The 140,474-nt window shown below is 38.9% G+C and overlaps 10 protein-coding genes and 2 long non-coding RNA genes across 14 annotated transcripts in view; 5 read left to right on the top strand and 7 right to left on the bottom strand.

Annotated features, from left to right (window-relative positions):
• Positions 1-25,806: 25,806 nt before the first annotated feature.
• Positions 25,807-31,572, bottom strand: LOC6034001 (protein prenyltransferase alpha subunit repeat-containing protein 1). The gene is made up of 3 exons (XM_001844336.2): positions 31,251-31,572; positions 27,060-27,538; positions 25,807-26,994 (listed from the first exon to the last, which is right to left on the bottom strand). The coding sequence occupies exons 1-3, from the start codon at positions 31,346-31,348 to the stop codon at positions 26,282-26,284; spliced, it is 1,290 nt and encodes a 429-aa protein (XP_001844388.2). The 5' UTR covers positions 31,349-31,572; the 3' UTR covers positions 25,807-26,281.
• Positions 31,573-31,624: 52 nt separating this feature from the next.
• LOC6034000 (iron-sulfur cluster assembly 1 homolog, mitochondrial) lies at positions 31,625-34,454 on the top strand. Its single transcript, XM_001844335.2, has 5 exons — positions 31,625-31,816; positions 31,886-31,939; positions 32,000-32,075; positions 34,079-34,153; positions 34,219-34,454. The coding sequence occupies exons 1-5, from the start codon at positions 31,733-31,735 to the stop codon at positions 34,320-34,322; spliced, it is 393 nt and encodes a 130-aa protein (XP_001844387.1). The 5' UTR covers positions 31,625-31,732; the 3' UTR covers positions 34,323-34,454.
• Positions 34,455-34,856: 402 nt separating this feature from the next.
• LOC6033999 (ras GTPase-activating protein 1) lies at positions 34,857-39,885 on the top strand. Its single transcript, XM_001844334.2, has 9 exons — positions 34,857-35,014; positions 35,247-35,535; positions 35,793-35,906; positions 35,969-36,954; positions 37,019-37,365; positions 37,421-37,643; positions 37,706-38,395; positions 38,461-38,614; positions 38,674-39,885. The coding sequence occupies exons 2-9, from the start codon at positions 35,367-35,369 to the stop codon at positions 38,823-38,825; spliced, it is 2,835 nt and encodes a 944-aa protein (XP_001844386.2). The 5' UTR covers positions 34,857-35,014; positions 35,247-35,366; the 3' UTR covers positions 38,826-39,885.
• A 1,764-nt stretch (positions 39,886-41,649) lies between these two features.
• Positions 41,650-43,446, bottom strand: LOC6033998 (U3 small nucleolar RNA-associated protein 15 homolog). The gene is made up of 2 exons (XM_001844333.2): positions 43,243-43,446; positions 41,650-43,170 (listed from the first exon to the last, which is right to left on the bottom strand). Exons 1-2 carry the CDS (start codon positions 43,330-43,332, stop codon positions 41,683-41,685), a joined length of 1,578 nt encoding a protein of 525 aa, XP_001844385.2. The 5' UTR covers positions 43,333-43,446; the 3' UTR covers positions 41,650-41,682.
• A 270-nt stretch (positions 43,447-43,716) lies between these two features.
• LOC119769726 lies at positions 43,717-45,081 on the top strand. The gene is made up of 2 exons (XR_005278502.1): positions 43,717-44,432; positions 44,500-45,081. It is a non-coding gene; the product is annotated as an uncharacterized LOC119769726 (long non-coding RNA).
• A 542-nt stretch (positions 45,082-45,623) lies between these two features.
• On the bottom strand, positions 45,624-46,393 carry LOC119769725. The gene is made up of 2 exons (XR_005278501.1): positions 46,122-46,393; positions 45,624-46,062 (listed from the first exon to the last, which is right to left on the bottom strand). It is a non-coding gene; the product is annotated as an uncharacterized LOC119769725 (long non-coding RNA).
• A 344-nt stretch (positions 46,394-46,737) lies between these two features.
• On the top strand, positions 46,738-47,311 carry LOC6033997 (protein kish). Its single transcript, XM_001844332.2, has 3 exons — positions 46,738-46,867; positions 46,934-47,043; positions 47,102-47,311. The coding sequence occupies exons 1-3, from the start codon at positions 46,865-46,867 to the stop codon at positions 47,205-47,207; spliced, it is 219 nt and encodes a 72-aa protein (XP_001844384.1). The 5' UTR covers positions 46,738-46,864; the 3' UTR covers positions 47,208-47,311.
• A 16,444-nt stretch (positions 47,312-63,755) lies between these two features.
• LOC6033996 (OTU domain-containing protein 5-B) lies at positions 63,756-83,692 on the top strand. The gene is made up of 7 exons (XM_038263715.1): positions 63,756-64,074; positions 64,147-64,229; positions 81,300-81,816; positions 81,881-82,037; positions 82,111-82,780; positions 82,844-83,034; positions 83,106-83,692. Exons 1-7 carry the CDS (start codon positions 63,931-63,933, stop codon positions 83,261-83,263), a joined length of 1,920 nt encoding a protein of 639 aa, XP_038119643.1. The 5' UTR covers positions 63,756-63,930; the 3' UTR covers positions 83,264-83,692.
• A 2,905-nt stretch (positions 83,693-86,597) lies between these two features.
• On the bottom strand, positions 86,598-88,772 carry LOC6033994 (SAM50-like protein CG7639). The gene is made up of 7 exons (XM_001844329.2): positions 88,522-88,772; positions 88,282-88,454; positions 88,044-88,225; positions 87,846-87,984; positions 87,248-87,788; positions 87,063-87,189; positions 86,598-86,984 (listed from the first exon to the last, which is right to left on the bottom strand). The coding sequence occupies exons 1-7, from the start codon at positions 88,540-88,542 to the stop codon at positions 86,833-86,835; spliced, it is 1,335 nt and encodes a 444-aa protein (XP_001844381.1). The 5' UTR covers positions 88,543-88,772; the 3' UTR covers positions 86,598-86,832.
• Positions 88,773-92,381: 3,609 nt separating this feature from the next.
• On the bottom strand, positions 92,382-103,896 carry LOC6033992. The gene is made up of 4 exons (XM_001844328.2): positions 103,737-103,896; positions 103,409-103,592; positions 93,097-93,217; positions 92,382-93,028 (listed from the first exon to the last, which is right to left on the bottom strand). The coding sequence occupies exons 2-4, from the start codon at positions 103,560-103,562 to the stop codon at positions 92,839-92,841; spliced, it is 465 nt and encodes a 154-aa protein (XP_001844380.1). The 5' UTR covers positions 103,563-103,592; positions 103,737-103,896; the 3' UTR covers positions 92,382-92,838.
• Positions 103,897-113,995: 10,099 nt separating this feature from the next.
• Positions 113,996-130,405, bottom strand: LOC6033991 (glycerol-3-phosphate acyltransferase 3-like). 3 transcript variants are annotated; one of them, XM_001844327.2, is made up of 8 exons: positions 129,960-130,405; positions 120,441-120,731; positions 120,126-120,374; positions 119,769-120,005; positions 119,105-119,338; positions 118,838-118,953; positions 116,069-116,209; positions 113,996-116,006 (listed from the first exon to the last, which is right to left on the bottom strand). In XM_001844327.2, the coding sequence occupies exons 1-8, from the start codon at positions 130,110-130,112 to the stop codon at positions 115,709-115,711; spliced, it is 1,719 nt and encodes a 572-aa protein (XP_001844379.1). In that variant the 5' UTR covers positions 130,113-130,405; the 3' UTR covers positions 113,996-115,708. The 3 variants fall into 3 exon arrangements, with proteins under 3 accessions (XP_001844379.1, XP_038117709.1, XP_038117708.1); XM_038261781.1 differs by lacking the exon at positions 119,769-120,005 and having other exon boundaries at positions 129,960-130,403; XM_038261780.1 differs by lacking the exon at positions 119,105-119,338 and having other exon boundaries at positions 129,960-130,112.
• Positions 130,406-133,766: 3,361 nt separating this feature from the next.
• Positions 133,767-140,474, bottom strand: part of LOC6033990 (major facilitator superfamily domain-containing protein 6) — a 7,638-nt gene continuing 930 nt past the window's right edge. The window contains 9 exon segments of the mRNA XM_038263463.1: positions 133,767-135,637; positions 135,702-135,910; positions 135,972-136,055; positions 136,114-136,210; positions 136,291-136,779; positions 136,855-136,979; positions 136,982-137,189; positions 137,249-137,384; positions 137,441-137,674. Of these exon segments, the coding sequence (XP_038119391.1) occupies positions 135,416-135,637; positions 135,702-135,910; positions 135,972-136,055; positions 136,114-136,210; positions 136,291-136,779; positions 136,855-136,979; positions 136,982-137,189; positions 137,249-137,384; positions 137,441-137,674 (1,804 nt within the window). The 3' untranslated portion in view covers positions 133,767-135,415.

Genomic DNA, 140,474 nt, shown 5'->3' with positions numbered 1-140,474 from the left:
AATAATTTGCAGCCTGAAACGGTGATGAGATAGAAATTTGGTGTCAAACGAACTTTCATGTAAAATTAGACGCCCGATTTGATGGCGTACTTAGAATTCAAAAAAAAACGTGTTTTTCATCGAAAAAACACTAAAAAAGTTTTAAAGCTCTGCCATTTTCCGTTACTCGTTTTTTAAAAATATTGGAACATGTCATTTTAAGGGAAATTTAATGTACTTTTCAATTCGACATTAACCCAGAAGGGTCATTTTTTCACTTAGAACAAAAATTTTCATTTTAATATTTCGTGTTTTTTCTAACTTTGCAGGGTTATTTTTTATAGTGTAATAATGTTCTACAAAGTTGTAGAGCAGACAATTACAAAAGTTTTGATATACATACATAATGGGTTTGCTTATAAACATCACGAGTATCGCGATTTTACGAACAAAAGTTTTGAAAAAAGAGTCAACTTCGTTTTTTTAAACATAAAGATTGCTTGAATGGGGTAGAATGGGTAGAATATATAAGAGTTTAAGAACATAAACAAATTTGTTTCTTTTTCGTTTCGCGAAATTTTGAATCAACACCGTGGATAGGGCCCTTAGGACAAAGTTCTTTGTAAAAAAAAACTACTACCTTTAGGGTGGCAATCCTTGCTGTACACTCGCTAAATATTGCATGAACATCAAATTTTGACTTATTCACGTAAAAATTGGATCACGCTAACGGCACACGTTTGGGGAGACACCAGCTCGCACGAGCAAAGTGCACAAAATTGAGAGCGAGAGAGTTCGCGAATCCCGAGAGTGTGTTTTGTTTGAGCATTGAAAAAACGTACATTTTTTTATCATGTACGGGGAAACAAAACAGGGTGTCGAATCGGGAAGGAATTTAGAAAGTGGCAAAGGTTGGTAAAATAATAAATATATGGATTTTTTTTAAAGGTCCAATAAACTAAATTTTTAGTTTTTGCTTTTTGGGTGTTTTTTAATGCCCCTGACTCAAGGCGGTTTCAAAAACACCCAAAAAGCAAAAAGTGGAAATTTAGTGTATTGGACATTTTAAAAAAAAAACTATTTATAGAAAAAAATATAATAATGAAATTTCAAAAAAAAACGTGTCCACGTGGTTTATGGACGGTCCCAGTAGATTAGTAGCCAAGTTCAACCAGTATAAAAAATACAAGTCAACACCATGCCCAACCGAACCCATTCACACAAACCAACCCGGAATGGTAATCTCAAGTCGACACAAGGGCTAAAACAAAAGAAAACAACGAAAAATACGCGACTCGCTTCAAGGATCGCTGTACGATACGCCCCTAATGCTATTGAATTAAAACCGTGGTGGCGGCGCGATACTGTTATAATGCGCGCGCGGGTAAATATTCGTAAACTTCAATTGCAAATTTCCTCCCCGTCGCGACATTGCGCGCGTTCTTCTAGCAATAGCCGCTAATATGTATTGAAACCGAACCTCAGTCGTGCGGGTTAGCGCGATAACGCGACAGTGTCTAATGTAGAACAGGGAGATGAGCTGTGTAGAATAAAACCAGCAAACGCTCGAGAGAATCAGCCCGGCAGATAAGATACGAGCGCACGTATTAAACAAAGCAATTAACGATGATGGTGACTTATAATTGCCACATTTTAATGCGATATTTATTTGTACGTCATTACCCTCAGTCTGCAGATGCTGGCAACACTCACTCGTACGACCTTAACGCATGCGCTTGTGTTAGTAGCAGCACTTAAAGTATAGGGGTTCATATCTTGCAGCTTTCGCGAACAGCTGACTTCTATCTCGCCGCAAGGTCTCTCCGACTTGTTCAGGGATCGTGAAACTTGGTTAACATATGTGACGTTTTTCTCTGTCCAACTCTTGTAACACGTAAGCATCTTTTCAATGATGATTTCATAGAGTTTGAAAAGACGTAAGTTTCGAATCATTTTCAACTTTTGCTTATACACGAAAACATATAATCAGCGAATAATTCGGGAGCAAATCTCGTCACATTAAAAACGACTAATCCTATTCAAACTGTAGTCCCAAATCAGCCCAGTTGACGGAATTTAATTCAAATATTTTATTTGCCAAAAAAAACTTTATCATTTCAATGTCACTCCGGCTATCAATGTCACCCAAGTTATTACGGTACTCACAACTGTAAGACAATTCATTTAAAAATTATGAAAAATTTAAATCTTTAGAAATGAAAAAAAACTGTCAGTTGTAAAATGTCTAAAATGTGGAAACACTGCCAAAATTAAAGTAGGTAATTGAAAAGTCAAAAAATGACCAAAAAATGAGTAAAATGTCTCCCAAACTCACATTGCTTATCAGCCGTTAAAAATGTAAAGCAACACCTGGTGGCGTGATTGTAGCAATACCAATGCGCAAAGATGATGTAACCGATAATGAGTCTGAATCACAAGCACTCGCAATTCTGATGGTCATAATTGGTTAGTTCGTGCTGCGCAATGTTTGAGAAGAAATTGTTTTATCAATGCAACAAACTAATCCTGTAAACATAATCTATGTTGCGGGTGACAATTTTTAAAATAATCACATTATTTAAATCAGCACTTTATTTTTTAAATAGTGATCTGTCATATTTCTGCTGAAAAAATACACATTTTAAGATGATTTTCAAACCCGTTTTGTACCCATTGCAAAATTTTATTTTGGGAAAATGTTAGTTAACTGTCATAAAACCTTCACACGAAAGTTTTTAAAAATATTTGAACCGTTATCATTTAGAAATAACTATCGGCATATTTTTTTGACCTTAAGCACCCCCAATGACGATGCCTTTAAATAACTTCATTTATTTAAATATTTCATAAGGTGGCTCGATATGATGAACAGACGTTTTATAACTCAACTTTCGCTTACTGTTTTTCAAGAAGATTTTTTTTAATGTTCGATGTTCACATATTACAAATTAAAATAAATTAACTGATTTTTTCAACTAATTTATTTAGCTTGTAAATTCCTAATGACTTGCTATTATTGTAAAGATTTGTCATTCAGTATCTTTGATTGAGAGACTTAAATTAGTAGGGGCAGGGGGGCAGAATGGCCCGCCTAAGTAAAATGCGCCAAAACCATAGAAAAACATATAAATTTATGAATTCAGTGTAGTAGGCTTATACTTTGGGATGTTCCCTTCAATTTTGATGAAAATTTTTAGCTTAAAACTATTTTTCATGCAATTTGAAAATAGTAGTTTATGCAACAAGTTGCAAAAAGAGGATTTTTTCAGCACGAGTCGTACATTTATCCAACGAGGTTCACCAAATTGGATAAATACGACGAGTGCTGAAAAAATCAAGTTTTGCAACGAGTTCCATACAACATTTTTTGCTATTCCGAAAAACACTCATTGAGTGAAATTTTAAGTCAAATTTTCATGTAATTCGTCAATAAATCGTTTAAATCAGGGGTGACCAAAGTATGGCCCGCGGGCCAAAAGTGGCCCGCGACGTGATCTTTTGTGGCCCGCGGACTTATTTTGAAAGGTGGTGTAAAATGGCCCTTTGACCCATATGTAATGTGATTTTACTTAGATTTTATATTTTTAAGATATGTTTAGTTTAAGAATCTTTTGTGAAACTTTTTTTTTTGTAGATATATAAATAATGCTTTATCCATGCTTTGATCCCTATTATACGACACAAATATTTTGTTGAAACATCTATCTCATTGAAAAATTAAATTTGATTGAAAGTTGTGATTTCATAAATATTTTTACAAACATTTTTGGAAATGAGTCATAAAACGGTCAAATTTGACTTATGTTGAAAACTGTTAAAATAACAAAAACATAGATATTCCGAACTAATTTAAAAGTAATAGCGCACCATTCTCTTATGAGCTGGGCCTCAAACATATGAATCAAATTGACTTACATCTGATTCAGGTAAACCAAAATATATAGAACATTTATTATTTTATTTTATTTCCCTAAGCTACTCAAAATTTGTCCAAATGCCACCTCTTCATGTGTAAACATCTTCTGAAAATTTCAGCCATATTGGTAAGCTACAATAATTTCTTTTGGAAACAAAAAGAAATATGTTTAACAGTAATTTGGTAAAAAAAGTAATTTTAAAAACCACTCGACAACGCTTCAACTTGGTGTCTGAAATTTTCTGCTCTTTCGAATAAAAATGCGTAAAAAAAATATCTAAGTGTGTATTCAGCCTAATTTTCGAAGAAATTTAGATTTTTTAATTTCTCGAAAATGCAAGTTTAGGATTTTGAAAATATTTTCATTGAAAAGAGCGTGCGATTTTGAAAAAAATCGAATTGAAATTTTCTAATTAAACGTTATCACAAATAATTAAAAAAAAAACTAAAGCAGTTCTTAAAATTCGAATGCCACCGTGAATTTGGCATGGAAACCGTCAATAACAAAAATGAAAAAAAAATGGAATTTCAACTTACACAGAAAAAAAAGTTGAATTTTGGAATGTTGAAAATTTGGTAGGTTGATTATTTGTCTAATATTACATAAAAAATGTGTAAAAATGTGAACCTGATGAATATTCATCAAAAACTGATGAAAATTCAACATTTTCTGGGGTAAAATTTATCATTTATTTTGTCACAAAATCTGTCACCATTTCCTGATGAATATTACCATAATTTTTTTCTGTGTACCTCAGCAAATAAATGTATTTTTCTGTTTTATAGATTGTAATAACGTAACTTAATTTCATAAAAATAATCATTTTTTCACATTTGGCCCGCTAGCTCATGTGAGCTTCAAATTTGGCCCGCCATTCAAAAACTTTGGGCACCCCTGGTTTAAATCAAAAAAATGTTGAAAAGTGTTACATTTCGAAACAAGTGCAGAAAAGTTCAACTTTTCAGCACCCATTTCAGTGCTAAAAAGTAGAACTTTTCAGCATTTATTTTGAAAAGTGTTGCTATTTGATTCTGTTATGATTGGTACAGAAAAGTAGGCTATTTCGTCGTTCAAGAATGACAGAAAAAGTAAGTAGTTTCTCGACGGAATTGCAAAAAAATGTTTTTCGACTTCTTTTTCAGGGTGCAGGGCAGAATGGACCACCCTGCGGGGCATATTGGGCCACCTTAGAAAACAAGCCATTTTGTCTAATAAAACGTTGAAGGGAGATAATAATTGACTTAAGAGACCTTTCTAACATAGTTTCCATGGAGTTAAACCACTTTTATGAAAATAGTCACTTACCAAAACGAACATTTTTGAAAATAGTTTTAAAATGTTGAAATAAGAAACTATTTTTACAAATAAGCACCAAGACAACAAAAAAATCAACTAATGTTGCATTAAACGTGATTTGTGAACCTACCAGGAGCGACATAATCCATTTAACCAAAACTTCATAACTTTTGATTGTTTTTATAAGGCAGGAAAAGGGTGGTCCAGTCTGCCCCCAAATGGATTTTAATTTAATACTTCCACCATCAAGCCTCTAAATGATTTGGAGATTCCGTTGTTGTTTGATTACCTTCGTAATAACTCCTGGTAACATTATAAACATTGAACAAACTTTTTCAAACAATCTAACTTTCGAGAAAGGTTATTTAAGAACCTCGAAATAAACAACAAATGCGTGGTTTTGTCAAAAAATTACATTTTTGCTCATAATTCGAAAAATACAATGAATTCAAAAGTCGTTTTCGGTGTGGTGATGTTATTTGATGTCCTTTATAAGACCCTATAAGCCTTACAGTTGGTCTAAATCCATTATAAAGCCCAAAACCAAGGGTGGCCCATTCTGCCCCCCTGCCCCTACTCCTGGTTTGGACTTACCCTTCAATATCTAATCGAGCACACTCTGCCGCCACAATTCCGCTGCGACCGGGAAAGCCACGCAAAGCGATCCCTTTACGAGGTGATCTGTAACAAAACGAACAAAAACACAGTTCGGTCATGTTCCATAGCTACGGTATACATTGCTTGCGCTTAAACAAGGTGCCAGAAGCTAGCATTTTATTTGGCTTTTTGTTGCTTCTGCACTACAAAATAGGTCATCCACCCACACCATTCGTGCAACGGCACGTATGAAAAATCAATGTGTAGCATTTTAAATAATTACATAATTATTTGCTAGCACCCGCATAATAACAGCTCACTATGCACCCTAATCGAATACAATGCTCAACGAACCCTTTGAGATCAGCTAGGCTGCGATTCTTCCGCAGCATCCCTGCAGTGTGGAATCCTTCCGGACGTTCACAAAACCAGCCACTCACGTCGTCAGGTAATTGCACTTGCCACTATAAGCTATGACATGTTCGTAGGGCCACAACTTCCTTGAATTGGGCGAGAAATTGAACTGAACCCGGTGTACCGACCTAGAACTTGCTCTCCGGTAACAGCAGCAGCTCTTCTTGCTGGATGTTGCGGCATGTTTTTATTTCGACACACTGAACTACACTGCTGACATACAGCACTTCGGGGTAAACTTAAAAAACGGAAAAAGGACACCATCGAATGGGAGAAAAGAAGGAGAGCATAACAATATAATAAATAAAGAAAAAAACTAAAACACCGCTGCTGTTGTTGCAATTCTGAACGAAAAACATCATATAGACTCCAAGGTATGTGGAAGCTCGACTAAAAAATGATATTCAATTCACTTTTTAGGTAGTCATGCCCTTCCTCACATTTCCCTTCTAATTTGCTACTTCCAGTCTTGTAAATTTCATACAAAAGTATATAATATTATTTTGACTCTCAAATGGAACCATTTTGTGTTATGAGCCACCCTATCTTTTTTTCTTTTTTTTTATATAAATCATTATATCTTTAGCAGTTAAGAATAAAAAATAGTTTTAATAATAAAATAATAGTTTTAATAGTTAAACGTTACTCTTAGGTGGTTGGTGCCTTCCTCACATTTTGAGGGTAACGTTATCCGAAATAGATACAAAAAAGCGGACCTTTCAGTGTTCTAGCAACATGATTCTTTATTCAACCCATCAGATTGGGTAATCAGATCTTCATAATTCAGGGCACTTATGCGATTATAGCTTTTGATAGGGTAGTCAGATCTTCAATCTTTTGAACTGGCAGGTTGAATCAGCTACTACAGCTGCCAACCTGGATAAATAAAGAGAAAAAAAATCTTTTGAACTCGTTGAAATTGTATTTTAATTACCTACCCGAGCATGGGTAAATAACAAGGGAAATGCGTAATAATACCTTTCTCTGGTATCAATACCAAATTTTGGTATTCCTGGACCCTTAAAAATTTGTCTTAAGGATTATGCAAGAGCAAAATGTGGTATCATACCAATTTAAGGTATTGTTTTGATATTGCAAAATTGCAGAATTTGTCAATGGTCGAACACCACATTTTGGTATTATTTTGGTATTAAAGTGTTTTACCAAATTCCACTGAAACTATGGGAAAATTTTGACCAATTTTGACAAAATAATTAATTTTGCGCTAAAATGATGTCTCAAAGCGAATGCTTTCATTGAAAACCGGAAATTTCAAACTTGATTTTAAACATTTTTGATATACCCCCTACAGAAATGACTTAAAATTGTGGAAAATTTTCTAAGTCAGGATGGCACATTTTGGTATTATTTTGGTATTAAAGTGTTTTATCAAATTCCTCTGAAACTATGGGAAAATTTTGACCAATTTTGACAAAATAATTAATTTTGCGCTAAAACGAGGTCTCAAAGCGAATGCTTTCATTTAAAACCGGAAATTTCAAACTTGATTTTAAACATTTTTGATATACCCCCTACAGAAATGACTTAAAATTGTGGAAAATTTTCTAAGTCAGGATGGCACATTTTGGTATTATTTTGGTATTAAAGTGTTTTATCAAATTCCTCTGAAACTATGGGAAAATTTTGACCAATTTTGACAAAATAATTAATTTTGCGCTAAAATGATGTCTCAAAGCGAATGCTTTCATTGAAAACCGAAAATTTCAAACTTGATTTTTAACATTTTTGATATACCCCCTACAGAAATGACTTGAAATTGTGGAAAATTTTCTAAGTCAGGATGGCACATTTTGGTATTATTTTGGTATTAAAGTGTTTTATCAAATTCCTCTGAAACTATGGGAAAATTTTGACCAATTTTGACAAAATAATTAATTTTGCGCTAAAACGAGGTCTCAAAGCGAATGCTTTCATTGAAAACCGGAAATTTCAAACTTGATTTTAAACATTTTTGATATACCCCCTACAGAAATGACTTGAAATTGTGGAAAATTTTCTAAGTCAGGATGGCACATTTTGGTATTAAGGTATTTTATCAATTTCCTCTGAAACTATGGGAAAATTTTGACCAATTTTGACAAAATAATTAATTTTGCGCTAAAATGATGTCTCAAAGCGAATGCTTTCATTGAAAACCGAAAATTTCAAACTTGATTTTAAACATTTTTGATATACCCCCTACAGAAATGACTTGAAATTGTGGAAAAATTTCTAAGTCAGGATGCCATATTTTGGTATTATTTTGGTATTGAAAGGTTTCATCAATTTTCTCTGAAACTATGGATTTTTTTTAAATTTTTGACGAGATAATTAATTTTGCGCTAAAATGACTTGAAACCCAAAAATGTTAAAGCTGATTTAATTTTTTTTTTGTGATATACCCACTAATATTTTTTTCAAAAACGTTGAAATTTTTCATAGTTGGGATAACCAAATACTTTGAAAAACGAGTCAATCAACAGATTATTGAATTTTGGTGAATTTCAATCCAGTTTCATTTTAATAATACTTATTTTGCAATCTTGTTATTTTTCAGAAGCTTCAAGAACTTCAAGTACAGCCGTTCATCAATGACAAATGCATTCGGTGTGGTGAAGAATATCACTAAAAACAACATGGAATCATCAGGTGAGTAGATTTGGTTGTTGCATAAGGATCATTTACGTTGTTTTCACTAACTGCAACTGCTGCACTAAACATGGTATGAAAATAGCAAATTTTGGTATTACTTGTGCAAATACCAGCGACCAAAATGTGCTCTTGGTTGCCCAGTAATAGATGGTAAAATACCATGAAATCAAACCAATATCATGTTTGTGGAAGACCACAGGAATACCAAAATATGATTTTCCAAGGGCGCGGGAATACCTAAAATTAAAACCATGACAATACCAAGTTTTGGTATTCAAGCAATGTTCAAAAATCCAGAAGACTATTGAAATGATTTTATTTTGTGGTATTATTTTACCTTTGGAATAACATGGTATGGTATTGTTGTGCCCTTCCACATACAAGCTTTTGGTATGATTTCATGGTATTTTACCATCTATTACTGGGCAACCAAGGGCACATTTTGGTCGCTGTTATTTGCCCAAGTAATACCAAAATTTGGTATTCCCGTGTTATTTACCCCTGCTCGGGTATCCAACAGGTCGCATGATAGGGTAAGTTATCCATTAGTGGACCCCTTTCCTATAGTGGTCTCTCTGAAGGGTTTTTGATGAAAAATTCAATTAAATCACAATTTCAAGCGTATTGTTGTCTACAAATCTTTTATTTGGCATGTTCAGCATCATTTAAAACAATGTTGACTGACATTGACGTCTCCTTTCAGCCAAAATAAGTGTTTTTAGTTCGACATCTGAAATCAGCCATGGCCACTAGAATTTTCACAACAAAACTGCATTTATATTTTATGATTGAATTAACTATCCAATAATTTTTTGACTGATTATTTAACTTCAGCAAGTCGAAATAATGTAAGTTTAAGGGACTTTACTAAAATAAAGCGAAGAACTGCTCATTTCCTATCCAATATAGGACAACGAAAATCCAAACTTTTCCAAAAGTGGACCCCTGTTAATTTAACCTTCAAAAAAGAAGAAAACTGTGTATTTAAGCAAAAGTTTTTCTTAAACATACAATAAATGCTTGTTGTTGTCAACCTAAACGCATATTTTTTTTCAATTATGAGTATAAATATAGCTGATTTCATGTTAAAAGTACCAAAAATGCTGAAGCCGAAAGAATTTATAATTAATCAAAATTATAGTTAATTGTACTTAACTGAAGCATCATAATTGCAGATTTAAATGATATTTTATAATAATCAATCAATAACAAAACATTTTTTTAAATAAACATGTGTGGTTTCATCAGCAACTGTAAACAAATATATTGTTTAGTTTCGGTCAACTATTTATTTAATTAATACTGAAAAAAATGCATCAAAATTACTTTTTTTTATTATTTTTATATTTACAGTGGTTTTAGAAACGTTTTCTCTGATCTTTTTCGGAAATAAATGTGTTTAAATGTCTGTTAGGTTTTTTTGTTGTTCGAAGCCAAATTTGTTAACAAAACCTATTTGTTCATGATGAAAAGTGAGCAAAATCCATCGTTTATTCATTATATCTATCATTAGACCTACACCATGCAACAAAACATCAAATATCAGTTAAATTTGGTATAAAAATAACAGTTTGCCTATAGAGGACCCGGGTCCACAATCGGATTATGGACCCGGTTCCACTATAGGAAAAGGGGGTCCATAACAGGCAAAAAAAAACTTTTTTTCAAATGGCTTTTTTTTCTGCTCAAAAACAAATAAACTGATGAAACAAATAGTCAAAATTGTTCAAAAGGCTTCAGATTTCATTGTTTTGTACAAATGGTTATGAAAAAGTGCTTAAAATATTGAAAATTTGTGAAAAAATGTGCTTTTGCTCTACTAGGGGGTCCACTAATGGTTAAAATACCCTAGATCCGTACATAAATAACACTTAAGTGCTTATAACTTAGGGTTGTCAAATCTGCAATCTATTGAACTCGTTGGAAAGGTCTGGCGAATACCTTTCTAAAAATGTATAACATGTCGGGGTTTCTTACAAAAACCACCCATTTAACAAACTTCCGGACTTTTGCTAAAATCGTTTTTAAGCATAACTCTTGAAGTACTTTACTAAACTTTATAATTTTCAATAGCGACTTATGGGACCCCTAATCGATCGAATGAGACCAAAACGGTCCAAATCGGTTTAGCCAGTGCCGAGATATCCAGTGCAATTTTTTTATCAACATCCCACCACACACACATACATTTGCTCAGAATTTGATTCTGATTCGATATGTACACATCTGGAGTTTTTTTGAAAAGGTCCAATAAACCAAAATTTTCAGTTTTTGCTTTTTGGGTGTTTTTAATACCCCTGACTCAAGGCGGTTTCAAAAGCACCCAAAAAGCAAAAACTGAAAATTTGGTTTATTGGACCTTTTCAAAAAAAAAACTCCAGACATGGAGGTGGGTCTAGGAGGTCAAATTAAGAATTTCGTTTTTCGAGTGATTTTGTAGCCTTTTTGTGATTTTTTCATCTGTAGGTACTGCCCCTATTCTTATAAATGTATTTTCATCACTTTTGAGTTACTGATGCAGTTTGGTTTAAAATGAAGGGCTCTTTCAGAAAACCCAAAAATATCCAGCATTTCTATAAATCTGGAGAACATCCAGTTTTTCTTTATTCGCAAAAACTTAACACGTAGCTTTATGTGTGGGACAAACTTGCCTTGTGATTTTTCAACATGCTGTTTTTTGCTTATTGGACATTTATGCGAACATGGGCAGTATAGATGCGGTAAGCACATTACGGTAAGTTGAAATTTCGAATGACCTTCTTTTAAGATTAAAAGAAATGCGGAAATAATCCAAAACTCACATAATACCAGTTTATGCCGCAAGTTGCAAAACTCGATTTTTTTAGCACGAGCCATCCGCCAAGTTGGATAAATACGAAAAGTGCTGAAAACACCGTGTTTTACAACTTGTTGCATAAAATCATTTTGAATAGAATTTTTCCTACAAACGTTTGTTGCCCAACTTTAAGATAGCGTCAGTGTGTTTGATTAACGCAAAAAACTAAAACAATGTTGAAAAGTATAACTTTTAAGTTTAAGTTCAAATAATGATCTTATTATACTCAGCGATAACTTATATTATTTTTAAAGCGCAATGACAACTTCTATGACCACAGAAGATTTTATTTTTTAAATCAGAGTTGAATAATTGAAATGTTGGTTAGAAAACCACAAAAAGTATAAGATTGATTTGAGCTCGCGATATTTGACGAAAAGATCAACCATGCTAGACCATATTATGAAACCAAATAGCCTTTAATCTGTGGTAACACAAAAATGATGAAGAAATCAAACCCATATTTTTAGCTTTTGAACTAAAAAATCAATTAATTCACGTGATTTAATTTCCTTTTCCAGAGGGCAAAAAGTAAAAACAAGTGAAAAAATTATCGTTCTACACTTCACCACCCCATCCCATCGCCATAAAGGTTCCGTTCGATTTGGGAGCAACCGCGGGGTGCGCATGCCGTGGTCATATACATTATATTCGCTCTCTCTCTCTCTCCTGTGGTGGGCACTAAAAAGTTGTATGTAAATTATGAGATCGACACATTATGCTTGGCCCTTCCGCTTTTCTTTTGCTTCGTTGGTTCCGCTCGAAACCGGCGAAAGTGTGAGCTTTCAGTCTATAATGTGGTTGTGACACCACCACCGGTCAAGTCCGAGTGTGGCACGGAAGGTTTCTTGTTTTCAGTCGCGTTGGTGTTCAAGCCCTGGTCGGACTATGGTTGTGGGTGGACTTTAATTGGCGATGTATGTGATATTCGTGTTTTTTGAACTTTCAGGAAAGCTGTGCAGAAATTTGGTATTTTTGTATCAAACCAGCACACAAATTTAAGTTTCTATTTTTAGGGCGTTATGATGGATTCCTCATTTTCTTTTTTTTTAATCCAATTTTGTTGAGTTTTAGTTGGTTATTCAAACATTACATTGCATCATGCTTCAAATTCCTGGACGCTTCGAAACCCGGACGTTTTAACAATTATTATGCGGACTAATAATCCATTGCATAATAATTGTCAAAACTGTGTAATTTGATTAATTTTCACAACAACTTTCGATTCAATTTTAGTTGGAGGCTGTAGTCAATGCCAAAACGATTAAATTAAATGAAAATATCTAGAGTTTTCGAAAAGGCCCTATAAGCTATTGTGTTTCACATGTTGATTGGACCTTTAAAAAAACTCTAGATGAGTTTACCAAATATGTGAAACATTGTTTAGGCTTCCTAAGCAACGGGAAAACAAAGCAGAAATTAATGGTTCTGATTTCAAAATATTTTTTTTTAAATTAAGAATAAAAATCAATTCCATACCAGTTTTTCAAAAATTGTTTATTCCTTAAAGTCCTATGGAAAATTTATTGAGCTTGTGCTATTTGAATTATGACCCAGTCGAGCTCATATACGATATTTGGGCTCAATGCAATTCATCCCTGTACTATCATTGTTGATGATAATGATAATGTGAGCTTTTTTAAGAATTTTAACTGTCGCCCACTGGAGACAACAGAGACAGTTTCTAAAACTCTGCCTGAGCAAAGAGAGGAAATCGTGTGAAAGCATGCGATTTTTTATAGTAAAAACCCTACAACCTTGATTTGAAGAAAAGAACATGGCTGAATCATAAGGTGATATTCGAAACGGTAAAAGTTATTTCGTTACTTCATCTTCAAAAATAATATTGGTTCACACCATGTCCTAGTGTCAACAGATTCACCTGCGTCATTATGCAAAATATGTGTGCTAGATTTTAAAATGTTTTTTTTGTCTTGAATTGTTTTTTTTTTTCTGTTCAACACATTTAATTCACAACTTACCTTTTACTTTCGGCAGCAATTTTGTTCGGCTATAAATTCACCAAATCGATTTCAACAGCATTACAGCTATATCCTGAAGTGGTTTCGAGCCGGAGAATTATTTTTTGCGGCCCTTTTCACCTTTTTGCAGTATCCGTTCCCTACTTGGAAAGACTTGAAACACGCAAAACATCGACAAGCGGAGCGAACTTTACGCGACTTCTCAAACAACGCTCGAAGACGTCAATTACACAGTACAATTACTTTTCGGAAGAACTTTAAATTTTACTATATTTCCACTTTTTTAATCATCAAATTTCGCAGTTGTATACCGCCTTTGAAATGGAAGCAAAATACCGATAGACGCTTTTCTCCTTTGCTATTCCTTTACCGTACTGGGGAGTTAAACAGGAATAACTTTCAAGAAAAAAAAGCTCCTCTTAAAGAGTAATTTGCACAAAATGTTATCCATGCAAATTCTACAGCTGATTCATTATAACTAGGGTTAGTGAAATTTCACGATTTCGCGGACAGCGTGAAATCCGTGAAATTTTGTTTTTTCCGCGAAATCCCGTGAAATGGTATGTTTGTGTGAAACTGTAACGATATTTATCAAAATAATTTATCAAAGTCAAATAGAAATGAAAATAATCTTAATAATTACTGCAAAGCTAAGCGGTTTAATTACTAATATAGGGTTAACGATTTAGTGTACCTCTTAAACTTTGTGACATTTATCATTTTTTTCATTTTTTTTAAATAACAAAATAATAAATATTTGATCCATAAAGACTATTTAAGTAAATTTTATTAGTTTTCAATTGAAAAGCTTGATATGAACAATTTTAAGAATTGTTCAGTTTCAGTTTTTTTAGAAACTAACTAAATTTAGTCATATTTTCATCCGTTGTATTACGTATTTTGCTGCTATTTTATTTGAACGGTATTGTTTCAACAGAAACTCTTTTAAAACCATTTCAGACTTATTTCGAGTCCTGGTTGATTTTAAAAATATTTGATTATTTGGGTTGATGATTCTCGTGAAAGATAAAAAATATTCTTTTTTTTGTTTTCATTTTGAATTAAAAATTTCGATTTCGTTACAAATCATATTATTTTTGCCTTTTGATTTTAAATTAAGTTTTTGATAAGTGAGATGAAAACTTTTAAAAATATTTTTAACGGGCTAACTGTCGCAGAAAATTCAAAAAATTTTACTCTTTTTGGCTAAACAAGAATTTTTAATCTTGCTTTGATAAGAAATTTAATAAAATGCAAATCAGCGAAAAAATTTTAGTCGAATATTTGAATAGAAGCAGTTCAGTAAATGAGAGACGCATACCCTGCATTTAGTTTCAAAAATATAGAGAGTTCATCCATAAACCATGTAGAAACATTTTTGAAAATTAGGAGAATTTTGTTTTTGTGTCACGTTCAAATTAGTTGATTTTTTTTTAGTTTATTGAAGAATAATATACAATGAAGCATAACAAGTAGTTTCTGTGATGTAAACATAAGATTTTAAGATTTATTTTAACATTTTTCAAGTTCCGCGAAATTTGCGTGAAATTTGGTGTTTTGAATTTGAGGTCCCCGTGAAATTTGCAATTTTCAAGCGTGAAAAATCACTAAGCCTAATTATAACTCTTGAAGTACCTATAAATTCTGTATATATAAATACGGTAGCAATGAAGCTTGTGATCATTACAAACCCACGCCCCGTTTCGGTAAGCATGAGAAGAAAAGGACTCGGAAATCGGATGTACCGGGAAAACCTAAACTCTCTCAGTTGCGAAAAACTCTCACGTTCTCTCGGGTTCGCTCAGTGCTGCCATATTTGCAGGCAATTTGCTTCCAGAACTTCAAACAGGGACGTGTTTCAAATATAATATAATAGCCATCACAACCTCCTACACTTATTTGATTGTTTCTCAAAAACAAATTGAACTGTCATGGGTTTTCAGTAATTTGAAACATTTTTGAAGTTTTCGTAAATTGAGCGAGACTCTATCGAAAAAAGGCTTAGTTTTTAAATGGTGCTTGAACTTTATTGCAAACTAGCTCAAGATATTGACTTTATATCTACAACTGCTATGGCTTCATCTATAAATTACGTCACGCTAAAATCAGCCAAAATTTACCCCCCCCCCTCCCCCCTTTGTCACGCTTTTCCTATACTTATAACATGCAATGTCACACTTGCTCAGACCCCCACCCCCTCCCCCTAGAGCGTGACATACTTTATGGATGACGCCTAACCTGCTCATTCAAAGAATTGCAAAACTGTCTAAAAAATTGTAGTTTATGCAACTTGTTGAAAAATGTTGAAAAATTTTATGCAATTTCACGCTTCATATAATGCCTAATCAAAAAGTCTGTTGACTCACCGTTTTGATCTAGTAAGTTTCAATAATTGAAATGATGTTTCCCTGTGACAAGTCTTTGGAAGTTAGGCCGTTCCAAATATTTTCAGTTTAGGTTTCCCTTTCAAAATTGGTTCAAAAAATCAGGGGACAAAAAAATGTTTTTCAAAAAAATTAAGAATGTCAATGGTAAAAGAAGTCTAGTCAACTGAAAACAATCTGAAATGCACTCACTCGAAAAATGAACTTCATTGTTCGACCTCGTAGACCACCCTTCACGTATACCTATCGACTCAGAATCAAATTCTGAACAAATGTCTGTGCGTGTGTATGTCTGTAAGTCTGTGCACCGCAAAACATGCACTCGATTATCTCCGGACTGGCTGAACCGATTTGGACCGTTTTGGTCTAATTCGATCCGTCGTGGGGTCCCACAAGACCCTAGTTAATATTATGAAGTTTAGAAAAGTGCTTCAAAAGTTATGCTAAAAAAACGATTTTAGCTAAATTTCGGAAGATTGTAAAAAGGGTGGTTTTTGTAAGAATGCTATACATTGTTAGAAAGGTATTTGAAAGACCTTTCCAACGAGCTCAAAAGATTGAAGATCTGACAACCCCATCAAAGGTTATAAGTACTTTAGTGTTTTTGATACACTTTTTTGAGGCCGGATCTCAGATAATTTGATAAAAATAAGAGTTATTTATACACTTTTTCGAGGCTGTGTAGTGTATTCACTTTATGAATGCGAGGAAGGCACCAACCACCTAAAGGTTGATTAAGTAACGTTTTTACATTGATAAGGCTAGTACGGAGTTCGGAAGGAAATGGGTCAAGAAACAGTACTACGAACAGCAGAACAAAGGAGAGGGAGCGATTTCTTGGGGCATTTCTTGACCCTCTCTGGCTTGCTTCGCTGCTGCCCGTTTGATTTTTTTTTGACCGGTTCCTTCCGAAGTGCATAGAGCGGACTGTAATTCGTCGCCGTCGTGTTAACTTGTCGCACGTGCATTTTGGGCCAAATTGAGTTTAGAGCGAGCCGGGACCGTGGTGTAGGGGTAAGCGTGATTGCCTCTCACCCAGTCGGCCTGGGTTCGATCCCAGACGGTCCCGGTGGCATTTTTCGAGACGAAATTTGTCTGATCACGCCTTCCGTCGGATGGGAAGTAAATGTTGGCCCGGACTAACCTAAAAAGAAGGTTAGGTCGTTAGCTCAGTCCAGGTGTAGGAGTCGTCTCCCTGGGTCCTGCCTCGGTGGAGTCGCTGGTAGGCAGTTGGACTAACTTCGGACACCTAGTTTCGAGTAGGAATCTCGCAATCGAGAACGCCAAGGCAAAGCTGTAGAGCGAATAATTTTTTTTTGAGTTTAGAGCGCTATTTTGTGCAGCTAACAATGCCTCACCATTTGACCATTACAGATCCCCAAAATTCGATTTCAATCCTGAGATATTCAATAAAAACCAAAACAAAACTCCGTGCATTGTTGTCGCTCTTCATATGAACGAAGTTTCAATCTTATAGTACTACCTTGTAAGTGCGACAACTGGCCAAAGGGATTTCAGGTCAGAACGCGTTTGACGCACGTACAAGACTACCGTCAACATTTGTAATTGTAACTCGGGACTCCAGCAACCAACTTCAACCAAACAGCGGGACAATGCAGAGAATGGCCACACAAACAAAACGTGTTTGTTATTGTTTACATTGCGTGCTCTAGTTTTTGTTTATTCAAGATCAAACATTGAAACGCGTTTTTCTCGGAACGTCGAAATGGCGGGTGCGACAAGATTGCACGACAGCGTCAAATTCTTGGTTTCGACGGAAGAGAAAAACGCATGCTTTCGCTTCCGTTCTTGATTGACAACTTGACATTTATTCAAGAATCTGTACAAAATAAGTGGCGATAAAAAAAAACAGAATCAAGGTGATTTACAAATAAGATGGTTACAACAAAATCTCGCCGTACACATATATAGCGTCTTTGAGCACGTTTCAAAATATTTTAATTTTTATGAAATTGCAAAAAACGTTTTTTTCCCTGAAAAATAATTGTTGTCGATACACGGAGAGACCGTGCCCAGAAATTTTAACAATTAAAATTGTTGATTTTACTTTCGTAAATTTTAACAAAAACGTACTTGTCACTGCCAATTTTCTGTTAAATTAACCAAAATTTAGTATTAATTTAATAACCTGTTTGTTGAAAATGCTAAAGGCAAAAAGCTAACAGATTTCCCGAACTCGAATGAACGTGCTCGACTGTTAGCTTTGGTTTTAGGAAAATCAAAAATTTTGTTGGTTGAATATAATTTACATTTGGTTGAATATTTTAAAGATGAACTTGGGTTTGTTTACGTCTGTCATTTAAAGTCAGGATTCGAACGAGAGCGGTCGATTTGTTGAGTTTGTGTTGTTAATTGTGAAGTGAGAGGATGTGAATGGTGAAAATTACACTATTTGGCTAATGTTGAAGTGGCAAATCAAAGTGTAACTGGAGAATTGGTGAGTAGGTTTGTTGATGATTTCTTTGCAGGTGATACACTATGAAGAGCAAGAGGACGACCTTCGCCATGAGGACCTCTAATGCGAGTGAGTTGAACACGTTATAAGAATGTTTGATGGAACGAGAGGGCAATAGAAGGGAAATGCGGGCCGATTCTTCACGGATAGAGCAGCCCGGGCAAATTTAACAAAATGTTGATTAATCCAAGTAAGTATAGGTTTATTTTTGCACATTAATTTATCTAATGTGATTCTTATTAGAAAACTGAATCATTAAAAAGCTTCGTGCTTACGACGGATAAAATCTTAATGAACCATTATTTTTTTTCAGAATCCACAATCATAAAATACATAGAAATGCGTACACATAACATAAAAAATAGAGATGAAGTAAAATATTAAAAAAAATAAAAAATATATAAAAGAAGATAATCATTATGTTAAAAGTTTTGTGGTAAGTAAAACTCAAAATATTTTTTTCAGGAATCGGAGTACGTTGAATAAATTGAATCAAATGCAATGAAAGTTTGTTGCCAAAAGTAATTGTTAAATTAATGCAACCATGGTAAGTAGCATTATTGATATTTCTTCTTTCCTCAATATAATTACATTTATTTACGTTCCTTTTTTCAGTTTATAGCCGAAATTAAGAATTTTGTATTAAATTACTAATAAATTTCATATGTCTATTTGCAGCAAAAGGTTCGCTTTGGTGTGAATTCTGTGTCCAACCATAAGAAAAATAACTAAACCTGAGACCATTGTAGATGATGATGACTTATCGGATGATTTCACAGTGATGGTAAGTGGATACAACACTTAATTTTATACAACATAATAAAAATATAAGCTTAAAACTTGGTGAAAATTTTGCTCGATTTCTATTTTTCAGGAATTCATGTTAAATTAAACATCTTTTTTAAATATGTTTAACAATATTTGTAATATGCTTTTTTATTATTTTTTAAGTTTGATGCAACGTAATTTTTTAAAACATAAATCAAACTTTACATGTTTTATAACAACAGTTATAAAAAAGTTTTGTTTTGATGCTTTTTAACAGTAATTTAACAACTTCATGCAAAAAAAAAAACAAATTAGTACGAAACGTTAATTTTTAAGGCAGAATAAATGCGAACATAAAAACATTCAGCATTTATTTGTGAGGCATTATTACAAAATTTACCGCAAATTCAATAAAAATATTGCTAACAACTGCTAGTTATTGACTACATGTACACATATTTTTCTGTATTCAAGTAAGACATTAGTTAAAATATAGCTAGAAATTCGGCCCAGCCTGTATCGTTAGATAATTAAAGAAAATATATATCAACACTTACATAAATTATGTCTAATTAAGAAATGTTTTGTTTTAAACCACTAATAATTTGCTGCATGCAAAAATATTTTGGTTGATACAACGAAAAAAAAATGTTGAAAAATATGTCCTAGCCAGTTTTTAACAGAATATTCCACAATATTTAGGCTGAAAACAAGAAATTTTTAGTTAATTTTCTGAAAAAAATATTCTAGCAGTCGACTGCTAGAATTTTTTTCGGCCATTTAACCAACAAAAATGGCAATTCCAACTATTTTTTTAGTTAATTTTAATTACCGGTGGTCAACAATTTCGGGTTAGCAAAATCAACAATCGGTTGTTGAAAAAAAGCTGTGTAAAAAATTAACCCATACTTTTAGTTAAATTAACCAAGATTTTCTTAGATTTGCCCCGGCCGGTCTCTCCGTGTACTTAGATATTTTCGAAACTTATAAATTTTGCAAGGCCATTGCCGACGTTCTGTCGGGTCCGGTGGTGTAGTGGTTAGCGTGGCAGCCTCTCACCCCTGTAAGGCCTGGGTTCAATCCCAGACGGACCCGGTGCCATTTTTCTAGACGAGATTTGCCTGATCACGCCTTCTATCGGATGGGGCAAGCGTGACAAGGGGGACTGAAAATTCATTAAAAAAGTTTAATGTTTGATAAACCTAATTCATGAATCCAACACGATACGAGGCTTTAGAGAAACAAAGTTTTTTTGAATTAAAAATTTGAAATGTGAGAAGTTGAACTTTTCAGAACGTCGGCAAAAAGCAAAGTGATCCCCTGGTCTTTTGCGTCCGAAGATTAGGCGTCATCCATAAAGTATGTCACGCTAAAATCGGCCAAATTAACCCCCCTCCCCCCCCCCCATCCCTTCCATGTCACACTAGCTCCGACCCCCCTCTAAAAGTACAGTACGTCACGTTTTGTCGAACCACCCTCCCCCCTCTAGATTTTTTTTTAACAATTTTGCATGAATTATAAATAGCATTATTTTTTTTCAATTTTCAATTCGGTTTTATTGGTGAATCATCGAGATACAATAAGTTCTTTTGAGGTACATAACAGAGTTTTGGAGTTCCTTACAGCTGTGTGTTACATCATAATCCATTTTGGAACAGTTATTGCTTGTAAATAAAGGTGTCACCAAGAGTAAGAAAAAAATAAAAAAAACTTACTAAAATTGCAAGGGAAAGGGGATAGAAATAGAAAAAGCTTAAACTAGATCACAGTTTTTTATCCTTTATAGATGTGCTTGATCATCAGCTCCCCAAGGGCCAGGAATTGCTCCGCCTTGTTACGGCAGGTCCGAAACCGCGTCATCATCTCCCCTGCGAGAGCAAAGAACTCTGGCAGGGTGAAGAGATCTTCTCCGGTAACTTCTTGCTGGGCCGTATTTCCACTGCCGGCAGCGACCACGCTGGCGAACGATCGCCCCCATCCAGGAGGGAACGCTGAGTTGTCCGCTGGAATCGTACGATGACCAGCTGCCGGCACGGTTTCGCTCGTACTTCGCTGAGGAGGGTGGGACGCTGCTGCTTTCTTCTTCCTCTTTTCCTGCTCCTCGAGGTAGTTTTTCCGTGCGCTGCATCCACGGTAGTTGCTGGTATGGTTACCTCCGCAGTTGGCGTACTTGATGCGCGTCTTCGTTTGCTCTGCCTTGTCCCCCAAGTCCGCTTTGCACGGCAGTGCACACGCCTCAGAGAGGTGTGATTCACCGCACTTCACACAGCGGGGCGGGAGGTTGCAGTTCCGCGAGCCGTGGCCGAATTTCTGGCAACGGTGGCATTGTGCTGCGTCCGACGGGTTCTTTGAGTAGAATCGCCAGTTTACCCAAAACCCGTCCAACGCCTTAGTTCGTCGCAGGTCTTGAATTTTGACGGTGCCGCGGTCGAAGTACAACAGGTACAGGGTGTGTGTACCTGTTACTGTTTTCTTCCGCGAGAGGACTTTTATGTCCCGCGGCGTTATGTCAGCACCCGAGAGGTCCTTCTTGAGGTCGGAGATCGGCCGGTCTTGTTACCCCTGCAAAACGACCTTAACGGCAGTCTTCTGCACGGGGTCGAATGTGTATAACTTGAAGTTTTGACGCTTCAATTTCTCCACAACCAGGTCGAAGTTCTTTTCATAAAATGTGTAAACTTGCACTGACGACTTACCGATTTTCAGACAATATCCGAGGCCTTCCAGCAACTCGTCAACATCGTCCGCCAACGTGTCCAAAACAAAAATTGGAGGTGGTCTACGTTCCTTTGGAGAATTGTTCTTTTTTGGCGTCGACACTTTCTTCCGTGCACGCCCGTCATCGTCGTCGTCGTCGGTAGTGCTGCTACCGTCGGTGTTGTTGTTTTCTTCGTCGTCGCTCAGCATCTGGAACTCGTTCCTGATGGGGATGTTGGCGGATGTTGATGTGCCACTGGTCGTGGCACCGGAAGTACCGGAACGGGTTCGCACTGGTGATCTCGGAACGTATCCGGGATGTAGATACTTTTTGTCGATTCCATCTGCGCTCACGCTCCCCTGCGCGATGGCGGCCAACACGGCGTTTGTTTGTTTACCTTTTTGCACACGGCCGGTAGACGAACTTCGCGGGTTTTTCGAGGCCGCACTCGAACTGCCACGGCCACGGCCGGCCTTTGGCATGCTGGAGAAGCAAACTCGCGGGTAATCACAATCAACTACGGCTACTCCCGCCTTATCCTCCTGGCATTCTATCGGATGAGGAAGTAAAACGTCGGTCCATTTGCATTAAAGAGGTTTTAGGTGACTCATCACACATAACCTTCGGATGCCTAGAGATGAACAGAAACTTGCAACAGAGCCCACATAAGACCCGGGGGTCGTTAAAGTGGATTGCTTTGCTTTTTTTGTCTACACTGAGAAAAAAGCTCCTATTAATATCATAAGTTAAGTCTTATGAACGAGGTCCCAGCCACAGAGTAATCCAGAGGACGCAGTCCGAACAAAAGTCATCGAATTTTGTGGCTGCGTTACGAGCTTACCCTTTGGTATCGTAGCTGCGTTATGCGTTTCCTGATGAATATTTTCATCATAGTAAACTCAGTTTTTTTTTTCGATTTGTTTGTTTTGACAAGTGCTGAGCATGGAATGACGTGGAGTTTAAAAATGTCAATGTTTCTTTAGAACATTTAAAAGAACTTGGGGAGCTTTAAACTTCTTGCAACTGTTAGAAGACGACCACCTCAAGATCTTCGTGATGAACCTTTTAATCAGAACCGTACGCCCAAGGGGTCATTTAATCCTCCTCATTACGCTGAAGTTTACAATTAATCAACATCCCCGTTGGACCAGCTCAACCGAACCAAAATAGTCGACTAAAATTGTGCTAAGACTGTTGGATGTTGCTTCCATCCTGACAGCACAGGGTCTATTCGTACTTCAACCTGGTGGCCATGAACGCCAACGGTGGAATCTGCAGGCACTGGGTCAATGCTCCAATTCAGCCCAGTATGAGGATTATAAACTAAAGTATATTAAAAGCAAAAAGCTTCCATCGACACCTATATTTCTTGTATGGTCCGTTACTCCCCAAAGAAATTAATTAGAAATATTCAATAGGTAAATTCGACAATCTGCCCCTTTCTGTCCACGACAAAGAGTTCGGTCACAACGGTAAACTGTATGTTCCGACTTTAACGCACTGGAGAACCGCAACAGCTCCAGAAATCTTCTTAAAACACAGCCAACGCCCTGAAATTTTCGTATGCATTCTTTTTGATTTATTTTAGAGCCATTAGAAAATTCGAATTGTTGATTTTGGAATTGTGAAAAAAATTGACAGCTTATAGAAAAGTCATCAGAACCTAAGAGCTCTTACCCAGTCAAATCAATCCGAATTCTGAAACGGAATCTATTTAGAATCGTATACAAATTCCGTTTCAAACGCAACAACCGGTTCCGTGTTCGAACCGGTTGTTGCGTTTGAAACGGAATTTGTGTACGATTCTAATTAGATTCCGTTTCAGAATTCGGATTGATTTGACTGGGTAGATCTGAACGCTTGAAAAAAGTAACGCTCAAATGTCAGTTTGCCTCGTGCGTTACGACAACCGAAAGTTTTGCTGAAGGGGGGATGTACCACGATGTACCGCGTAACGCAACCATAAATCAAATGCCAGTGCTCCCTCTGGATTACTCTGTGTCCCAGCTGTGTCCATTGAGGCCCTCACGAAATTCATAATTAAGCTAATGAAAGCAATAGCAAAGCTTATGATATCAGATCGAATCAGCGCATGCTTTACAAAAGATTTTCCAATGCTGTTCGACCAATGCCATGTTGTTGTTTTTTTATAAGAACTGGCAACAAAGTTCATAAGATTTTCCTATGGATTTTATAGCTTGGACATTCGCTATTTACAAATGTCAGCAGTGTGAAAATAGCTTAAGACAATTTTATTTCACCCAAACTTTAAAATGGCGTCGGAAGAGCAAACTTGTTGCAAGTTGTTTCCAAGTAGAGGACCCGTAACGTAAGTTATTGCTTTTTAATTCTTTATGGCATATAACTATTACTTCATTACATTCACAGGACATTGACTTCAATTTCACAATCGAAGCCGTTTGCGTATGCTCGGTCCAAATCAATAGTGAAAACGAAGCGACGAGCCCATCCCAGAGCGCCATTTCACCGATCGAGACGCCAGTTGGAGGCTCCGGCAAGGACGGCATCTTGTGCCCCCGGCCAAAACGGACTCGCAAAATCTAACGTAAGTACACATGTTTGAAATTGAACCAGAATTTAACCTAAATTTCACTCCACAGACCGATCCGGTGGAATAAATCCCGAGCTTCAGCGAGAGTGACGCGACGAGCTCTTCCCGGAAAACAATTCTGCCGATCGAGACGCGAGGCTCTTGCACGTCCCGGATCGCCGTTCTTTGACCGCCAAGGGCACAGATCTCGTGGCCGCCGGCTAGATCTGGTTCGGAATCGGAGAAATTCGGGAAAGTAAAGAACCCAAGTGAACCTGCCTTGGCGCGACTCTTCGGGGACCGGTGATGAAAACGGATCAGAGAGCATCGTTCTGGAGAACTTTGGCCTTCACAGTATCCCAATCAAATCTAGATCTTAATTTAATATGTATGCCAGTATAAAACAATAATAATAAACAATGATATCCATAATAACATAATTATTAAAGTCACAAAAAACTTCTTACAAATATCATAAGATTGCTCTATGAAGAACACTGATATCCATAATAAAATAATTGTTGAAGTCATAAAAATCTTCGTACCAATATCATAAGATAGCTCAATGGAAATCTTAAGTGACGGCTTTGTCAAATTTCCCCTCCCAGCCATAAGAAAATCTTATGAAATCCGAATAAAATCCAGATGTCGAAAGGTCATAAGACGTTCTTATGGATTTTGCCAGTACTTTTTTCTGAGTGTATTTATAATTCATGCAAAATTGTTAAAAAAATCTAGACGGGGGTGGGGGTTCAACAAAACGTGACGTACTGTACTTCTCGAGGGTGGTCGGAGCTGAGCTGAGTGACAAAGTGTGACATGGAAGGGATGAAGGGGGGGGGGGTAATTTTGGCAGATTTTAGCGTGACATACTTTATGGATGACGCCTAATCTTCGGACGCAAAAGACCAGGGGATCACTTTGCTTTTTGTCGAGGTTCTGAAATCTATGTAATTTTCGAAATTTTGTCTCATGCTTTCTCAATCTTTGTTATGAAACAAATTGCATGAGCAACAGCTTGAAGCTCCAAAAAGACCTTTCAAATGCAGTATAGAGAATAAGAGTTCATCGTGTTTTTCAATAATGCGAGCAATTTCATGTTTCTCATGATTTCATCCCATGTAAAGACAAACAAACGCTGATAGTTTCATCGAAATCAGGACACCTCAATACGACCTCTAGAACAATCCGTGTAAGATCTTGAAATAACGCCGCTTATGGTATTTCGGATATGGTGAAAAGGAATATAAAAGTTGTAAGGTAACGAAAATCTTGCAGATTTATTGCTTCCAGCTAAACTATCTCTCAGCTCAAACTAACATTTTACTCAACAAGAGGCTTGATTGAAGTGGTGACAAAGTGTCTCTCATTAATATAATGATTCGGATCCCTATACATTTGCTGGCAATGCTGGTGTAAACTATTTCCAAAGTATATGAATATAAAAAAAGCTTCGAGAACTGATGCAACATAACATGATTCAAAAATAACAAAATAAATACACAAATTTAAAACACAAGTAGGTGCTACGATAAAAGAGTAGAGAAGAACATGTTACTAGTAAGCAAAGGAGAAATTGAAACAAAGCTACGGTACAATGACTGTCGACAGAATGAGTAACAATTGTTGTTCATTTCGGCTACTTAAAAATCTAGGAACTGTTATAAAACAATGTGCTGCAGTCAGTTTTGATGTCTGCCAATTATAAAAAAGCTAAAATTATAATGTCTTTCATTCAATATCGAAACCTAGAAACAGTTTGCACCATTTTTTATGCTGAGGAGCTGTGCGGTTCATTTCACTGTTTTTGATTGCGCGAAGGAAAACACTGTCCTGATCGTCGAGTTTGGTTATTTTGCTCATCGGTTGCTGGCCGGTGACGCCGTTTCCACCGCTACCAGCGTCAGTGAGCGAGCACGCGGCCCCACGGCATTGGTCAACGATGAACTTCACCATGAAGCGGCGGTGATTCTCAAATGCGTGCGATTCTCCGTACAACGCGCGCAATTCCTCGCAGAACCGCAAATCGTACGCTGCCAGATTAAGGCAAAACAGAAACGAATGCAGCCGGATTTCGTTCATGCCCTCCCGCAGGATGCTCGGCGCCAGCCAGCTGAGCAGATCATCCACGTTGTCTATTGTGGCGTCGTTCAGCAACTGGCCAACGTAACGGAACAGTTCTTCGAAATTCCTACCATCGTCCTCGTCGTAATATCCAACTTCGGACATTTTAGCCAACACAAACTGACGATGATTGTAGCAGCTGAAGTCATGGATGTGCTTGCGGATGAACTTTTCCGTTTTAAAAATTTCAAACTTCAACAGATGAGGAGCCTTCATGATGGCCCACTGGCGGTGGCACCAGGCGTGATAGTTTGTGGTACTTTTATCCGCACACTTTTCGCACAAACCAATCTCGAACGACCAATCGATTGCATCGTAGCCTAGAATAAAAAATTAAAAATGAAATTATTCTTGAACTAAACAAAAAAACATTGCCCCAACTCACTTTGAAACAGGTACAACCACCGGCGATAGGCGAACGCTTCGTTTGATTTTGGCTTTTTGCTCAGCACCACCGTTGCAAATTGAAACTCTTTCGTTATGTCCAGCCGGTTCCGGGCAAACAGCTGTCTTCGGAGATTCCAGAAGGTGGCCACGTCCGGATTGATGAGGATGGCACAGTTCAGGTACTTGACGATGGAGTTGTTACCAGCCCCGAGAACGGCCAAAAGCGAGGAGCTGCCGCCTGTCGTAGTGTTGTTGTTGTTGCTGGTGGTGTTGCTGTTACTGTTGCCGGAAGAGGAGTTGGCCGAACCGTTTGCACCCGTTGGTCGGCCACATTCGGTCTTGTAGCGCAGGATCAACCGGTGGGCGTATTCGTAGATGTACTTTACGCACCACGATTGTAGGCCCAGATTGTGCTCCGCGTGAATAACCGGAGATTTGTTCGTGTTGGATGGCATCGGGATTATCTCAAAGCCCGTGCTGGAAAAAAATGAAATTATACCATATTTCTTGAGTGGATAAATAAATAAATAAATAAATAAATAAATAAATAAATAAATAAATAAGAAAACTCTAAACCTCATAAAGCCAATAAACTATATAAATACATATATAATGCCCATGTTCGCATAAATGTCCCATATGCAAAAACAGCAAGCTGAGAAAAACGCAAGGCATGTTTGTTCCACACATAAAGCTACGTGTTAAGTTTTCACAAAAAAAAGTTGATTTCCTCCAGATTTATAGAACAAAGTACAAACTGGATGTTTTAGACTCTTTTGAAAGAGCACACGATTTTGAAGCATCAATAAGGCTGGTACAAATATTTTTAAAAGTTTTTGTCACCCCCCCCTTCAAAATTGGCCCGAAAAATCAGGGAGCAAAAAAAAAATTTTTACAATAAACTTCAAAATTTCAATGAAAATTCAAGTGCAACCAACTGAAATCGAATTAAAATACATTCTCCTGCGTTTAAAATCATTTTTAGCATGTTTGGGTTTATTAAAAAATCTTAAGATTTTTTGAAAATTTTCGATGCAAAATCTTTTTTTTTTTGATCATTTTTTTGTTTTTGTCAGATCTTAGATTTTTTGAAAACTAATGATTGCAAAACAACTGAACTAGTGTAAAAGGCATTTTAAAACACCTTTTTCATTGAAATGTGAAGACTATGGCTTGTTATTTAAATTTTTATTTTTTTTTTTTTGCCCCCACCCTTGCTCTGAGTCAGTACGAGCAGCACGCTAGAACACGCTGTGAGTGTTCGTGCCAGGCATGCACACCCTCTTTTCCGGTTACGCATTTTAACTGGGCCGGGGTAGTACATTGCGTAGGGTTTGATGTAAGTATAAGCGCCTAACCATTTAATGTGTGCCTATTAACTTTCATTAAAGCAAAAACTGTTTTATTTTTAGTTTGAGTTCAAAAACTAATTGTTATTTACTGTGTATTGTTTTCTCCTGAAATCTTCCCTATTGTTGAGTCTGTTTATCTGTTGCTATTTCTTTTGTCGCGGTGTTTTGTTACAATTTTATGTCCTAAGCATTTGTAGGTTTGTAGGTGTAAGGGCAGTGCGTGTTCGTCGGGAACCTGGTGCATAAGATCGGTCAAGGCCCGTTCTTACACTGAAAATTGCGAATTGCGAATATTTTGGTCCTAAGCATTTTAAAAAAAGTTTATCAAAAGTACAATAGTAATATTTGTGTTAATCCTTTAATCATTCCATAAATTGAGTAAGGGCTCGAACCTCACTTGCTTAAGAAAAAGGTGAAGTTTCAAAACAATGGACAGTGAAGGAAATATACTATGTAAAGAATCAACAGTAAAAGAAAGATAGTAATTTATGAAGTAGATAAAGAAATTAACAAACAAGCTTAGATTGTATTGAGGGCAATTTACAGGGAAGATGAGAAATTATTCAAATAGATAAATAAAAAAAAGGCACACAATAAACAAAACAAAATTGACATCGCTGCCAAATTAAGGGAAAGCAGACAGTTTGTTACAGCAGCATCAATTGGTAAAATAGAGTGGAAAAGCGTTGAGAAATAAGAGAATCAAATAAGTAAAATCGAAATCAAATGAAGGATAGTACACAGAAGCCATTTTAGAAAATCAGTGAAACAAAATAAACAGAAGATAGCTGTTAGCTGAAATGGAAAGAAGAGAAACCCCGTTCTGCGATGCTCAGGTACATCCACAGCAGTTGACTCAACATACTGCGAATCAAAACAATACCGTCTACAATCACAAATTACTTCCCTTTCCCACATTGTCGCGCCCCTTTCTCCTAGCCGTCTCTACTCTGACCCTCGCTGGTCAAAGGTTTACGAGTCGTTTCCACAGGCCACCAGCTAGGTTACACCTTGTCATCATAATGACCAGTGTTGGTATTATCGCGCTCTCGCGAGAAAATTTTCTCCCTCTCGAGTTCTCGCCGCGAGTCTCGAGCTGCCGAGAGAAACTCACCGATTGCCCGTGCTCTCCTCCGCTCGCGAACGGGCTTTCTCGCGAGCCAGAATTGCCCGTTCGCGAGAAGTTGAACGTGTTAGAAACGAACAAAAAACAACACAGCGATTGAAGTTACACCTCTATACCATCGCCTGGTTCGTATTCATAAGCCTGATAAACAAATTGCTAGCTTGGGACGAACGGCTAGCACGAGGCGCTCGCGAGCGCTCGCGGTGAGAGCGAGAACGCGAACGAAAATGCGAGCGCGAGCGAGAAGAGAAAAGAACCTACAAGTTCTCTCCCTCGTTCGCGAGCGAGAAATGCTTTCCTTCTTCTCGCTCGAATTCCAACAATGATAATGACTAAACCAAGCCAACGTGGAGGTAAGAAAATAGGACACTTGCAAGGAACCAGAGCCATGCTGTTTTGTCCAAACAGCACTACGGATGTAGTTGGGCTCCTTCCGGGATGTTCCTCGCCTGGGTGTCAACCGACGAGTATCATCAGTATCATGCACCCTTGGCCTGCCACATTATTGTAGAAATCAGGAGGAAATCCATTTTTTTTTTCGCGAAAACTTAACACACAAAACATAACCAAACCATAATAAGGCTTTCTAGGCCCAGTGAAAAAAATATAATTTAACTCAAAAATGACGAACTCCTCGTCACAGTGTCCTGATGCAAACAATGATCGAGCTGTAGCTGTCACAGCCCTGCGAAGTATGTTGGCTGACATTTCGGGCAGTCAGTCAAAAAAACCAGCTAGAAGTCGCCTGACAAAAAACTTTTGCTAGAAAGAGATAAGAATCCTGATGCAAACAAACGTCCAGCTGTAATGTAAACATACTTTGAATGTATTGGTAAATTTCTGACTAGAAAGCCTTATTGCATATTCAGTATTATCTACCGATGAACTTTACTAACATGAATTACGTTTATCAACGCCTTTATCTTTAAACTGTGTCTTTTGCCAAAAAAAAACTTTGCATTTCATTTAACTAAAAATATAAGCCACATAAAGGCATTAAAACCATGAACAACATTTAACTCGAGACTCGTTTCATTGAATTCTTTTCCGCTTCGCTTCTAGGTTACCAATTAAAATCCGTCCCCCTGCATACCAATTTAAAAATTGCGTATATCTTATAGCAACAGATCTTCGTAAATCATACAGAAAAGCATCAAATGGTTCCATCACGCGATAGCGGAGAACTTTTTATGTTTTCTTCACTAACCGCGGTAAAACGATGGCCGTCGACGGCGCGACACACCCTCGGGACCCGTGGCGACAACGACGACGACGACAACAACGTTAACGAAGCAGATTGAATTGACCAATTGGCAGGAATTAATCTCAATTTAAACAAGTCAAAAGTGGCGCACAAAGTTTTTGGTTTTCAGGGCAAGTGGTCTTGAATTTGTAATTTGAAATACTTTCAAAAAGAGGCTCATTATTTTTACTAATTTAAGAAGGTATTCGATCTGACCTAATTAAACATCCCAAGATATTGCAGTAACTTCAAGTGCAATCTGCATTGTTCCATTCTTTTTTGCAATTGACCTCCAGATCAATGACAACGGTTTCCTCTCTGTGCAGATCAACCATACCATTATTCTCAATTATATTTTGCGCGCGTGATCAATTGGATTGTCCCATTACGAGCCCGGGCAGCCCCCAGATAGTCGTCCGTTCCCGTCCTTGACAAAGAATGAACAACTTCTGCCACTCGAATACTCACAGCTCGGGGTCCTTGAGGAACACGGCATCGATCTCGTTGATGATTTTTTCGCAGAACGCGTTGCTATCGTCCGTGTCCGCAGCTTCCGAGGCCATCATCGTGTCCCGAAACGGTCCTGGTTCCACTCCGTACAAGCTGTGTGCGCGGTTCCCCGGTTCTAAAGCGCCTACTGCACTGCGACCAACTCTCAAAACGCAAGCCAAGACAGACACGACGCACGAACGACCCGAACAGCACCGAACTCTACCAAATAATGGCCAGCATCGAAAAAATTGCGATCCGCACGTATTATTTTGATCTATTTTGATAAACGAGAGCGACCCGCGGGAGAAACGTCAAGAGCGGGAACGCACTGGAAAGTGAACCTTTTGACAGTTGCTCGAATCAGCTGTGTTGTGTTTGATTGCGAAATTTGGAAAATAATGCACTAAATTATATCGTGATTTCCAAATCCTCCGTAAATCTCCTTGTTGCGCACTGAAATGGCATCGAAAGTGGTGGCCACGGCTACCGTGAGGGCGCTGAAGAACCGTAAACTGTTACCAACCCGGGCGGCACTCACTTTGGTAAGATTTTAGCGCCAGATCGCTTCTAAGCAAAGTGGACGAAAAAATTAACAAAATTTTGCGTTGCAGACTCCCGCGGCGGTCAACAGAATCAAGCAACTTTTGCAAGGGAAATCCGAATACGTGAGTTTCAGCATGAAGGTCGTTATCCCCGGTGATTAAAGATTAACTTGTTGTTTATAGATTGGGTTAAAGGTCGGTGTCCGGCAGCGGGGATGCAACGGATTGTCCTACACCCTTGATTATGCTACAACCAAAGGTTAGTTGACTTATATAAGAGCGTCGAAAACAACATTGACTTATTCTAGAAAGTGTTCTTTGTAAACATGTCTAAATTATACATTATTGGGTTAAATTTAAATTTTAACACACTTTCACATTGAAATTATGCTTCCAAAACGCGTTTTAAATTGTAATTGTAATTGATTGTTTATTTGTGAGGAGAGCCTGTTAGTTTACATCTTTTTATCAGGTTAAGGAGGTAACTTTAAGATAGAAAACGGAGATAGAAACTACACCAAAGTAATATAAAGATCAAATGAATGGATGCTTTCAAGCATTTTTCTGATTTCTCGAAAAAACTTATTTCTAAAATTGACATGTTTTTAATAGTGGAACCGGGCCATGTGTTAACTCTTCCGCCTTATAAGAAAAGAATTGGGAGTTCAATTCCCGATATTGACAATTTGACCTTCTAGACCCACCATCACGTATACATATCGACTCAGAATCAAGTTCTGTGCAAATGCCCAGTTAGAATTTTGGCTCGAGCTTCGAGTCGATTTAAGCTCGATCTCGAACCAAATTGACTCGAGACAAAATTCTCGCTGGGTTTCTGTGCGAGTGTGTGTAGGTGTGTGGACAAAAAAAAATGTTACTCGACTATCTCCAGACTGGCTGAATGGATTTTTACCAATTTGGTCCCATTCAATCAGTATTGGGTTCCCATTTGTCTCTATTCAAAATCAGCAATTTTAAGAACTTCAAAAAATCAGCAAGTTTGAGAACTTCAAAAGTTATCGTAAGCTACAAAAGCTTTTTATAAGAAACACCTTCTTATTGTATATTTAAAATACGTTTCTTAATCCACAATTAGGTGATTGATCCCTTTTTCACATGGTCAAAGTAATTTAATTTAATTTCTAAAGCCGACTCGGTCCAAACCTAATCGCAGCAACCAAAGGAAAATAAGTTCAAGAAGTAAAAAATATACCTGGTACAGACTTTTCCAGAAAACATGCAGACTCTCATTTGCAGCAATGTGGCAAACGAATCTGGTGTGTCTCTTGCGCGTAAACAAAAAGACCCGGCCTTTTGAGGTTATGCAAAAAATCACCCTTTTTTATATCTACTAAAATCTGTTTAATAGCATAACTTCTCAAATACTTCACTAAACAGGATAATTTTCAATATGGTCTTACTAGACCCCAAAACGGACCTAAAAAGGCTAATCCGGCCAAAATAGGTTCAGCCAGTTCTGAGATAATCGTGTGGAAAAAAACTATGTCTACACACATCCCCACAGACATTTGCTCAGAATTTGATTCTAAGTCGATATGTATACGTGAAGGTATATCTAGGAGGTGTATTTAAAAAGTTCAATTTTCGAGTGATTTTATAGCCTTTCCTCAGTAAGTTAAAGAAGGCAAAAAGATATAGTGAAAAGACCTTTCTAATAAGCTTTAAAGATTGGAGATCTGACAACCCTATCAAAAGTTATGACCACTTAAGTGATAATCATGCACATTTTTAATGTCGGATTTCTAATATTTTGATGAAAATTAAGCTGTTACAAATGTTTTTAAAAGTTTTTGTGCTGCTAGGATCTGAAATAAGTAAATCTTTCCCTGCTCCTGAGGGGAACACCCGGGGCCGGCATTTACAAAGCGGATTCAGTGACAATTCATTAATCAACTTAATGTTAATATGTTAAGATGTGACGATACACTACCTTCCCTTTACTAAGCAATCGAATCCAGAAGGGAAAAGATCACCAGTTGTGTTGGTCCGAGCCTGGATTTGAACCCTGATATACCGCTAACGAGGCGGAAGCGTTACCACTGGGCTACGTGGTCAAAGGATCTGAAATGCTGAACAAAATTTAAATAGGTCATTTGAAAATTCCTGTCAATAATATCGAGATATGTACTTCACTTTTTGCAACAACAAAAAACTGCAAAATGTATTAAAATTATGAAGAAAGATGCGTATCGAAAAAGAAATCGAATTGCCAATTAAAACTATATTCTCCTTTAATTTCAGACAAAATGGACGAGGAAGTCGTTCAAGATGGCGTTAAAGTTTTGATTGACAAAAAAGCTCAACTTTCCCTGCTAGGTGAGTAACGACACCCCGTATTAAAACCATTAAATATTCCACAAAATATTTTCTTCAACTTCCAGGCACCGAAATGGACTTTGTAGAAAACAAACTTTCTGCGGAGTTTGTTTTCAACAATCCCAACATCAAGGGCACGTGTGGATGCGGCGAATCTTTTAGTATTTAAGGCACTGGCTGTACATTAGTTTGCTTTAGTTGTAGAGAAAAATAAACCCACAAATTTCGACATGTTTAATGTAATGAACTACTAGGCTTACGAGATGTTTGTTGTTTAGCAAATAAAATACTTTAAACTTCATTTGGTTGATTTTTTCCCCTGTAAATTTTCCCTTATAAATTATTAATTTTGCTCGAATAATTTGATTTTTTGTTAAACCCTGTAAGCACTTGAGCAGTGTACGAGTCTTTAGCATCCCTAGTCGCATGGTTCGCTTTCAGAATGGTCCTTTCGTTTGAAACCACGTTTCGCACAATAATATTTAGATGATTTAGATTGAATCTCTGGTTTTATTTAATAACTCTTTAAAGTTGCAACTAACTTAAAATTTATGAAAACACGTATTTTTTTAATTTTCAGTTCTAGTTTTTATATTAAAAATCATTAGTGAGTTTCAAAATCTAAAAACGAACGCACCCAAGAGTCGATAAGGCAGATTCGCCAGAACGTACGTCTGTTCCAGTATCAGCCGAGCAGTGACAGCTTTTGTCAGACTTTTTTCCTTCGCTGACTCCAATATTATTCCCGATTAATCATCCATAATCTGGTGTCTTGGTAAAATGTTGTTTTAATCGCTCGTAAATGGTTAAAATCGAGATAAATATGGTGTAAAAGTGATCCTCTGTTACCGGTGTGCACAGGTAGGTGAAACATTAGTTATCGGATGTCGAATTCGGTCGATTTTCCGGCCAAACATCGTATTGACAAACTTTTGCTTTTGTTGCCTTTGGTGTTGTTTGCGCTGCAGTAGGCGTGCGAACATTGAAAAAATCAGCCTACTGCGGTCGTGGAGGACGAAAAGGGCCTCGCAAAACAAAGAAAATGTTTGCGGAAGTTGTCAAAGAACCGTTTTTTCTGTTTTCGTCTTTTCAGCGAACATCAGCGAACCTACCCCCCAGGAAGAGGATCGGATCGCTGGGAGTGGTGGCAACGGGTTGAGGAGACGGGTGACATTGGGCGGATTGAAGCGGGGGGGAAACAACAAGGGCCATCATGGCAGATATGATGCGAATGAGTGGCAGCGGGGGAGCCATCGGCGGATTCCAGCGGGACAAGCTCGGTTCTCCGTCGACTGGTTCCGAGGACGGCGGAGGCATCGATCTGGGGGACATTGCCCAGGAGTTGGACCAAGACGAGTTTGACGGGCCGACCACGTTGAATGGTAGGATTTGATTTGTTTTTGTACTAAATTAACACATCTATAGCATTCAGGAGCACGAGTTTCTTCCAAGACTCAGTGTCTGCTTCCAGCATCTCGGACATAATCGACGTCAGAACCTATACCGTTGCCAGTCAATCCAGCAGTAGTTGAATCCCAAGTCATAACACCAACGCATTTGAGTCTACGGCTCAAGTGTTCATTCAACGCAACTCCGCACTCTAAAACACTAACGCACGTTTCGTTTCGCCACCGTCTAGGGGATCGTCCCGCCATAACGGCTCCGCCGGAGAGCGAGTGGTACCACGGTCGGCTGGATCGGTTCAGCGCCGAGCAGCGCTTGAAATCGGCTTCCCGCTTGGGCAGTTATCTGGGTACGTCTGCTGGTCAAGTTGAGTTATGCTGCGTAGAATTGAACAACTCTATCTTTTTGCAGTTCGTGAGAGTGACCGCAAGCCGGGTTCGTACGTGTTGAGTTATTCCGGGAGAACTGGCATCAATCACTTTCGGATTACGGCTGTGTGCGGAGATTTCTACATCGGTGGGCGGCAGTTCTTTTCGTTGAGCGATCTCGTCGGTTACTACACGTCCTGTAGCGATTTGTTGAAACGGGAAAAGCTAGTTTATCCGGTACCTCCGCCGGAGCCGGTCAATGATAAAAAGCGAGTTGTGGCGATTTTGCCGTACACAAAGATGCCGGACACGGACGAGTTGACGTTTCAGAAGGGGGACATTTTCTTCGTGCATAATGATATGGGTGATGGCTGGCTGTGGGTGACCGCCCATCGAACCGGCGAACAAGGAATGATCTTCCGTGAGTTGGTGGAAGATTTGGACCCGGCAATCGATCCCAACACGGTGTTCTCGTGGTTCCATCCGACTTGCTCAAAGAACGAGGCTGTTGATATGCTGGTCAAGGCTGGACCCGGAAGCTTTCTGGTGCGGCCAAGTGACAATTCTCCAGGAGATTATTCGTTGTTCTTCCACATCAACAACCAAATTCAACGCTTTCGCATCGAGAAAAAGGGCGTCCGCTATCTGATGGGTGGCCGTACGTTCGAGTGTCTGGACGCGGTCATCAATCGCTACCGAAAGGAGCAAATCGTCGAAGGGCACACGCTGATGCATCCGGTTGTCAACGGAAGCCAGCCGGAGCTGCATCCACCGAACAGTGTCGCGAGTGCCGCGGAGAAGATTTATGCCACGCTGCGCGAGTGTCGCGACCAGAACATTCTGAAGAAGACGAAGGGTATTAAGCACCACGGCTATCTGCTGAAAAAGTCGGACAAGACGAGCAAGTGGAAGCAGCTGTACTTTGCGCTGCTGGTCGAGGGCTCCGAAACTCATCTCTGCTTCTACGACAATCCGAAGAAAACCAAACCGAAGGGCTTGATCGATCTGTCGTGCGCGTATCTGTATCAGGTGAGTTGACTCTTATGAGTTGTATGTATCTTTGAGATAATAGACCTATCTTCTCCTTCGCCAGTGCCATGAGTCATTCTGGGAGCGAAGCTGCGTTTTCCAAATAGTCGAGCGTGCGCTGCCGTGTCTCGCGACAATAACCTATCTGTGTGCCAATAGTCAGGAGAGCTACGTCGAGTGGGTGAACGCGCTCAAGTCACAGTGCGTGTCCCAGCTCAGCAAGGCCCAGTCGAAGGTGCCGCGGCTGCGCGAACTGCGCTGTCTGAATCTGCACATCCTGGAGGCGCATCGGCTGCCGTTCAAGCTCGTGCCTAACCCGTACTGTATCGTGTCGCTGAACCAGGTCAAGGTGGGCAAGACGCGCGTCAAGATCGCACCCGATCCCGTCTGGGAGGAGGAATTTGTGCTGGAGTAAGTTTTGCTTTTAGGGATGATAAGTTCGTCGACTAATAGGAATCGTTTTTAGTGATGTCCCGCCGGATGTGGTGACCGTTACCATCACCGTACTGAGCAAGGGCAAACGTGGTAAGGATTCGGAGGTGGCCGAGCTGATCGTGGACCTGTGTGGGCTTAAGAACGGACAGGAAACCGAGGAGTGGTACCCGCTGATCGGGATGACCCCGATGGGCGAGTGGGGATCGATCCGTTTGCGTATACGATATCTGGACGACTTGGTCATGCCGTGCGAGGTAAGTTGAGCTTGGGGTTTCGAGTCAAGAAGTCTGTTTAACACTTCCGGTGATATTTGCAGGAGTACAGCCCGTTACAGCAGCTGCTGGTCGAGGCGGAATTGAATGCGGTTCGTGCGTTGTCCGAAATCTGTCACAACGATCGCATCCCGCTGGCCACCTCGCTGTTGAAAGTGTTCCGTTACGAGAAGCGTGAAACCGAACTGCTGAGAATCCTGTGCCAGGCGGAAGTGGCACGGGAAAACGAAACGACAACGCTCTTCCGTGGCGCCTCGCTGGCCACCACCCTGATGGATCTCTACATGCGTGCCGAGTGCACCGTTTTTCTGCAGTCGGCCGTGTCCGACACAATCCAAAGAATACTCGAAAGTAAGCAGTCAGGAGAGCTGAACCCAACCAAAATGGACGTGAACGACGACGCATGCTCAAACGCGGAATTTTTGCTGATGATCCTGGACCAGGTGACGCAGTCCATCTTCACCTCGCCAGACGCGTGTCCCCGGACGGTTCGCTTCATCTGCAACTGTCTGCAAAAGTCCGTGGTCGCCAAGTGGCCATCGCCCAGCGAACGGTTAGTGCGGACCCGCGTCGTCTCCGGGTTCATCTTTCTGCGCTTGCTGTGTCCCGCCCTCCTGAATCCTCGTCAATTTGGTCTAGTCAGCGAAACGCCGCATCAAATGGGCACTCGCACGCTCATTATGGTCGCAAAGTGTTTGCAAAATCTCGCAAATCTCGTCGAGTTTGGTGGAAAGGTAAACGTTTGTTATATCGCGTTGCAATTGCTATCCGATTCAAGTTTCTCCTTCGTTCAATGCAGGAACCGTACATGGAGGTGGTCAACCCGTTCATCCTGAAGAACAAGGAACGCATGATTGTGTTCCTAGACCAGCTGTCTTCAGTGACCGATCCGAACCCGCCACCCGGGTGCATGATTGAGCAGACCAATCCGGTGCTGTCTAGCTCGGATGCCGGTAAGTGCTACGCTCTACATGATAAAAAAAAACAATAAATCAACCAAACTTTCAAACAGGACGCGAGCTGGCCACGATCCTGCACATTTGCGTGTCCTACCTCCCGGAGCTGCAGTCGATGAGCAAGACCAACACTTCGCTCAAAAAGCTCGTCACCGTCACGGAGATGCTGTCGAAGCACAAGCTAAAGTACCGCGAGATGATTAGCTAAGTCAGTCAGTCACACAGTCAGTGATGAAGAAATTGATATTTTGCTCTCTTGACACAAAAAAAAATGCTAAATTTACGGTCAACATTTACAACACAAGGAAAATTTATATATATATTCTGCATATATTCATGTTCGTAATAAGGCGCAGAGAAATCGCATGTTTAACAGTTTTCAGCAACAACAACAACAAAAACAGTCAATGTAGGAGAAACAAGCTTAATTTGTTCTATCGCATGAAAGAAGGATGGACACGTGATGGCATAGAAAACAATCGTTCTTAGCATTTTACGGTACTCAGGAGAGGTAAATTTATAGGTTTAACTTGATAACCACAGGGAAAAATTAAGAAGGAAAAATCAACCGCAAATCACCGCCTCGTAACAATGAAGGGCGTCGCACAAAAATGTCATGTGTTTTAAAAGGTTTGGATGTTTTTAGTTTCCAAAATAAGCAAAAAAGAAAACAGATAATTTTATTTTTATCCGCAAAATATATATCGCTTCTTTAGAAATACAGGGCTTTTCAGTAAAAAAAAGATATTATTTCCACTACTCAGTCATTAACAATTCAAAACGTGGTTAAAATTTGAGAGAAAGCGACAGAATTGAGAGGAAACATTAGTGGATTCCCGTCTATTTCCCCCCAAAACACGTTGCGTCTTTCCTCAACAGTGCTCTATATTCGTATCGTATCAACAGAATTTTTATCTACTCCGATATCTCCCCAAAAAAACACACACACAAGGATTAGCTCACATGATTAAGTGTATTGGATCAGTAACGAACGCAAATCTAGCATAGCCCGGTAGAGTGCGGAGGAAGTAACGCAACGGGACAAAGTGAAACGAATTAATTTTAGTGGAAAAGCGCATAAATGGTAGGGAAAAAGGGCATGAGTTTGTTTATACCAAAAGACGTGGAAAAAAATCAATCCTCAGTTTTACTCTTAAGAATACCGATTTGTTTCGCCTTAGAGACGGGCGCACAGCTGCCAACAAAAGAAGAAAATAAACCTTTGTAGAACCAACGCCATTTTAGTTTATATAAAGTCTTACATTATATACTGTATGTGTTTTTTTTTTTCAATGTCATAAACTTTTTCTATTTGATATATATTTTATCTACCCTGTCATCCAGAGCAATTAGGCCAAGCTTTAGCCCAAAACAATTCTCAATGCATTTTTATAAATATTATATATACTTGACGTAAAATGTAACAAATAATAATCTATAATAAAACGATTAGAAAAAAAAGTTAAGCAATTTATTTTTGAAAGTTCAGAACCATCCATGCAAAATAAAAATCACGTTAACTGGTTTAATGGAATTAGAGCGTCTCCACCGATGGGGGTAAATCAAATTTGATCCCGTTTTATAGATACCGACGTTTATTTTGCCACCTTACAAAAACTTCGATTTTCACACCGTGGGATAGCAAATTTTGCTACCGATTGAACTTCGCCGCTAAGGACAAAAATGTGTTCTATTTTATTTTTTTTGTCAGCTATCAAAATCACAATTCTAGAGTTTTTTTTGAAAATGTCCTATAAACATATCCAGAGTCTTTTTTTAAAAAAAAGGTCCTATATACTATTGTCTTTCATATGTTTATAAGACCTATTCAAAAAAAACTCTAGATATAAAACACAATAGGTTATAGAACCTTTAAAAATCTCTAGAATAACACATTGATTCGAAAAAAACTCTATGTCCACATATCAAAACTTTACGTAGTCTACGCCATTCCGGTTATATCTGTGACATAACTACTTTTACTTTTAGTTTGAATTAATGGGTTAGGTGTAGAAAGGCTGGAATTTTTGATATTGATGATGTTTGTTTTATTAATATTCAATGTAAGTTCATATTTAGAAACTATCAAAAGGTCATGTTTCAAATTTAAATCATTTACAGAGTTAAGTCTACCGATATAAAATAAAGAGGAATAGTCGGCAAATAATATAAGATCACCTTTAAGAGGTAAACGAGAAAAGTCATTAAGATAAATAATAAAAAAACAAAGGACCAAGTACAGAACCTTGAGGGACTCCAACATCAATTAAATTCATTAAACTACTTATTTCATTAAAACAAACAAATTGAGAACGATATGTAAGATATTTTTTGAACAAGTCTAAAGCAACACCGTGAATACCTGCAAATTTAAGTTTGTCAAACAAAATATGTCCATCTACCGTGTCGAATGCTTTGGACAAATCCAAAAACAGCCCCAACACGTCGTCACGATTATCAAGATCATGTTAAATTTTATTCACAAGATCAACAACAGCATTAAAAGTTGATGATCTTTCATGATCAAAGGTTCCAATACCCTAAATACTGCAATCTGATTGATAAAATGACTCGACAAAGGATTTGTTAGAGCGCCTTGAGATAGGACACGAGAGAAATGGATGGGCATATACGAAAGTAGAGTCAAGATTACAGAACACTCTCAAAACACGAACGACGAATTATCGAAAGATATCTGCTCGTAAACCTTCCATGCTACAAAAACTGTTTATGGATAAGAGGTAAAGATCTATGGTTTTTTTTTCAAAAGTAATTAGTTTTATCGAATTTATTAATAAACTGTTGTTCGACGGTTTCATGATTTGAAATTGAAACTTTGCGTCAATTTTTTTTTTATTCAAGGGTCTGAAATTTTTAAGGAAGAATCCGGAATTTTGAAACGAGATTTGAGTAAACTCTTTCACGTCTAGAATTTTTAATTTCTGAAATTTTGGGGAATCTCATAAAATAAAAGACCTTGTAGTTGAACCTGATGGAAAAGGAGAGCTGTGATACAGTACGATAGGTAAACATCGATTTTATAAACTTTATTCGCACTCACAATGTCATTCAACACTGATGACCCCTTGCTTCTGGGCCGACAGCGAAACCTGCAGGTCACTTTCCTTTTCCTCATCTCCGAGTGCTGGCTGGTTCAGGTCGGCTGCGGCCGATATCATTTCCAGCAGTCCTTGCACCTCGAGAAACTCGTTCAAAATTTTCTCCTCCTTTTTCAGTCTTCGCGACAGATTGATGAACATTTTACCGACGTCAGTTCCAGCAAATTGGCCAAAATCTTCCTCGTACACGTCCAGCAGGATGTTGGCTGCATCAACCAGGGTGGGCGTAAACCGGTAGTCGCCGATGTGGCGCAAGACAAAACCGATGAACTTTACCAGAAACGAATGCTTTCGGTCCTTCAGTGCCCGCTGCAATCCTTTCCGCCGGATGAGTTCCTTGATGAGGGCGACCGTTTTTTCCGGGGTCTTTCCCATGACACTCGCGACAAACACGCTGTCCAGCGCGCGGTTGTATTCGTACTTTTTCAACATGCGATCAAACTGTTCAATTTTATCGTGTCGAAAATCCGTGATTTGCTGATCCGCGCTTTCGAAAATGTTGTTGAACCGGGCGCGACCTTTGCTGCGAGCTTTGCCCTTCTCTTCCTCGTCCTTGCCCTTGTCGCTGTCCCTTCGGTGGATGGCTATAAGTCCGTCGACCATTCCCGTCACGAGGGTGTCGTCATTTTTGGACACTCCCAAGCTCAGCACTCCGTTCGTGTTGTCGATCGTGTGAACAACCTGGTACGTAGCAATGTCGTAGATCTTCACGTGTCGGTCCAAGCTTCCGGAGAGCAGCCGTTTCCCTTCGCTGGCCAGCTGCAAACAGGTTACGGTTTTGTGGTGCTGCGACAGTTGAGCAATCTTGCGTCCTCCGGCCAAGGCATCGTATACGTTGACGGAGGTGCCTCCTGCGCTGATAAAGATACCGCCACTAGGAAGGAAAATCAACGACTCTACCGGACTTCCGTGGTCCAGCGAAAGCACCTTTTCGTTGGTTCTGGTGTCGTACATGTTGATCTTCCGGTCGTATCCTCCCGACAGGATTATATTCGGACTAACCGGGCTTGTACAACCCGCCCGGACGTAATCCGAGTGCTCCGAATATGTGGCCAAATGTTTCTCCGTGGCAATGTCCCAGTAACGCACGGTTTTATCATCGGAGAAGCTGCTCACGTGGTGGCCATCGGCGTTGAAGAACGTCCTGTGAACGGGTGCTTTGTGGCCCTGGAAGAACCGTAGAATTGACTTTGTGGACACATCGAACAGTCGCACCTTGCCGAGGTCATCGCCCGCCACCAGCAGGTTTCCATCGTTTCGGAACGAACCGCAGTGGGCACCCTCCTGGAACTTGGTAATGTTCTTCACGACTAGCTTCGTGACCGGGTTGTAGATCTGCACGCGAACGGACGCCGTCACCGCAAACAGATACGGCTCCACCGGACTAAAATCGATGTAATCGATTGCGCCAAATTCCTTCACGAGCGTCGGAACCTGAAAGTTGAAATTATTTTGTTCATATTAAATTCCACTCCACAAATCATACACCGCAAAGTGCACACTTACTCCAAGCTTCTTCCAGTAGATTGTGTCCGGTGAGAATGTGGTGGCGGTTTTGGCGTATATTTGCGCGTTGATCTTCTTAAAGTCCGCCATTTCATCAGTTTGAATATTTCAGCACCAAAATCATAAGAAATTTTAAATCGCCGGATAATTTTTGTGGTCGCACGTGGAGAAGTGTTTTGTTTTGAATTGTGTTTGACAGTGATCAAATGGACCGATTAATGAAGCCCCCACTGTGAACTACCGAAAAGGGCTAACCCAGCGCTCCAAAAAATATTAACGTATGTTCCAAAAAGGCGTACGCAATATAAAAATTGCATTTGGTTGTTTTTTTAGCTGGTTCACATATTCCTCTAAATTTTCTTGTGAAAAAGCAAAACATTCAACAAAGGTTTCAATTTCGATCCATCTTCTTATGCTCCAAGACGAATCCGAGTAGAACGCTTTTTGCTGACCCATCGCACTCCACTCTTTTCAAAGTGTAGTTCAAGCAAAACATTGTAAAAGGACCCAAGTCAAAAAAGTAAACAAACAGCTTTTTTGTTGCAAACGATGCTAAGAACCTTTAACTAACGCTACATATTGAATAAAGAATAAAAAAGATCACCTTTGTGTGAAAAAAATAGAATTTTACAAAGGCCCAAACCCATGACTTTTTGTTTGTTTCGAAGATTTCTCATAGACCCTTTGCTCCCAAGGACCAATATGGAAACTGGGTTGTTTTGTTTTTAAAAACGTGTTAGCTCAGGGACGAAAACAATGTTTTTCAAAACAAAGACCAGAACGTGTATGGCCCTTTGTTTCTAATATTAGGAGAATAACCAGCGGCCGGGACGGAACGGAGCAGCGAGGCCACGGAACACATTACTGTTTCCGGCTGCGACGATAAAAACGGTCTCATCAATCTAGAACACCGAATAGTTCGCGCAGCTAGCTTAGAAGTCCAAGAAGTACCTACTGGCGGGAATGACGTTCCATTAAATTTTCATCTGGCCTCGTTCACTGACGGAGGTCGTGAAAGTGGTGGCGGCGGATGGGGACTTCCGGATAGTGGTCGCAGTAGCAATTCGAACTCTTCGTCTCGTTACGGGCAGTTCTCCTCGGCCAGTATCAAAAATTACGCCAAAACGTTCGACCAGATCGAGATCACTTGCCAAAATCTGTTTTGTCCATTTCGAAAAAGAAGGAATCGGGTGAGTGGAAAATTTTGAAAGTGCAAATTCCAAAACATTAATATTTGTTTTTGAATCCCTCTGTTAGATCCCAAAACCCTGCTGCCCCCGCTTCTTCAACTCTTTCACGGAGGAAACCCTGCGGACACACTCAGGTCGTACGTCGCCAACGGGCGTCTACCCGACTTCGGCAGCAACGACGTCCTACCCCCGCAAACGACTATGTCGGGAATCAACCCATCTGACGACGTCCTGAACAACCTGGCAATGATGTCAATTGCTGGTGACGATTGCGGGACTGACCACATAAGCATGGTCGACGACATAAGCGCCAACACTTCGTGCCGTAGTCGGAGCGGTCGATGGTTTATTGTTCAAAACAAAAATATGCAGGCCCTTGACACGATCATAAAACTAGGTGGCTGAGATTGCTGCGACGAGGAGGAGGAAGGGTACCAAACCGATAGAAGCAGTTTCCAAGAAGAATCTGCTACCGGAAGCCGCGGCGGCCGATACAAGTCAGCGCTGTTCCGGAATCGAAAAATGAACATCGAGCGTGCTGGTCGACATAAAAACGAAGTCGGTTGAGTTGCCTACGGAGTTTATCAATTTTTACATAAGTAACTGTAATTCGTCATGTGATGAGTAAAAGAATGCTAATTTTTCAATATTTACGTTTTTTATTTAAATGTAACCAACATATTTTGCTTATTGAATACGGTCCGATTTGTTGATGAAGATTTTGTTCTTCAAAGCGAGCTCAAAGTCTTGAATTGTCCAAGCAGCGAACATTGGTGGCAACGCATGTGAGGAGTCCTCCTGGCTCCAGCACAAGGGTGGCGTCGAACATCGTGATCAGGGTGCTGGCACGGGAATGCTTCCACTCGCATAATTTAATAATTTAATTATGTTTTTTATACCGATTTCTGCTTCAAATAAAAGAAAATCCCGGTAATTTTTACAAATCTCGTTAATTTACACGGTACGAATCAGCTCCGACGTGAAGCGACTTGCAGCGATAAAGTGGCGGAGAGCGTCCGGCGGTGGTGAGAAGTCTGCTGTAGGAACGAGCTCATTGGTACCTGTGTCGGGAGTGTCCGCTCCAGGAAGCGGCTTGGAGAAATGGCCATTCGCAAAAGAGACACTTAATACAACATAAGCCGTGATAATAGTAATATTCGTCACAATTGAAATAAACGTAACCCAACAATGTTTGCAAATAGATTTTATTTATTCGGTAACAAGCATTACTTCATTTTTCCTTCGATCGACAGTCTTCGGATCCAACCTTCGGTTGAATAATGATAGAAACTCCACCGTGGAACGTTGGCCATAGAATTTTCGATCTTTCCTGAAGCCATTTCTCACATTAGTTTGCATTCCCGTGTCTTACTGTCGCCATCTCGTTCCGATGAAACTCTCCGTTGCTAGTGCTCCGAATCACCGTTTTTCTCGGGAGTTGCTCATGACCGTCCACCGACCCAATAGCTTTTTACGGACGGCCTAGCGATATTGTGGCGCAGTTCCAGCAAGAATTTCAGCAGCTTGATTCACACAAGTTCGTCCACGATATACTCTGTTGAAAATCCAGAGAATGCTAGAAGCACCAGCCGAAGCGATCATCTGGATTATGAACACTAAGTGAATTTGTCTGTAAAATAGAAACTTATCTAAGTATTACTATTTTAAAAACCTTAAAAAGTTACTGACCTTGACAAATGCAGAATGAACATAACACGGCAGCCACGGCAACTTCCCAACCTTATTGCAGAATAAACAACTTCTTCCACTGTAAAATTCTATTTTTCACACCACAATATCGCGATTTGCCCTCGGTTACACAAAATTCTATCAAACTGGCCGTGAAAATAAAAAAAAAACCCTTTCAAAATTAAAACAAAAGTTTGCTTGAAAAGGCCCCAACACGAAAGCAGACTCTGTTTTGGTTTGGCCTGCCAGGCCAAAACAAAAGAACAACATAAACAAACCGTCATCGTGTTTGGCCTAGGGTCCAACTGGAAAACGAAACTGTCACTGTTTACAAAGGTGCTATCACGCAAAGGGCCCAGCTCGATCCCGCACTGGTAAAACTTTCGCACGAGGCCTAATTATTTTTTTCATTGATTTTCTTGGGGAAAACAACTGTTTCCGTGAATTTGAATTTAGCGAAGCTTAAGCACACTAGTTTTACGCTATTTGAGTGAATAATCATAGTAAATTGTTCATTTTTCTTAAAATAGGAATTGAATTACTAGTTGCAAATTTCATTCTCGTTTTTCTCAATGTTTTGAAAAATGACAATGGCCGTTTTACAATGTTTTGCTTGAGTTTAGCATACTAGTTTTGACAGCTCTAAAAGTAAACACGTCACGTCGATGGTCGATCGGGACACAAATTTGTTTCGCAAATTTCAATTTTTTTTGTGATATTCGGATATTTTAAAGTTTGTAAACATGGTAAGTTTGATCTCACACTTCTAATTTAAGTCATTAACCAAAAGCGGCTCTCATTTCGTGTTGCAGAGTGCGATATTCAACTTCCAAAGCTTGCTGTCGGTGATTCTGCTGATGATCTGCACCTGCGCCTACCTCCGATCACTCTTCCCGAGCATCATCGACCGTAAAAAGACCGGGTGGGAATGAGCATCATTTTGGCCTGCTGAGTTTCTCAACTTTATTTTCTTTTCACAGAATGTTGGGCATTTTCTGGAAGTTGGCGCGTATTGGCGAACGGAAGTCTCCCTGGGTTGGCCTGGCCTGCGTCCTTATGGCAGCCTCGATACTGTTTTACACGTAGATTAGGAAGTTGCATTTACGATATTTTTCAAATTGATTATTCTGGCATTGAAAATTGTATGAAAGTCTTAACTGTATCATATGCATGTAAAAAAAGCAGACAAATTCGTAAAAGCATTATAATTAACAGAGAAATCCTTCCCAGTCAACTCAGTCGGAATTCTGAAACAGAATTCATTTCGAATCGTTTACGTATTTCGTTTCAAACGAAATTACCGGTACGTACACGGAATCGGTTTTGCGTTTGAAACGGAAAACGTAAACGATTCGAATTGAATTCCGTTTCAGAATTCCGATTGAGTTATGGCCTATCTACAATCACTTTACTTAGAAAATTGTACTTAGCGTAGGAATTTGAATCCATGCAAAGGAATCTGATCTTCCACAATGATAAAGTAAGCAAATTGGTGACTTGACGTATGGTTTGGAAAATTTCAAAACCTACGGCAAGTTGACGTTTCTATATCAAAGGTAAACAAACAACTGCATAGCAACGTATAACAGCCCAGCAAGTTTGCTAAGTTGATTGTAGATGACGACAGTAAGTTACGTACTATTTCTAATGGCCTATCTACAATCACTTAGCTTAGAATAGTTAAGTAAAGTAAAACTTAGAAAATGTACACAACTTACGGCCGTCATCCACAATCAACTTAGAAAATTTGCTGGGCTGATATACGTTGCTATGCAGTTGTTTGTTTACCTTTGATATGGAAACGTCAACTTACCGTGACGACAGTAAGTTACGTACTATTTCTAATGGCCTATCTACAATCACTTAGCTTAGAATAGTTAAGTAAAGTAAAACTTAGAAAATGTACACAACTTACGGCCTATCTACAATCACTTAGCTTAGAACATCTAAGTAAAGTAGTTACTTAGGAAAGTCTGCAACTTACGTTCGTCATCCACAATCAACTTAGAAAATTTGCTGGGCTGATATACGTTGCTATGCAGTTGTTTGTTTACCTTTGATATGGAAACGTCAACTTACCGTAGATTTTGAAATTTTCCAAACCATACGTCAAGTTTCTAATTTTATTCCTTTTCATTGTAGAAGATGCAGGCCAAGGATTGATATCTAAGAGCATGCAATGGCACTGACCTTGTTGCGTGCGCTTCGGTTGACGTCCACGTAAGGTACATCCTGGAAGGAGCGTAACTAACTACATCCGTAGTTCTGTTAGATGTAATTGTGATTGTAGACGGTATTGTTTTGATTCGCAGTATGTTGAGTCAACTGCTGTGGATGTACCTGAAACATCGCACAACGGGGTTTCTCTTCTCTTCATTCTCAGCTACCACCTTCTCCTATTTTTATTTTGCTCTTCTGATTCCCAATTCTTCACTGATTCTTCTATTTAATATACAACTTTTGATTTTACTTTTACTAACTTTTGATTCTCTTATCTCTCAAAGCTTTGCCACTCTTTTCTATCAATTGATACTGCTGTAACAAACTTTGTTTTGTTTTTTTTTCTTAAAAATATACTTTTCCTTAATGTACTAGTAATATCAAGTCTATTTATCATTCGCCTAATCTTTTTTGATTTTATTGCGAATTTATTTATTTGAATAATTCTTTATCTGTCCTATAAATTACACAGCGTAACAAAATATTTTTTTTATTTTTTGGCAGCACGAAAAAAAATGCTCCTCTAGGGTTCGGCTTCCCGAACAAAATGCAACCTGGCGCATATTTTTATTGTTATCCTAACTCGAGATATTCAATGCAGAAGTTTTGCATATGAATCACCCCCGTCGGAAAATATTTTTATTTTGTTTTCTCTGTAACTTCTGATCAATTAGGTCTTTTGGACGCTTCCGGTGTCATTCGACGGTAAATTGTTAGAAAAACTCAAGATTTGGTCCCATTGGCCGGTTCCCGTAACCGGTTCCGGAGGAAATCCGGAATATTGGCCAAAACTGTGCAAAAACTTCAAAATTTTGAAGTTTTTTGCTCTTAATGCGAAGTGAACGCACTATAGCATAAAACAATCTATACAAACTAAAAAAATGTTGGTCCCAGCATGTTTGAAGGTGTTTAATTGAAAAGGTGGCCATTGAGAACCGGTTCCGGTCAATCCGGATCCGGAAACTCCGGAAAAAAATAAGCAATATTTTCACAATTCCAATGTGTCAGACAGATATAAATAAAAGTGTTGTTGAAGCATTCTTTGCTACTTCATATTCATATGACCACAAAAACATGGCCAAGTGGCCAACGGGAACCTGCTCTGAATGTTCCGGATCAGGGAACCTGTGGAAATTATATTTTTTTTATTAATTTTATGAAGCAGTTTTTATTAAGACATTTTCAATGTATCTGGAAAAATCTGAATTGATTCAAAATCAAAATCAGAAATGTGGCCAAGTGGCCAACGGTAACCCGTTCTGAATGTTCCGGATCATGGCACCAGTGGACACTTGACTTTTTTTTTAATTTTAAAGGCAGTTTTTTATTAAGAAATTTTCAAGGTTTCTGGAAAAAATATGAATTAATCCGAAATCAGAATCAGAAATGTGGCCAAGTGGCCAACGGGAACCCGTTCTGAATATTCCGGATCAGGGAACCAGTGGTCACTTGAAATGTGCATTAATTTAAAATAGCATAATTTAATTAGGAAATTTTCTAGTTTTCTAGAAAAATCAGAATTAATTAAAATCAGAATCATAAATACGGCCAGGTAACCAACAGGAACCCGTTTTATATGTTCTGGATTAGGGAACCAGTGAACATTTGAAGTTTTTATCAAGTTTTCAAAAAACATATTTAGATTAATGAAATTTAAAAATTCCTGTAAAAATTAAGAACATATTCGATATCAGAATTAGAAATATTGCCAAGTGGCCTACGGGAACTCGTTCTGAATGTTTCGGATCATGTTACCAGAGGAAACTTGAATTTTTAATTAATTTTATAAATGCATATTTTAATTAATGAAATTTTTAAATCCCTGGAAAAATCTGAATGTATTTAAAATAAGAAATAAAAATGTTGCCAAGTGGCCGACTGTTCCGGATCAGGGAGCCAGTGGTCACTTGGCATATTTTAATTAAGAAATTTTCTAGATTTCTAGAAAAATCTGAATTTATTTGAAATCAGAATTCAAAATGTTGTCAAGTGGCCAACGAGAACCTGTTCTGACTAGTCACAATTTTTATTATTTAAAAAAATATATTTATCTTACTGAATTTTTATTAATTTTTTTGAATAAATCACAATTTATTTGAAAACAGCATTAGAAATGTTTCCAAGTAGCCAATGGAAACCCATTTTGAAAGTTCCGGATCAGGGAACCAGTAGTCACTTGAAATGTTTATTAATTAAAAAAAGCATATTTTAATTAGGAAATTTTCTAGTTTTCTAGAAATAGCAGAATTAATTCAAAATCAGAATCAGAAATGTGGCCAGGTGACAAACAGGAACCCGTTTTAATTGATCCGGATTAGGGAACAAGTGAATATTTGAAATTTTTATCAAGTTTTCAAAAACATATTATGATTAATGAAATTTTAAAATTCCTGTAAAAATTCAGAATTTATTTAAAATCAGAATTAAATATGTTGCTAAGTGGTCAACTGGAACCCGTTCAGACTGATCCGGATCAGGGAACCAGAAGACACTTGATTTTTTTTTATTAATATTAATAAAGCATATTTCAATAAATGACATTCAATAATTCCACTTAAAATATTTAAAATTTTAAAATTCCTTTAAAAATTCAGAACATATTTGAAATCAGAATTAGGCAAGTAGCCGACGGAATCCGTTTTGAATGATTTGGATCAGGGAACCAGAGGACACTTGAATTTTTTTTATTAACTTTAAAAAAGCATATTTTAATAAATGAAATTTTTAAATTCCTGAAAATTTTTTAATATATTTAAAATTAGACATAAAATTTTTTTTTTTTTTTTTAAATTAATTATGTCTTTATTGAACATTCTTATAATAATTACATTTCTTTTACATGATAAGTGGTATGGCTACATGCTCTTCATCTTTGTTGTATTTTTCGTTTTATTATTAACTGATCACATTCATTTATTTGCTTCAAATTGTTTTACATTATTGCATTGAATTGAATACATTTGGGTAAAAAAGAAAAAAAAAATCACTTTAACAACTAATCCTAACTTAAAACTAAAAAAATAAATTCATTGAAATATTCAAAATCACTAGAACGAGTAAACTACGAACTATATTTTAAGATGAATGCTCCAAGAGTTCTTACTTGTTCCTGGCGAGTTTTGCAACCACGCAGAGTTGTTGTCATCTCGATGAAAATGTTCAGAAGTTCCTGTGGTGAAAACAGGTCACTACTGCCTTCATCCGTTGATGCTGGTTGGTTTTCCCTCGGTTGCTGACTGAAGCCTGGAGGTGTTGTATGCTCTGCAACTCTTTGCCGCTGATTCAACGGCAATGGCTGCAGATTTGGAACCACTCGAGTAGATCCTGCTCCTGGTGACGCCAAAGCAGGAAAATCCACGTCCGTGTATGCTGGTGGTGTTTTGCGACGATTTGGTTGGTGCCTCGTCGTCGCTTGCTGCCGAATTTTTACAAACTCAGCGCGTTTTGGGCAGCTCCGATTCTTGGTAGAATGGTCGCCGCCGCAATTGAAGCATTTCGCTTCGATGTTCTCGTTGATTGTATCGCAAGCTTGAGTTTTGTGGTCACCTCCGCAGGTTGCACAACGACTCTTGATGAAACAGTTCCTTCCACCATGTCCAAACTGCAAGCAATTCGAACATTGTGTCACGTCACGGTGCACTGGGCGATAACGTTCCCAAGTCACGATGATGTTGAAAATTGCCCGAACTGCTTTCAGCTCAGACGGCGTTGTCGATCCTCTCTCGAGATGAACCAGGTACAGTTGATCACGATACTTGATGTCCTTGTTGTGTCTCGTCATCTTGAAGACTTCGATCACGTTCAACTTAAGAGTTTTGAGCTCTTCTTTCAGCACACTCACATCCATGTCGTACAGGCCTCGGAGGACCTGTTTCATGGGGCGTTTACCTGGATCGTCATGGCTGTAGTATTCAATCTTTGTGTTGTTCAGGAAATCCCGAACGTAGTTGTAATCCTTTCTGGTAGGTAGCAGAATTTTGAGTCCATCAGCACACAAGCGAATGGAAGCTCGTAAAGCACCAGATTTGATAAATCCGGTCAGCCACTTTCGCACCGAATCCGATGACGATGTTTTCACAAAAATGGGTGGCAACTTTTCCCGTCGTTCAAATTCTTCCTTCTCGCTCACGTCCACAGGGAGGGTAGCGAACTGGTTTCCAGACAATTTTTGAGCGTCCTTGCTCAAACTGCCTGGCTTTGCAGGTAGCGCTTCGGCATTCTTTAGCTTCTTCAAATCTGCCGATCCTGCTGGTGAGGACCGCCTCTTTTTCTTGCCCTGAGGCATTTTTGCACTTTTTAAGCACTTTTCAGGAGCTAAAATCCAGGAGTACCTCACTGAATGATGGTCCACAAAGGAATTAGACATAAAAATGTTGCCAAGTGGCCAACTGTTCCGGATCAGGGAACCAGTGTTCACTTGACTTTTTTTTATTTTATAAAGCATATTCTAATTATGAAATTTTCTAGATTTCTAGAAAAATCTAAATTTATTTGAAATCAGAATTGAAAATGTGGCCAACGAGAACCTGTTCTGACTAGTCACAATTTTTATTATTGAAATAAATATATTTATTTTACTGATTTTTTTTTTAAATTTTTGAAAAAAAAAACACAGTTAATTTGAAATCAGAATTAAAAATATTTCCAAGTGGCCAACGGGAACCCATTCTGAATGTTCCGGATCAGGGTACCAGTGGACATGCAGGGTTGTTACAGGAAAGTCGAAAGAAAATCCGCGCCAATTCCGCGCTGACCGAAACCTCAATCCGCGCGAAATTCACGCCATATAAAAAAAATCGCGACAAACATTCAAGAAACATTATTTCCAAAGAAAAAACTAATAAAGAAAGTATTTGATAAAAAAATTTAACTCGTTTTATGTTTGAAGGAGTGATAGCAAAAAATCATTTTAAAAAATACCTAAAGAGTCGTCAAGAAAAGTGTCACAAAAAAATTCTTTTTGCGAATCAGAGGGACACTACAATAATTTTGACCAATATAAACGAAATAGAAAATTATAAACCAATATAAACAAAATTTAAAAATCTATTAAATGAAATTTAACTTCAAAATATGAGCTCAAAAAAAAAATCTAAAATTTGAATATAATTGAATTTTAGATTTAGAAATTCTAAAACTTCAAAATCTATGAATTTTAATACAGATTATATTCCATATTCCACACTTAATTTCGAATAATTCCGAAACAAATTGCATTTCCAATATTTGAAATATTTTCTTCCAAAAATTAAAGATTTTAGGAATTTAAAATTTAAGAATTTAAGAATTTAAGAATTTAAGAATTTAAGAATTTAAGAATTTAAGAATTTAAGAATTTAAGAATTTAAGAATTTAAGAATTTAAGAATTTAAGAATTTAAGAATTTAAGAATTTAAGAATTTAAGAATTTAAGAATTTAAGAATTTAAGAATTTAAGAATTTAAGAATTTAAGAATTTAAGAATTTAAGAATTTAAGAATTTAAGAATTTAAGAATTTAAGAATTTAAGAATTTAAGAATTTAAGAATTTAAGAATTTAAGAATTTAAGAATTTAAGAATTTAAGAATTTAAGAATTTAAGAATTTAAGAATTTAAGAATTTAAGAATTTAAGAATTTAAGAATTTAAGAATTTAAGAATTTAAGAATTTAAGAATTTAAGAATTTAAGAATTTAAGAATTTAAGAATTTAAGAATTTAAGAATTTAAGAATTTAAGAATTTAAGAATTTAAGAATTTAAGAATTTTAAAATCTAAGAATTTATTTTTTTTTTGCGATTTTTGAGATTTTTGTTTTTTTTGTTTGCAAAATTGTTTTAAATTTTATATTTTTTAGTTTTCAAATAGTGATTTTTTTTTCAATTTTGATTTTTTTTTAATTCGAATTTTTCTATAAATTTTGAATTTTTGATTTTTAAGTTTTTTGGAGATTTTTAAAATTCTGAATTTAGATATAATCCAATTTTAATTACAATTTTAGAAATTCGAAAAAAAAATAATCTGAATTTAAAAAAAAAATTGTTTACAAAAACTATTAAAATATAAAAAAAAGTTTCGAATTGATGAAATTTGAATTTTGAATAATGGAGCATTAATTTTTGAATGTTCTGATCTTTTTATTTTTCGCCAAAAATGTTTAAATTTAGAAAAAAACATTACTCAAAACTCAAAAGAAATTACATATTCAGAGGCGGACATATTAAGAAATGAGTTAAGTGTAGTACTAATTTTATTTGAGAATTTAAAAAATAATCTCTACATAATCTTCATCTTAATTTTTCGACGGTTCGTATTAAGAAAATACAAACATTTTCAGAAAAAGAAAAAAACTATTAATGAGAAATTTACATTGCAATCAATGGAAAAAACAAATTCTCGTAATTCTTGATAATATTTTTCTTAATAACTTAAAAGTAATTCTATATATTAAATTAATAAACATTGGAACAGGATCTCGTTGGCAACTTGGCAACATTTTTAATTCTGATTTCGAATATGTTCTGAATTTTAACAGGAATTTTACAATTTCATTAATCAAAATATGTTTTTGAAAACTTGATAGTAATTTCAGATGTTCACTGGTTCCCTAATCCAGAAGATTCAAAACGGGTTCCTGTTGGTCACCTGGCCACATTTCTGATTCTGATTTCAAATAAATTGTGATTTTTTCCAAAATTAATAAAAAAATCAGTATTTTTTTAATTAATATAAATTGTGACCTGTCAGAACAGGTTCTCGTTGGCCACTTGACATTATTTATATTTCTAATTTTAAATAAATTCAGATTTTCCAGCAATTTAAAAAATTAAAATATGCTTTATTAAAATTAATAAAAAATCAAATGTTCTGGGACTGGTTCCTAATCCAGAACATTTCATACGGATTTTTGTTGGTCACCTGGCCACATTTCTGATTCTAATTTTGAATTAATTCTGCTATTTCTAGAAAACTAGAAAATTTCCTAATTAAAATATGCTTTTTTTAAAATCAATAAACATTTCAAGTGACACTTGGAAAACATTTCTAATTCTGTTTTCAAATAAATTGTGATTTTTTCCAAAAAAATAAAAAAAAACAGTAAAATAAATATATTTTTTTAAATAATAAAAATTATGACAAGTCAGAACAGGTTCTCGTTGGCCACTTGACAACATTTTCAATTCTGATTTCAAATAAATTTAGATTTTCCAAGAAATCTAGAAAATTTCATAATTGAAATATACTTTATAAAATAAACAAATAAAAAGTCAAGTGAACACTGGTTCCCTGAACCGGAACAGTTGGCCACTTGGCAACATTTTGATTTCTAATTTTAAATATATTCTAATTTTTACAGGAATTTTAAAATTTCATTAATCAAAATATGTTTTTGAAAACTTGATAAAAATTTCAAATGTTTACTGGTTCCCTAATCCGGATTATTTAAAGCGGGTTCCTGGCCACATTTCTGATTCTGATTTTGAATAAATTCAGATTTTTTCTAGAAAACTAGAAAATTTCCTTATTAAAATATGCTTTTTTCAATTAATAAACATTTCAAGTAACCACTGGTTCCCTGAACCGGAACATTCAGAATGGGTTTCCGTTGGCCACTTGGCAATATTTCAAAATCTGATTTTAAATAAACTGTGATTTTTTCCAAAACTTTAAAAAAATCAGTAAAATAAATATATATTTTTTAAATTAATAAAAATTTTGACCAGTCAGAACAGGTTCTCGTTGGCCACTTGGCAACATTTTTAATTATGATTTAAAATAAATTTAGATTTTTCTAGAAATATAGAAATATTCTTAATTAAAAAATGTTTTTTTTAATTAATAAACTTTTTATGTGATTTCTGGTTCCCTGATCCGGATCAGTCAGAACAGGTTCTCGTTGGCCACTTGACAACATTTTGAATTCTGATTTCAAATAAATTCAGATTTTTCTAGAAATCTAGAAAATTTCTTAATTAAAATATGCCAAGTGACCACTGGCTCCTGATCCGGAACAGTCGGCCACTTGGCAACATTTTTATTTCTTATTTTAAATACATTCAGATTTTTCCAGGGATTTAAAAATTTCATTAATTAAAATATGCATTTATAAAATTAATTAAAAATTCAAGTTTCCTCTGGTAACATGATCCGAAACATTCAGAACGAGTTCCCGTAGGCCACTTGGCAATATTTCTAATTCTGATATCGAATATGTTCTTAATTTTTACAGGAATTTTTAAATTTCATTAATCTAAATATGTTTTTTGAAAACTTGATAAAAACTTCAAATGTTCACTGGTTCCCTAATCCAGAACATATAAAACGGGTTCCTGTTGGTTACCTGGCCGTATTTATGATTCTGATTTTAATTAATTCTGATTTTTCTAGAAAACTAGAAAATTTCCTAATTAAATTATGCTATTTTAAATTAATGCACATTTCAAGTGACCACTGGTTCCCTGATCCGGAATATTCAGAACGGGTTCCCGTTGGCCACTTGGCCACATTTCTGATTCTGATTTCGGATTAATTCATATTTTTCCAGAAACCTTGAAAATTTCTTAATAAAAACTGCCTTTAAAATTAAAAAAGTCAAGTGTCCACTGGTGCCATGATCCGGAACATTCAGAACGGGTTACCGTTGGCCACTTGGCCACATTTCTGATTTTGATTTTGAATCAATTCAGATTTTTCCAGATACATTGAAAATGTCTTAATAAAAACTGCTTCATAAAATTAATAAAAAAATATAATTTCCACAGGTTCCCTGATCCGGAACATTCAGAGCAGGTTCCCGTTGGCCACTTGGCCATGTTTTTGTGGTCATATGAATATGAAGTAGCAAAGAATGCTTCAACAACACTTTTATTTATATCTGTCTGACACATTGGAATTGTGAAAATATTGCTTATTTTTTTCCGGAGTTTCCGGATCCGGATTGACCGGAACCGGTTCTCAATGGCCACCTTTTCAATTAAACACCTTCAAACATGCTGGGACCAACATTTTTTAGTTTGTATAGATTGTTTTATGCTATAGTGCGTTCACTTCGCATTAAGAGCAAAAACTTCAAAATTTTGAAGTTTTTGCACAGTTTTGGCCAATATTCCGGATTTCCTCCGGAACCGGTTACGGAACCGGCCAATGGGACCAAATCTTGAGTTTTTCTAACAATTTACCGTCGAATGACACCGGAAGCGTCCAAAAAGACCTAATTGATCAGAAGTTACAGAGAAAACAAAATAAAAAATATTTTCCGACGGGGGGTGATTCATATGCAAAACTTCTGCATTGAATATCTCGAGTTAGGATAACAATAAAAATATGCGCCAGGTTGCATTTTGTTCGGGAAGCCGAACCCTAGAGGAGCATTTTTTTTCGTGCTGCCAAAAAATAAAAAAAATATTTTGTTACGCTGTGTTATCATTACTATAATCTAAGCTTGTTTTGTATCTCTATTTATTAACTATTGTCTAATTTTACATCTAATACATCTAGCTTCTCATTTTTTTTTTCAAAATACGCTCATCATTCTCTTACTATTGATACTTGATTTTTATAAAATAAATTCTCTTTTACTGTCTATTGTTTTCAATCTTCACCCTTTTTTCAAACAAGTGAGGTTTGAGCCCTTACTCAATTTATGGAATGGTTAAAGGATTAACACAAGTATTACTATTGTATTTTTGGTAAACTTTTATGACATGCTTAGGACCAAAAATTGTAACAAAACACCGCGACAAAAGAAATAGCAACAGATAAACAGACTCAACAATAGGGAAGATTTCAGGAGAAAACAATACACAGTAAATAACAATAAGTTTTTGAATTCAAACTAAAAATAAAACAGTTTTTGCTTTAATGAAAGTTAATAGGCACACTTTAAATGGTTAGGCGCTTATACTTACATCAAACCCTACGTAATGTACCACCCCCGGCCGAGTTAAAATGCGTAACCGGAAAAGAAGGTGTGCATGCCTGGCACGAACACTCAAAGCGTGTTCTAGCGTGCTGCTCGTACTGACTCAGAGCAAGGGTGAGATGTAGGTGTAAGGGCAGTGCGTGTTCGTCGGGAACCTAGTGCATAAGATCGGTCAAGGCCCGTTCTTACACTGAAAATTGCGAATTGCGAATTTTCATTGTAGAAGATCAGATTCATTTCCATTGATTCAAACTAAGTGAAATTTTCTAAGTTAAGTACCGATGCAAAAATGACTTTTGGTAAATTGGCTTTTACGGCTTTTTGAAAACAAATTCTCTTCGCACTCTTCGACAAAGTTATTCCATGTAAAAGCTAACACACAAATGCACTAGCCTGACAGAAAAATACAGAAAAGACGTTTTTCACCATACATCTTCGCGATTTTCCCCATACAAACTTCAACGAGAAAAAGCGACCCCTAAACCCTCGCCTAAACCTTACCCGATTTGGCTCAAAATTGGCACAGTTACCTACTTATTATCGAGAAATTTAAAAAAGAGATGTGAGCCGATAACATGAAGTTAAACTTTCGCAACTGTCATGGTAAACTTCACAGAAGCTTGACAGAAAGTTTAACTCCATGTTGCACTTTTAATTGCTCGATTGCCTAAAGGATCGAGCCAGGGGGTATCTCTTTAGATTTTACAAAATTTTAAATTTGTTTGTCACTTTAGTGTGCACACTGCACGCATGTTCAAATCATCAATCCGTTTTCCTCAAAGCGGTATACGCACTTCGGAAGGAACCGGTCAAGAAAAAAAAATCAAATGGGCAGCAGCGGCAGCGCAAGCAAGTCAGAGAGGAAGAAGAATGTTTGGGACATTTTCACATAAGTTAAGTGCATTATGGATGGCCGCATAAAGCCTCCGCTCTAAATATAGACCGATTTTCAAGAAAAAAATGTAAAACATGGGGAACTGGGGCAAATGGACCCTTTGCCGTTTCGTGCGGTGGATGAAACCATCACCTATCGATTCCCCGAATTTTTTTTACGTACACTCAGCCAAAACATCTTTTAAAATACATATGGTACACCATATAACACCCTTAGAAATCTTCTGTTTTTGAATTCATAAGATTGCCTTATAAGCATGATTGCATAAGAGTAGAATTCATAAGGTTAATTTATGATTATCATTGACTTTGTTTATGTGAAAAAGTCATAAGAAAACCATATAACATTCAAAATGGAAATAGCGAAGACGAAGAGCAAAGGGACAATGTCCACCAGCAAATGGAAAAATGTGAGTATATTAAAAATAATTGATTTTTTGGTGAAGTATTCCGTTTTCTAACAATTATTTTTCACAGATTGTTTTATCGAACCCTGGGAGCCGGAGGTCTGGATTCGAACTTGCTGACGACGGGGAGCGCGGAGTTTTGGCATCGTACGTCATCTGGAGCGTAGCGGAGCACGACAACCGGAATGTGTTTGAACAACAAGCTGGTGCGGTGGAAGTTGCGACGCTCCGGAAAAGTCACGGTTTGTAACTTGGTCACCGGCCTCGTCAGAGACATCCACTAGGAACTCCCGGAGATAGATCTCGGCATGAGTTCTACAGAGTGGATCCGGCGTGGCCGCCAAGAACGATTGAAGGTAACGTTGATTTGTGAGGTTTTTGTCTAATTTGGCTAGATTCGATATTAATTAACTTTTTCTAAACAGGAAAACGAACAACGATTTGACCAAAAGCAGGCGGCCAACTCAAGTCCATAAAGTTCGGGAAATATGTCGCCGGCAGTGGAGATGGTGATCACGTCGGGTTCTTCGAGGAAACAATCGAGGAGGAAACCTTGGAGAAGTACGAGGAGTTCCTGTCGGAAAAGGTGGGCACGCTGGACAGCAAAGACGCGCCGTCGCGGACAGCGACGACGACTTTAACGAAGACTACCTTGAAGAGGCGACAAACGACTTCCAACCCGGTGCATATGTAAGTTTTAGGGTTTAAAGTAGATTTTTTAGAAAAAATAGTAATCATTTCAACCCTTTTGATCCAGGATCATGATCAATTTGGAGAAAAGCAGTATGATATCGACGAGCAGCGAGCCATTTACGATGGAAACATACTCGAGATCACCGTCGTATGTCTGCAACGCGGCCTCTTTCTGGCGCAGTACTGTTCGCTGTACCTGGCGGTCCGTCATCAAGAGCGCGACCACGGCATCACGATGCAAGAGCTGGGAGAAACGCTCCGGTACGATCGCGCGGGAGCGAAAGTATCAGTGCCGCTTCTGCAACCGTCTGTGTGGACGAAACAGCCCTCGAGAAGCACATCAATGATCCATCATTGCACTATGGGGTTTCAGGCGGCCATAAATCGAAAAACCGACATACTCTAATTATTTTTTTGGTATTTTTTTTCGAAAATAAACATTCTAACTAAGAAAAATCCGGAGCTTGAAAGTTGTAGGTTCAAAATTCACTGAATTGCAGACCTTCAAAGGCGAAAATGGTAAGAAAAACATGTTTTTGACAAAAAAATGATTATTTTTCATAGTTGTACTGTGTAGCTGTTTATGTATTTTTTCCTGCATCATTATATATATTCAGAAAGGTAATTGATTCAACTTTTCAATAATATTTTACAAAACACACTTTTACAGGCTAAAAAATAATAAAAATCAAAAAAGATGGATTTTTATTCAAAATTTAGTTTTTTTCAACTTTGTTAATGGAGTACTTTTTTTGTGTGCATTTGTGCGATCTGAAAATTTTGCAGCTTAAAATTTGAACCATGTCCTAACTTGTCTCCAAATTTCAAAGTGCACTTATGTGCACTTTTTGAGTTATGCCATTTTGAACATTTTGATTCATGCAAGGAAATTAATGATTTCGCGTATACGCTTGGTTAAAATCACATTATTTACCTGCGGATGCAGAAATGACGTACCCTGCTGTGTATGTTTTGAAATTGATTTGATATTCATGACTTTGTTGGTACTTAGGTACGTTTAATAAAATTAGAAATTCCTATTCTAAGTATTTTACAGAAACGATTCGTCGAATATTCGTATCAGTTCGTTGTTGTGTTCTTTTGAATGGATAATAATACCGTAGTGTCCCTGTACGATATAACGAAGCACTATTCTGAAAACGTGGGAACTGCTTTCGAGTATATTTGTAAGAATTACAACATTGCAGAACCATCACATGATCAACTCAGGGAAAAACCACAGAGGAAAAACTACGCACGTTGTTCTGTAGCTTCAAAACGAGGTATACAAAAGCCCATAGAAGAAGTTCATATTTTAAGTAATCTAACGACAATAGGTTACATAGTGATTTTGATTTAGAAGAATTTATCGTGGAAAACGTGAATTTTGCAAGTGGATCAACCAAAAACGTGGACGAGAATCCATAGGGAGCGTTCTTTTATTACGTAACGCAGTAAGGGGGGAGGGGGGGTCGGAGGCCGTGTTACGCTCCATACAAAATTTTTAAAATTTGTATGGAAATTTTGTTACGAGGGGGGGGGGAGGGGGTCTAAAAGTCCGATTTTTCGCGTTACGTAATAAAAGAACGCTCCCATACAATGTTCCATAAAATAAACCGTCTAAAATTTTAAAACACCGCAAAAATCAAATTTTAATTGGAGGGGGAGGGGGGGGGAGGGGGTGTCTTCAAAGAGAGGTGGATTTTAACTCAAGAAAAAGGGGAGGGAGATTGAACGTAAATCAGAAACTTTAACATAGCATAAACCGCCATTCCGTGCATCAAATAGACAGAGCAAGAATATTAAAATTCACCACTTTAATGCATGTGGCCTCAAATATATGAAAAAATCGAAAATTAAACTTTTTTTTGGAAAAATATCAAATTTCATTTGTTTTCATTATACTAAGTACAAACAACACAAAAAAGTCACAAAAAAGCAAAAAAATATTTTTGGCCGCTCGCTTATATGGAAATACCCCATAGTGCATTGCAAGCAGATCCACGAACACGAGCGTTTTAACTGTGACTAGTACCCGATCTACCCGCGCGAAATATACCTCAAGATTCCATACAGTCTCCACTCGGACGAACTCCCCGCCCCCCCAGAGATCAGGTTCACGCTTGCGACTTCGTCCCGAAACGGTTCGGCCATCGTGAGACACTCCACACCCAGCGGTCGCTGCATACCGACACGACCCCGACCAGCAATGTGACTCTTTGAATCTAATTTGTCACAAATTGCATTATTTTTTGTAAATTAACAGAAATAAACCTTCAAATTTTAGTCAAATGAATACAGTAACAATTTAAAGAGAGAGAAAATAATATTCATAAGATTTCCATATAAGAACAAAAACCTGCTAGCTTCACAAAATTTGAATTTTATAAGGTTTTCTTATGAACGTAACACAAATGTTACATTAAATTCATAAGGTCTGCTTATGGAAAAATTATCCATTCAGTACTTCTATGAAATCTATATGGTTAATGTATGGAAAATTTTTATCGAGCTGTCAAATCTGCAACATGGAGTTAAACTTTTTGTGAAGTTGCTGTGAAGCTTACCATGGCAATTTGAAAAGTTTAACTCCATGTTGCACGCACACACTCTCACTTTTAATTTCTCGATATGGTATCCTTATGGCTGGTAAAAGGTATTTTGGCTGAGTGTAATAAACACTATATTTCATAAGGAACCAGCCCCGTTCAATTAAGTCCGATTTTGGGTTCCGTTTCGCCCACTGTGGGGCGTCTGTCAAATTTTAATCAACTAAAATGAGAGTACATTCAACGAAAAATCCGGTTTGAAACAACAAATTTTCCCGATTTAAAACAACAATATTCGGGAGTTGATTCAATGCAAACATTTTGTTGATTATATTCAACAAAATATTTTGATGAATCAACCCTCGTACAGGCTGATTCTACCAAATATTTTTCTGCGTGTACCAAAAATTGTTTATCAACTGAAAAAATCTACGAAAAGGGCAAAAATTTTATTATTCAAATCATAATTTTTGTTTACCGTGTAGATGACTGCTGCTGTCTTGTCACAAACATATTCAAACTTCTCTTTGTATTGATTTTTCTTTGGGGGTCATTCAAAAATTGCTCAGTGATTCTCACTTTTCCGAATGATAAAAAATATTTTGAAGTTGTTTTTTAAGTTATTCTTTTCAGCCTACACCTAATTATTTAGTTCAGCTCGGTTCGGTACCAGTTTTCTTAAATATCTAGAGATTTTTTTAATATGTCGTATAAACATAGTTTTTAGGACAAGTTTTAGGACCTTTTAAAAAAAAACTCTATAGATATCTGGATTTTTTTTTTTGAAAAGGTCCAATAAACCCAATTTTCAGTTTTTGCTTTTTAAGTGTTTTTTTAATACCCCTGACCCAAGGCGGTTTCCAGATAATATTATAAGCCTTTAGTTATGGAAAATAGAATTTTCTCTCAACAATATGAAAGCGTTATTTCCGAAAGACCCCTTCACCACGCAGTTTCAAAACGTAAATATTTTCCTTTAGTTGGACGTCCATCACAGTAGCCTTCTCGCAGTTCTCTTTTTTTTCCTCTATCGTTGTGTCATACGCGTATACGTCTAATCTGGTGGAAGAGTGAAAAAGTTTCCCGTGGAAACGCCATTAGTGGTGCAGAAAATCGAGGAAAAAGTGGGCGCAGCTGGTTGCAATCATGACGATTAAACCGCTCGTCAACCAGAAAACCTCCGGCGACGATAGCCAGGAGGGCACATCGCAGAATTTGGCCAACAACGGGACGGCGGTCCGTGCCACACATCGGAATGTTGTCCTAAATCAGCTGACGTCAGAAAGTCAGGTAAGGAACCTTCCGGACCTGGAGTGGAGTGAGCTCACTGAGGGAACCGTCTTTTTTTCCTTCTCTTTGCAGCCCCTCCCGCGGGAGAAACGGGTTCATACTCCGCACAGCTTTGACAACGAAAGTGTCCGCCACCGTCGGAGCCCCCACAAAAAGTAAGCAGAAAAAAAGTGCATTTTCTCGAATGTTTTCATGTGACTTTTTTGCTTCCGGGAGCTCACATCCGGACGGTATAAGTGCCCCGAATGTTCAATAATCAATGTGTCGGGGAAGGGTCCAGATTGAAAATCAATCGGGCACAATCCGTCGCGGATTTTCCGATAGGGCGAAAAAAAAACAAAGTGGAATGAGGAAGGACAGCAGCTCGTAACAAAATCGCCATCTTATTCATCGTCGTCTCTCGCTACGACGGAAAGCGCACCAGCAGCAGCAGCAGCAGAAACTCAGCATGGAGTGCTCGTTGTTTGCTGCTGGCTGGCTGGCATTGATTTTCTTTCTTTTCTGGTTCGAAGAGAATTTTGTGTTGCACTTTGTACTTGTTCCAACACGCACACACACACAAACACATTTACAAGCACAACATTTAATGTTGTGATTATCCATCTTCCCGTGCGTGTGATTCGTCAACCTGGAATGGGATTGAAAGGACAGGTGAAATCCTAATTTGTTGCGTCAGTGATGACACTATCGTATTTGCAATTTAAATTAAGAAACTATTTTATTATCAAAATTAAATAATTTCTTAACTGGTTTGTAAATGAATATTTTGATTATTATTTTATTTGAATTTGTCACTAAGAAATCATAATTTATTTTATTATGGGTAGTTAAATGTTCAGTAATATTACACCTTGTATAAATAAATTAAAAAATAATGTTTAAAGCATTATCCCCATAGAAAGCCAAATTAAAAATGCATGAAATGCAATATTAAAGCCATAAGTTATACTTCTGGCATATGTCAAAATTTTCAATATATCCAACAACGGAATCATTTGCCACTTTTCTTTTGTACATATTTTTTTTCCAATTTGTGTTCTAACAGTCCAGCTCAAGGCTGAAAATATGTTTTCTAGCGAAAAACAATAGCATTTGATCTTGTTTTTCATTTTGCTTTGTTTAAGAGTTTGGCAAACTGTCAGACAAGAAAAAGTGCGAGTTTGTTTGTTTGTCATAGTTGAAAAAAAAAAACACTGCCCATATTTTATACAAAGATTGTCATAGATAAAAAAAACACTCTGTCTCACAAGCAGAAGGTTCAGGGATTAAATCCCAGTCCGTAACTTTGAAATTTGGAATCAGGTATTTGAACTTTGAGTACGAACAAAAACGAAAATAAATTAGGTGGGATTCGAACTCACACATTTGAATTGATGGTTTGGGAATCTAACTAGTATCATTAAATCATAATTTTTAAACACAACGTAATATCGAAATGTGAACTACTTCGTGAAATACTAAGTTTTCAAAGCTGCTAGTACAAGTTCAGTTGAATGGTTTGTTGGACTCAAACTGTACCGAATTATTGCTTTTCGATTCTAAATTCTCACTGAATGACCCTCCTAAATTTAATGAATTTGTCTGAGTCGTAGTTGGTAGTGGTACAGTCATCCCACATATTCGGAACACCCACAAATTCGGAACACTTTTATGATAATTTGTCAATAGCATACCAAAAGTAGCTTTTCTGTGGACCCTACTATTTTTAGAACCTTCATTTGGACATTATCTTGCTATTTCACTAGTAAAAGTAGCTTTTTTGAACAAAAAAGTTCAAGATGGTATGTCAGAGACATAACCGAAAGACATAGGACCAAACAATTTGAATGTGTTTTTGGATTGCTAGTGAAATCTGAAATAAGATTATTTTATTTTGTTTCATAGATTTGTCGGCGAAATTGTCATAAATGTTCTCCCAAGGTGAACCTTCTATGAGGGCACCGGCAACTCCAGGTTGTGGCCACTACGGTCGAAATGTCAATTTTCATGTTCAGTATCAAAACCATGAATTTTGATATCCATATTGCCACAACTCGTATGGTTCTGTTAAAGACCCTCCGGGCCCCGGGAAACCTGCTTTGAGATCACCGGTCACTCAAGGTTGTGGCCACTACTGTCGGAATGTCAATTTTCATGTACAGTATCAAAACCATGAATTTTGATACCAATATGCCACAACTCGTATGGTTCTGTAAAAGTCCTCCGGGCCCCGGGAACCTGCTTTAAGGGCACCGGCCACTCCAGGTTGTGGCCACTACTGTCGAAATGGCCATTATTATGTTCAGTATCAAAAACCATGAATTTTGATACCCATATTGCCACAACTCGTATGTTTCTGTAAATGTCCCCCCAGGCCCCGGGGGAACCTTCTTTGAGGGCACCAGCCACTCCAGGTTGTGGCCACTACCGTCGAAATGGCCATTATTATGTTCAGTATAAAAAACCATGAATTTTGATACCCATATTGCCACAACTCGTATGTTTCTGTAAATGTCCCCCCAGGCCCCGGAGGAACCTTCTTTGAGGGCACCGGCCACTCCAGGTTGTGGCCACTACTGTCGAAATGGCCATTATTATGTTCAGTATCAAAAACCATGAATTTTGATACCCATATTGCCACAACTCGTATGTTTCTGTAAATGTCCCCCCAGGCCCCGGGGGAACCTTCTTTGAGGGCACCGGCCACTCCAGGTTGTGGCCACTACCGTCGAAATGGCCATTATTATGTTCAGTATAAAAAACCATGAATTTTGATACCCATATTGCCACAACTCGTATGTTTCTGTAAATGTCCCCCAGGCCCCGGGAACCTTCTTTGAGGGCACCGGCCACTCCAGGTTGTGGCCACTACCGTCGAAATGGCCATTATTATGTTCAGTATCAAAACCATGAATTTTGATACCCATATTGCCACAACTCGTATGTTTCTGTAAATGTCCCCCAGGCCCCGGGGAACCTTCTTTGAGGGCACCGGCCACTCCAGGTTGTGGCCACTACCGTCGAAATGGCCATTATTATGTTCAGTATCAAAACCATGAATTTTGATACCCATATTGCCACAACTCGTATGTTTCTGTAAATGTCCCCCAGGCCCCGGAGGAACCTTCTTTGAGGGCACCGGCCACTCCAGGTTGTGGCCACTACTGTCGAAATGGCCATTATTATGTTCAGTATAAAAACCATGAATTTTGATACCCATATTGCCACAACTCGTATGTTTCTGTAAATGTCCCCCAGGCCCCGGGGAACCTTCTTTGAGGGCACCGGCCACTCCAGGTTGTGGCCACTACCGTCGAAATGGCCATTATTATGTTCAGTATCAAAACCATGAATTTTGATACCCATATTGCCACAACTCGTATGTTTCTGTAAATGTCCCCCAGGCCCCGGGGAACCTTCTTTGAGGGCACCGGCCACTCCAGGTTGTGGCCACTACCGTCGAAATGGCCATTATTATGTTCAGTATCAAAAACCATGAATTTTGATACCCATATTGCCACAACTCGTATGTTTCTGTAAATGTCCCCCCAGGCCCCGGAGGAACCTTCTTTGAGGGCACTGGCCACTCCAGGTTGTGGCCACTACCGTCGAAATGGCCATTATTATGTTCAGTATCAAAAACCATGAATTTTGATACCCATATTGCCACAACTCGTATGTTTCTGTAAATGTCCCCCCAGGCCCCGGGGGAACCTTCTTTGAGGGCACCGGCCACTCCAGGTTGTGGCCACTACCGTCGAAATGGCCATTATTATGTTCAGTATAAAAAACCATGAATTTTGATACCCATATTGCCACAACTCGTATGTTTCTGTAAATGTCCCCCCAGGCCCCGGAGGAACCTTCTTTGAGGGCACCGGCCACTCCAGGTTGTGGCCACTACTGTCGAAATGGCCATTATTATGTTCAGTATCAAAAACCATGAATTTTGATACCCATATTGCCACAACTCGTATGTTTCTGTAAATGTCCCCCAGGCCCCGGGGAACCTTCTTTGAGGGCACCGGCCACTCCAGGTTGTGGCCACTACCGTCGAAATGGCCATTATTATGTTCAGTATCAAAACCATGAATTTTGATACCCATATTGCCACAACTCGTATGTTTCTGTAAATGTCCCCCCAGGCCCCGGAGGAACCTTCTTTGAGGGCACCGGCCACTCCAGGTTGTGGCCACTACTGTCGAAATGGCCATTATTATGTTCAGTATCAAAAACCATGAATTTTGATACCCATATTGCCACAACTCGTATGTTTCTGTAAATGTCCCCCAGGCCCCGGGGAACCTTCTTTGAGGGCACCGGCCACTCCAGGTTGTGGCCACTACCGTCGAAATGGCCATTATTATGTTCAGTATCAAAACCATGAATTTTGATACCCATATTGCCACAACTCGTATGTTTCTGTAAATGTCCCCCCAGGCCCCGGGGGAACCTTCTTTGAGGGCACCGGCCACTCCAGGTTGTGGCCACTACCGTCGAAATGGCCATTATTATGTTCAGTATAAAAAACCATGAATTTTGATACCCATATTGCCACAACTCGTATGTTTCTGTAAATGTCCCCCCAGGCCCCGGAGGAACCTTCTTTGAGGGCACCGGCCACTCCAGGTTGTGGCCACTACTGTCGAAATGGCCATTATTATGTTCAGTATCAAAACCATGAATTTTGATACCCATATTGCCACAACTCGTATGTTTCTGTAAATGTCCCCCCAGGCCCCGGGGGAACCTTCTTTGAGGGCACCGGCCACTCCAGGTTGTGGCCACTACCGTCGAAATGGCCATTATTATGTTCAGTATAAAAAACCATGAATTTTGATACCCATATTGCCACAACTCGTATGTTTCTGTAAATGTCCCCCCAGGCCCCGGGGGAACCTTCTTTGAGGGCACCGGCCACTCCAGGTTGTGGCCACTACCGTCGAAATGGCCATTATTATGTTCAGTATCAAAAACCATGAATTTTGATACCCATATTGCCACAACTCGTATGTTTCTGTAAATGTCCCCCCAGGCCCCGGGGGAACCTTCTTTGAGGGCACCGGCCACTCCAGGTTGTGGCCACTACCGTCGAAATGGCCATTATTATGTTCAGTATCAAAAACCATGAATTTTGATACCCATATTGCCACAACTCGTATGTTTCTGTAAATGTCCCCCCAGGCCCCGGAGGAACCTTCTTTGAGGGCACCGGCCACTCCAGGTTGTGGCCACTACTGTCGAAATGGCCATTATTATGTTCAGTATCAAAAACCATGAATTTTGATACCCATATTGCCACAACTCGTATGTTTCTGTAAATGTCCCCCCAGGCCCCGGGGGAACCTTCTTTGAGGGCACCGGCCACTCCAGGTTGTGGCCACTACCGTCGAAATGGCCATTATTATGTTCAGTATCAAAAACCATGAATTTTGATACCCATATTGCCACAACTCGTATGTTTCTGTAAATGTCCCCCCAGGCCCCGGGGGAACCTTCTTTGAGGGCACCGGCCACTCCAGGTTGTGGCCACTACCGTCGAAATGGCCATTATTATGTTCAGTATCAAAAACCATGAATTTTGATACCCATATTGCCACAACTCGTATGTTTCTGTAAATGTCCCCCCAGGCCCCGGAGGAACCTTCTTTGAGGGCACTGGCCACTCCAGGTTGTGGCCACTACCGTCGAAATGGCCATTATTATGTTCAGTATCAAAAACCATGAATTTTGATACCCATATTGCCACAACTCGTATGTTTCTGTAAATGTCCCCCCAGGCCCCGGGGGAACCTTCTTTGAGGGCACCGGCCACTCCAGGTTGTGGCCACTACTGTCGAAATGGCCATTATTATGTTCAGTATCAAAAACCATGAATTTTGATACCCATATTGCCACAACTCGTATGTTTCTGTAAATGTCCCCCCAGGCCCCGGAGGAACCTTCTTTGAGGGCACTGGCCACTCCAGGTTGTGGCCACTACCGTCGAAATGGCCATTATTATGTTCAGTATCAAAAACCATGAATTTTGATACCCATATTGCCACAACTCGTATGTTTCTGTAAATGTCCCCCAGGCCCCGGGGAACCTTCTTTGAGGGCACCGGCCACTCCAGGTTGTGGCCACTACCGTCGAAATGGCCATTATTATGTTCAGTATCAAAAACCATGAATTTTGATACCCATATTGCCACAACTCGTATGTTTCTGTAAATGTCCCCCCAGGCCCCGGAGGAACCTTCTTTGAGGGCACTGGCCACTCCAGGTTGTGGCCACTACCGTCGAAATGGCCATTATTATGTTCAGTATCAAAAACCATGAATTTTGATACCCATATTGCCACAACTCGTATGTTTCTGTAAATGTCCCCCCAGGCCCCGGGGGAACCTTCTTTGAGGGCACCGGCCACTCCAGGTTGTGGCCACTACCGTCGAAATGGCCATTATTATGTTCAGTATCAAAAACCATGAATTTTGATACCCATATTGCCACAACTCGTATGTTTCTGTAAATGTCCCCCCAGGCCCCGGAGGAACCTTCTTTGAGGGCACCGGCCACTCCAGGTTGTGGCCACTACTGTCGAAATGGCCATTATTATGTTCAGTATCAAAAACCATGAATTTTGATACCCATATTGCCACAACTCGTATGTTTCTGTAAATGTCCCCCCAGGCCCCGGAGGAACCTTCTTTGAGGGCACCGGCCACTCCAGGTTGTGGCCACTACTGTCGAAATGGCCATTATTATGTTCAGTATCAAAAACCATGAATTTTGATACCCATATTGCCACAACTCGTATGTTTCTGTAAATGTCCCCCCAGGCCCCGGAGGAACCTTCTTTGAGGGCACCGGCCACTCCAGGTTGTGGCCACTACTGTCGAAATGGCCATTATTATGTTCAGTATCAAAAACCATGAATTTTGATACCCATATTGCCACAACTCGTATGTTTCTGTAAATGTCCCCCCAGGCCCCGGAGGAACCTTCTTTGAGGGCACCGGCCACTCCAGGTTGTGGCCACTACTGTCGAAATGGCCATTATTATGTTCAGTATCAAAAACCATGAATTTTGATACCCATATTGCCACAACTCGTATGTTTCTGTAAATGTCCCCCCAGGCCCCGGGGGAACCTTCTTTGAGGGCACCGGCCACTCCAGGTTGTGGCCACTACTGTCGAAATGGCCATTATTATGTTCAGTATAAAAAACCATGAATTTTGATACCCATATTGCCACAACTCGTATGTTTCTGTAAATGTCCCCCCAGGCCCCGGGGGAACCTTCTTTGAGGGCACCGGCCACTCCAGGTTGTGGCCACTACCGTCGAAATGGCCATTATTATGTTCAGTATCAAAACCATGAATTTTGATACCCATATTGCCACAACTCGTATGTTTCTGTAAATGTCCCCCAGGCCCCGGGGAACCTTCTTTGAGGGCACCGGCCACTCCAGGTTGTGGCCACTACCGTCGAAATGGCCATTATTATGTTCAGTATCAAAACCATGAATTTTGATACCCATATTGCCACAACTCGTATGTTTCTGTAAATGTCCCCCCAGGCCCCGGAGGAACCTTCTTTGAGGGCACCGGCCACTCCAGGTTGTGGCCACTACTGTCGAAATGGCCATTATTATGTTCAGTATAAAAACCATGAATTTTGATACCCATATTGCCACAACTCGTATGTTTCTGTAAATGTCCCCCCAGGCCCCGGGGGAACCTTCTTTGAGGGCACCGGCCACTCCAGGTTGTGGCCACTACTGTCGAAATGGCCATTATTATGTTCAGTATCAAAACCATGAATTTTGATACCCATATTGCCACAACTCGTATGTTTCTGTAAATGTCCCCCAGGCCCCGGGGGAACCTTCTTTGAGGGCACCAGCCACTCCAGGTTGTGGCCACTACCGTCGAAATGGCCATTATTATGTTCAGTATAAAAAACCATGAATTTTGATACCCATATTGCCACAACTCGTATGTTTCTGTAAATGTCCCCCCAGGCCCCGGGGGAACCTTCTTTGAGGGCACCGGCCACTCCAGGTTGTGGCCACTACCGTCGAAATGGCCATTATTATGTTCAGTATAAAAAACCATGAATTTTGATACCCATATTGCCACAACTCGTATGTTTCTGTAAATGTCCCCCCAGGCCCCGGAGGAACCTTCTTTGAGGGCACCGGCCACTCCAGGTTGTGGCCACTACTGTCGAAATGGCCATTATTATGTTCAGTATCAAAACCATGAATTTTGATACCCATATTGCCACAACTCGTATGTTTCTGTAAATGTCCCCCCAGGCCCCGGGGAACCTTCTTTGAGGGCACCGGCCACTCCAGGTTGTGGCCACTACCGTCGAAATGGCCATTATTATGTTCAGTATAAAAAACCATGAATTTTGATACCCATATTGCCACAACTCGTATGTTTCTGTAAATGTCCCCCCAGGCCCCGGAGGAACCTTCTTTGAGGGCACCGGCCACTCCAGGTTGTGGCCACTACTGTCGAAATGGCCATTATTATGTTCAGTATCAAAAACCATGAATTTTGATACCCATATTGCCACAACTCGTATGTTTCTGTAAATGTCCCCCAGGCCCCGGGGACCTTCTTTGAGGGCACCGGCCACTCCAGGTTGTGGCCACTACTGTCAAAATGGCCATTATTATGTTCAGTATCAAAACCATGAATTTTGATACCCATATTGCCACAACTCGTATGTTTCTGTAAATGTCCCCCCAGGCCCCGGAGGAACCTTCTTTGAGGGCACCGGCCACTCCAGGTTGTGGCCACTACTGTCGAAATGGCCATTATTATGTTCAGTATCAAAACCATGAATTTTGATACCCATATTGCCACAACTCGTATGTTTCTGTAAATGTCCCCCAGGCCCGGGGAACCTTCTTTGAGGGCACCGGCCACTCCAGGTTGTGGCCACTACCGTCGAAATGGCCATTATTATGTTCAGTATAAAAACCATGAATTTTGATACCCATATTGCCACAACTCGTATGTTTCTGTAAATGTCCCCCAGGCCCGGGGAACCTTCTTTGAGGGCACCGGCCACTCCAGGTTGTGGCCACTACCGTCGAAATGGCCATTATTATGTTCAGTATAAAAAACCATGAATTTTGATACCCATATTGCCACAACTCGTATGTTTCTGTAAATGTCCCCCCAGGCCCCGGGGGGACCTTCTTTGAGGGCACTGGCCACTCCAGGTTGTGGCCACTACTGTCGAAATGGCCATTATTATGTTCAGTATAAAAAACCATGAATTTTGATACCCATATTGCCACAACTCGTATGTTTCTGTAAATGTCCCCCCAGGCCCCGGAGGAACCTTCTGAGGGCACCGGCCACTCCAGGTTGTGGCCACTACTGTCGAAATGGCCATTATTATGTTCAGTATCAAAACCATGAATTTTGATACCCATATTGCCACAACTCGTATGTTTCTGTAAATATCCCCCCAGGCCCCGGGGGGACCTTCTTTGAGGGCACCGGCCACTCCAGGTTGTGGCCACTACTGTCGAAATGGCCATTATTATGTTCAGTATCAAAAACCATGAATTTTGATACCCATATTGCCACAACTCGTATGTTTCTGTAAATGTCCCCCCAGGCCCCGGAGGAACCTTCTTTGAGGGCACCGGCCACTCCAGGTTGTGGCCACTACTGTCGAAATGGCCATTATTATGTTCAGTATCAAAAACCATGAATTTTGATACCCATATTGCCACAACTCGTATGTTTCTGTAAATATCCCCCAGGCCCCGGGGGACCTTCTTTGAGGGCACCGGCCACTCCAGGTTGTGGCCACTACTGTCGAAATGGCCATTATTATGTTCAGTATCAAAAACCATGAATTTTGATACCCATATTGCCACAACTCGTATGTTTCTGTAAATGTCCCCCCAGGCCCCGGAGGAACCTTCTTTGAGGGCACCGGCCACTCCAGGTTGTGGCCACTACTGTCGAAATGGCCATTATTATGTTCAGTATCAAAAACCATGAATTTTGATACCCATATTGCCACAACTCGTATGTTTCTGTAAATGTCCCCCCAGGCCCCGGAGGAACCTTCTTTGAGGGCACCGGCCACTCCAGGTTGTGGCCACTACTGTCGAAATGGCCATTATTATGTTCAGTATCAAAAACCATGAATTTTGATACCCATATTGCCACAACTCGTATGTTTCTGTAAATGTCCCCCAGGCCCCGGGGACCTTCTTTGAGGGCACCGGCCACTCCAGGTTGTGGCCACTACTGTCGAAATGGCCATTATTATGTTCAGTATCAAAACCATGAATTTTGATACCCATATTGCCACAACTCGTATGTTTCTGTAAATGTCCCCCCAGGCCCCGGAGGAACCTTCTTTGAGGGCACCGGCCACTCCAGGTTGTGGCCACTACTGTCGAAATGGCCATTATTATGTTCAGTATCAAAACCATGAATTTTGATACCCATATTGCCACAACTCGTATGTTTCTGTAAATGTCCCCCAGGCCCGGGGACCTTCTTTGAGGGCACCGGCCACTCCAGGTTGTGGCCACTACTGTCGAAATGGCCATTATTATGTTCAGTATCAAAACCATGAATTTTGATACCCATATTGCCACAACTCGTATGTTTCTGTAAATGTCCCCCAGGCCCCAGAACCTTCTTTGAGGGCACCGGCCACTCCAGGTTGTGGCCACTACTGTCAAAATGGCCATTATTATGTTCAGTATAAAAACCATGAATTTTGATACCCATATTGCCACAACTCGTATGTTTCTGTAAATGTCCCCCAGGCCCCGGGGAACCTTCTTTGAGGGCACCGGCCACTCCAGGTTGTGGCCACTACTGTCAAATGGCCATTATTATGTTCAGTATAAAACCATGAATTTTGATACCCATATTGCCACAACTCGTATGTTTCTGTAAATGTCCCCCCAGGCCCTGGGGAACTTCTTTGAGGGCACCACACCCGTTGTGGCCACTACTGTCGAAATGGCCATTATTATGTTCAGTATCAAAACCATGAATTTTGATACCCATATTGCCACAACTCGTATGTTTCTGTAAATGTCCCCCAGGCCCCGGGAACCTTCTTTGAGGGCACCGGCCACTCCAGGTTGTGGCCACTACTGTCAAAATGGCCATTATTATGTTCAGTATAAAAACCATGAATTTTGATACCCATATTGCCACAACTCGTATGTTTCTGTAAATGTCCCCCAGGCCCCGGGGAACCTTCTTTGAGGGCACCACTCCAGGTTGTGGCCACTACTGTCAAAATGGCCATTATTATGTTCAGTATAAAAACCATGAATTTTGATACCCATATTGCCACAACTCGTATGTTTCTGTAAATGTCCCCCAGGCCCCGGGAACCTTCTTTGAGGGCACCGGCCACTCCAGGTTGTGGCCACTACTGTCGAAATGGCCATTATTATGTTCAGTATCAAAACCATGAATTTTGATACCCATATTGCCACAACTCGTATGTTTCTGTAAATGTCCCCCAGGCCCCGGAGGAACCTTCTTTGAGGGCACCGGCCACTCCAGGTTGTGGCCACTACTGTCGAAATGGCCATTATTATGTTCAGTATCAAAACCATGAATTTTGATACCCATATTGCCACAACTCGTATGTTTCTGTAAATGTCCCCCAGGCCCCGGGGAACCTTCTTTGAGGGCACCGGCCACTCCAGGTTGTGGCCACTACTGTCGAAATGGCCATTATTATGTTCAGTATCAAAACCATGAATTTTGATACCCATATTGCCACAACTCGTATGTTTCTGTAAATGTCCCCCCAGGCCCCGGGGGAACCTTCTTTGAGGGCACCGGCCACTCCAGGTTGTGGCCACTACTGTCAAAATGGCCATTATTATGTTCAGTATAAAAAACCATGAATTTTGATACCCATATTGCCACAACTCGTATGTTTCTGTAAATGTCCCCCCAGGCCCCGGGGGAACCTTCTTTGAGGGCACCGGCCACTCCAGGTTGTGGCCACTACTGTCAAAATGGCCATTATTATGTTCAGTATCAAAAACCATGAATTTTGATACCCATATTGCCACAACTCGTATGTTTCTGTAAATGTCCCCCCAGGCCCCGGGGGAACCTTCTTTGAGGGCACCGGCCACTCCAGGTTGTGGCCACTACTGTCGAAATGGCCATTATTATGTTCAGTATCAAAAACCATGAATTTTGATACCCATATTGCCACAACTCGTATGTTTCTGTAAATGTCCCCCCAGGCCCCGGAGGAACCTTCTTTGAGGGCACGGCCACTCCAGGTTGTGGCCACTACTGTCGAAATGGCCATTATTATGTTCAGTATCAAAAACCATGAATTTTGATACCCATATTGCCACAACTCGTATGTTTCTGTAAATATCCCCCAGGCCCTGGGGAACCTTCTTTGAGGGCACCGGCCACTCCAGGTTGTGGCCACTACTGTCGAAATGGCCATTATTATGTTCAGTATCAAAAACCATGAATTTTGATACCCATATTGCCACAACTCGTATGTTTCTGTAAATGTCCCCCCAGGCCCCGGAGGAACCTTCTTTGAGGGCACCGGCCACTCCAGGTTGTGGCCACTACTGTCGAAATGGCCATTATTATGTTCAGTATCAAAAACCATGAATTTTGATACCCATATTGCCACAACTCGTATGTTTCTGTAAATGTCCCCCAGGCCCCGGAGGAACCTTCTTTGAGGGCACCGGCCACTCCAGGTTGTGGCCACTACTGTCGAAATGGCCATTATTATGTTCAGTATCAAAAACCATGAATTTTGATACCCATATTGCCACAACTCGTATGTTTCTGTAAATGTCCCCCCAGGCCCCGGAGGAACCTTCTTTGAGGGCACCGGCCACTCCAGGTTGTGGCCACTACTGTCGAAATGGCCATTATTATGTTCAGTATCAAAAACCATGAATTTTGATACCCATATTGCCACAACTCGTATGTTTCTGTAAATATCCCCCCAGGCCCCGGGGGACCTTCTTTGAGGGCACCGGCCACTCCAGGTTGTGGCCACTACTGTCGAAATGGCCATTATTATGTTCAGTATCAAAAACCATGAATTTTGATACCCATATTGCCACAACTCGTATGTTTCTGTAAATATCCCCCCAGGCCCCGGGGGGACCTTCTTTGAGGGCACCGGCCACTCCAGGTTGTGGCCACTACTGTCGAAATGGCCATTATTATGTTCAGTATCAAAAACCATGAATTTTGATACCCATATTGCCACAACTCGTATGTTTCTGTAAATGTCCCCCCAGGCCCCGGGGGACCTTCTTTGAGGGCACCGGCCACTCCAGGTTGTGGCCACTACTGTCAAAATGGCCATTATTATGTTCAGTATAAAACCATGAATTTTGATACCCATATTGCCACAACTCGTATGTTTCTGTAAATGTCCCCCAGGCCCCGGGGAACCTTCTTTGAGGGCACCGGCCACTCCAGGTTGTGGCCACTACTGTCGAAATGGCCATTATTATGTTCAGTATCAAAAACCATGAATTTTGATACCCATATTGCCACAACTCGTATGTTTCTGTAAATATCCCCCCAGGCCCCGGGGGGACCTTCTTTGAGGGCACCGGCCACTCCAGGTTGTGGCCACTACTGTCGAAATGGCCATTATTATGTTCAGTATCAAAAACCATGAATTTTGATACCCATATTGCCACAACTCGTATGTTTCTGTAAATGTCCCCCAGGCCCCGGGGAACCTTCTTTGAGGGCACCGGCCACTCCAGGTTGTGGCCACTACTGTCGAAATGGCCATTATTATGTTCAGTATCAAAAACCATGAATTTTGATACCCATATTGCCACAACTCGTATGTTTCTGTAAATATCCCCCCAGGCCCCGGGGGGACCTTCTTTGAGGGCACCGGCCACTCCAGGTTGTGGCCACTACTGTCGAAATGGCCATTATTATGTTCAGTATCAAAAACCATGAATTTTGATACCCATATTGCCACAACTCGTATGTTTCTGTAAATGTCCCCCCAGGCCCCGGGGGAACCTTCTTTGAGGGCACCGGCCACTCCAGGTTGTGGCCACTACTGTCGAAATGGCCATTATTATGTTCAGTATCAAAAACCATGAATTTTGATACCCATATTGCCACAACTCGTATGTTTCTGTAAATGTCCCCCCAGGCCCCGGGGGAACCTTCTTCGAGGGCATCGGCCACTCCTGGTTTTGGCCACCACTGTCGAATTGTCCATTTTTCATGAGAACCGCCGCATCATAGCGACTTCCACGCCGTCCGCTTCGCTCGAATTTCCTCCTTCTGCTGCCGGTGGTTCTTCCTTCTGGTTGCTGGTCTTCTTCTTCTATTGGCCGCTGCTGCTGCTGCTCCGCGCCGGCCCGACGTGCACAGTTCGAGTGCTCGTTCCAAAGTGACTTGCTTTTGCGAAATTTTCTGCTTAAATAGCGGCACAGCCGGAGAACGGCACAAAAGGGGCGCGGTCTCGAATGCATACGCTCGCTCTGATTGGTCATCTGTCCGATTTGTACTGAAAAATTACTCATTTTGATTGCATGTTTTAAGTGCTTTAACTATGTTTAGTCAGACTATCTATGTAGTTAAACAATAGCTGAAGTCTTCCTCTTTCGATTGGTGGTCCAACCATCTGGATTGATTCACAGGGAAAAAAGATATAAGCGTTCAAAATGTCCCCTTTTTTAACGCTTAAAAGTGACGCTTTGGATCGAATTTCTGAACTGGCCCCCCAATATAGTAAGTAAAGACATAGTCCTATGTCAAAAACTTCATTCCAAGACTATTAAAAAAACGAAACTATTGGCACTACGCCCCCCGGGGCATGGCCTTCCTCTAACGTGGGATTTCTGCTCCAGCGCCTCTGACGAGACAGGAGAAACCGGGACCGACGTTTTACTTCACCATCCGATAGAAGCTCAGTGGATAAGGCGGGAATCGAACCCGCGTCTCATAGCATCATCGGGATCGGCAGCCGAAGCCACTACCCCTGCGCCACGAGACCCACAAGACTATTTTGTCCAGAGCAGCAAAACACTGCCTCCAAATTGCCTGTTCCATAATTGTGGGATGTTATTGTGCCTCCCACAATTGTGGAACACCTGAATTCAACTGATATTTTCACAAAAAAGTTATCAAACCATGTATAAAACATCACTAAGCTTGAGTTTCATTGGTTTCAGTGTGTGAAGTCATTATTTGGTAATAAATATGTACTCCTGGAGAGATCCAGTTTGTTTATATTCGTAAGAAAAAAGTGTTCCGAATTTGTGGATTTCAAGGGTCAAAGTAATTCTTCAAAAACTTCATATAAAAGTTGAAATTTGCAGATGTTCGATACAGCATTCGAAAGATCGCAAGAAAAGCTTTCAAATGAAGGCAAAAGCGAATCATTAAGTTCAATTATCGATTTGCTATGATTTTTGCTATAGACATATAAGAATCCTAAGCAACATTTAAAAGTTGTTTTTCGTCTTCAACTGTTGATTGGCAGTAAAGGAATATTTACAGTTACAAGGTAAACTAAACTGACATTAGACTTTAATAAACATTTTTAAAAAATGCCAATGTTTTACTTGAAGAAAAAATTAGTTTTAGTGCCTAATCGAAACTCAAAATTACATGCCTCAAAATTTCGAAATAATCTTGAAGGAAAGAAGTCTACTAATGTTATATAACTTCCATGGTTTTTAATTTCTGGGCTGTGTTTTTCAACGGAAAATTTGGGCTTCCCAATTTAGTGGTCGTGTCATCAATATCAAATGTTGGGATTTCCTTACAACTTTGATTTCACATTTTCTAAATTTGCAAATCAAAGAAGCAGTGGTAGGATCATACTTAAAAAAAATAGGGGAAATATACCCTTTCTAATCAAACACCTATCTTCGTCATATGAAGAGTTTGATGCTCGATAAAAGCTCTAAAATACTATTTAGGCTATAAACTTACCAGCAACAGCACCGCCTCAAGTAAGCACGAAAATTTATGCCATTTACTGGCCAAAAAGAAAAAAAAAATAATGCACTTTGGATCATAATTTCTATTTTGTAAGACCATTTCTCATCGTTTTGGTGGCACACACATCCACACGCAAGATCAGAGGTTAACTGCTTAACGAAAGTTGCCATCAATATCTTTTCACTTGCGCTAACGATTTCAAAGCGCTTAAGATATAAAATTGCTTCCAACTACCGGCAACATGTTCTTTTGACCATTACTTAGTCACTAACTTGAAAAATAATCCCGAAAAATGCCAAAAAAAAAAAAACAAACGCGCTAAGTCTTTTGACGTTTCCATTTTGACTACACATTCCAATCGAAGGCTGAAGAAAACCGAGCGCCTGTGCGCAAGTGCTGCCAGGAAACTTTCGCTATGAATGCTACTTTTCGTGAGTGTTCGCCTAAAATTTCATCAATTTTGACAGCACTAAGCATACCCAAAAAAGCGCTGGAAGAAAAAAAGAACTAAGCTGAAAATAGGAAGATGGGCGTGGCTCAATGCACTCGACTGAATAGAATGCATTTTGGAAATATTTTTTTTAAATGCTTGTAATAGGAAGAGCATAACTATTATTAAAAGTGAAAATGAACAGAAATGTTCACAAAAAGTTGCTCTACTCCTTGAAACACTCCAGATTATCCAGCATCATTCAAACATGACCGCTTATTGGGCTTAAAATGGGTATATTTCCCCTAGCTTTATGTTTGTTTCCTGTGTATAAAATTTAACTCATCTTTTGTCGCTGATTGGATTTGTTTTTAATTTCTTGCCTCAATAGTTATAGGTATAAAAATACTGGGAGTCTCGAGAAATTCCCGGGAATTGAGAGGCTCAAAAATGGCCAATTTTCCGGGAATTCCCGCTCGTCACCCTCTACTCAAGATAGATCAAGGATCCGTCTGGTGCTTGCTTCTATGTTAAGGCGGGGCCGGACAATGCCCTACGACCTCGGAATTGGGCCGCTAGGATTTCTGCCATTCTAAAATTGGTCATTTGAAGCAACACGAGGGCTATCACCACCTAATACCCGGGACTGAGATAAGCTGTATCAGCATGCGGCATATACAAAGTCTGATACAAATTATACTTTTCCATAATTTCGTTACCGATTAACGGGTACTGAATTGGACTACACACAACGCTGTATTAAAAAAAAAAAAACAAAACATATCAACTCCTAAAACCTTTTTTTTAATATTTAAAAAATGTTTTACAGCATCGTTCGCCCGAAGCGTGAACACCACCACAAACGCGAGAACCGGGAGCGTGACAAGAACGCTTCGCCAAACTACCAGCTGGGCTCACCGTCGTCGGCCAGTGGCAAAAAGCAGCCCACGTCGTCCACATGTACGAGTCCGTTGGCCAGCGCCAGCGCCGGAAGTCGCTCTCCAAAGAGTACCGTTACGTCGCCTGCTCCGGCCCTGCCCAGCAGCAGCAGCTCGGCCAGCAGCTGCAGCAATCCGTGCAAGAGCAGCGTTCCGGTCGCTGCCGATGAGGCTTCGCTGTCCGGGTACAACAGCGGTGACGAGCACGTCGGCCAAAAGGACGCCCAGTTGACGCCGGACGAGTGGAAAAAGCGGGACGAATCGTTCGCCAAGATTATGTCCGATCGCGGATTCATCATCAAGGACATGGAAGAGGACGGCGCCTGTCTGTTTCGGGCGATTTCGCTTCAGATCTACGGCGATCAGGACATGCACGAGATTATCCGGCAGCAAACGATGGATTACATTGTAGGTTGAATGGTTTGACGACTTTGAGAGTTGGCTTTGATTTGTTGATCTTTTTGTGTTGCAGTTTCAAAATCGAGAATACTTTGCGCAGTTTGTAACCGAGGACATTGACAGTTACGTTGCCCGAAAGCGGGCCAATCACGTTCACGGAAATCATATTGAAATTCAGGCAATGTCCGAAATGTACAACCGCTCGGTCGAATTGTATTGCTATCAATTGGGTGAGTGAAGATGAGTGTAACCTTATCTAGTTGAGGTCAAAAGTAATTTTTGTGTTTTTTTGTTCTATTTCAGAACCGATCAACATTTTCAACTCGGATCAGATCAACAACGGAAACGAGCCGTTGCGTTTGTCGTACCAGCGATGTTCGCACTACAACGCAATCATGGATCCGTACAAAGCGTCCGTCGGCGTCGGTTTGGGTCTAGCTGGTTATAGACCCGACGAGGTGGACATTAAGCAGGTTGCCGAAGCCGTCCGGATGAGTGAGGAGTTGGAAATTGAGCAAACAATGTTTGAGGACAAGCTGAAGACCACCGACTGGGAGGCCACAAACGAGGCCATCGAGGAGCAAATTGCCAGAGAATCGTACCTCCAGTGGTGTCGGGACAATATGCGCGATAGTACGGGCAAGAACAGCAAAAGCACCAGCACGATAACCTCCAGTGATGCTGCCGGCGGCGGAGGTGGCTGTTGTAGCACCGCGGTCAGTCCGGAAAAATCGCCCAAGCAGAGCCTGGATGCGGCGACCTCGTACTCGGAGTCTTTGCTGCGTGATTTCCGCAAATCAGCTTCGCCAACGCCCTCAAACAATACTTCGTTCAACGCCGGCAGCTGCTCGTCTAGTTCGAAAAACACTTCGTTCGAACTCGATTGCTCCCCCCTTCCGGAAACGTCGTCCTGCTCCGTTCCGTACTACTTCAACAACAGCAACAGAAGAAAGAAAAGGAATCTAAACTCACCGTAAGTAGCAAAGCAAAGGGCATCTCCCAGCTATCTCGCCGCTAACGCTTGTCTTCTTTGCAGTGTGGAAACCCCGGCCGTCGCCGACGTTCAACCAAAAAAGTCAAAACAGTCGCCGGCCCGCGAGGACGAAGGTGGAGCGGACAGCGGAGCTAGCACATCCGGCACGGCCAAGAGTGAAACCCGAACAAAGGAAGAGCCCGTTTCGGAGTTTTACCAATCCCTGCTCGAGTCCTCCTACACCGATGATGGTAGTGAGTTACAGTTCAAGCGAAAATTAAAAAGAAGCAATTTGTGCCATCATCTAAATTGTTCCCTTTTTCAGGTTGGGCCCAGCTAAGCGAGCGGGAAATGCTACAAAAGGCGCTGGCCGAATCGGCGATGGATTTCGTGAAGCGGTGCGACCGAACCAAAGGCTCCTCATCGCAGGACGACAAGTACGGCGGCACGACGGACGAGGAGTACGATTCACCGTCGCCTTAGTGTGGGTTGATCTTGAGCAATAATCGTAACAACAAACAAACAAGCAAACAAACACACACATTGCAAGTAGAAGCAAAACACACGTGCAAGCACTACCCAATAAAGAGAAAGATAGTTTGGTGAACGAACGCAGCGCAAAACAACAACAACAAAAATATGCTAATATAAGGCTAAGATTTATCTCTCGTAATTACTTCCCACTCTTATTTGGTGGGCTTTGAAATGGTTTGTTTAACTTTTTTTTCTTTCTATTTCTTGTTTTGCCAAATCTGAGCAAATTTGCGAATCTAAAATTCTTTTTAGTTTATTCACCAAGAAATCACTTCCAAATTGATGATAAAATTTGCTGGAGTTTTTTTTAGCTAGGCTAAGTGATTTATTGAACCATTAATAAAAATGTATTATAAAATAAAATGAAAACACAACACACACACGCATATTAAATGTAGACGCTTAAGTTTTTGCGTAAATGGTAAACATTTGAATTTGAATCACAAAATAAATGTAGCCTAATGACACAGTCGTGTTTGTTATTTTTCAGTTGTTTGATTGATGGTTTCGATTGATAATTCTCCCCTATTTTTTCAAAAAGTCCTATGTACATATGAAACCCATGGCGCATTGGTCGTTTTGAAAAAAAAAAAATAAGAAATTTGAACAGCAATTTTGTTTTTCGGGTGATGAACGACGAAGATCATGGTAGGCCATGTGAAAGAGATGACAGTATTCTGCTAACGATTGTTAGCTGTAGAAAGATGGCGGCCAAGTACGTGGACGTCAAAACAGCGTACCATAAAAAACAGGGATTTGGCCAGGCCAAGGGTAACCCGTGCCTATACGGCCTGAAAGTCGATCGTTTACATCATCATCTACGTGAACAACGTGGTGGTCGCTGCCGCAAACTCGCAAACAAAGCCAAATTAGAGAACCTAGAGTTTACTAGAGAACGGACTACTCGAATCAAAAGTACCAATCGAATTAATGCTCTGAAAGGTATCATTCCCGATCGGCCATCTTTGTTTTAGAAAACATTCAAATCTTGATTCGGGTTTCTTTGTGTTGTTTGTACAATCGTTTTACATATAGTAGGGGAACTATACCCTTTCTCAGCCTATTTCTATTATCGGCCTATCAGCACTTTGATCATGAAAACGCCCAGCAAAACTTATCAGTGTTGCCAAGCTCACAACATAAGTTGCCAGATCGATTTAGCCAGCTTAGACCAGTCTCTCTATTTAGGGTCTCTACCTTAAATTAGGTATCTTTGAATCGAAGCAGGAGAACTGTCAAACGAAGATACCAAACGAGCAAAAGACAGTAAAATAATCTACGTGCGCATGTATTGCGTGTACGTACACGAAAAAGATTGAGGTTAAATTTTGTACCCTCTAGCAAAACAAATGGCATGCTAGTGTGCGTGAGATCGGGCTCTATTAAGGTGAAGCCGTTGATCATTTGCGAAGAAAATTGATCATCACTATTAAATATTCTGTATTAAATTAAAATGGTTCCTAAAATGAAGCTTAGATTGCTGATATTATTGTTTACAGCGATTAAGCTTATTTTTCTGAGTACAATGACCCTTTGTTCTTAGAGCCTCGTGGCGCGGTGGTTAGCGGCTTCGGCTGCCGATCCCTAAGTTGCTATGGGGCGCGGGTTCGATTCCCGCCTTATCCTCCTGGCCTTCTATCGGATGGGGAAGTAAAACGTCGGTCCAATTGCGTAAAAGAGGTTTCGGGTGACTCACCACACATAACCTTCGGACGCCGTGAAATGAGCAGAAACTTGCAACAGAGCCCACAAAAGACCCATGGGTCGTTAAAGTGGATAGCTTTGTTTTTTTACCCTTTGTACGACCACAAAGAGTTTAAAATGGACTTTTAATTCAATTTGGAAAAATTAACCTACTTGACGTTTCTTTCCAAGGGCACCATAGTTGATCCATCAAAAAAAAAATGTTGTCTTGTCAAAAAAAAAGTTGCGTTAAAATTAAAAAAAGTGATTACAAATGGTTTTTAAACGGTAAAAACACCGTTGTAGATAAAAATTGACAAAGGGCTTTAGTACCCAATTGACCGAATTACAGCACCAAAAGGAATCAGCATGTGCCGGGTGTTGCCTTCTTGAAGCCACTTAAAGAATTTGTGATCTAATTCAATTGTGCTTAAAAATTTATAAAATTTTGTGGTACAGTCATTGACGTCCTAGTTGGCAATCATTGATTAATGACGTTTTCCATAACTTTACAAGGAAAGGGATAATCGTTCCCAAAAGGAATCAGCATGTGTAGGGCACTATTCTAAACAACTTGTTGAAGGAATTTTGTCAAAGTACTGAAAACGACGCAAAATTTATATCTTTGAACGAAAAATCATGACAATGATGGAAGCCTTCACGTTAAGGTGAAGCCGTTGATCATTTTCGAAGAAAATTAATCATCACTATAAAAAAATGTGTATTAAATTCAATTTAACGAATTTCAGCACCAAAAGGAATCAGCATGTTCCAGTTGTTGCCTTCTTGAAGCCATTGAAGGAATTTTTGATCTAAATCAATTGTGCTTCAAAATTTTTATAATTTTGTGGCACAGTCATTGACGTCCTAGTTGGCAATCATTGATTAATGACGTTTTCCATAACTTTACAAGGAAAGGGATAATCGTTCCCAAAAGGAATCAGCATGTGTAGGGCACTATTCTAAACAACTTGTTGAAGGAATTTTGTCAAAGTACTGAAAACGACGCAAAATTTATATCTTTGAACGAAAAATCATGACAATGATGGAAGTCTTCACGTTAAACAAAACGTTTGATAGTGATTGTGAGCTCTGTGTAAACTAAAAGGTGACCACGTTCGTTTGACAATAATTGGTGTTAAACCGAGTGAACGTTCGGCGCGGAAGTGTGAGTGTGATTGAGTTGTGCTGGAACCGGTTGGCGGAATCCGCAGCCGCAAAATTCTGCGTCCACAATTGCGTCGAACGGATAAATTTGCTCTTAGCTTAAGTTGGCAAAATTTTAATGTGCGTACCGTAAACTGGGGGACTTGATAGGTTTTTCAAATGCCCGTCAAATTAATATCTAAACATTTTTGAGAATTTTGAGTATGTAAGCACTAAGGGATAGTTTATTGTCGAACATATATGCAAAAATGTGACTGATACATTGGATGTATCAAAATTAGTGGCCAAATCAAATTTCTATCAATGTCACCCCGGGCTATCAAAGTCACCCCAGTTTACGGTACTCGATTAATTTTGTAATCCGCAATACCATTGAATAAAAAAGATGATTGAACAAAACCAAAATGTCATCATGCAGGCAAACATTCAACGGTTGGTATAACAAATGACTGAAGCCCTTTATTCCAAACAGCTCTAGGATCAACGGCTTAAGATTCAATCCGAGCTCTGCAATCGTAAGCCAAACTGTGCCATCTTTAAATCGGTTTAACATGCTGCTGATAGGTAGCTGGTAGTTTAAGGCTTTCAGAAGGTCCTGCTGTTTGTGACTCGAAAACACTTTTGATTCCGGAAACCGGCGTGGATTTTTTGCTGCTGTTGTTGTTGTTCTAGATGAACTCGTACCCGATGCCAAATTGGAAACCTTTTTTGACACGATCGCTCGGCTCGAATGACAGTGGTTGGCAGTAGTTGAACTCAATGCGCGCCTTTTGGCCAATTCTAAATGCCAGACCCACCCCGGCTGTGCTGCGGAGTTTGTCTGAAAAGGGTGACGCGATTTGAAGTTAGTTTTTTTTTTGTCTATAATCTATAGGTTATAATAGGGGGTGAGGATTACCTGTTGTAAATGTATTGCACGTTCCAAAATTGTAGAATAAATGCGTTCTAAACAGGTTTCCAAATCCTCCAAAGTAACTGCTGAACGGAAGTGGACTCCAGATGTGCAGACCGGACGTCCAATAAGACTGCAAAAAAAATTTTTTGTAATTCAAGGACTAGATTCAACAGTTATTCGAAACCTACCTGACACCCGGCGGCCACTCCCTCGCGGTAAGGACAAGCACCGGACACCTCAAAGCCACGCAGCGATTGCGGCCCGCCCGGGAAGAACAGCTGATTGATGGGTATGCCTTCCTTGAGTTTATCGTTGAGTATCATTCCAACTCGTCCGCACATTTGCAGCGAAATTCCCGCAAACAATGGCACGTTGAGCTCACAATGCACGTCGCTTTTCATAACGCCAAACTGAGACAGCGAACTGCCCATCAGTTCCTGGGTGGTCTTGACAAACACTCCGTTCGTGGGGAACACGTTGCTGTCCCGGCCCTCAAACACTCCGATGTAGCGAATGATGCCGGCCAGCTTGGGGCCACAATTCTCCCGGACGAAGAACGGCGTTAGCTTGTCCATGGCGAAAATTTCCTTCATCCCGATCTCGTACTGTAAACTGTTGCTCAGACCAAAAGGTAGCGTGAAGGAAAAGTCCAGCAGCACCCCGGTCTCGTCGGTGCGGAATTTAGACGCTGGCGCTGGCGATGAATGCTTAAAAATGCCTATCGATGTTCTGAAAATAACACACGTTTAGAACTCAAAAGATCCCTCACTTACACTTTCTACTCACTCTGGGGCGTAATCTCCCAGCACAGTGTGGTAATACGGTTTCGTTAAGCGAAGATTAAGTACACTGCTTCGCACGTAGCTGTAGCTATAGTTTAAGCTAAGTCGCTCTCCCCGTCCAAAAATGTTGGGCGATGTGAGTTCTACGAGGAAAGATTAACATTACAGACTCGCCACAAGTGGCAAAATCAAACCAAAATACCCGCAGTCGCTGCTCCATCGTTTTGACCCAGCTCGGTCCCGATACTGCCAGTCAGACGGGACAGTTCAACGCCCTCAAATGACACTTCGTAGCCGTTCTTGGTGGCCTGTGGTCCTTTGCTAACGTCAATGTGTATCTTAAGATTCTTAAAAATTCCCAGCTGCATGAGGTTGTCTTTTACGCTGAAAGCATCAACATTAATTACTCTGTTTAACAACTCTGAAAGGCAACCACCCACTTGGTCGTTTCAACGATAACATCCTGGAAATTGGTCGCCTTGAACAAATCTCGGGTGGCTCGCTGCACGTAGTCATCGTGGGTTCTGCCTAGCCCCTGGATCTTAACGCAGTCCACCCGCGCCTTGTAGCGCGTAAAGTCCACATCCCCCTTGCGACCCGACACCGGAGGTTCCTGCAATTACCAAACCCGATCCCGGTTAATCAGTTTTTGGCACTTCCAAGTTCTTCTTCCAACTCACCTTTGATTTGCCGCTTCCCATTGCGCTGTGTACACGGGTTATGTAATGTATACCTATAGGATTGGTCAGTTGCCGGTCTCGTAAAAACTTGATAAAATGGGTATGATGTCAGGAGCTAAATTTTGCAACTTGCTCTTCTTTTAAATCACAATTTTCAGCTAAATTTAACCCATCAACTTAGAAAACGAGGCTCACGAAATAAAAATTAAAATTTTGTGTTCGTCCGACTTGACAGTTAAAATTCGGCACTGTCAAAAACATTGCCGATCGGGAGATTTCGAACCCAAACAACGGGCGCGGTGTTGTCGAGGGGTGATGCATGTTTTCGAAGGAATAGTGGAACCCCGTTGGTTCGACATTGAATCACGCAGAAAAATATTTTGTAGAATCAGCCTGTACGAGGTTTGATTCAACAAAATTTTTGTTGAATATAATCAACGCTGATTTTGCGTTGGAACAAACCTTGATTTTCTCAATTCGACAAAACTCTTTTTTTGCTTTGAAAAAGTTGCTTTGACGTTTAGTATTGATTCAACAAAAATCTTGATTTTTAAATCAACAAAACGTTTTGTTGATTCAAATATGCCTTATTTTTCTGCGTGTTGTGTTGTCGAACGTGCTGAAGTCATGGGCTATCTACAATCACTTAATTTAGAACATCTAAGTAAAGTAAAATAGATAAGTTACTTAGGGAACATGCTAGGCTGATATACGTTGGTATTAGCCGATTCACGCGAGAAAAAGAAGAAGATTTTTTTAGATTGAGTTTGCGATCGAAAAGTCAGTATTGTGGTTTCTGTCGAAGAGCGAAATAACTAGGCGACTGAAGTTCAGATACAGAATGGTTTATTCATCTACCCAGTCAACTCAATCGGAATTCTGAAACTGAATTCAATTCGAATCGTTTACGTATTCCGTTTCAAACGCAACAACCGATTCCGCGTACGTATGTACGTGTATATTTACAACGTGTATATTTACAATATTTAATAAGGTTAACTGCGTTCGGTCCAACTCCACAGCTTGCTAGATCCCAACAGTTTCGGAAATAAATTGAATTTTCGCGGTGACTTATCTAACACTATACGCTCCGCTAACTGATCAACTCTAATTCTGAGTGCAACGAGATGTGTTGAACGCGAGGTTAAACGTCAATGAAAAAACATTTTGTCACTCTGGCACCAAACCGAAACGAGCGATTTCCACTCTCGCCGCATTTTCTGTCTGACTAAATAATATCAGTGCTTGCGTGTTGCCGTCGGAGGTTTTGGAAGATGATGGTGGGGCCATTTATACAAGTAAAAAATAGTACATATTTCATTTTGTTTTTTTTTTTATTAAAGCTAAAAACTAGAGAGCCTATATGGAGAGGCGAAATGTCACTCTCAGGGTTCCAATCGAACTGTCAAATCGGGGTTCCAATCGAGCAACAAGGTCATGTAAGAACAAGGTCGGAATCAATTTAAAATCATTTTGGCAAAAAACGAGACTTATAACAATCAAAAGTATTGTAAAACTGTTGTTGATAATAATCTGATAGTTTTTGTTATGTTTGTGCTTGTTCGGTACAAGAAAAGTGCCAGCACCAAAGAAAAACTACAAGTTTTTCAACCTTAAATTTGCATGACTTTGAGTGTTTGAAATTTCTCCCAGAACATTTCATTTCCCTATGTAGGTCCCTACTAAAAACCACCGACATAAATTTTCGTCAATCAAAACAAGATGGAGGAATCACAACAGACTTGGCTTACACACTGATCGAATAATACCAAATTAAGCTTGACAGAAAAAAGCGGAGAGAAAAAGTGCGGCGAGAGAGAAAATCGGTCGTTTCGGTTTAGTGCCAGAGTGACAATAAATATTCCACATCATCCCAGTCATGAAATATTCTAGCAGAGTTAGTTCTGCCAGAATGCTAGAACGATGGAACATCCCAGCTAGAATGCTTTTAAAATATCCAGCTCTGTAAGAACTCTACTAGAATCCTGCTAGAACGTCGTGACTAGGATGGCCCGTCGTTATCACGGCGTTCTAACAGGATTCTTACAGAATTCTAGCAGAGCAAAAATATTCTTACTAGAACTATGCCATCATCCTGCTAGAACAGGGGTGTTCAAAGCTTTTAAATGCCAGGACAAATTTAAAGCTCACACGAGCTTGCGGTGCGTGGCCGAATGGTTAAGCTGTCCGCTTTGTAAGCGGATGATTCAGGGTTCGATTCCCATCTGCTGCAACCTTCCATCGGATGAGGAAGTAAAATGTCGGTACCGGCCTTGGTTGTTAGGCCGTTAAGTCATTCCAGGTGTAGGAGTCGTCTCCATGCCATAAGTACAAACAACACACCAAACCAAGCCTACTCCGGTGGAATCGCTGGCGGCGGTTGGACTCGCAATCCGAAGGTCGTCAGTTCATCAAACACTGGGAGTGGAAAGGATCCTTGGAGTAGAAAGAGGTTTGGGTGCTCTCCCCATTCAAGCCTTCGGACTCCTAGGTTCGAGCAGAGACTTGCAATAGAGACCACAAAAAAGACCCGGGGGTCGTTAATGTGGATGGTTTGATTTTGATGAGCTTGCGGACTATATATTTCCCGAATTGTTACACTTATCTTGACATAGTCGAAGGGTTGATTTTTTCTTCTACAAATTTTCTTTTACAAATCTACGATAGTTATCGTTCATTAAATTGTAGACTACAATTTAATGAACGATAACTATTTATCACACACACAAAGAAAAAATACTGTAAATTTAAAAACATCGTTCATTGGATTGAAAGTTCACGTTGGTAAATATTCGTAGAAAGTTAAAAAAAAATTAATTTAAAAGTTGGAATGTTTTTGATACCACCATGCATTTCTGGAACAAAATCGGTTTATAGGTAAAAGGATTTTTACTTTTACTATAAGAAGAAACTTGTTTTGCCAAGAGTAAATAACATTTAACATTACAGTGTTGATTTTCGAGAGTTGTGAAGGATTTTATTTCAATATTTTAATATTAAAACAGTATGTTTTCGATTTTTTTTTTGTATTTAACGCATCTGCTTATGGTTGGCAAATTCGGCGTCCAAGCTGTACTGATTCTTACGGTACGCCACCGGTCACGTCCGAAGACCCCAGGCTGAGCAGGTTACGGATGGATGTTTCGTTGGGCAGTAACATCGTGGCCTTCATTTTGGAGCGCGACAGCGATGTAGGGAACAGGATTGATTCGTTCATGTTCATTTTTTTTGTAATTGCAAAAAATGTTGTATGGAACACGGTGAACCTCGTTGGCTAAATGTATGACTCGTGCTGAAAAAACCTTCTTTTTGCAACTTGTTGCATAAACTGCTCCTTCACGGCTTTTTTTTTTTTGAAATGCCTTTTTATAAAAAACTCTGTATATTTTTCCAGAAGCAAGGTAGGACTGAACTTTCTTCTGGTAAATTCAAAGGACTTTCAGGACTATACTTCTACGGTGTTAGTTTTTAAATTTAGTGAAAAGCGAAAATAAAATAAAATCTAAATATACAAAGAGGGGTTTCCTATACAAATTTGAATCGCTTTGCGGAAGACCGGTTCAAAACCCAGTGGGTTTTTTGAGAGCCCAAATGGAACCGTAAAATGCCGTTCTGAAAAATCGATCATGTCGAACCACCCTACTAAATATCACAGACAGTCTGTGTAAATACGTTCAAGGATGAAAAATACCGTTTAATTGAACAAATATGACTGATTCTTTGTAAACTGCAATGAGTGTGAACCACGGAACAGCGGAAAACGATCGAATTGATCGAAATTGAAATTTCACGAGGAAGACATTTGAAGCATTGAAGAACTGGTGGACAGAAGGGGTTGTATCAATTGTAGAAACTTTGTGTTTACTGAAAAACTAAGAACTTTATTTTTTCAAAATCTGCATAATTCGAACTGATCAAACAAAATTAAGTATTGCTTACACTGAATGAAATAGAAACGAGTATATTTTTAATATGGGTCAACACATTATGAATTTGAGAATTTTCAACCATAAAACACGGAACGTTGTCGAGAAGGACGAGCTCAAAAGTTAGTACTTTTTCAGATAAATACATATTTCTAATATCACATACTTGACTAATAGGTATATGGTGTGTTTCTTGTTCGATAATACACATATTTTCTCCGTTATTTTAGCTTAGCCTTACGATGTTACAAGATTACGGTTCACATCTGTACATAAAAAAGGGCAAAAAGTACACCGGAATGCATCTTTAAGGTCTTGTTGGTTTCTATCTTGTTGTTCTTCTCATGCTGTGTGTAGGGAAAATTAGCTTTAGTTTTGTTTATCAGATCATTTAGTTCTTCTTTTCCTCCGAAGCATCCGAGGGCTTAATTTCCGGGTACTCCAGCTTGACTCCTGGCTCGCAGGTGAACTTGGGGCAGCAGTACGGGAAGGGGGCGGTCTTGTTGGTCTTGTCCGTATCCAGCTTGCACTTGTCGTTGGCCAGTGGGAGCGGTCCGCAGTCCTCGACCAGTTCCAGCAGTCTGTAATGAGCGATTAGTTGAAGTTGAAATATTAAAAAAAATACAACAACTTAAATGAGGAAACTTACTGGGCTGGGTTGCTCTCGGATACAACACAGGTCGAGCGGCCGCAGAACGGAGCGAGGTCCCACGACTTGCCGGGTTCAATGGTGGCGCAACGGGTTGAAGCGAAGCACATGCCGGGGAAATCTGAAATTAATGCAAATTGTTAGATTATTAGTTGGCGTAAATGGCGTAAATGAATTAAAAAAAAAAACAACAGAGAATTTTGGCGGTTGATTGTTAAACTTATTTGTACAACTGAAATTTAGAAAACCTTAACGATGTAAAGCTTGATTTAAAAACTACCTTTCCTGTTTAAGTAACCTTTATGTTGAATGTCCTTTAAAAAGACCATGAGTTTTTTTGACTAAATATAATTTTATGCAGCCTGTGCACGATGTTCCGTCTAGACATCACCAGTTTATCGCAAAGGACGTACAACTTTTAAGATGTAGGTCAACGAGCGAGGTGTATCTCTTCCTTGCCCAAGGTACCACCCATAGATCAAGTGATTGGCCAATGCAAGCAAAAGGTTGGTTGTAAATTACGGTTTCCGATCGCAGTGTTGGAAAGAACGAGCCATAAAGTCACGGCTTGTCATCCACCAGAGGACAACAACGTGGTAAATGTCGATCGCGCTGGTTTGCCCACGTTTTGTTGTATATTGGTATCGGTTGGATCGGTCTCGTGATCGCTTGGGGCGAAGAAAAAACGCACGCTATTATGCAATATTTGCACAAAAAAGGGGTGTAGGTACATGAAAGCGAGAGGAAACAAAGATTAAATAAGGTGCGAAAAACTGGTTTCGCAGTGGACCATGCAAAAAAAAAAAAAAAAAAAAAAACAAGATGTGCAAATAATGAAGAAAGGACTGCGGCCGGTTGCTTTCATTGTTGCCATTTACAGGTCAAAGTATGGTCCCGATCGCGTGGGCTTGCATATTACGTAACGTTTGCACGAGACATGCAGGGGTGATTCATCGGGGACTTTCTGAGGTTGCATTGGCATCCTGGTAGATTAATTTTTGGGCTGTGAACGTTAAATTAAGGACTTAATCCCCTAAGTGAATCCCAAACACGAGCTTGATTAGTTGCGGTTTTTTCGAGCTTACATGCTAAGCTGCAGCCATTAGAGTGATCCTTTTTGAAAAAAAGTTTCACGGATCGTTCTAAAATTTTGGCCATCGGCCTATTTTTGCATGCAAAATCGACCAGCAAATGTTCAGTACGATCCGGGAAACTTTTAGCTAAACATTCTTTAACTGTAACATTATTAAAAGTGGGCGAATCTGTTTACACTCTTAGGCAAAGTTTTTACCCCTGGAGAACAAATACTAGCTCGTAAAGTTTTCGAAAAACAAAAAGATCTTTCAGATCTGATCTCGAAAAATGCCACCGGACCGTCTGGGATCGAACCCAGTCCAACTGGGGTGAGAGGCAATCACTACACTACCGGTCCCGACAAAAATACATTATGTAAGGTTTATTTTAACATTTCTATTAAAAATGAAACAGATTTTTTTACATTTCTATCCACAGTCCAGACTCGATTATCTGAAGGCCTTGGCAAAATTTCACTTCGGATAATCGAATCACGAAAAAAATTCTTTGTTGTTTTATTTTTGATTGCCGAGCTCAAGTATGACCCCTGAACTAGGGACCTACATAGGGAAATGAAATGAACGCCCAAAGTCATTCAAATTTAAGGTTGAAAAAATTATAGTTTTTATTTGGTGCTGGCACTTTTTTTGTACCGAACAAGCTTTGTGCATAACAAAAACTACCAGATTGTTATCAACAACAGTGTTACAATACTTTTGATTGTTATAAGTCTCGATTTTTGCCAAAATCATTTTAAATTGAATCCAACCTTGTTCTTGCATGATCTTGTTGCTCGATTGGAACCCCGATTTGACAGTTCGATTGGAACCCTGAGAGTGACATTTCGCCTCTCCATATAGGCTCTCTACCCTAAACTACTCTAAAGTGATTTAGAATTTTTAAATCCTAGGTGGCGACCAAAATGGCGATGCCGAAATACTGAAACTATGCATATTTTTAGTGTAATAGGCAATCAACTGTTCAAATTGGACTAAAATAAGGCGCAGAACTCGAATTTTGTGTTAACTGTAACAAAATAAACAAATACGATATTTTTTGTTCATGATTCGATTATCCAAAGTTCCATACAAACCATCGGATAATCGAAATTACGGATAATCAAGGCTTCGGATAATCGAGTCTGGACTATATCTTCAAAAGATTAAACTTTTATATATTTTTGAAATTTTCGATGCAAATACGAGTGGTAAGGCGAAATCGTATCATACTACCGAATTAAATCACAATGTGAATCAAATATAATCGAAAACTATTTAAAAAAAAGCTTTCGTTCGGAGTGTTATTATTTATGTTTGTGTTAGTTTGAAAATTATAATTGGATTTACTTTATTATCTCCACGAACCAATTAAGCGCCTGTGATCAACTGGAACGTAGAATTACGACACCGACCAGTAAATATAAAATCCATGAAGCGTTACTAACAATCAACCTGCGTTGTCAAAAACATGCCACGACCGTGAAAGACTTCCAAGCCTAAAGGCCGGTTTGTTAAAAAGTTCTTTATCCGAAAGGCTGCCACTTTTTTATCATACAATTGTTGCAATTTGTCATCCACAAGACAACAATTTCACGGTTGGATTGATGGTCATACATAATTCCAGATTCCATAAGTAACCTTCGTGTCAGCTATATGGACACCACCAATCATGCACACATTGTTGAGCAATACAGAAGCTTGAGACCAAGCGATACTGTAATATCTGCTGGGCAGTGAATTCTCTCACAACATGCTAATGTGTCTAACTAATTAAGTTAATTTGACTCTTACTCTTTTGCAATGTCTATAGACTAGCTAGGTTTGTTTGCTCAGCATTTAAGTTTGCCTATGCATCTCAGAACAGTGCATTGTTCTGCGGCGAGCTGTGCGCAATTCTGCACATTCAACTGCAAATGCCGAGAATCGTGACGCGATAATTTACCGCCTTTTACCATCACTTTGATTTGAATTGAAGCGTTAAGTTTTCCCTTTCATCTGTTTATGATTACTTGTGCGGATTCCCCTTCCTGAAGTGTTTTACAACTGTTGCAGCTTGTGAACGTAACTTCGTAAAAGGTCAGCCATAGAATAGTCAGGAAAACTTTGCTCACGACGAAGAAGCTAAGCCGGCTGGTGACTCACTTGGTGCTACTCATTAGGCGGTACTTTTCCGGTTTTAAACCCCCCTTCCAATCCCGATATGACGAGCATGACTTTGAGTGAACTTGATTTGAAAGCAAAACAATTGCTTTTATTACCAATGGTAATTAATTCAGCACCGATTGGAGCCCACAGATTAACTAAACCGTTCCAAAGTAACCTTGAGCGATGATGCCGGGGCGGTAGCTGATGATGGTTGTCGTGCCGTTCTCCTCCGAATGGTCAGCGGAGCGCACTGCAATGGTTGGAAACCGGTAACTATAGGGGCGGATTTCCCCACGCAGTGTCTGGCGATGGACCGATCTGGGGGGCTTTATTTGGCGACAGTTTGCGTTGGCACGAAAATCACGTTTTGGGGATTTACCAGATTTTAAAGCATGAATTTGCAAGATTGCATCAGGCATCCTCTACTACCCATAATGTTAACTCTTTGCTGAGTCATTTGTGGTTTAAATTGGATATTAAGTTATTCTGATCTCGTGCCCAGGCAATGAATCTCTTTCTAAGACATTCAAATAAAATTGATTTTAATACGTAATCGTTCGTGATGCGCTTTGTATAACAATTTGAATGAAGATTTTAATAGTAAATTACTTTAGTCAATAAATAGTTAAATAATGTAAATACATGTACACTAGGGTGCCCAGAATATGGGACTTTTTCTCAAAACCTCGCTCCACAAGCTGAATATTGTTCCTTCCCTAGTAACATTTTAGGTTTTAAGTAGGCCATAAAAGCCTATTTAGGCCGTATGAGGGTTTTCAGAACCATGATAAAACCTGTAAGTTTAAAAATGTTACTAGGGTTGGACTATTTAAGGACTCTGAGCCAAATATAAGCAAAATCGGTCATCATTGACCCATTGATACTCAAAGGTGAAGTTTGTATGGGAAAAATCGAAAAAATGTATGGAAAACCCAATTTTCTCATAATTTGGTCTGCACGGTGCGCTACTACCATCAAAATATTCCCAAAAGTGATATTTTAATTGGAAATTTAATGCTTTACAACTTTGTCGAACATACCAAAGCTGTAAAACTCGATCCTGAAAAGTTATTAGCGATTTAAAAAGTCATTTTTGTAAAAAATCATTTTTTCATCAACTTTAGGCTCGGGCATCAATGGGTTAATCTCAACCAATTTCGCTCAAAATTTGCACAGATGCTTAAAATAACCCAAAAGACCGTTTTTCGCTTGTGGAGCAGGGGGTCATTTTTACTGGGCACCCCAATGCACACAGAAGTCGTAAACGGCTGATAAACCATGCGTCTCCATAAAACTTTTAGACAATTTAATGGAGACGCATGATAGTTTTTTTTTATAAATTACTTTTAACTTAAAATCTCGTTCGATAATTCTTTCCTAACTGATTCAAAGTTCGTTCAAAAATTCTCTCCAAAGCATTGAACTTGAATTTCGCCCACCGTTTAGCTGGTTCAGTTTTATGCAGAAACGTGCTCTGCAGATAAAAGTATACCATTAGCCGATACGATACGACGGTCAAGTTCATCAAACGGTCCCGATATGCATGATGAATCGCTATGACATCAACGGGGTCCGGCCAGCGAGTTGAAAAATATTTGCGCATAGAAAATACAGCAAAGAGAGTGAGGAAAAAAGCTTTTCATCCGCTTGTTAGTCCGTCGATATTGAAATGTTGTCCCATTTGCAACACATAAATTGTACGTTTAAAAGTGTTTAACATCTGACGTTGGTGCCATCCACAGATGACGTGGTATTTTTTTCGAGGATTATTTGTTTGATTTGTTGTCAAATTTAGTAAATAAAAAAAATAAATAAAATAAAAATCTCTTTTTATGCGTTGATATGGGACACGCTTGCACTTATTGCACACCATGTTTGATGAATCTGTCCGCAACAGTTCACAAAAGAGCGAAAAAAAAGCTGATGCCAACCCCTTCCGGTGTCGTTATGCTGCTGCGGGGGAACAAATTAATTATTGAAGTTGGGTTGACTTAGGAAGCATGGTTATGGTTATTTTAAATCACGGTTCCGAGAATGGCAAAGTTTTCCGCGTGGCGGGCAGCATTTGTCCCGGTTGGCTGCTGGGCTACACAGCTTGAAATGAGTTGGGATGGGTCACTTTAGGGCATTTTTTCAGATGGTTTATGTAGATAAGTTTGGACATTTAATTTTCCGTAAACCATTTTTCCGTTAATGAAGATACTTTTTTTGCATGTATAAAACTTTCGAAACAGATACAGAGCGAGTTGTGGCGCTATAACCACGGCAAATAGTGTCCAGGGCATTCGTGGAAATACAATGTCCCATCCCAGAGGGTCCCGGAGTACCAAACCTTCTTAGCATGGTGCTCCCAACGAATACAACCAAATCTCGGAGCGTATGGTGGTGTGTCCCCACGCTTCTTCCTCCCTGTCGATTCAGAATTGTGTTGTTGTTCGAGCACTCCGTGCTCAAACTCAACCCAATTACGAGTCATCTCTGCGACACGGCTTTACGCAGTAGGCCTGGCCGCTTTAACGCTTGTGATGTTTCAATGCATTTCAATGTAATGGCGCACTACAAATGTTAATAAATGACAAGAAGAGTGCTAGGCGTCATCTAACCTAAGGCACTCTCCAGGATCCCTTCGAAAGATTGGCTGCGCTAGGGTCTGATTAGATTAGATTAGATTAGATTAGATAAAACTTTCGAAACAGATACGAGTTCAAGATATTTGAAAATAATAAAAAAAAGACTGAATATGATTGCAAAACTCGTCATTTATGAAGTTTTTGACAGCAAACGCTTCAGAATTTGTCAAGGTATGATAGATTTGGGCTCACTAAACACGCTTCAATCGAATACAATTTTAGTGAATTTCCTGCGAAAATTGATTATTTCAGGTGCAAATGCGTTGAACCAAGCGTCCATTGAGTTTCTCTTTCCCAGAAAGACACCTGGGAGGTGCCTGGCTTCTTAGCAAGGAAACATATCCTTTGTCCCAAAATTTACAGCTTTATTATTTCGCAGGAAATTCCAAGAAAATTCACTAAAATTCATTTCTATCGATTGGAGCGTGTTCGGGTAGCCCAAATCTATCATACCTTGACAAATTCTGAAGCGTTTATTGACGTCAACTTCAAACATGTCAAGTAGTGTTATTTCATGACTCAAGGAAGAAATATGAATAGCTCATTGAAAATATTTTCTAACTATAAAATTTGCTGCATTTACGGATTATTAATGTTGTACTAAGAGCAGAATTTTTTTCTTTATTTCAATAGGGCATTTGGGTTTGATGCTAAGTCTTTCAAGTTTCAAATCTTTTTCAAATTAATTATAATAAATTGTAACTTCTTTATCCTAACCTCAAACTTATATGTGACTTAATTAAGAGTTCAAAAAATATTCTTTGTGAAGATCCACCTGATTAGAAAAAAAAACTAACTCAATCCACCTTGAAAAAAAAAAAACTAATCTCAATCCTTACATAAAAAAAGTCACAACAAATATCTGGAAATAGTTTTCGTCTGAATTATAAACTCTTCGAAAAATTCAGACTCGAGATCTGTTCTTAAAAATTAAATAAATAGCTTACAATTTGGGATGGGAATCGAACCCAGAAAAAAGAAGATAGAAGTTTAGATGCTCTCCCCAATCAAGCCTTCAGACTCCTAGGTTCGAGCGAAACCTTGCAATAGAGACTACACAAGACCTGTGGGTCGTTAAAGTGGAAGGTTTGTTTTTCTTTGTTCAATGTCAAGACGGCTCTCTCGTTTTCACTATTATATGTCTTTTTCTGTTGTCCTGTATGACTTTATGACTAACCGGGCAGGAAATAGGAAACCAATGTAATCAGAAGCCAAAAAAAAACTAATAAACATTTCTTGGGAAATGTTTACCGCCAAGCATCAAGTGACGTCCAAATAAAAAAAAAACCACGCAGTGAAAATTTATCTGAAACCTTACTGATGTCATCTTGTAAGTTGTTTATCTACGTAGCTGAGAGTGTTGTGTGAAATACAAATTAGCACCTTTGTCAAAACGAGTTTTTGGACTTAACGGTACCCCAAGACGGGAAATACGTTTGAATCAGCGTTTTGTTACTAGAACAAGGACACGTTTCGTGCTGCATCATCGTCCTAATCTATTCTCAACGGCATCGATTAAAAAACGGGAATTAATGGGTGCGAGCGACAAGTCGTATCAAATTGAAACCCATGCTCGATTTATATGGAGCACTTTGTGTTTCTCAACCTTAATTAATGGAAAGATCTAGAAAAGCATGCAACCGGTTTGCAAAGCCACACACATTCGCTATGGAAATCGCGGCTCCAAGATCTAAGACAAGGTGCACCTGTGATTGGAAACTGCTTTTTTTTGCTGTTGGTTGGCTCGTGTTGTCCCCCCTCGTGTCACGACGGATTTGATAATTCAGAGTAGCGCGATCGGTGGTAGGTTTGTCCCTCTCTACACACACACATAGCTCATAAAACCCACTAACTCATGCGCACATAGTCTTGTCTGGTCTGCGAAGGCTATACTAGTAGCAGCGTTTCTTCTTAGTACAACGCGCTAAAACGTCCCTTGCCTGTGCTTTTGCTGCGCGCGGTGACCAACTTTGACGTGCATGACTGATTGCATGAAATGGAGGGAAACACACTGAATTAAGTAATTGCAACTCGTAAATTGGCGTCTTCTTTCGAGACGAAATGGCAGCAGCAGCAACGGAAGAAGACGAGCACCAAGAGGTTGATAGAACAACGGAAAAATTAGCACACGATAGGTGCATTTCCTCTGCCCTTTACCAGTGGTTACCAAACTGTTTGTTTGTTTGTCGTTGAATTTTTTAAATTAGTTTACTTCTTGGTCCATCAATAATATTTGCCGTGAGTATGTCTAAATTCCACAAACATATATTAAATATTTGACCATATTTCTACAAATATATCACATCAAACGAATTTTTGAACAATGATGTAGGGGAAATATACCCATTTTAATCACTCTAAGCCGTTCTACCAATTCTCATCACTTTTGCTGTTTTCCGCTATAAAATTATCATTTTCAGATGTTGCAACAATGGGGAGTTGTTTGCTCACTTTTATTTGAGCTATTTATTACTTTGGAACAGTCAAAAACAAAGTATGAATGCTTTAATTCATGATCAAAGTACTGGGTATAGTTCCCCTACATATTATCATATTTAGCCTAGAATGTTTAAAAGCTAAATGAAATTTTATATTTCGAACAGTGTTCGTTAACTGAATTTCATGACTTCATTCGCTGTAAAAAACGAGAAGTGGGTCTTGTTTTGGCTCTTTTAATCCCAAATGTGCGATATGTTTACATACTCCACTCATATCACGCATTTTCAGAACATCAAGTATTTTAATGGAAGTATTTGATGTACTTTTATTTATTTTTTGTAAGCCTATCTACAGAACTGTTTGGAATGTCAGTATTCGCCCAGGATCAATATTTAGAAAAATCGAAATATTACGGAAAACATACCTTTAAAGTTAGTTTTCAAAATTTCAAGTAAAACCACTGATTTGCTTTGGAAAATATGCTCACAAACTACCTATACTTTGTTATTTGAACAGTTTCAGAATCCCAAAAAAGATTACAATCGAATTCAATCGCAGTTTCAGGTTTCAGCGATTGTCCACGCTCAATACTGAAAAAATGTTTTGTATGGTAATTGTCTACGAGGGGGGAGGGGGGGCTTAGATTTTAAAAAAGTGTCTACGTGGTTTACGGATGGTCCCTAAGTAGAGTACGCACTTGGTAAGAAATACGTGAAGAATTTTTTTCATTGGACAGCAGCTGTAGCGAAAGCTAACCAGAGAGGGTGAAGAAAAGCCAAATAAATCGCCCCTATCCATTGTTCTGCTGTTCGTAAAGCTTTTGGTGCGTACGAATTCTTGCAAGATGTTTGCGAAAATAAGAGTTTTGAAGAGATTTTTTTTTTCAAATTTAGGACAACAATTTCCACGACAAATTTAACAAAAAAAAAAACATTGTAGAGAAAATTAAACCATAAGTAATCGAAATTACGATTTGAAATATTTTTTGAACTGTCACGTTTTTCAGTTTTTTTTTTTGATAATTGGCGAACTCTACAAATCCTTACAGGAGCATTGCCGATCTGTGCCTATTAATTGGAGTGCTTTTTTAATACCGTCAACTGAGGCGAATTGAAACAGCTGATAAGCTATGATTTTGTGCAATGTTTTGATATTTTTGACTGGTTTTGGTTAGAACAGACAAGATTCACCCCTTATTTTTGCTACCCTCACAGATAAACGTGGGTGCGCATGGTTGCTTAAGATGATTTCATACTTTTTATATCCGAAATTTACAATTTTATTTAATGGCAGAAAATTCACTAAAATTCATTTTTGACGATTGGAGCATGTTCAGGGAGCCCAGATCTATCATACCTTGACGAAACTGAATTATTTACTGACGTCAACTTGTAAATTTCAAGTTGTGTTATTTCGTGAAAATTTTGAAAAATGGAACTTTGTATGTTGGTTCAGCTTTCTTAAATTATTCTTGTCCTCAAATGCACATTACTTGATTTACTTTTAAAAAGTAACATGCAAAAGTAACAAAAACTCAAAAAAATCTATAATTGAGAAAAAAAATAAAACTTTAAATCATAAAGTCTGTTTGGATCACCAAACCAAATTGTTCAATAAAATGTTTTTTTTCCCTGATTTTTGCGATGCAAACTTTAAATAATATATCAAGCAAATGTAATTGCTAACATAAGATAGCACACCACCCACCAATTGAGGAGAGGGATCGCAGGGATCTCATTTGTGGGAACCACTGACTCTGAACTAACTTGTTGCGAATGGGTGTGCTGCTGCTGTTGCTGCTACTAACTAGCAATCATCTATTATTTGTTGCGAAAAATTCCTGCTGCTTCTTCACATGGAAACAGAAAAAAATACAGCAGCTCTTTCAATGAATGGTGGCGGAGTTGCGTTGTGGACACCCCGTCACTCACTCAATCGCCATAAATCTCCATTATTGCGCGGATTATTGTGTCGGATTATGTAAAAGCATCATACGGTACGTATGTGTCTTTGTATGGGACCCACCTCGGAGTACGTCGGCCGGAATCAGGCGCTTGTAGATCTTGACACCCTCCTCATCCTTGCTGTCCTTGGTGCTCGCAGGCTCGTCCGCAGCAAACACGTTGGCCACGCAGAGGGCAGCAGCGACGACAAACACACCGAAAGTGAATGGCTTCATGGTTTCTTTTATTGGTGGGAGTGGAGAGTTCTGGAAACAATCACACAATAATCACTACAATAGCCGACTTAAGCCACACACCGCTCACACTTGAGAGGGGCAATTTTCTAATAAACGTTAATCAACGGAATTCTGTGTTTTTTTTTTAAATTTTTCATTCACCAAGAAACTTACAACCAAAGGTGATCAACAGCACAAACAAGAAACAATTGCACGCGTTAGCCAAACTGTGGCGCAAATCGATTCTCTTCTTTTTCCGCAAATTGCGCCCAAAAACGGACCACACGACGCCGGAGACGTTGACACAGTAAAAGTTGGTTCACTTGTGAGGTCGGGGATAAAGCATCCAGTCGTATTTATAGGGGTCGAAGGAAAAAAAAGCCGAAGCACAAGTCGCCACTTTACTGCGTTCTCCTCTCCGTCGTGTCGTGTCTGGTTTGCTGCTCTCTGGAAACGATTAGTATTATTAGTATGTACTACCATCCACGGGGCTTGGCACCTTCTACTACTTCTACATTTTCTCTTTGGGGCAGAGCCGCGGCGCAGACCAATCGTCTCGGCTGCTGCTGGAAGGGATCGTGCCATCATCGATCGAAAGGCGACACGTTCGAGCTGCTGATTCAGAAGATTCGCGAAGAACTGAGCCGAGACTTCAAGGGGACCACTTCCGCACCGGACGGCTTAAATCTGCTTCGTAAGATCCTGTGACAAGCCCAAACTCCAGCTTAAAAAAATAAATCTCTTAAAATAAGCTCCAAAGTTATTGGTTAACAATTTCCCATACCACTCAAAGCGTAACGGCCCTGAAATGCCGTCACCACGTTTTAAACAGTCACATTTTGTCTCGATTAGTTTTTTTGGAAAATAAAATCAATAGAGCATGAACTATGAACTTTTGCATCCGGATGTTTATTCCGCTTAATGGAAAGTTTGGTGGATAAATCCTGCGTTAGGTAAAGAGCGAAGCCTTTGAATGGTTTTTTTGCAATTTGAAATAAGGAGCGATTTTTGTACAAGAAAAGTATATTAAAAACAGATTTTATATTTTGTTAATTAACAAAAAAACTGCATTGAGTCTTAATTGCCTTGTATTTCCATCCGATGTTGAAATTTATTCAAGTGAAAAAAGCTTAGATGAACGGTTGTATGCCTGAAGAGGAATTGCAGAAAAGTGCGTGTTTAAAAGTTTTCATAAAAAAATGGATGTAGGAGGTTTGAGGTGCGAAGTTTTTAAAACTCTTCAGAGCTGAGTTTTCATCAAATGCTTGGAATACTAACTATAAACTTATTATGTTTTTTTTGATACAAAATTAAATTTTTGAAAAACAATATTTTTTATACTCAATTGTTCAAAACTCCCAACCTCAACCCAGAGCAGGGCCCCGGGTCTTTTGTGGGCTCTGTTGCATGTTTCTGCTCATTTCACGGCGTCCGAAGGTTATGTGTGGTGAGTCACCCAAAACTTCTTTTACGCAAATGGACTGACGTTTTACTTCCCCATCCAATAGAAGGTCAGGAGGATAAGGCGGGAATTGAACCCGCGCCCCATAGCAACTTAGGGATCGGCAGCCGAAGCCGCTAACCTCCGCGCCACGAGGCCCTCAACCCCAACCCAATTCCCAACCAATTGGGCTCAAACGTGGGATTCGTATACAATCAATATATGGAAAAAGTTCATTATTTAACTATACTCAAACCCCGATGGTTTGACACCAACTGTTGTCAAACGAACGGGGTCACTTTTTAGTTTGACACCCCTTTTACACGGGGCTCATATATACTTCGAAACGTTTGTTTTGATAGTGTGCGTAAGCGCCATGTAAAAGTGACAGTTCGTCACTTTTTAGTTTGACTTTGACCAAAAAAGTGACCAACCACCGGGTGTTGATTGTATCAATTTCGAATTTAATTTATTGTTATGTATCACTTATGTGGGTTCTTGATAATTAATCTGGAAAATCTCGTTACAATGGGCAAAGACAGCGCTTTCGAAAGTTTCCCCACTGATTGCTCATTGGATAGGTCGTTTGAGTAACTTTGTAAAAATATAGCACCTATGTGAAAGTAATTTGGATTTCTTTCACAATAATTTTTTTATGCAAAATTTTTGAACAAAATTACTTGCCTTTGATTTTCAATAGGGAACTGTAGGATCCGAAAATAAATCGAGTGAAACTAACCCGGCCAAAATCGGGTCAGCAAATGGTTTAGGTGTGACTATAAGCTGTGATTTAAAAAAAAAATGTAATAAAAAGAAAACAGAGTTTTTGCATATCTTCATAGTGGAATATAAAGAGGGTGCTGGTTCGAATCCCGTAGCGGGTGCTCTAAAATACTAAGTGTAAATATGGGTATCCGGCATCGTCGCTCCGTGCCGTACTCAAACAAATAGGGGCTCAGGGCGGCGAAGTCCTTGTAGTTAAAAGGAAGACACTAGTTGTTGGTACCAGCAATTATGGTGGCCGACAGCTATAAAGTCAACTTCGTTTTTTCGTCGATTCGAATCTGTTTCTCTGCTTATCCAAATTTGGTTAGACATAACTTGCTTCAGTAAAGTAGCTGCAAGTATGCGAAAATGTTCTTCCGGCGCGTTATGTTTAAATCTTACCATTTCGTTTTCTTTCTTTCCCTTTTGTGTATAGGGGCCATTGTGAGGCATCCAAATGCAAGGTGCATTTCCATACAATAGTGCAAATCTTGGGCCAAACCTGGTTTGTTGCATGATGAACCCTGAACTGAAGGTATAAAGCTTGCAGAAAACAGCATGCGCTTGTTGTGAGAAAGAAGCTACGTTGAGCATGCAATAAGGCGGAACAAAACATTTTAATTCAACTCAAAAAGTGTTATTGTTTTTGTACTTAAAATGAGAGGAAGAGTGAAACTTGTTTGCTACCTGCCGTTGAATTAACACTTACTGCGAAAACTTCCATTGTGAAGGGAAGAGACCAACATTTTGTAGATCGCCCGCAAAAAAAAAAAAAAAAACAAAAAAATATATAAATCAGGTAGTTGAGCCGGTTCGAGAAGGAACAAACTTTTCAAGTTTTTTAGCTGCTTTACTGCATTTAATCGTAGACTGCAAAACTCGTTCAACCGATTTAGGGAGGAAACGTGATACAATTCAATAAATTTTGGAAGAGCTTCGACGACCGTTCGAATGCAACCACCAACTTCTGCGTCTGAGGAGTTTGCGCAAGTTGTTCTGCTGGTACCTTAAATGTCAAGTGACTCGATGTGGAAATCGGTCTGTTCGAGAAGCAATCGCCCATATTAGGGTCATCGATTTATAGTGGAAATACTCACAACATTAAATAATCGTAGGGTGTACATTTCTCGTATATTAACGTTTTTATTGCATAATGCAAACTTTCCACCTATCAGAAATTGACCACTTTTTGTGAGCATTTATAGATTTTTTTTGCTATGATTTCGGTAAACGGATGCGAAACTTGAAAGACTTAAAATATGACGCCCCACGAATTCATTCAGATTGGGTCATGGATCGTCGATTCAGTGAGTGACGCCAAAGTTGTTTTGTTTGCCAATTATAACGTTTTACAGTATAACATACATGCAGTGAATGGATTACTCATCGTCTATGCTAGAAGTAGGATCAAACAGAAAAGTAAATATCTCGCAATTAGGTAGTTTAAGGTCGTTGCAAATATTTTTTGAATTGTATGTTTTTGATTTTGATTGAGGTCAAGAAGGAGAGATTTTTTTTAATTCAAGGACACACTTTTTTGGAAACTGCATACTTATTTATACACGATTACAGTTGTCCTACAATCTTTTCAAAGAAATAAATAATAAACACAGGTAACGTAAACCTGGGGTGACTTCGATAGGTTCGTCCTTTGGAGCGAATTGAGACAGTTGTTTTAGCAATGTTCTTGCACAACTTTTGTCATTAGAAGTAGAGGTGGGCAAAACTGCTCTTCTTTAGAAGCCGCTCATTTGCGCTCTTTCTTTAAAATGAGCCGCTCTTTCGCTCTTTTTAAAAATTTAGTTGTAAAGCTATTTTTAAGAATGGTATGTTTTTTTGTGGGTCTCGTGGCGCAGGGGTAGCGGCTTCGGCTGCCGATCCCGATGATGCTATGAGACGCGGGTTCGATTCCCGCCTTATCCACTGAGCTTCTATCGGATGGTGAAGTAAAACGTCGGTCCCGGTTTCTCCTGTCTCGTCAGAGGCGCTGGAGCAGAAATCCCACGTTAGAGGAAGGCCATGCCCCGGGGGGCGTAGTGCCAATAGTTTCGTTTTATGTTTTTTATGTTTTGTATTAGACTTTTATACATTACAAGCTAAACCCGACAAACTTCGGCTTGTCTTTTTTCGTTTCTCTTTTTTAGCTTGTTTGCTTATTCAGCCTCCTGTGATCAAAGTTTGATTTTTCGTAACTTTTCCCATACAATCTGCAGATTTTCCGGAATCGGTTCCAGAGTGGCCAAAGTTGTCACTTTTTGGCGTAAGAGCCTTCATTGGACTTATACTAAACCAACGCAACAAAGAGCACCTCGCGATCAAACAAAGCCGTCGAAATATTTTATATATATAGATTTAAAAAAAAAAAACAAACTAAAACGATAAGATTCGCTTGAAAACCATAGGTCTAATCGTTCGAATAATTGGATGGGGAGAGCAGCCAAACTTAAAACCAGGATTTTAGATAAAATTGCTATTAATTTTACGAAATTGCGTTTATTCCAGCTAAAATTCTTATACTTTATTTTGAGAAAATGTTTTGTGAACTCTTTTCTACATTCTGGTTAAGATAGTCTGAGACACTGCAAAAAATACTATCACTCAGAAAAAAGTACTGGCAAAATCCATAAGAACGTCTAATGACCTTTCGACATCAGGATTTTATTCGGATTTCATAAGATTTTCTTATGGCTGGGAGGGGAAATTTGACAAAGCCGTCAATTAAGATGTCCATTGAGTTATCTTATGACATTCATAGATGGAATTGTGTACAGAATATATGGCAATGCTCATGGAGATCATATTAACATACATTGTTTTTTATACCCATTTTTTCTGATTTTTAATTGAATGAAAACAAAAGTTTATTTAAATTTAAATGAGTTTTATTTTTGAACTTCATTTCATTTTCGCTTCGAGGAGATGTTTTCTCCGTTCTTATTCGTGGTCGCCCACTGTTCCTCCGCTGCTCGTTGTCCCGTTGGTTTCCGATGCCTCCGGTTTAATCGTCTCTTCCAGGTGATTCGGCATGTTCTGCCGGATGGCCAACACCTTCGGCATGACCGCGTCAATCAAACTTAAACCCATTCGACCGCTGCTTGGAACTGTCCTCACCAATGCTATTCTCCGGATCCTTCTGGAGGATGCTGAGGAGGGCCGCCGGCGGAACCAAAAGCCATTGATGTTACCTAAAATACCAAAACAAAATATTCAACTTCGAATCAAAACACACGTAACACCCGCCACAGAACTTACCTGAGTCTTGGAGGTCGCGGTAAATAAGAAAATTTATTCGTCCGATCAGAAACTCATAGCAGCGGCGGCAGCTTTGTGAAGTAGTTACCGGAAAGAAATACGGGGCGATTTGGAGTCGCGAGCGTTCAAAATTGTCTGCTCGATCCGTCCTTTCGCCATCTTGAAATGTCAAAAAATTTCACACTAGCATCTTACGCGAAAACCATTGAAAAATTACAGATGAATTCCATAAGAATTTCTTATGAAATCCATAGTCTATCAACAGTGGACCAAATACATAAGTAAAGTTTAGTTATAACCATATGAATTTATAATGACGGTCATAAGATTGTCTATGAAAATCACGAGAGGCTAGTGGATACTCAAATCAGGCAGCACATAAGATGTAGACTTATGAAAATCTTACATTATTTTTCCTCAGTGTACATACTTATTTGCACTTAAAATATAGGAAATGTTAGTAAAAAAAACAGCCAAAGTTGTCCCCTAAAAAAATGCCGTTTTTTAAAACTTTGCCAAAGTCACGTAAAACAAGTAAAACTTCCAATTTTCTGAAATTTAAGGAGTTATTTTTTCCAGTGCTTTTTAAAGATCAAAAATTGGTTGAAAATTTGATTTTTGGCAAATTTTTGAATCGAAATCCGTCCGGGGTTGAGTTGTAGAGGGTTAACAAAATCAAAACATAACGTTCAATGTTTGAAATTTAAATTTCTCTAAAATCGGTTGCCCTTATTCAGGTTGTAGTTACGAAACTCCCCAGTTGACGGTACGAACGATATGGTACGGAATCATACTGTGCTTGGCCAAGAAGTGTTCAAAGATCCTCAAGAAGTAGTTTTCAACATATTTTGAACATTTTCTATTGTTATAGTTAGTTAACCCCTTCTCGCCAAGAGCAAAATTGAGATTTTTTTTACATTACTTGTAAATGGATAGACCGAAATAAATGAAATTTCAATGGTTTTCTGGAGTGGAGTGGGCGTTAGATGGTTAACTGTAAATACGAAAAGTTCCCATCCCTGACATAAAACTGCTTAAGGGTTTACATGCATGTAGAAAATCACACAATTTCATATTACGGAAAATTCACTGAATTCACTAAAAAGATGATTTTCAATCACTCCTGGAAGGTCCATGAAGATATTTCGTGGCTAAACTGAGTAAGACACGAGAGAGAGTTCACAATTTTGCCATGCGCAAAGCGAACTGTCAAACTTTGTGAACGTTTTTTTTCAAACACCGAGTTAATTTACGGGTGTCACGATATCTTGAGATGGGATGGACCAAAATTGCTGTAATTTGGAGTGCAGACTCCCAAGACATATCCCGTGTGCATGACTTAACGAGCATGCTGGTTTAAAGAGTCTTTACAAAAATTTTGAGGCGATTAGGTCACACTGCTTTGTTGAGATATCGTGGCACCCGTTTTTTGAAACTGCCTACTTCAAATAGCTATATCTCGGCAAAGTCTTCAAATTTGTTTAGTTAATTGATGAAAATGTATATTGACGTAGACTACGTCACTACTATTGGGATGCCATTCCAAAACCCGGGCCGAAGGCCTTGGAAAACTGCGTCATCCGTCAAACGCTTATAACTCCCATCCCTCAAATCGAATCGGCACGATTTCGGTTATATTCGATTCGAAAATTATTCAGCTAGACCATTGCTGCCTAAGTTCTGTTTTGTAGGAGGGGTGCATCTCCCATTCACGATCTAATTCCGTATTTCAAGTATCTAGCGTAGTCTACGCCATTCCGGTTATGTCATTGACATAACTACTTTGACTGTTTTAATGCCCTGAAAACAGATTTACAAAAAGTTCAAGTGTGTGCTCATACCAACCTCTGACATTTTTGCCGATTTACATGAAGTTTTTAAGTATCACCCAAACAACACCTAATTTTCAAATGCCGATATCTATAGGGGAGAGTGGGGAGACTTGATCCCCTTTTTTGTATCGCACATAACTCTGTCAATTTCTCACAAAACTATAAACTTTTTGCATGAATTGAAAGCTTAAACATTCATCTATGTTTGGCTAATAAGGGTATTTCATCAGATTAACTCTTCGAATCATGCCACGCGTTTTAAAAAAATATTTTAAACGGGCATTTTAAAAATGTTAGGGGTAACTTGATCCCCCTTTCAACATTCTGTAGAAATCTTAAGCAAAATGTTTCTTATTCATCCAAACTTTTAATTTTCTATAAGTTACAGCAATTTCACATAAAACCTGTACGTTTGTGTTCAATATATAACAAGTTTAGTATGTAAAATATTTAAAAACTTAAAATATTATTTTTAGACCAAAATTAAGCATGTTTACAAAAGCTGGAAATTTTTGTTTACAAAACTTTTGAAAAAAGGTTCAAACTGCAGTAAGTTATGTACAATTATACTAAAGGAAACTATGTATGAAAACCCAGCCCAATTGTTTAATCTTGAGGCTGATTCCAATGACTGTAAAAATGCAGGGATCAAGTCTCCCTAAACGCACTTTTTTAAACAATTGATTGTAAAAATAGTATGACGATAAATTTAACATCAAATGCGTAAGGGTTTTAGAGTTGATAAGTTTAATAATTAATTCATGTATGAAAAATATTTTTGCGAATAATTTTTGAGTGTTTTCTATACATATCAAAACAAAGAAAAAAAGATCTCTTGGAAGTTTTTTGCAGCTCGTTTCAGAAAAATGTGTGTAACTCAATCTAAACATTTTTTAATTTTTTTCTGTGTTTTCTACAATGAGTTTTAGTTAAATTCGCACAACTTTCTAGAACAAAGCTAATTGTTTTACCCACATGCTGACGAGATACAGGATCAAGTGTCCCCGGGGAACAAGTCTCCCCACTCTCCCCTACGTGAAATGAATATCTCTATAACGCCGTTAAAGATCAATAAAAAATGAAAATTTCTATAATATCGTTGATTGAAAAATGAACTCATATTTGATATTTTTTCAATATTCTCAAGAAAATATGAAATATCTCAGCAACCTAAAGTAAGATAAAACATGTAAAGTTTCAGAGAATTTCCTGATCGCTCACAATTTGTATACCGTCAGTGGGGGTGACATTGGGTCTGGGGGTGAGATTGAGTCAAAATGATTTTTTACGGATATTACCATTTCTCAGGTTCTTTTCAATGAAACTAAATTCTGTTAAAAGGGTTGTGTAGGGGACATCTTAAGATGACTTCGCTGAAAAATCTCGTTCATAAAAAAAATTCTGTTATTTTTGGCAGCTGTCTAAAGTTGAGGTACGTTTTATCCAAAATTACCTCTCGAAAAATCATTTTCCTAATGTTTTTTTGTCGAGCAAAACTACCCAAATGTTTGAAAATCTTTACTTCAAATATTGTAGCATGTCAAAACGATTCCTTGGAACAAAAAACACTGTTGGATGACTTGTTTTTACCATATCGTTGTATTTGAGCATTATTTTAGTTTCATTTGATCCAACGTCACCCCCTCTAAGGGGTGAGATTGAGTCAATTTTCAAACTATTGGCATTAAAGGTAGTGTTCATCAAAATCCACCATATTTTGGGAAAATGTTTGTTGAAAATCTAAGAATAAATCTACGTTGAAAGATTTCGATGTTATTTAAATTGTTTTGTTATTAAGAAATTACGAGAGGCGTATCGTTTTTTGACTCATAGTCACCCCCACCACTGATGGTAATTTAAAAAAAGATGAATCTAATAAATAGATACTAATCCACCTTCAGGTGGATGGTGCCTTCGTCACATTCATACAGTGAATTCATTTTGTCAAAATAACATCTTACCTCTTTAACACAGGGTGGCCACCAGATTTAAATTTTCAATTTCCGGGTTTTCTCCCGAGACCAGAAGGATTAAAATCAAACTACAATGTTTTTTTAGGCTAACGTTAGTATCAACATACTTTTTGAATGCATACATTTGGTTCAAGGCGAGTTCATCACTCATTTTTTTCGATAACCCATCCGTTCACGGATTATTTTTTTTACAGGAACCACCCATTTAACAATCTTTTGGACTTTAGTGAAAATCGTTTTTTAGCATAACTTTTGAAGTACTTTATTCATATTTAATAGGGACTTACGGGACCTCAAGGCGGATTGAATGAGACCAAAACGGTCAAAATCGGTTCAGCCAGTGCCGAAGAAATCGAGTAATACCGTCAACTGGGACGAATCAGGACACATCGACACATTTTTCTGGTTGGTTTAGGTAAGAACAGACAAAGACCAACAAAATGTGTACATCCATTTCCAAATTTAAAACCATTAAATGTCCCGATTCGCCCTAGATAACGGTACACACACCGCCTCCGTGGCTTTTTCTCCATACAAAATTATAACTTTTTGTATGGAGCGTGGTTTATCGCTAAAAATGGTTCAGTAAAAACTTGCAAAAAAATATTTACTGGGAAAATATTACATTAAACAAGTTTGGAATGATTTTATAGTTGAGGGTGGATTTGCATTATCTCTGTTTTTTTTCTCCGAATTACACTGAAACCCCAATAGTTGTCAAACGGACGGGGTCACTTTTTAGTTTGACACCCTCTTTTTCATGGAACTCATACACATTACCAAACATTTAGTTTGATAGTAAGTGTGAGTCCCGTGTAGAAAGTGACTGTCCGTCACTTTTTAGTTTGACTTTGTCAACCCCATCGAAACTAAAAAAGTGTCAAACGAGAAGGGTGCCCAACCACTGGGGATTAAGTTTATTACATATCGCAATGGAGCGATTTTATAAATAAATAGACAATCACACAGTTTTTTCAGACTGAATCTACTAACTAAACGGGACAAACACAGAACACCCAGAGGAGATGGGAGGGAATCGAATCCGGGCCCTTAGGCCCATACATGAGGGATCGGCAGCCGAAGCAGCTAACCACCGTGCCACGGGGTCTTCTGGATTTTCATGAACGATTGAAGAAGATGCATATAGAGAGTTAAAAAAAAGACCGGGAATTTAACAAAAATCTTATTTTTATTTCAATCGATGGCTCGAACCGAATATCGTAGTCACTACTTACTGGAGCACTGGAAAGTCTACACTGCTGTAATAGGACTGGTTTGGGCAGCCGTTCTTTTGAAGAATGAAAATTGAAATCATGTACTCAAACAACTCCTAGTAGGTACGATGGTGCACTACACAATATTTGTGATTTGAATATTGTTAAAACACTGATTTGACTTCTTTTTTTTACAACTGGAACGATCTACCCGCAAATATGATGAAGGTTTTTTGAAGGAAACCTACCCAATTTCGTGATAAGATTTGGCTGGAGGAACTACTGTCTTTCTTGTAGAGAATATGGACGCCTTCTTTAAATCGCGATCTGCACAATAACACTGAGTTGTCTGTCTTTTGATTTGTGCGCTTAAAATTTGATAAATTTACAACCGATTTGTTACCAAACTAAGCTGTGGTGTGTGATTGTCCATCTCTCTTTCTCCTTCTTGTTTTGCAGCATCGTATAAATTGACGTATTGTGACTATTTTTTTGTAACTAAAACAAAACTGAAAAATTCACATTGGTATTGTGCCCGTAAACTAAATGCACCGAAAAAGCTAAATACTATCACTAAGCCTTCCACCGCTTTTTGTTTTCGATGAATTATCAGTTGCTCGACTCGCACAGCGACCATGCCATTAATCTTAGTCAAAAATAGTTTTGTTCAGTCTTATTTAGTAAATTTCTCTATTTCATATATTACAATGAGTCAAATATGTGGTGTGTACTAAACGATATAATACATAGGGCTTTGCCGCATTTTCAAAAAAGCTTAATGTTGAGGTTTAGACTGCGCATATCACTTAGTTATTCTATTTAGTGCAAATTAGGACCCACAACATCAATTGGCTTTACCAGCTGTACCAATGCATAATCGACAACAGACTACGTTGGTTCTGTATTTATTTTAATTGTTAATTTCACGTGAAAGATGAAAATTTAGAAAATAGTTTAAAGCAGAGAAAAAAATATATAGAGCTTTTTTTCAAATTCTCAATCGAATCGAAAATTTCAGGTTTGATTGAAAGCTAGAATAGCCCAGGTAGGTAGAGAGTTACTGAATAGTATCAGTTTCTTATTTGGTTAATCCACAATTGGGGGCGCGAAAAGGTTCATTTTGTCTTGAAATAATTGAAAAAACGTCCATCAGGCATCAAACAACTATAAAATGATGTTACACTGCACAACAAGCTGGAATCCTAACTTCCGAGAAATTATGGATAAGCATAGTTTATTTTTCTTAATTCAGATTGTAGTTTTTTCAAGTAGTATTTTTAGGCCCAAATTCGGTGTTGTGCAATGCTTTCAACGAGTCACATTTTGTTTTCTAGTGCTTGTAATTATTAGCATACTAGTGCGTCGACATAATTGTAGAGTTTATTCTACTAAAGCAACCCTTTTCAAAGATCACAGATAACTTTTCGGGTGCTGGATTGATTAAAATTCGATAGATGTCTGTAAAACAGGTCATTTGCAATATTTGTCCCTGAAATTTCGCATTTGAAGATAGAGTATTTATTCTACAATAATAAAAATTCACGTAAACTCTCGAAAATGATAGCAGAAAGCTGCACATGCACATGATATCGAGCATATTGGCATAAATTGAAATTCTTGCTTGACTGGGTCAACCTGTGTCTCCGTACTTCGCCTTGGTTGTTGTGACTCATTCTCCCTTGAGTCGTTTGGTAAACTCTTCCTGCTGCTTCTCCATCCATTCCTTCTTTGGCTTCATGCGCTTCAGCTGGCCGTCCCACACCAGGTCGACCAGACCGCCCTGTTTCGCGATTACGCCCTTCACCCGGTTGGCAAAGTCGATCGCGGATTCGTCCTCGCCGCGCGTCATCGGAGGAAGATACCAGACATCACATACTATTGCCCACGATGTCATCATCATGTATAAATACTGCATCATCGAATATCGCGAGCTGTTCCAGAACGCGTCTCCGAACCGTGCATCGTATCTGGAAATGTTTCGAAAAAAAGTTAGCTTACATGCGAAGAGGCTCACGTTCAGCCGACTTACTTTATCGCAACTGGGTAGATCACACCTCCAACTTCGAAACTTCCTTTTTTGAATTGCATTACAGAAGTGTTGTTGATGCAAGTACCCTCGGGGAAAATCAGAATCGGTGGATTGTTAGGATCCGACACGTGCTCTTTCAGTCTGCGGAACAAAAAAGATTATTTTTCCCATAATTTTCCACTGGGGTGCTGAGCTTAAGAGCGAGTTTTTCACCAATGTGTAACAGGTCGTATCGAAGTGCTCCGATTTGGATGAAACTTTCAGCATTTGTTTGTCTATACATGAGATGAACTCATGCCAAATATGAGCCCTCTACGACAAAGGGAAGTGGGGTAAAACGGGCTTCGAAGTTTGAGGTCCAAAAAACCTAAAAAAATCTTAAAATTGCTCGCATTTCCGTAAAACTTTATCAATTCCAACTCTCGTAGATGCATTTGAAAGGTCTTTCGAAGCAATACAAAATGTGCCATAGACATCCAGGATTGGTTTGACTTTTTCTCATAGCTTTTGCAAATTACGTTTAAAAATTGATTTTTTTAAAACCTTAATCAACAGCCTCCAACACACATACTCCCATAGGTCAAAAGATAGGTAATTTCATGCACTATAATCCTACGGTATTAACTTTTTGGCCAATCGCAGTTTTTCTCATAGTTTTTTCAATTTTTCTAGAACAAACATTTTACAACGTTAGTTTTTGCCCTGTAGGCCGCCATAGCGGCACTTTTTGGTCTCAATTTTGTCATATTCGAAATCCTCGGACAATTTCACGTAAGTTAGAAGTATTGGAGTTGTAAATTTGATTGCAAATCAATCGGATGGGCTATTTAGTACATTTTTGACATTTTCCAAACTGCATTTTGAAATGTTATACTTTACTGTATCTTTACGGTCAGTTGTGCAAAGAAAAGTGTTTTATTTTGTTTAGAAAATCATTTAGCTTAACTTCGAGAGTAGGGGAAATAAACTCATTTTAAACCTAATAAGCGATCGTATTTGATTTTGAATGATGCTGGATAATCTGGAGTGTTCCGTGAAATTTACTATTGTCCGATTCTCTCGAAGGTACACGCCGCGCGGTATTTCAAAATGACACTATAGAGCTTTATGACGTTTCGCGTACGCACACTAGCGCACCATTTGATTTTGCTGGCCGGACAAAATTTAACCTCACTTTCTTCTCGTGTACGGACACAATATACATGCGCACGTAGATAACTCTATTGCCAGCGATTTTCTGCAATTTTGGTGCAATTAGAAACATTCCCGGCAACAATGCCATGCAATTCAAAGAAGAAGATCAACAAAAACAAAACGCACAGTATGGGATTTGACAGCACGCATTTGCCGAAAGTGCGGCGCGTCGTTTCGAGGCTGGTATGCCGCGTGTCTTTTTCGGGAATACGCACAATAAAACCAAGTACACTACCCAGTAGAGCAGCTTTTTGTGAACATTACTTTCAGCGCTCTTTTGGGCCTGCCATTTTTAACGAAATTTTAAGCGATCACTCACGAAAAGTGGCATTTATAGAGAAGGTTTCCTGGCATCACTGGCTCATTCTTACATGCACTGCTGGTGGTTTTTGGTGGCGTCTCGGGCGTCGCGAGGTGCGACGCAGGGGGAGAGGGGGTAATATGCACCCTCGGGGCAAAATGCACCCCCTGCTTTTCTCGGTATTTGGAAGAATTTTCCGGGGAAAAAATCATAGAAATTGGAAGCTAAACATTGCTAAACCATGCTGGAAAAATTTGAGCATCGCATTATAAAAACAGCTTATGTTATTTGCAAAACTTTAAAATGTTGTGTTTTCATCTAATTTTCATTGAACTTTCATTATGATTTTTGGACAATATAAAAAGCATGTATTGATATTGTAAGTGTTGAGGTATATAATTTTTGCCATAATCTTCATTATTTTGTAGATATATAAGTTCAAAAACATCAAAAAAAATGCATTTTTATTTAAATTTTCTGCAAAAAGCGTGGTCGGGGCAAAATGCACCGCTGCGAAGCTCCTTTGTAAAAACAGCGGTGTCATCTAGTGACGACTAGTGAATTTTTTTTTATCCGGTGCATTTTGCCCCATGTTGTGGTGCATTTTGCCCCGTTGTTGTAGTGCATTTTGCCCCAATGTTGCGGTGCATATTGCCCCGCATGGTTGTTTGAAATGAATCAAAAATGTTTTTAGAAATTTTATATTTTCGAGCAATTTTGTGGTTTTTAAGACTTTTATCACATAGATGACAAAGAATAATAGTTGTTTTAGAACATCAAACAAATTTTTTCCACAGTAATGTTGTAATGGTTATATTACCCTCTCTCTCCCCATATATTTTTGCCGGGGCCGATTTTTCGAAAAAATGCCAAACTTTGAAGGTCTGTACCGAGCTTCAGGGTGCTCCAAATTTCAATGTTATATATACCAAAAGATGCACAAGGATCTGGCCTACACGCTAGTGATGTTTTTGGTAAGCGCATTGGTTGCCAAAATGCCTCAAAAATAGACATTTTTGAAAAACAGTATTTTTACGGGTCAAATCCTATTTAAAATTGAAGGGCGGAGCGCTCACTCCTGTTACGTCCAATCAAGCTTGGGCTCAGTATGCCCACCGGAACAAACCCCTGAATGCCCGCCAAAAAGTCAATTTTGTTACACTCTAATAAGCACTCATAAAAATTTGCAAAAAGACCTTGTGTTACGCGTTACAGCTTGTAACCTACAGGGGGCTCAGTTAACAACTGCACAATTTGCAGCAAACCAGTATTACCTTTTAGCAACTGCCATTCTGTCTTTTGCTTCCGCACGCTCGAACCAGATGTGTGGCGAAGCCCGTGCCAGAGCTCGCTGCAATACTCCTAAAAAGCCGCCGTGTCTTTGCCCAATCTAACAAAAAAGTAAAGCATTATCTAAAAATCCAAACTAAATTATCGAGAAGAGTTTTGAGATGCAATTTAGAGTTAATTTAGAAAGTTACCAGGAATCCCTAGTTCGTGCAGATTCATGTTTGAATGGATTCGAGAAGAAAATTACTCACCAACGAATAACAGTTATCACACATTAACATTAACACATCGATGGGACTTGTGTGGTTCGCCACGCAGATGCCGTTTAATGGGCGATTCTCTAAGTTATGATAATTGACAACGGACGACAGGGCACTCGAGAGTACACCGAAGCACTGTATCAAAACCATCTTCACCATCCATCGTTTGGTGGGTCCTTCCGGTATGCAACCGACCAGTGCCGTGCATAATGTCAACCACATGACCTAAATGAGGGGGGGATGGCAATGATTAAAGATGATATTTGAGCATATTTACAATGAGGTGATCATTCGTTTCGTTGTGAAATGTTTATGCGCGGGTGTTTTATTTTTTATGTGTGTATTTTGTGTGTTGTGGTGCCAATTATGCAGTTTGGGAAACGTTCACAATGAAGAGTGGTCGAATTGAGCAGTTCTCCAAAGAAGTGAATTCTACGCAAATGGATATTTCTTTGTTTTAAATTTTGATGGTATTTACAAAATGAAACTGTACCTTGAAAAATGCGAATAAGAGAGGTCGATCAAAGCATTCCAGAGATAGTCTTTTTGCTAGACGCCACAATATGGAACATGTTTAAGCCAACATTCGACAGATTTTTATCCAGGAAGAATAGTTTTGAAATAAATAAAATATAAAATTTCTAGCAAAATTTACCAAAGAGTAGGAGTGGTCTGTTGAAAGAATTGCAATATCAATTGGAGTCGTATGATTCGCGACGCAAAAGCCACAATTTTTTGGCTTGAACTGTGCGTTGTGGAATCTAATCACCGCGGACAAGGAGCGGCAGATTATGCGGAACGTACGTTTGAACACATAATCATTCGCGCGCACTCGCAGCTTCCGCTGGGGTATTATGCCGACAATGGCAAATCCTATCACGCAATAGACGACCTAGGAAAATTAATTTTGAAAGCTGTACTGCAAGGATTCACTTTAGATGTCTTTTGTTTGATTTTGTTGTTGATCTTGTCACGTGTGGTCAATGAAGTTGAGCTCTTTCCAAATACTTACCCCAACGAAACAGATAAATACTCTACTTGGCATTAGAATAACATATCGAATAAAGAACCCAAACACCCAGATAATGGTTAGCTTCAACGATATAAATTCATAATGCCGGTTCGTTCGAGTGAGCAGATTCCAATTCTTCAGCTCTTCTGCCTCGAATCTACTTGTCACTTCATCTTCGATGATTGCTTCCATTCCGGATTTAACGTAATCCAAACAGTTTGATAATTTAAACTCTAAAGAGTCATTTTGCTAAAACAAACACAAATAATATCATAGTACAAAACTTCAAACCACCAAATCCCAGAAACAACTTACCCCGTCCTCGTGATTCGATTCGCGGCTCTTGCTCCGGGTGCCGTCGACGTCCGGCAGCAGAATAAGCGACTCAACACGACTTATGACCGAGTTGCCTCCGTTGGCGAGGTCACCGTTCGAGAGATGCTTGTTGGCGTTACCGTTGAGTTTGCTGGCGCAGTCCGGTTTGTCGCCCTCGGAACCAGCATCGGCGGTTTCTTTGCCAGCTTGGGTGCTGCCGTCATCCGTGTCCGATGTGTCCAGGTTGGCAAACTGTTGCTTCCGGATGGACTCGATATTTTGACGGCCATACTATGGAAACAGACGATAAGTTTAAAGAAAACGTTACTTAATCCACCGTAAGTTGGTTGACGCCTTCCTCACAATCATTATTGAGCTTTATCACTTATTTTTTCAAATAGGGTTATTAGGATCATCAATCTTTTGGGCTTGTTGAAAATGTCTTCTGATTACCCATCCAACGATGGGTCGCATGCTCGATCCGGACAACGTTTTCATGAAAATATCTGTGATTCGGCCTCCAAAAAGTGTATAAATAACTAATTATTTAAAAACATTTAAGGGCAAATCACTTTTGATACGGTTGTCAGATCTTTAATGTTTTGGACTTTTGGAATGGTTGGAACGGACTTTCAAATATTTTTCTAAAAACAGGTTTTCTTACAAAAACCACCCTTTTTACAATCTTGCGAACTTTAGCCTAAATCGTTTTGTTAGCATAACTTCTGAAGTACTTAACCTGATAGCGACTATGGGACCCCAAGACGGATCGAATGAGGTCACAACGATCAAAATCCGTTCAGCCAGTCTGGAGACAGTCGAGTGACAATTTTTTGATCAACATCCCTACACACGCACAGACATTTGCTCAGACTTTGATTCTAAGTCGATATGTATACGTGAAAGTGCGTCTAGGACGTCAAGTTAACCCTCTACAACATAACCCCGCCTTTAGACGGGCTTCGATCTAAAAAATCGCCAAAAATCAATTTTCCAACTGATTTTTGATGCACTGGAAGGAAGAACTCTTAAAATTTTAGAAAATTTTAGGGTTGGAAGGTTAATTTGTTTTATGTGACTTTGCCAATGTTTTTAAAAATGTCATTTTTTTAGGGGTCAACTTTGGCTGTGTTTTTTACTAACATTTCCTATATTTTCAGTAAAAAGAAGTATTCAGCAGAGGCGACTCGTGCCCGAATGTAGTACCTGTTCAATGATATTTTTTTAAATTCTTTATTATAAAGTTTTTCAGCCGGAGGCTGGTTCAACTCTTTTGGATCATTTGACTTCGTGCTTGAAGTCGACCCGGTTACAATATTGTTTTAAATAAATATTGTTCATAGATCGTAGTAAATTTATGAATCTTTATTTTAAAAAATGTCTTTGAAGCTTTTTTCTTTCCAAATGGCTTTTATTTTTACGTTTTATTATTTTTATACTATTAAAATTTTCTGTTTATGCAAATAATTGATTACACGTATGATTAAGACTTTTTATCCCGTTAAAATGTATTTTTTAGACTTAATCATTAGCGTGGTGAATGAAGAAAAATAGAGCAATCGCTCTGCCATCCTTATCAAAATTCAAGGGAAGTTATTGAATATTGTACAAAATTTCAAAACTATTCATCATGACGTTCAGAAAAAATACCACATCCTTCACAAAGGAAAACTGTTTGTTGGGCTTTTTTAGGCCCAACAAATATTGAGCTAACTTGGTTAAAAATTAAATTGACATTTTACTTTATACTTTTAGAACCAGGTCGTATCGCTTATGTCCTCATGGTTTTGGAATTCAATTTCTGAATAAAAAGAAGGGCTTCTGATGTTAAAAACAAAACTATATTGACATGAATCCGAGATAATTAAAATATTTGTTTTTAGCATCAGTGAAAAAAAAAGTTTTCAGGATAAATTCATGCTACAATATATGATAATAATATATTCAACTAGAGTGAACCGGACCAACAGTCTGAATAAACACAGTCGTTTTTGGAGCATTTAATGGCATCAACTCTTAAACTTTTTAGGACTGCATCCGCTTTAAATACAACCATCCTGAAAATAAAATAACGATCATGGTTGAATCTACTGTCATAGTTCTTCTCATGTGTCCCGAGTCTGGAAAAACACAGTACTTTTTGTTTCAATTGTTTCAATTCAATTTATCAATCACACTATCTAAACTTAACATTACATCACTTTCCAGTAGAGCAAGAATCCACTAGTAACCAAGAAGATCGAAGAGGTTCAACGCGCGCAGTTGAACATTCCAGTTTTAAAACAAGCCATCACCAGCTCGATCACCAGTCTGCGCAAAACAGCCTGATGCCTAAAAGTGCGCCAAATATAGAGCAATATCTGTGGTGCTCTCGCCCTCTCTCATTTATTCATGCTCTCAACGTGCTGTCAACGCGCTGGCTTGTTTACCTTTTGCAAGCAGCTCCCAGCAGAGCTGAGCGAGCTAAGTCAGCTGGGGCCTGGGGGTGGCATTTCGCTCTCTCCCAAAAATGCTGTCAGTTCACGCTCTCAGATTGAACCAGATTTACCAACACATCGATAATGCCGCTGCGTATGAATAGGAAGCTCTTTACATGTGTTGAATTTTTCCGTATGGAGATTTTTTCCCGACGTTCAGAGGGTCGGTGTGAACGCGACGAGCATTTGCGCGTGGCCCGCCAGGCTGACTCGCTTTAGTATTGGTGGGATGTAAAGAGAGGTAAAGAGTAAAGGGTGGCGGGCCAATGCTTTTTTGGTGCATGCAGCGCTGCTGAACATAGGGCGTCGATTTTGTTAACGTATATTCAAACAAAAATAGTAATTGTATGTTGCTGGTTGAAAAAGCACCGCGGTAATTAAATGAAAAAAAAATTATCCGCTTGAAATCGGCTACCTGTTCAATGAACAGGTTGAACAGGTGGACGAGTCGCCTCTGGTATTCAGTAATTTTTTGTTCTGTCCCAGACTATGCCTCTACGCAATTTTTTGCAATTTAAATGATGATGGTGCCATGCTATAGCAGAAAATGTGTACACATGCAAAAAATTGTAAAAAAGACTGTAAAAACGTGAAAAAATAGATAGGCAAAATGTAATGATTGGAGGTGGTAGAATAGGCCAAATACTACTAAAAACAAACATAAACTAAACAAGATAAATGCAAATTAAAATACTAAAAATAAAACAAGAAAAACATAAAACAAGAGAAGTAAAGTTTTTCGTAGAACAAAAGTTGCTCAAAATCTCCTCATGAACACAGAAAAAATAAACATTTTCAAAAAAAATTGGGCAGTACAGGGTTAAAACGCGTAAATAAAAATATGGATTTCCCCAAATAATCGTTATCAATATTTCAATTGAATGGCGTCATTCTTTATCTAATTCCAAAAAGTATTAATGGCGGTGATAACCGTTCGGCAAATAGTCTTGCTTTGTTTTGAAGTTTTTTTTATTAAAGATAAACACGGGAAAATCCCCGCTTATCAAGGTTGTTTGGCTGGTTATAATCTTAAAAAGGGACCTTATTAAAATCATTTGTAATGAGAAAAACGTGAACAAGTACACGTTTAAGATTCTTTCAATCCATTACCCGCTCAGCGAAATACTGGGAAAGTATAGCTTGTATCATATTTTTAATATGCTGATACAATTAATCTCATTTCCGGGTGTTACGATGTGACCCAAGTAACATTCTACGGTTTATCAAAGCTGTCACAACCGCTATAAAACCTATCAGCCAAAACCATCATTAAAACAACTTAGTCATAACAGCCTCCCAAGAACCCCGATAAACCTCTGTTAAAACCCAAAAGGACCTCCGCAAAAGGTTGCCACGGCCTTTTACACTGAACACCAATGAAACTCAAGCTTAGTTATGGTTTATTAATGATCTGATAACATTTTTTAAATAAAATTGCAGTTAAATTCAGGTGTTCCACAATTGTGGGAGGCACAATAACACCCCACAATTAAGGAACAGGCAACTTGGAGGCAGTGTTTTGCTGCTCTGGAAAAAATAGTCTTGAAATGCAGTTTTTGTTTAAAATTAACTACTTTTACTGGTGGAATAGCAAGAGATTATCAAAATAAAGGTCCTAAAAATAGTAGGGTCCACAGAAAAGTTACATTTGGCATGCTGTTGACAAATTATCACAAAAGTGTTCCGAATTTGTGGATGTTCCGAATATGGAGCCTAACATTTCGAACATTTCAAAAGGGCACAAAACTTTTGTTAACAATAGTGTTTCCCTTTCACTCGAATGACAGTTTGCATAAGGTGTGAGAGGGATACACTCTAGTTTACAAAACTTTTGTGCCCTAATAAAATGGAAAGCACGATATGTGGGATGACTGTATTGGAGGTAATTATAATAACTTGAAAAATTATTTCTCGCAGTTGGTGGCTTAATTTCAGCTGCGGTTAAAATTTTATCGATAAATGTGGGGGAAATAAAGCCAAAACAACAACTCGCTTCATCAAAAATTATTCTTTTGTAATTACACATTTGAACTTAAAAAAAGTATTTTTGAAAATAGTAGTTTATGCAACAAGTTGCAAAAAGAGGATTTTTTCAGCACGAGTCGTACATTTATCCAACGAGGTTCACCGAGTTGGATAAATACGAAGAGTGCTGAAAAAATCAAGTTTTGCAACGAGTTCCATACAATATTTTTTGCAATTCCAAAAAACACACACACTGAGTGAAATTTTATGTCAAATTTTCATGTATTTTGTCAATAAATCGTTTAAATCAAAAAAATGTTGAAAAGTGTTACTTTTCGAAACAAGTGCTGAAAAGTTCAACTTTTCAGCACCCATTTGAGTGCTGAAAAGTAGAACTATTCAGCATTTATTTTGAAAAGTGTTGCTATTAGATTCTGTTATTTTTGCAAAAAATAACTTTATACTAGTTATGTCAGGAATTCAGCATGTTTATTTTCATCAAATACTAATCAAATTTATTGCTTTTTCAACTTTTTCTACCAAGACGGCGGTCAATCACAATCAATCAAACCACGCGTTTAGCGCCATAAAATATGTTATGGTTTCGTTTGAGCAACCTGCCAAAAATTTATGGACTTTCGTGATTTTTGTTCTCGTGTATCAAACTTACTTTTTGCTCACGTACAACACCTAGATGTTTGGGTATCAAAAGATTGGAAATGTTATGCCCTTACCGGTGCCACTTAGGTTGACTAGTGAATCGTGAATCGGTTCGGATGCCGGCGTATTTTCCGACGACGTAATTCCGGGTTGGTACGAAATTCCAACGAAAAATCTATTCTATCGATACAAAGACCACCAATACGGTGTTATACCAACTTCAAAATGTTTATTTAGCAATTCTATGGTAATAAATTGACATTTAGTTGAATTAAAAGTTTGCAAAATTAAGTTTTACATAGAATTTTCAGAGTTATATAATCTTTTATACTAAGTAGTTAGTAAACTTTATATTCAATCCAAATTATTTTTTAATCAGTCAAGGATGCCTATTTGGAGCTCGGAGATTGGATTTATTTGACCGTCATGGTACTTGTCGACTTTTCGCTTGCGTTCAACTGCGTCGACCACCACCTGCTTGAGAACAAGCTGAATTGGGAATCCAGGTTCTCGAGCGCTGCTTATAAGTTGGTCGCATCGTTCCTTGGCCAAAGAAAGCAAAGCGTCCGTCACGGCGCAAAAGTGTCAGCTGTACGGGATGTCACCGATGGTACACCGACTTAGCTGCGATAAAAAAACTGGGCCAACCAAAATCAACTGCACCCAAACCCCAAAAAAACACAGGCCATCGTCTTCACCAAAGCAGGTTCCGTTCAAACCCACACGGACGTCATATTCAGCGGGGAAGTTGTTCCACTGTGCGAGAAAGTTGTCAATCTTGATCTCCAGCTGGACAACAACATGACCTGAAAGCATCAAACCAACAGTGTGACCCAGAGAGTCTATAACATCCTGAGGACGTTCCGTCGCTTTGCGGCGGTCCTCTCTCAACCCCCCCCCAAGCTGGTCCTAGCTGTGATAGTACCGATGTTTACCTACTGTGACATTGTCTACTATCACGGGCTCTCCGCGGCGCTTAAGGAGCAACTCCACCGGTGCTTCACGTCGGCAGTGCGTTTTGTATACAACCGCAGCAGTGCGACACACCCTACTTGGACAGGATTTGCCGATCAACTGCCAACTTCGGACAAGCTGTTTCATGAAGAAGTGGTACGATGGAAACTTGCCGGAGTACCTCCAACAACATCTGGTGAGAGGACAGTTAGACCGGACCAGCTCGTTCATCATCCTGAGACACACGACGATGAGCGGAAAAAGTGTGCTCGTCGCCGGAACCACGTGTTGGAATAACCTCCTGCGGAGCTAAAGGTCAGCTGACATTGTTGGCCTTCAAAGTGCATTTAAAAACCATTCGAAACTAATTTTGTGACCCTTACAGTTAGAGTACTTTGACAAGTTTATTTTTGATCCTTTGTAATTTTCCTATTTCTTAAAGTGTCTTCCTTGACCTGATCAAAAGTGTTAACTAGCAAGTTATCGTACCCAATAAATCAACAAATTACAATTACAATACGTAACTTTGTTTATGTTAATTTTTCGAAAGGTGCAATAGTATTTGTTTTAGAACTTTTTATAGAAATCATCTTTTAATGAGCTTTTTTGTATCAAACTGTTTGGCATGAGTATCTGAACGAAACGTTTCATCACAATATGTGCATAGTGCCCAAGAGGTGTAAATACTTTTTTTACATACTGTATAACAATACTAATTTGAAATAGGAGAAACTTTCATAAGTACAGTATGTAAAAAAGTATTTACTCCCCTTAAGCACTATGCACATTTTGTAATGAAACATGTAAACAATTTAAAGTTTGACAGAAACCTAGTACTAACTTTTGTTCAGAAACTCATGCCGAGCATTTTGCTACAAAAAGCTCATGAAAAGATGATTTCTATAAAAAGTTATATAACAAATACTATTGCAGAAATCAAAAAGGGTGCAAAAAAAGTTTGTACACCTTTCGAAAAATTAACATAAATAAAGTTATCTGTTGACAAATCACCATAAATCCAGTCTCCCAACTCCAAATATGCATCCTTGCCTGAAAAAATTATTTGAATTGAATATAAAGTTTACTAAATACTTAGTATAAAAGTTTATATAACTCTGGAAATCTATATATGTACATACATTAAAAATTTCGACGATTTTGTTCGAACGCGAATCAGTTCAATACGGAGCGTCGGATCGAGGTGCTTTTTGTTGCGTTGGGTTCGTATAAGTGCAAAGAAGGTTCTTACGCTGACTAATTGACAGTTTGGCCACTCTGGAACCGATTCCGGAGCATCGGAAAATTGTATGGTGAAGGTTACGTAAAATCATATTTTGATCACAGGAGGCTGAATAGGCGAAACATCAAAAAACGTCAACAAACGAAAAAAGGCAGAACGAAGTTTGCCGGGTAAGGCTTGTTTTATATGAAACTTATCTAAATGTCAATATATGCCCATAGAATTGCTAAATAAACATTCTGTAGTGGGTATAACACCGTTTTGGGGGTCTTTGTATCAATAGAATAGATTTTTCGTTGGAATTTCGTACCAATCCGGAATTACGTCGTCGGAAAATCCACCGACATCCGAACCGGTCCACAATTCACAAGTCAACCTATGTGGCATCGGAAAAGGCATAAAATTTCCGATCTTTTATCTGCATATCTTGGGAATCGCAAGCCGTAGAAGCTCGTTACAAGAGTTTAAAAAAATGGAATCGATTGACACGAAACAGTAAAATCGATCGAGCTGTCAATTTGTTGATGAAGAATAGTTTAAGTTGAGAACATACTTAGTAATTTTGTCTCTATTGAAGTCAAGATTGGTGTTGGGTTGTGTTCAATTGCGATTACCTACAAATACTGCCTAGACTCAATTATCTGAAGCCTACATTATCTGAACTTCAATTATCGCATCATGAACAAAAAACATTTTTTCATGCTTTAATTTTCTTACTTTTAACATAAAATTCGAGTTCTGCGAATGTTTTTCCTTGGAACAAGCTTATGGGGGTTTAAGAAAAATCCAAAATCGGTATTATAAGCCTATACTAGTGTCTTTTCAAAAATAAAAAAATCTTTTTAAAAATATTGTCAAAAGGTACATACTTGTTTCATAGGTGTTTGTACATTGTATTATACGACAAGCAGATTAATTGACTTACGCTCATACCAACTAGCTATCTTATCGTATATTCTTTCTGTACTCAAAATAGCGTTGGCGTAGCGTTCCACCTGTCGGTTGCGAAGTACACAGAAATCAATTCACTAATAATACAAGTGTTGCAATCAGCCAATCCTCCCAGCCCTGATAAGGACCAGTCGCTGGTCGTCGATATCTGCGCGGCTTTGCACTTTAAACCTGGTTGAGTAACAGCAGCAGCAGGTTGAGAAACAAAATATTATGATACTGTAAATCACATGATGATCGTTGCGATGATTACTTCTCGTTAGAAAGCAGCATGTTTTCGCACACGCTGCCTGTGGCGTGATTTGGACGCTGCCGCGGTCGCCACTTATCAGAATTGACCTTGAACTTTTGCCTGTCGTTGTCGACGACGGTCAAAGTACACGCACTGCTGTCGCCGGCACCCGAGTTTTTTTGGGTGGCGATGGACACAAATGAAAGTATAAGCAGGATATGTTTATTGATAATTTATTTTTTTAAACAATTTATTATGCTTCTGCTAGAACGAAATTTTAGCAATTCAAAGTTCAACAGTGTTGCCTCCCTTAGAAACTGAGTGTTTACTTCCGCTGGTAATTAACCTTGTTTACCTTTCGTTGTAGCTACTAACACGGGCAGCATTGATAATATAATTCAAGTGCATGAACGAAGGATGATAGACACCTAGGAACCTATAGCTCTACTGCTGCTGCTGCTACCAGGCTCGTTCAAGAGCATCAACCGCACAGCGATCGAGTAATGAGGGTTGTTCTTGGCCTTCGAGCCAGCTGCACAGATTTAGAAGCCGCGTACAACCCCGCGCGTTCAATAAAAGTATGAGTAAATTGAACTCTGGGAGTGCATGTATGTGCGCGTGTAGTTAGATTTATAGTCACGGAATGATTCCCATTGACATGTGGAGAGAAACTATTGCTTGTAAAGTGGGACATACCTGTCCATTTAGAATTTTTACTTTCTCCTAAGGTTGAGTTTTGTTATGGAAACTAATAAAAGTAGGCTGAGATAAGACACCGATTACATAAATTGCATTCTAGTGTCGCAAGTGTCAATACGCGGCAAGGATCATGTGTTATTTCCAGCTGATAACAATTTGCCTTTCGTGCACGTTTTCCAAAACTCGGCTATAAATTGTTATTTAAGCTTTTAGAGCAAATTCAAGGATATTTAATAAACTTTATTGATTTTTCGGTGGCCATCGCGACCTTTTTTCATGGCACGACGCATTATAGACATCCCAAAATAGATATCAGTATGACAAAGGTGAAAATATCTTACCTCAAAAATCTTCACCAGTAGGCTCACGTACATCCGGCGCACACCCAAGGATTTCCCAATCGAGGCCAGAAATATAATGAAGAACATAAGGCTGATGACGGGAGTTAACGCGAACATCGATAGAACCGAGCTGACCGAAGCCAGAACCTCCATTCCGGCGACTGCTTTTTCCTGTTTCTTCCTAGCCTACAACCGCACAACAAAAACAACTCTTTCGATAATATCTTTTCCGCAGTGACTTTTTTTTCTCGTTTCCCCAATGTTTTCACTGCACCGAATTTAGTCACTTTACAATCATCACCTCGATTCTTTTGATTTTACGGTGAACTTTTTACAATCATCGCTGCAGCGGCGGCGGCGGCGTCAGAAGAGGTATTCAACAGCGCGAAGAACGTATACGTTCGTCAACTTCGAGTACAGAGAGCACATTGACGCAAACATATTGACATTAGCAGAGGGGCCAGCTGGCACTGTTTAACTTGACGCTTACATGCATTTCAGTATCAGTACATAACATTTGGTTGCTGCAGATGTTTTTCCATCCATGTACAGATTTTGCAAATCAATAAACACGCGTAAGAGCACTTCCATCGGGCGGAATGAAACATAAAAAAACAATAGACAAATCCAACGAAAGCTCAACGCTGCTTTTTGATGGTGAGAGATTTGATAGGTATCATACTAAATGTCTCGATTTTCATACTTTTTGTTAATTTGCCTTTAAAATAAAATACTTAACATATGAAAAAGTCCTGCTAAATCGAATGGTGTACTTATCTCCATTGCAAATTTTTCGAACAATTTTTATTTTAATAACATTCTAGACACATTTTGTACACCTAATCAATCAATACTTTTATCATAAATGATCATTTTATTGCTTAAAAATTGAGTTTTCCTGAGCTTCCATATTCAAATCATTCAAATACATGGATGCTGTCATTTCTAACCATTGGTCACCTAGCGGCCATTTCAAACTGGATTCGTCTAGAGAGCCTGGAGCTTATAGAGAACGGCCATCTCAAAACAAAAGTACCAATCGAAGCACCAGAACTGTCAAACGGAGGTACCAATCGAGCAAAAGAAATTTCAGTTGGCGTTCAATCGATGGGAAGTATTGTAATTTGGGTGATTTATATTTTATTCGAAAAAGTGCAAAACACAAATTGAAAACAAAACAATTTAAATTATCTTTTTCAATTTAATTTTTGTTGAATATTTTCAAGTTTTCTTTGGCTGATTCGCAAACCCATTATGTCGTTGCGTTTTAATGCCGCGCAAAAATGGTCTGTTTCGGGCGCTAATAACTTCGTGCGATTTTTATTTTATTTTTTGCAATCGCAGCGTCTCATTTTAGATTTACACCATACCATAAACTATGTTTAAACTCAATTTGTTTTGGTTCAATTGACTGCTGAAAAGAGTCACGCAGGTGCTTTGACAATTACAGTGCTGCAATCAATTTTGACTGATGTGCATGCAGTGGTGCCAGTTTCAGTATTTTAAGATGTCCGTTCTCCCCAGGCTCTCTAGATTCGTCTATTCGGATTCCAGTTGTCAAACTGATGTTGACGATTCAATACCATAGATCATTCTACGTGCGTACACCCAACCGGCGGTCTCATGATTGTGATATTGCCCGTATTCCCGAAAAAGACACGTGGCATACCAGCCTCGAAACGACGCGCCGCACTTTCGGCAAATGCGCTCTGTCAAATCCCATACTGCGCGTTTTGTTTTTGTTTATCTTCTTCTTCGAATCGCTTGCCATTGCTGCCAGGTATGTTTTTTATTGCTCGAAAAGTGCAGAAAATCGCTGGCAGCAATGTTTATGGCACATTATGAAATGCCGCGCGGCGTGTACCTTTGAAAGAAACGGACAATACATGGCGGCATGAAAGTATCGAGAAATTAAAAGAGAGAGTGTGTGCAACATGGAGTTAAACCTTCTGTGAAGTTGCTGTGAAGATTACCATGGCACTTTGAAAAGTTTAACTCCATGTTGCACGCACACACTCTCACTTTTAATTTCTCGATATCAGAATTTGCATGAAATCTGTCCTCATGTATTTTTTGCGTTATAGGGGTATGACATTTTTGCCCGTTACCGACAATTTTCGACATTACCGACGGCTGATTCATTGTATTGCAGAAAAAAATTCTTGACAGAACGAGGATTGAACCATCAACTTCTAGGTTGCTGAGCCGACACGCTACCACCGCGCCATAGGGGGATGGCGTCGCTATTTTTAGACCACATTTTCCACTTTTTCTCATCGAAACCGACTACTTTATCGACTTCATTTTGCTGGGCGAGATAGGACGCCGTCTATTTTTAGACGATGACTCAGCACTTTTCCACTCTTGCACTTAAAAAAACCAGATGGCAGCACGATGTAACGCCACGTCCCTATGGACGATTGATGAATTGAGAGGGGCAGAGCGCGAACATAATGTTCTCTCTGGAGTGTTGCTCGGGGTCGCGCCAGCATTATATGTGTTGGTGAGAACTGCAGATCGCTGACATGTTCACACGCGGGCAAAATTGAACCACAGACTGTGATTGAGCTATGAGCTTGCTGCAAAAACTGTTATAAAATGTAACATTTTCTGTAGCAAATCCACTGATGCAGATTTTGAGCTATATATTTCCTTTGGGTGTAGAGTTATCTAAGCCCGTTTCGTCACACTTTCATGCACGTCCACTGTTTAAATATGACACATTTTGCCATGACGTTACAACGGATTGACGTTTCTTTTTCCAGTTTTTTACTGTGACTTGGAAATTAAATTTGCCATAAGAATCAATATTGGGCTAAGTAATTAACGTTTCGGTTGCTGTTCTACGAGCGAATATGCAGCGTGACGTTACAACGGCCACTGGCCGCACGGTTGCAACGGTGGAGAATTTAGTTCCTTCAATATTTTTTGGAAAAGGTTGTGATTCTTCTCTGATAATCAACATAATAAACTAGACTTTTTATGTTTTTAACGCTAAATCGGATGCAATCATTGGTTTTTGAACAAAAAAAGTAAAGCTACTTTTTAGCAGCCGCTGTAGGTACATTTCGTGACGTTGCAACGCAGACTTTTACGAAAAGGTTGTTCAACTTCAGTTCGGAAATTCTCACTGCTGTATCTTTGTGAAAAATTTACCAAGTTTGATCTACCCAGTTGCATTAGACGGTAAATTTATCCTATTTTCAGGATATGATCAGCTTTGGAAAAATGGTTCCTGAGCACCAGAGATATTTCGGGTTTCCGGTGCTTGAAAATACGATATTTCGGTTTATTGCAGTTTATACTTCACTTACGTCAAAAGTCAGGGTTATAAATGTTGGAATGTTTGTAAAAGTAGGTATTACAAGCCTTAAACTATACCGAATCCAATCAAAACATCTATTTCGCCATTAAATCAAGTTTTAACATTTTTCCGCTGGTAAACTAGCTCGGAGAATGTGTCATATTATAATTATTGTTGTTAAATATTACAGTGGATTCTGGCCGAACCAAATTCAACCATATTTCGGGACAACCAAAACGTGTGAGTTTTTTTTTGCATTGCGTTGTGTAGTTTTTGTGTATTCATTAAAGCGCGTTGTTCCTCGAAATAACAAAAAGATTAGATTAGTTTTAGATTAATCAAGTTAGGTTTAAGTAGCTCGATTGTGGGTATTTATGTCATACTGCTAAGTTTGTACTGAATTACATTCAAAATTACATTTAATGTGAAGTTTGAGAAATCGATCAAGGTTATTTGGATTTGAACAGTAGTGGTTGGTGATAGTTGAAATAATACACCGCATATTCTTACATTTTATTATTTATTTCTTTTAACGAATTTCGCTTTTAGATGTATTACAATTTAGAAGTGCTTTTCATTTGTATGTTTATAATATTGTGAATTATGTTAAGTGTTACATTCATTTCAGTGCTGTACATCATTTCATTCCTGGTAATGGTTATTTATAATGCTTTTTTAATACTTGTCATTTTTTACGATTTCGTTTAACATCAATACTTTTCCATTTCTTGATTCAACTGTAAATACATATCATTGATGGTGATGCTCGAAGCATCGGATTTTATTCAGTCAGTTATACAATTAAGGACAATACACTGCATGCAATTTGTTATCATTTTATTCGAAGTTTCCATCCTGGATTTTATTTTTTATAAACGAATTTTATGAAAACATTCATTGAAGGATACAAATCGTGCAAATGTTGGTAGAAGCTAGGTTATTTTCGGATATTTTCGGCAGATTTCATTGAATTTAGTTAGAAACAGTTTGCATATTTGTAAATATGGTAAATAGTAATTTTCTATCGTTTCATTAAATACTCCAATACTCTGATGCTACATTATATTAAAATTTGTAGTGAAAACTGATATGCTATACGACTCGTTTTAATAAAGCTTTTGCTGCCACGCAATTTGTATACCCTAGTAATGCGTTTGAATATTCATTGTTAAAATAATAACTTTCCTAAATCAGGATGGACGACTTAATTCGTTGTGCAAGTGGTTGAAAGCGTATGTGCAAGTTAATTGGGAGGGGTTTCTGAGCTAAATCATGAAAAGGCAATGTGCAAATGTCACTGAAGTAGTTGGGTTAAAGTAGAAAATTATAGATAGATGAATTTGTTTGATTCTTAACAGATACATATTTGATTGCATTCTGAAGCTTACAGTAGAGGTGTCATTTAAATAACTTGTAAAACAACAATAACAATCATTTTTCTAATACAGTCTAACTCATAACGTGAATGTTTGTGCCAATCGTTAAGTCCTTTAACAAAACATTACCGTCCTTGTGATAACACAATTTAGAAACAGAGTATTTAGTTATAGATCAATAACAGGTAAGACTAGACTTAGTTCTGAGTAGTTTTAATGTTTGAACTATTAGTAGTTTATTTGTATACCTTAAAAGCTAGATTGTTATTATGCGTGCTAATTTGTTTTATATACTACAAGAATAACACATCATTGAAGAAAAGTTTAGAAGATAAATTGTAGTGACCTAGAATGATTAGGTGGGTGTGTTTAACAACTGAATGATTTGGATGTTGTTTTTTACCGTTGATTTTGGTGTGATAATTTACGATTCCAGCATGTTGATTTTCTCTCTTGTTACAGAAAGTTTAGAGAAACTCGACTTGACAAAATGCATGTTAAGGGTAATGTTTAGAAACTAAACTGCAATCATACAAATTTTTGGCTTTGATTGAAATGCATCATCATTTTTATGTTGGTAAAACATAAGATTTACTTTTCAATGACGGTAACACCTGAGACACATTGAGTGTTATCAATAATGATTCCAGATACCATACAGGGGAGCACATCTTGCAAACAGTTTCGGTTACGCTCTTTTATGAAAATGGTCGATGAATACTATGAGCCGTAATTTCTAACCCTAGCCTACAACGTGAAATACTAAAACATTGTGTTTAGTACTGATTGCCTCCGTAGCTGTTATTTTGTGGTGCAGCGAAAGGATTGCGCGGAGCTCCGCCAGGAACATCTAGTGCTCCTCCGGTAGTTTGATAAGTTCCGTATCCATTGTCAGCATTCTGGTTGCCAATCTCATTTAGTCGCGTACTGGACAAAGCTCGTGGAATTGGATTGCTAGGAACTCCGTGAGGAGCCAAGTGTGCCATTTCTTCAGCCACCTTCAAATATTAACCAAAATTTCAGCTTTAATCACTTCAATTGAAACTTGTGCCCAAAACATACCTGGTGAGGATCTTCAGTGGTTGGTATTTCCGAGATGAAACCTTGCTCTTTTCGATAGAAGTTGATGAACACAAATGCGGCAAGTACAAAAATACAAATTACACCGTAACCACGGAAGGTGGCCGTTGTTCCGAAGTAGTTGACAAACATTCCACCAATTACAGCTCCACAACCTCTTCCGAGTCCGTGATGCAGTCCTTGGAGCACTCCTGTTGAAAAAATATATATGTTATAAAGGAAGAATTTATAGAACCTTTGTGAACTCAATACCTTGGGCCGAAGCTCTTAAATGTTGGGGCGTATTGTGAGCAATGTAAGAGCAACAGGCAGCCCAAACTGCAGCGTGGGTAATGCCTAAAATTTAGAAAACAAATAATGCACCTTCTTTTCATTTTATAACAAAGCAATTTACCTTGCATAAACTCAAATGGAAGAACCCACCATGGATTTTTCAGATAGGAAATGTACAAAAATCTCAGAATATTTCCAACCAAGCCAAGGCAAAGAACCTGTTTGAAAATAAAAATAAATTAAGTTTAAATTATCATGAAATCTGTATAATATACCAGAAAATGTAAGCGCCTCTTACCTTCACGTGGCCAATTTGGGTGATCAAACGGAAGCTGAAGAAATACGCAAAAATTTCCGAAATGTGATTAATGACGGAAGCAACGCCAAACAGGGTTGGGGATCCACCGTAGTCTTGAAGGTGCCAGAACAAAAACGTAAAGATGAGTCCAATACCGAATCCCATAAACCAGGCCACAAACAGAAATGAGACGCATTTGAGATCCTTGAATTGCCTTAAGACGGTGACCCACTCGGGCATTTCACGTGTTGTTTGAGCGAACATTTTAGTCTGTGAAGCAAAATAATCATAAGGGTTAAAGTTTTCAAGGATTTACAACAGCAGTATACGCACTTGTGCTCCCAGAGCTTGCGGTGGAGGAGCCGCGCTGGCCATGCCACTGGAAGCAGCCAATGCGGGAAGCTGCAACTGTTCGGCCAACTGATTTTGCATTTGCTCTTCATGAGTAGGCTCTGTGGTAACCTTTTCTGTCTGAGGTTCTTGAGGTTCCTGTATGAAACGTGTTAGGATAAATTCGGACCATCAATAAAATCAATCAATAAATGGTCTATACAAATAACTTACCGAAAAATCATATTTAAAATTAATTTGAGTTGCAGAGATTAGGGCAGCACCCATCAAAACGGAAAATGTGGCAAAGCAAATGGAATAATTTTTCTCTTGTTTTTCCGGACCGCAAGGGTGATCAGGAAAGCCGTTGAATGATCTAGAGCTATACCCACGAAGAACATCGCCAAGCCCCATCCCAACGAACCGAACATTCTTTGATGCCCGTATCGATCGGCATCCTCTCCAAGAATCGTAATTACTGCCGAATCAGCAAGTGTAATTGCTGGAGCACTGAAGAATTCGCCGATAATAACGAGCAACAAGAGTAAGAAAAATGCTTTTTGAATATCCTAAAATTAAAAAAAAGATTAGTAAATTCAATTTAAGTTTATGAATATCCCTATCTTACAGCAGTTCTGTACACAATAGACGAAAATAGTGGAGACACCCAGTCACTGTGCAATTTCTCATTAAAGTTATTAGCATAGCTCACACCCAACGGGGATTGTCCGGCTGCAGCGATTGGTCGGGCCGCTCTTTCCACTCTGAACATAAATCAAAGTTTTAATTTATCCACATTCGAGAACACCAAAATTCCCACCTCGAAAAATGGTCCTCCGGCTCGGTATACTTTCCAAACGAAGCCTCCTCCAGCATGCGTTCGTCGATCGAACGCTTCAGTATTCGTGGAACTTGAGGCGTACGAAGCTCAAAGTCGGTTGCGTTCTTTCGCTCGATGCAGCTGGTTGCCGGCGGTTGGATGAATCCCAGAGGCAACGTAAAGATAATCCAAGCGGCCAACGAAGCGAGAAGCAGCATTTTTCCCTTTTTACAGCTGGCGGAAAAAAAAACGGTTGCAATCACAGTTGAACAGAACTTAAAAAATGTGACCATTGCCATTACAATTACATTGTCATACAAATTAAAGCATTTTTGTATGACCCAATCTCACCCCTGATGACGGTAAATCATAAGTAGCTTTAAAAATATTTCTAGAGTTTTTTTAAAAGGTCATATAATAGGGGTGCCCAACCTTTTGGCCCTGCGGGCTATCTTTGGTTTTCCGGAAGCAGTGGCTGGCCGAACCATTCTCAATTATTATTTTTAGTGACGAAAATATAAAAAAAAATCATGGAAACTGGCTGGTACAAATTTTATTTAAAGTTTTTTTATTTAATAGCTTTGAATTTGCAATGTTTTGAATTTTAGATAATTCTTAATGGTAATAAGGCCGTTGCAAATATTTTTCAAAGTTTATGTTCCCCTCCCCCTTCAAAATTGGTCAGAAAAATCAGGGGGCAAAAAATATTTTTTCTAAAATCTTCAAAATTTTAATGAAAATAGAAGTCAAATCAACTTAAAACAATTTAAAACGCATTGGTCTGCATTTATATTCATATTTAGCATGTTTGGACCAGATTAAAAGAATTTTGAATTTTTATGAAATTCCAATGTATAGCACCGCAAAAACTTTTTTTTTGCAAAAAAATAAATTTTCGCCAATACTTAGGTATTTTAGCCGGTATATAAGCCCGGGCCGTGGTGTAGGGGTAGGCGTGATTACCTCTCACCCAGTCGGTCTGGGTTTGATCCCAGAAGGTCCCGGTGGCAAATTTTGAGACGAGTTTGTCTGATCACGCCTTCCGTCGGACAGGGAAAGAAACGTTGGCCCCGGACTAACCTCATGAACATTTTATTCTTAGTAAAATTAACAATATGGTACAAATTTCATTGCATTAAATAAAAATAATAATTTTCATCAAGGGTCTCAGGAGCCAGTTATTGAACCTTTTTCAGGGGTCTTCACGGGTCGGATCCGGGCCGCGGGTCGGAGGTTGGGCACGCCTGTCATATAAGCTTTTATGTTTCATATGTTTATAGGACCTGTTAAAAACAACTCTAGATTTTTAAAAGATGTTTTTGGGCATAACTTTCGAGCAGAACTACCTCAATTTAACAGTTGTAAAATTAATAGAATTTGTTTTTGTTGTAGGAACTTCATTTTCAGCAAAGTTATACCCAAAGTTGTACAGTCTCCAGTTACTGTTTTGACTAAATAAGTCAGTGTCAGTGCGATTTAAGTTTGATTAGATAAATGAGGTTTCAATTGTCTAAATTTTGGAAAATGTTTTGAAACCGAGCAAATCATTTTGGACATATCTCATTCCACCCCAATGTCACTTCAACAGTAGGTTTATTTTTATTTTTGTTACATAGTTACTTTGGCCGTTGCAAATATTTTTCAAAGTTTATGCCGCCTCCCCTTTAAAGATAGCCTGAAAAATCAGGGGGCAAAACAATATTTTTTCAAAAAACTTCAGAATTTTAATGAAAATTAAAGTTTAACCAACTGAAAACCAGTTAAAATGCATTTTCCCGCGTTTATAATCATATTTAACATGTTTGAACTCGTTTGAAAGTTTATTTTGAGGAAAAAAAAATCCGTCAATACCTCGATGTTTTTAAAACTAATGATTGGAAAGCAACTGTACGCCTGTAAAAATCATTTTAAAACGCTTTTTTCATCCAAATGTTGAAACCTAGGCTTGTAATTTCAATTTTTATATTTTTTTGACCCCCCTCTCCTCGACTTTGGTCAGAGCCGAGGGACATAAACTTTGAAAAATATTTGCAACGGCCTTATATGCCATTTGAAAAATATGTCTCTGAACATGAATGTAGGATTGGATAAGTCCGTTGCAGAGGTGTTTCATTAACTCATTTATGGGACTTCAAACCGAGTTCAATGAAACCGTTTCGACTAAAATCGGTTCAATAAGTGCAAGTAAAACTAAGTACCGTCAACTGGGGCGAATTGGGACACATGGGGCGAATTGGGACAGCAGTTTTAACCATGTTAGAGCACAATATTTAGATTTTTCTGGTTGGTTTCGGATAGAACAGACTCAGACCAACAAAATGTGTACATCCATTTCCAAATTTTAAACCATTAAGTGCTCTAAACACTGCTGTCCCTATTCAGACTGTAGTCTCGATTCACCCCAGATGACAGTATCAATTTTGGTCACATAAATTTACACAAACACACTAGGGTGGTCCAAATCCGGGCTACATGGGAAAATTTAGAAAAACTTTCCCGAAGACATCATATTTTTAAGATTTGTTGCTAAATAGTTATTAGCTTCCGAAGGTGACCATTTTTGGGCAGGCCGGCTCAAAGGGGTAATATTACAGGAGTATTGCCATACAAGCACGTGAGTTTAATAATAATAGTTGCAAGGAAATTGTCATTTTTGGAAGCTTATAACTTTTAAGCAAACAATACTAAAAATATGGTGCCTTCGGGAAAGTTTTTCCAAATTTTATGAAGATTTTAGTTCCGAAAATTGATAAGAATTGGATAGTTAGTGCGCCTTCCAAGGTAAAAACTGAAACAATTGCTTTTTTCTATACATTTTTAAGATTTACTTCAAACTTCAAGGACTTAAAGGGAAGGGTTCCCGTGGTCAGAATGAGCTCAAATTTGGAATTTAGCCTAGTGACGGGTCAATCTTTGTTGATCGATGTGAATGAAAGAGGGACTACAAGGTGTTTTTTTTTTAAATAAGAAGTTTCTTTTCCAATCATAACTTTGAGCCTTACTAGCGAAATTGTACATTTCCCCTTATGTTTAT

Source organism: Culex quinquefasciatus, chromosome 3 (genome assembly GCF_015732765.1).
Source record: "Culex quinquefasciatus strain JHB chromosome 3, VPISU_Cqui_1.0_pri_paternal, whole genome shotgun sequence".
In the NCBI taxonomy this organism is placed as follows: Eukaryota; Metazoa; Arthropoda; class Insecta; order Diptera; family Culicidae; genus Culex; species Culex quinquefasciatus.
The sequence above is the reverse complement of the archived record's forward strand: the minus strand, read 5'-3'. Positions and strand labels throughout refer to the sequence as shown.

What these genes read in the sequence shown, in the direction of transcription:
- LOC6034001 (XM_001844336.2), bottom strand. Translation starts at nt 31,348, where the DNA reads ATGATGGCCTCGGAAGCTGCGGACACGGACGATAGCAACGCGTTCTGC. An exon ending in TTCCTCAAGGACCCCGAGCT is followed by an intron (nt 27,539 to 31,250) that starts GTGAGTATTCGA and finishes ATTTTTTTCCAG; the next exon opens with CACGGGCTTTGAGATAATCC. An exon ending in GTGGTTGTACCTGTTTCAAA is followed by an intron (nt 26,995 to 27,059) that starts GTGAGTTGGGGC and finishes TTTTTATTCTAG; the next exon opens with GCTACGATGCAATCGATTGG.
- LOC6034000 (XM_001844335.2), top strand. Translation starts at nt 31,733, where the DNA reads ATGGCATCGAAAGTGGTGGCCACGGCTACCGTGAGGGCGCTGAAGAAC. An exon ending in TGCAAGGGAAATCCGAATAC is followed by an intron (nt 31,940 to 31,999) that starts GTGAGTTTCAGC and finishes TGTTGTTTATAG; the next exon opens with ATTGGGTTAAAGGTCGGTGT. An exon ending in AGCTCAACTTTCCCTGCTAG is followed by an intron (nt 34,154 to 34,218) that starts GTGAGTAACGAC and finishes TTCAACTTCCAG; the next exon opens with GCACCGAAATGGACTTTGTA.
- LOC6033999 (XM_001844334.2), top strand. Translation starts at nt 35,367, where the DNA reads ATGGCAGATATGATGCGAATGAGTGGCAGCGGGGGAGCCATCGGCGGA. An exon ending in CGGGCCGACCACGTTGAATG is followed by an intron (nt 35,536 to 35,792) that starts GTAGGATTTGAT and finishes GCCACCGTCTAG; the next exon opens with GGGATCGTCCCGCCATAACG. An exon ending in ACTTGGTCATGCCGTGCGAG is followed by an intron (nt 37,644 to 37,705) that starts GTAAGTTGAGCT and finishes TGATATTTGCAG; the next exon opens with GAGTACAGCCCGTTACAGCA.
- LOC6033998 (XM_001844333.2), bottom strand. Translation starts at nt 43,332, where the DNA reads ATGGCGGACTTTAAGAAGATCAACGCGCAAATATACGCCAAAACCGCC. An exon ending in TCTACTGGAAGAAGCTTGGA is followed by an intron (nt 43,171 to 43,242) that starts GTAAGTGTGCAC and finishes TTCAACTTTCAG; the next exon opens with GTTCCGACGCTCGTGAAGGA.
- LOC6033997 (XM_001844332.2), top strand. An exon ending in ATCGACCGTAAAAAGACCGG is followed by an intron (nt 47,044 to 47,101) that starts GTGGGAATGAGC and finishes TTCTTTTCACAG; the next exon opens with AATGTTGGGCATTTTCTGGA.
- LOC6033996 (XM_038263715.1), top strand. Translation starts at nt 63,931, where the DNA reads ATGACGATTAAACCGCTCGTCAACCAGAAAACCTCCGGCGACGATAGC. An exon ending in AGCTGACGTCAGAAAGTCAG is followed by an intron (nt 64,075 to 64,146) that starts GTAAGGAACCTT and finishes TTCTCTTTGCAG; the next exon opens with CCCCTCCCGCGGGAGAAACG. An exon ending in AAAAGGAATCTAAACTCACC is followed by an intron (nt 82,781 to 82,843) that starts GTAAGTAGCAAA and finishes TCTTCTTTGCAG; the next exon opens with TGTGGAAACCCCGGCCGTCG.
- LOC6033994 (XM_001844329.2), bottom strand. Translation starts at nt 88,542, where the DNA reads ATGGGAAGCGGCAAATCAAAG. An exon ending in TGGGAAGCGGCAAATCAAAG is followed by an intron (nt 88,455 to 88,521) that starts GTGAGTTGGAAG and finishes TGGTAATTGCAG; the next exon opens with GAACCTCCGGTGTCGGGTCG. An exon ending in GTTATCGTTGAAACGACCAA is followed by an intron (nt 88,226 to 88,281) that starts GTGGGTGGTTGC and finishes TGATGCTTTCAG; the next exon opens with CGTAAAAGACAACCTCATGC.
- LOC6033992 (XM_001844328.2), bottom strand. Translation starts at nt 103,562, where the DNA reads ATGAAGCCATTCACTTTCGGTGTGTTTGTCGTCGCTGCTGCCCTCTGC. An exon ending in TCCGGCCGACGTACTCCGAG is followed by an intron (nt 93,218 to 103,408) that starts GTGGGTCCCATA and finishes CATTAATTTCAG; the next exon opens with ATTTCCCCGGCATGTGCTTC. An exon ending in TCCGAGAGCAACCCAGCCCA is followed by an intron (nt 93,029 to 93,096) that starts GTAAGTTTCCTC and finishes CGCTCATTACAG; the next exon opens with ACTGCTGGAACTGGTCGAGG.
- LOC6033991 (XM_001844327.2), bottom strand. Translation starts at nt 130,112, where the DNA reads ATGGAGGTTCTGGCTTCGGTCAGCTCGGTTCTATCGATGTTCGCGTTA. An exon ending in GTGATAACTGTTATTCGTTG is followed by an intron (nt 118,954 to 119,104) that starts GTGAGTAATTTT and finishes CTTTTTTGTTAG; the next exon opens with ATTGGGCAAAGACACGGCGG. An exon ending in AGAATGGCAGTTGCTAAAAG is followed by an intron (nt 116,210 to 118,837) that starts GTAATACTGGTT and finishes TTTGTTCCGCAG; the next exon opens with ACTGAAAGAGCACGTGTCGG.